At 32.8% G+C, this 144,179-nt stretch overlaps 1 protein-coding gene across 1 annotated transcript; it reads right to left on the bottom strand.

Annotated features, from left to right (window-relative positions):
* Positions 1-44,971: 44,971 nt before the first annotated feature.
* On the bottom strand, positions 44,972-132,637 carry LOC114340825 (venom acid phosphatase Acph-1). The gene is made up of 6 exons (XM_028291604.2): positions 132,445-132,637; positions 76,401-76,505; positions 71,547-71,786; positions 65,042-65,348; positions 56,882-57,093; positions 44,972-45,191 (listed from the first exon to the last, which is right to left on the bottom strand). Exons 1-6 carry the CDS (start codon positions 132,568-132,570, stop codon positions 45,051-45,053), a joined length of 1,131 nt encoding a protein of 376 aa, XP_028147405.1. The 5' UTR covers positions 132,571-132,637; the 3' UTR covers positions 44,972-45,050.
* Positions 132,638-144,179: the final 11,542 nt, after the last annotated feature.

The raw sequence follows: 144,179 nt of genomic DNA, 5'->3' as shown, positions 1-144,179 counted from the left end.
ACGAAGGCAGAACTATACAGTCCCACCACTAAGAACACAAACAGGACAATGGGCGAGAAGTCCTCTAGAAAAGGCCGAAACATTTGCGACACACCTTAAAAAAGTCTTTACACCAAATGAGGGAAATTACTCACTACAAAATGAAGAAGAAATTATTTCGATACTCACAAAACCTTATCAACTAGAACTTCCTGAAAAAAGATTCACAAAAAATGAGGTAAAAAATATTATACAACACAACATCGATCCAAAAAAGGCTCCAGGATACGACCTGATTACAGGAAAAACTCTTCAGCAACTCCCAGAGAAAGGCTTCCAATTTCTGACACAGTTATTTAACTCTATAATGAGACTAGGTCATTTCCCATCACAGTGGAAACTAGCACAAATAACAATGATACTAAAGCCAGGAAAAGAACCAGAAAATGTACAGTCCTACCGTCCTATTAGTCTTCTTCCAGTGGTATCCAAAGTTTTTGAAAAGCTGACACTTACTAAGCTAATGCCTATACTAGAAAACAAAAAACTAATACCACCACACCAATTTGGGTTTATAAAACAATATTCAACAATACAACAGGTACATAGAATTGTAGAGAGAATCAAGCGAGGACTTTGAAAATAATAATAGGTACTGCTCGGCGGTATTTCTGGATAGGGCAGTCACTGAAGGTGGATATAAGCTATTACCTCCGATTTCGTTGAACCTTCATCGATTTGCATGAAAATTGGTGAGTGGTTAGAGGATATCTCAAGGAACAAAGGTGACATGGTGCCAACTTGCGCTTTTACCCTAGGGGTGGATACCACCCCTCCTCGGGGGCGAAAATTATTTTATTAAAAATAACTCCACAATTCGATACCTTTCTGTGTTAACTAAAAGTAAGTTATAGGTAATTGAATGTATATTTCTTTCGTCGAGTACCCAAATCTAAGTATTCAATCTTAAATACCGGCAAAATGATGTATCTTATAACATAAACTTATTATACATTTGTCAAATTTTATAGAAATATCTATCAAATAAGCCCTCGAACAAGTTGATAGCATTAAAATTTATGCACCAAAAATGTTTCAAAATGTATCTTTTAAAAATTTTTCAAAAATTGTTATTGTTTTTTTGTAAATAACTCCGTTAATTTTTAAAATGCCAGGTTCACCTAAAAACTAATTAAAATTTTATTCCAAGAGCTATTAAAAAATGTCAAAATTAGTCTTTTAAACCTCTCACTTTTTTAACAATAAAAGGTTAAATGGCCCCGGTTACATGGTTCTCGCAGCAAAATTGAAATTTTAAACGTTTCTATTTCGGTTATTTTTTACTCTACGGAAATAGTAAAATGGGTAAAGTATTTGAAACAGAAAAAACTAAAATTTACTTATATATCGTTTTTTACGTATATTGAGTATTTTTGGAGTTATTATCAAAAGGAAATGAAAAGTACGATAATTTTAAAAATTCTGATTTTTTTTAATTGTAAAAATATGCCTTCTAAACCGGTGAAAATTGTTGAAATTATTAACTATGGTAACCTAAAAAAATTCTTGTGAGGATTACTACAAATTTTAATTTTTGTGGAAATGGCGTATGTTTTATTTTTCACTTCCTAAAAAAATCGAAAGGGTTCTCTTATTTTCATCATAACTTGCTTAATTTTAATGCTATTAACTTTTATTTTAGCTGATTTGATAGGTACTCCGAAGTACTTTAACAAGTTTTTAACAAGTATATTCTATAAAATGCATCGTTTTCCCGTTATAAAAGCTTGAATATTTAGATTTGAGTACTCGTCGAAAAAAATATACATTCAATTACCTATAACTCACTTTAAAATAACATTAATTTAGTTCTTTAAGTAGGGAGTGTATTAAGTTTTCTATTATCTTTAATTTCGGTAATAATAGTTTTTTTACAAAAGCTTATAGTTTTTGAGTTATACGTGAAAAACCGCTTTAATTCGTGCATTTTTTTTAAGAAAAAATAAAATTTTTGATATTTAATAACTCAAAAAGTATTGATTTATGGTAATAACTTTATATAACAAATTTTGCTTAGAAGTTTCCCCTCTATCGATTTCTGGTATATTTTTTAATAAAAAAAATGTCACCCCCGAGAAGGGGTGGGATCCACCTCCAGGGTAAAAGCGAAAGTTGGCATCATGTCACCTTTGTTCCTTGAAGTATCTTCTAACTACTCACCAATTTTCATGAAAATCGATGAAGGTTCAACGAAATCGGAGGTGAAAACCTTCAGTGACTCCACTAGGACGTAAGTCAGGCATTTGATGAAGTCTGGCATAAAGGTCTATTATGTAAACTAAAACAGAATTTACCTACAAATTACTATATACTCTTAAAGTCATATATCATCAACTGAAACTTCCAGGTAAAGTATGAGAATGAATACACAAACATACAACAAATTCTCGCTGGGGTGCCCCAAGGAAGTGTACTAGGACCTATATTATACCATATATTCACTGCTGACTTACCGACAGATACACATATCACTACAGCCACATTTTCGGATGATACGGCAATACTATCATCGAACAAAAATCCCAAAATAGCCTCAGAAATCTTACAAAATAATCTAAATAAAATTCAACAATGGATGACAAAATGTAGAGTCAAAATTAATGAAAACAAATCGCTACACCTAACATTTACCACGCGTAGGGAAACATGTCCGGCTGTATACTTAAACGGTAAAGGAATCCCACAAGGGGATGAGGTCAAATATCTAGGTATGTACTTGGACAGGAGATTAAACTGGAGGAAGCATATATTTACTAAGCGAAAACAACTGGGTCATAAGTTAAGAACCATATATTGGCTGTTGGGCAAAAAATCAAAACTATCAACTGAAAATAAAATATTAATCTACAAATCCATCCTAAAACCAGTGTGGACTTATGGGATAGAATTATGGGGAACCGCCACACATTCCAACATTGAAATCATACAAAGATTTCAGTCCAAAATATTGAGATCAATACTAGGAGTTCCATGGTTCATAACCAATGAAGCCATCCATCGAGACGCCGGACTACCATACGTCAAAGATGACATCAAAAAGTGCGCGAAAAAGCATACAGAGAAACTTAAAGTGCATCCAAACGTGTTAGCAAAAAATTTAGTGAATAAACCGCGTACTATTCGTAGGTTAAAACGAAAAGTTCCGTTAGAGTTAAGTGAACAATAGGTACTAAATTAATGTGTATAAGTTTATGTCAGAAATAGTCAGTGTTGTAGGTTAAGTTTTAAAAAAGGGGTGCATCACTGGATGCCTCCCTAAATGTCATTCCTAGTTATTGTCAGTCCTATTACTTATTGTCTGTTATCTACCTAAACATTTAGGTTTAGATTGTATAGATATATTGTAATAAATGTGGGGTTAATAAAAAAAATATTTGAAAAGAGCACAAAAAAGTAAGTTTAATGGTTTGCTTCAATTTTTCGGCCAGACAATTTTATGCCTTTATGATTTTTTAAGAACCCTGACATTAAAAAGCAGATATTATTAACTTTTAGATCAATGCTTTTAGTTATAAATTATTAAAGATAATGAACAAATACTCATTTTAAAAATAATCAATACTTATTTACCACATTGGAACGACCTAATTAGTAATCACAAGAAAAATCCAGGTCCGGATTAACCAAAAAAATATAAAGTAATTCTGCCCTATTGAAACAACACCTTGTATATTGAAATTTTGAAAATTTGTTTGCGTATTTTAAAAGAGCATAAAAACTGCGGTAAAAGGTGCATGTGAAATTTTTGCGCAAATAATTTAATTACGGCAATTTTGAAATTATATTGATTAATTCTATCAAGGTGACAAGAAGCTACCAGAAAAATTAAGGGCAATCCCAATGTAATTAGAAAATCGATTCGAAATCTTTTAAAACGAGCAACGAAATGCTTCGAACAAAATAGCGGACATTTTGAGCAACTGTTATAGTTCAAATATTTTTAATTTATGTTAAATTGTTGAATTGTTTAAACGATTTTTTTTGTTAGATATAGCTGTTTTTTAATTCTTTACTAAATCATTAAAATATCCCAATTCTCACAATCCTAATTTTTAATGATGTGCATACCGCTACAATTCCAGATAATCCATGAAGCCAGCGTAGTAAATAAGTATTAAGTATTTTTAAAATAAGTATTGATTCATTAACATTAAATTATTAAAAGTTAACAAGACCTGGTTTTTAATTTCAGAATTCTTTAAAATATCAATATAATTTCAAAATTTTGATGTAATTAAATCAACGGCGCAAAAAATTAAAATGAATCTTTAATCACAGTTTTTTATGCTCTTTTAAAATGCAGTGTGTTGGTTCAAGGTCACAATTACTTTAAATTTTTTTGTTAATCCGGATCTGGATTTTTGTTGTCATTAGTAATTGAGCCGTTCCAATGTGGTACATAAGTATTGATTATTTTTAAAATGAGTATTTATTCATTAACTTTAATCATTTATAACTCAAAATTAATAATATTTGCTTTTTAATGTCAGAGTTCGTAAAAAATTCAATATAATTTCAAAATTAAAGTCATAAAATTGTCTGGCCGAAAAATTGAAGCGAACCATTAAACTTACTTTTTGTGTCCTTTTCAAATATTCAAACAGATTTTCAAAATTTGAATATACAGGGTGTTGTTTTAAGGTCACAATTACTTTATAATATTTTGTTAATCCGGACCTGGATTTTTCTTATGGTTAGTATGTCGGTCGTTTGGGTTTTGAATGAGACATACGTGTACCAAATATCAAAATAATATACAGGGTGGTTCTAAAGTTATGGCTTAGGAAAAAAATGGACAAAATCGATAAAACACCCTGTAACTCGGTTATAAAAGTCGGTAGGGCAAAAAATGTAGTATATCTTAAACCGGCTCGGTCACCTCTATTCACCGTTAAAGTATTTCCGTTTCCCAATGAAACACCCTGTATTATAACTCATGATGAGCATGATGTCAATGTACCACAAACATTAAATACTCCTTACATCCTAAACAATGGATGTTTTTCGCACATGTTTTGTCACACAAGCTGAAGCTAACTCAAGTAAATACTTAGAGCAAAACAAAGAAATGCGTAGTAGTTGCATATTTCATGACACGACGGTAGAAACCATTCAAAAGACAAGGTCCAGAATCACTTCGGAGCAAATGAGAAATCTCGAGTATAACGTAGATGCGGCGACGATGGAAGACGCTTATAGTTTTATAGCAACAAATACGGATTGTAATTTGTGGTAACAACAGTCAGAAAAAGGCAATCTTGATCGTGAGGAGCATCATCTGGAAGAGGCAATTCCGTCGCTTTACTATCCGCTGAATAAAAATCTGCCAGTGACGTGCTTTGTTGATTTTGTAACTTCTGCGTTTGATAACACAAATTTAGGGATTTTTTTTAGTTTATTGTGTCTCAACTACAAGGTTATTGACACTGGGCCAATTTTGTTAAATAAGTTATTTTTAAATAAGTATTAGGGATTTCTTATAGGAATTGGTTTTATCTTGAAATGACAGTTAAAATTTCAAAGGACCCCGCAACACTCCTGATGGAAAAGTGGCACCGGTTAAATTTAACGAAAGTTCGGTCAATGGTAGTTCTAAGTGCGTAGATTAAAAAAGTCCATGGGACCTAGGTATGAAAAACTAATATTCTGAAGCTACAGCCTTCTGAAGTTATTGGATTCAGGTGCTCGTTTTACGATAAGTACACTAATTCACGGTCAAGTGAACGAAAATGTTTACTATCGAAAGAAGACTGACTCATTTTCTTCATGCATATTTGCGTGTTGCATATGAATTCTTGGTCAAAAATAGATGCATCGTGTTTTAGTCTTCAGAAAACCTCCGAAAAGTCCTCAGAAAACTGAAGAAGAACAATAGAAAATGTGCTCCTAGAACGACATAAGAATTATCATGATTTCATGAATGCTTCACACTTATCCAACACCAGTATACCTGCAGTTAAGCCTGATCTTTTGAAGAATGGCGGATCTACGGGAGAAATAAAGGAATTTCCCCCTTTCACACACGCCCAATATTTAAAGAAAAAGTTGTTCCAACATAAAAAATGCCTTAGCTGACATGAAATTTAAACTACAGACAGACAAATTCAACCCAATAAACTCGATAGTTAGGAAAATTAAGTGAACTTATTGCATATACAGGGTGTCCAGAAACTCTACCGACAAACGAAGACAGGAGATTCCTCAGATAATTTTAAGACAATTTAACCCAATTCATCCAGTCCGAAAATGCTTCATAAAGGAGCTAGAGCTATTTGAAGATGGCGTCTGGTAATTAGTTTTTCTTAAATATCTCTAGAACGCTTCTATTTAGAAAAACGAAAGTTGGTACACATAATTATCTTCTAGAGTTAAATGGGTTCCATCCATTGCAAATTTCTAGTACCGGTCATTAGGCGTCCGTTTTGGGTAGGGCTACAGCTTTATTATCGCATAACTTTTCTAACCATTCTTGAGTCTGGATTATTAAAATGTAAGGTATTACAGTAGAAGCTCTTTGTTCGCGGGGTATATGTTCTGTAAATATACCGCGAATACAGAAACCGTGAATATGGAATGGTAATTTATATGGGATTTTAGTGGATACGTTCCTAGGTGACGAAATAGCAAAGCAAATACTTAAAAAACAGTTTAATTTAAGTTTTTGGCCATACATATTGATTAATTACATATTATCTTCAGGTTTAGCAATGGTTTAAAGAATTTAGTAATTTTCTCTTGCTTGGCAGTGTTTAAAAACTCCTTCAATTCAGACTGGGTATTTGGCAGTGGCATTACCAATTTGCCTCTTAAAAATAATGCTTCGTTCCATAGATGAATCAATTTTTAGATTATTAAATTATGAGGTATTATATTACTAAATGGTACTCTTGCTTTAAGTTGGTAAAATACACCTTTATTTTTTGAAAAATTTTTCAATTTTTTTTTCAAATTCAGAAAACGAAAAATTTTCAAATCGATTTTTCTAGAAAACGGTGTCTCCTACCGACTTAAAATAAGAGTACCTTTTAGTAATAATCCAGTATCAGAAATGCTTAAAACTTAAAGATAAAAAAGTTATGCGATAAAATAACCGTTGTCCCACCCAAACAGGACGCCTATAACTGGTACTAGAAATTCACAATGGATGAAATCGATTTACCTCTAGAAGATAAATATGTGTACCAATAAGTTTTTCTAACTAGAAGCGTTCTGGAGGTATTTAAGAAAAACTAATTACAAGACGCCATCTTCAAAGAGCTCTAGCTCCCTTCGGAAACATTTTCGGACTAGATGAATTTGGTTAAGTTGTCTTAAAATTATCTGAGGAATATCCTGTCTTCGTTTGTCGGTAGAGTTTCTGGACACCCTGTATAAGGCGTGTAGAACCCAAGGGTTACAAGTGCAGTTTTGGTACTTTTAAGAAAATCAAGTTTGAAATTCAACACCTTTCCTAAATTCTACCGCTTGTTTTTCAAAATAGTTAGTGATTGGCTGGTCTTTTTAACTTTAAAAACTTTTATGTAATAGTATATTTATATCAGATTGAAAAAAACTTAGCATTTAATAAGATATTTTAGAATAGGAAACAGCACTTATACCCATTGTCTTCCAATTACATACTTGGATTGTACTTGTATCTTTGTTCTTTTAAACATAATTTAATTAACAAAACACCGAATTTTTGAAAAAAAGTGTAAATAATTGGCATATACAATGTAAAATATAGGAAACAGACTAGAAATAAACTAAACTAGTCATCATCGCTTTCAAAGCGGTTATCTGGGTCATCGGGTTCTTCCTGAATATTATCCTGAGTACCTTGATCTGGGATTTGTTGTCTTGCCCATTATGGGTAAAGCAAATTTCTGTAGAAGTTGTGATGGATGGGAGGCACAAACTGCATTAATTCCATAAGATTAGCATCTGTTGCCTGTTTTAATAATGGTTTTCTGGTTTCACATGGTAGATTATTTTGTAATATTTGAAGCTTTCCCCGACGATTCGGTTTCATGCTCAAATTTTCGAAAAGAGATTCAGTTCCTACACTGTTCTTGTAAAGCAATGTATCAGGATGATCTTTATGTATTATATATTATTAATCGACGTAAGATTTTTGTTATTTATGTTTGTTTACTCTTAATATTGGCTATGGACACGTGTGCTTGGTTGTACAGTAGTTTCCAACCACGTCTAAAATGTAGCTAATACTTCGCAAAAATATAATTACTAAAATTACTAGACAAATTTAAACAATAGATTTAGTTTAGAATTACTAGACAATTACAACAAGTATTAACGATTTAATTTCCAAACGATATAACTAACACTTGTTTGGTGACCAAGAGATGTAAGCGTACTTATTTCAAATGGCTGCCAAATGATAAACAAAGTATTTTCAGGATATAAGTGAAATACCCATAGATATCACTACTGGTTTTAAATTCACTTGTATCCTTTACCCACAACATTAAAATGGGTATTGACTATCTATTACTGTACACCGAGAGAAAAAATTTCTTGACATAAAGAAACTTTATTTATATTTAAGAAAGATCGACTTGGGATATTGCCTAAGAAATATATCTTTGTATGTAATATATAATTTTTCAAAATATTTCAAATAAATTTTACTATAGCCAAAGAAATATATCTTAAACATGATTGAACTATCAATTTCTAGCACACTTCAAACCCATTTATCAGAAAGAAATTATACTTGATGTTAATTAATTTTATTAGTCATAAAAATATATTTTCTTGACTTTACAAAACTATTCTTTCGGAGCAATAATATTTCTTAGTAAGGAATATTATTATCTTACTATTAATAATTAATGTATTTAATGTTAAGAAATATATTTCGCAGATATACCTAAACGTACCTATATTTAGAGTTAAAAGTTAATATTTCTTGAAAATAAGTGATATTACATACGGCGAAATAAATCATTATGTTATGGTAAAATCATTATTTATTATTAAAAACAAGATATAAAACGTTATTATTACATACAAATATTTTCTCCACTCTTAAACCACTGGCTTCTACATATCAATAAAAGGATGGAGAGGCAAATCCAACTTCCCCAAATTTTCTTTCTTTTGTTAATAGCACTTTGTATATCAGCAATTCACTAAAACAAAATCGTTATGTAGGAAGAGTAAACTTACTTTAATAAATTTTTTGTTATAAAGATATAGATATTTATTTTGACAAATTTAGCAAATACAAAAAAAAACAAATACACGACCCCACATAAGAACTATTAATACTAATAATAATCAATCATATTATATAATAAGTTCAAACATGGCATTATTTAACCTACACATCTTTGTTTATTTTTTTCTTTTTGTTAATGAAATATTAATTATTTATCTGTATAATATTAAGTCACACAATAAACATTGTTTAGCTAAAACAAGAGGGAAAATACAACCAATGTAAAACATTGAACTAGACATAATAATATGTAATTTTCTTTATTTTTATAATATAAAAGAGACAGCATACCTAATCATTAAGAAATTTTATTACGGGAAAGTATTATTAGTTTACATCTTAAGTCATTTAATACATATCAACTAATTCACGGTTTTCGGCAATAATATCTCTTAACCATAAAAATATTTCTTTTAGGCTAACTGATTTCTTTATCTCAAATAAATGACCAGAAAACATCTTCAGCGTTGCACCCGCCATGTTTGATATAGCGTTGTATTGTATAAACCTGTTATAGTTGATACATAAATATACACATTTTTGAAAAGGTACTTATATGTATAAAGTTCTACCATTTCTGGAATGCCCCGTAGTTGGTTAATAACTCCTTTCTTAATATTGTTCAGAAGCTATATATTATATCATTCTGTCCCAGCTCTAAATTGTGGCTTATTTCCCAGTTAGAATAATAAGCTCCTTTATTTCAGAGTTGTCCATCATTATACCTAAAAAGAATATAAAGATACTACTATGTTTCTTTTATAACCATTCGGATACGCAACAATATTATTATTACATCTTAAATTACTCAATTTACTTTTACTTAATACCTATATATGTACGTACCTTCAAAATATCCGTTTTTAACGGATATTTTAAAGAACACCAATAAATCCAAAGTCCGTCTATATGAACATGAACATATCACGCCATCTTGACAAACACTGAAATCATAAATAGTTAATCTGCGCAATTCTTTTGTGGAAGAAAATCTCTTTGCAAGTAACATTTCGGGATTAATGATAAAGTTTTTATTTTATAACCACAGTTACTACAGAGGATATTTCTGAAGAATTATAGCTTGCGGTTTAAAATGTTTATTTGATTGCAAGAAAATTTATTGTTCACAAATATAAATATGGATTAACTTAACATTATATTTCTTATACTGCAAAATAATTGTAGTTTTCAATTTAAGAAACAAAAACTTTAGGATAAGAAAATTAAATGTGACCATTACTGCATTTCTTAGTATTGAAGAAATTATCTGTAAGAAATTATTGAGTTGCGTTTAAAAAACTCGTTTTTTTATATGTGAACCGGTATGTTTAAATTAATAGGACATGGTAACTTTTAAGAAATGTTGCTCAAAGAAATCGGTGTTTTAGGAGTAAAGAAATTTTTCTCTCGGTGTACTTATCTCCAATTGACCAAAATTGCACTTATACCCCTTGGCTTTTAGACGCCTCATATATGTCTTTTATGTAGTTTGGATTTATCAATTTTATGTATTTTGTTTGGTGTTTTATTGGAAGTACCCCCCGTAAGGTAAATGTTTCGCCACTGCTACTGAAGCGCCGTAAGAAAACTGAGGAACAACCACAACAAGTGCTGCTAGAGCAGCACAAGACATCTTACGTTTTCATACATGCAGAATAGATTGCGTCTAAAAACATTAAATAGTATGCTGATGAAGCAGTAGTTTTGCAAATAGCTTATATGGTTTGCAAAGAATAATGTCCCGCATATCAGATATGACATGTCTTGCACCAGATTGACAGGTACAGTAGTACCCGCTAATCGGGTCATCTGCAGGCTCATCTTCATCTGAGAACTGTGGTTATTTGTGCTCATGTAACCAGTACGTTATAGTTTTTAGGCTTTGCAAGACACCACATGTTTAAGTATCCTGATAGGCTGTTAGTTATCACGACATATGATGCATCTAACCGAAATTAGCAAAATCTTAACATACGGATAGTCGAAGATGACTTAAACCTGATTTTTTCCATAAACGGTTGCAATTCATATTTCGCATTTACTGACTACCATATACTTTGTTGTTTTCGTATTGCGATCAAATCCATGCTTTCTACTTATACAGGGTGTTCAGAAACTCTACCGACAAACGAAGACTGGAGATTTCTCAGATAATTTTAAGACAATTTAACCCAATTCACCTAGTCCGAAAATGCTTCCTAAGGGAACTAGAGCTCTTTGAAGATGGCGTTATGTAATTAGTTTTTCTTAAATACCTCCAGAACGCTTCTATTTAGAAAAACGAAAATTGGTACTTATACATATTTACTTTTCAGAAATGAATCGATTCCATCCATTACGAATTTCTAGTACAGGTCATAGGCGTCCGTTTTGGGTAGGGTAACGGTTATTTTATCGCCTAACTTTTTTGTCTTTAATTTTTAAGCATTTTTGATTCTGAATTATTAAATTGTGAGTTATTCTAGTACTAAAAGGTACTCTTAGTTTAAGTCGATAGGATACCCCGTTTTCTAGAAAAATCGATTTTAAAATTTTTCGTTTCTTGAATTAAAAAAAAGATTAAAAAAAACTATTTAGAAAGATGAAAACTGGTACATTTATTTTTATTCCAGAGATTAATCGATTTCATTAATGGCGAATTTCTAGGACCGGTCATAGGCGTCCGTTTTGGGTAGGTCAACAGTTATTTTATAGCATAACTTTATTGTCTTTAATTCTTAAATATTTTTGACACTAGGTTATTCAATTATGAGATATTCGAGTATTAAAAGTTACTCTTGCTTTAAGTTGGTAAAACACATCGTTTTTTTTTAATTTTTTTTTTTCATTTTTTTCTCAAATTCCCAAAACTAAAAACTTTCAAATCGATTTTTCTAGAAAACAGTGTATCCTACCGACTTAAAGTAAGAGTAATTTTTAGTACTAGAATACCTCATAATTTAATAATCCAGTATCAAAAATGCTTAAAAGTTGAAGACACAAAAGTTATGCGATAAAATAACCGTTGCCCTACCCAAAACGGACGCCTATGACCTGTACTAGAAATGCGCAATAGATGGAATCGATTTATTTCAGGAAAGTAAATATGTATACAAATTTTCGTTTTTCTAAATAGAAGCGTTCTGGAGGTGTTTAAGAAAAACTAATTACATGGCGCCATCTTCAAAGAGCTCTAGCTCCCTTAGGAAGCATTTTCGGACTAGGTGAATTGGGTTAATTTGTCTTAAAATTATCTGAGGAATCTCCTGTCTTCGTTTGTCGGTAGAGTTTCTGGACACTCTGTATTTGATATGCGAGACATTATTCTTTGCAAACCATCTAAGCTTTTTACAAAAACTACTGCTTCATCGGTATATTATTTAATGTTTTTTAGACGTGCTCTATTCTGCATGCGTGAAAACGTGAGATGTTTTGTGCTGCTCTAACAGCACTTGCTGTGGTTATTCCTCAGTTGTCTGAAGGCGCTTCAGTAGCATTCGCGGAACATTTGCCGTAGGGGGTACTTCCAATAAAACATCAACCAAAAGACATAAAATAGATAACCCCAAACTACATAAAAGACAGATAATAACTTCTGTATCTGTAGAGCAGGGAGGGTGAGTCAAGTCCCACAGCACTTAGGCGACAATTGACCCATTATGCATCCTCCCAGGGGGTTGTCGTCCTTAGTTCATTATCTATCCTGCCATTTCCAGGAAGGCGGACAAATCACCAGGGGACATCTCCACTATGTCGGCAGGTGTAGCGGAACTGCAGCTATACCGGTATTGTATAAGTGTGAAGCATTCATGAAAACATGATAATTCTTATGTCGTTCTAGGAGCACATTTTCTATCGCACTTGTTCAATTTTATGAGTACTTTTCGGAGGTTTTCTGAAGACTAAAACAAGATGCATCTATTTTTAACCACGAATTCATATGCAACACGCAAATATGCATGAAGAAAATGAGCCTCTCTTCTTTCAATAGTAAATATTGTCGTTCACTTGACCGTGACTTTGTGTAGTTAACGTAAAAGCACCTGAATCCAATAACTTCAGAAGGCTGTAGCTTCAGAATAATAGTTTTTCAGACCTAGGTCCCATGGACTTTTTTAATCTACGCACTGAGAACTATCATTGACCGAATTTTCGTTAAATTTTCCGGGGGCCACTTTTCCATAAGGAGTGTTGCGTGGTCATTTCATTATATCCTTATTAGTCCGTTCTTTAACGGTAAAATATTGCAAAACCTCTAAATTTTAAAGAACCTCTTGGATTGACATGAAATTTGGCATACACATAGCTAATAAGTCAAAGAAAAAAAAGTGATAGTGTGCCGATATGTGCTTTTGTCTTGGGGGTGGTTTTCACCCCATCTTGGGGGTGAAAAAATATTCGTCCAAAGAATGCCAGGAAATGGATAAACTGGCTAATTTTAAGTAACTTTTGTTCTATAGAGTTTTTTCACTAAGTCAATACTTTTCGAGTTATTTGGCAGTGAATATGTTCATTTTTTCAACAAAATAACCACGCTTTTAGACGGTTTTTCGCAAATAACTCAAATAGTAAGTATTTTGTCGAAAAAAGATTCTTAGCAAAAATATAGCCTGTAAAAAATTTTAAAAAATGGTGTATATATTACGTCTCTACACCTAGTAGAAGCAGAGTTATAGCTATTGAAAAATTGGTTCATATTCGTCAAATTCCGAATGGAATACTTCAACGTGAAATAACCCAAAAATGAAGCACATTTCGGGGAAAACTCATTACGACTTATTTAAAGTGTTTAAAAAAAGCTTCATTTGTGTTTTATAAAAAAAATTCTAGAATCAGAATTAAACAAGTTACGCTCAATATAAAGTTAGTCCCTTTTGGTTTTGGTAAAAAAATCGAGAAAATAACCCCCTAATTAGTATCTTAAATGAACTTAGTCGTTACGACTTCACAAATTTATTGACTCGTGTATATATTGTTTATATGATCTGTAAGTTTCATCGGTTCAAAGTCTTTATTATTGAAAGGGCTGTAGTTAAAAGGGGTTAAACGAGTCACTCATCACGAATGAATGCAAATTTAGAAACACCAAATCTCAATCAATTTTTGTCCAGCAGAAAAAAAGACACGTAATATTCAGAAAAGCAAATCTGACTTTTTTTGTTTTTCGAGATTTTTGGTATCTCTAACAATTTTCAAGTTATTTTGAAAAAAATGCATATTTTTCAAAATTTAAATTTTTAAAAATTTAACTTTGAAACCAAATTTTTTCAAAATTAAGCACTTTGAATCGATGAAACTTACAGATCATATAAACACAACATAAGTAAAATCATTTGTGGAGCGGTAACGATTAATTTCATTAAAGTTGCTAATTAGGGGGTGGTCTTCCCGATTTTTTTTGCAAACACAAAATGGACCAACTTTATTTTGAGCGTAACTTGCTTAAATTTAATGCTAGAAACTTTTTGTAAAAACAGAAATAAAGCTTTTTTTAAATACTTTTAAAAAGTTATATTGGGATTTTCCCAAAAAGTGCTTAATTTTTTGGATATTTCACGTCGAAATATTCTATTTGAAATTTGGTGAATATGAATCTATTTTTCATTGGCTATAACTGAGATCCAGAGACCTAAAGTGTACATCATTTTTTTTTTACTTTTTTTAGGCTATGTTTTTGCTAAGAACGTTTTTTTCGACAAAATACTTACTTTTTGAGTTATTTGCGAAAAACCGTCTAAAAATGTGGTTATTTTGTTGAAAAATGAACATATTCACTCGCAAATAACTCGAAAAGTGTTGACTTAGCGAAAAAGCTCTATAGAACAAAAGTTACTGAAAATTAGTCAGTTTACCCATTTCTGGACTTATTTTGGACATATATTTTTTCACCCCCAAGAGGGGGTGAAAGTCACCCCCAGGGCAAAAGCACACATCGCCACAACATCACTTTTTTTCTTTGACATGTAAGCTATACGTATGCCAAATTTCATGTCAATCCAAGCGGTTATTTAAAATTTAGAGCAAAAACCGTGAAAGAATGGACTATATACAAGAAGAGATAAACTTACTTAAAAATAAATGTGAAGCTGTTACCACTAAGGCTAACGAATATAGGTATACCACAGAGTAATATTTGAAGTCCACTTCTCTTTTTTCTGAACAATATAGATATAGAACATAATATGTTTGGCTTAATGTGAGCTTAATATGCCAATAATAATTTTTTAGTCATAAAAATTTATTAGATGGGAAAACCTTAAAATACATAAAAACATATTCAACCCAATAAATCCACTAGTTAGGAAAATTAAGCGAACAATGGATTTAGGTAATTATTTATGTCTTTTGTCTTGTACACAAATTGGGTTTATTTATTGTAATGACTTTTTTAGTTTTATGCAGTTACCCCTCTAATAGAGGCAAATATCTAGATCCGTCACTGCTGTAAGTTGTTTGGGATTGGCGATTATCGGTCCAATAACCACAGACGTTGGGCTTTGAGGTAATGAGGTATTTTGATTGCTAAACCATTATTGGTAATTACAAGGATCAGTCTGGATTAATATGTATTTATTTTTGGAAAATTATTTGTGACTGAATTTTTTCAAGGCCAACCAAATAAAATTTTACGTATTTTTTGTTGCAATTAATGTTTAGCTTGAACCACCAATAACTCACAAATTAAAGAAATTAGGTATAGGGAATACTTATAAAATAAAAAAGTACCATAAAATATCATTGCATTACAATACTAAAATACAGGGTGTTCCATTTAAGAAAACTCAGAAAATATTCATTCCGAGTTTCGACCAACCCCGTATACTAAAATTTCAAAATTAGCTATACTAATGATTCTTAACAATAGTAGACTATATTAAAAATCACTTGAACGTAAGCAGAGTTTTTAATGTCAAACTATTACAATTCTACAGGGTGTGAATATTGCTACGAAATTAATAAAAAAACGTAAATATATTTTAAAATACCCTGTATAATATTACAAAACCTCATATTTTAAGAAAGAAGATATTGAGGAGAATCCAAAAATGTAAAAATATACAGGCTGTTCCATTTAAAAAAACGAAGTTATAAGCAACTTCCGGTGTAACCGGAAGATAAAAAGAGATGAAAATATTTTCATTTAATAGATCATTATTCAAAACCGCTTCAATCCAATTTTCATGGTTCTGTTGCCTTTAGTTCTCGAAGTATTTCTAATAGGCCAGTTATCTGCCTCACCCTATATATTGTTGTATTTTAATTCCACAAAAATGAAACTAATAAAAATTCATATAAACAAAATGTCAAAAATTTGTTCAGTTTGTGTATATTCCCACATGACGTATACGCGAAGGTGGTGCAGTTTGAAATCGCTTCGACTTTCGTAAGGCGGGATACACGGGAAGTAGGTTCAAGCCCAACGCAAGTTATATCATTTTTTTATTTTTTTTATAGATTTTATGATTGTAAGTATATTATTATATATTTTTTTCAGAAAATACGTATTTAATTAAAATTTTTGGCAACAATTATTGTTCAGAAATCATTTGTGGCATTTTTCAATGTGTTTGTGTGTGTTTAATTCTTTTATTTTTTTAATTTTTGGTATTGTTTTAATAAAAAATTTTGGAAAGTAGTAGAGAAACTGTTTAAAGTATATTGATTTCGTTGAAAGCATATAATAGAAGTATAACTTCTTACGTGCGTACAAAGTACACGCATTCTTTTTTTTATTTACATTTTATAATATCATCATAATTCATAATTTCATAATATCATATCATTTTAAAAATAATTAGTCTAATTGTAAAAGTTTAATACCAAAGTTTGTGTCCTTTATTTGTTAACAATTCCATCTTTGTAAGTAGATATGCATACCAAAATAAATACAGATTTAAAGTTTTGCAGTCCATACAGGTTGAAGGTTCACATTTTTTAAGATACTCAACTGAATTTTTTTAATTCCAAACGCGGCCTACTGCGAATCCAAAAACATGATAAATTACCGATATTTTGCTTTGCGTTACAAATATCGGAAAAAGTTATTTGAACAAGTTGTTCCAAATATTATTCTAACATCAAATACCAAATTTCATAACAAATTTCGCACTTTTAGTTTTTTCATTATTTTTAGTCAGGACCCTAAAATTCGTTGTCCCGAGATGCACGCAACGGCAACGGAGCCGAGAAGCTAGTTAGCCTCCGTTGGTAAATCTCCGGGCAGCGTGTGATGGCACCGTAGATGCCACTGCCATGCGGGAAAATTTACTTTCACGCACGCCGTGCGGGAAAGTGCAACTTTCGGAAACGAAATGCGTGCTAGAAAGTGGCTGTTTAAGCACGGCCGTAGAAAAAAAATAATTTATCTACTCTATGTCATATTATGTATAACTTTTAGTTTCTGAAAACTGTCATTATAGATAGGAGTGCATGAAGGGTTTAAAGTGTGCGTGAAGTAACAATGTATTTAAAATGGGATTCACTTTTTCGCACACTTTCAATGGGTTTTTTGACATACTTTCATATAGGTAATCAAATATCCTTAAACTCCGCGTTGTCATGGTGATGACAATATGAGCAATGACTTACAACAAAATTTTTGACATTTTTGTGGTTTGAAAGTAGTTAGGATTTTTAGATCTAGATTTAGAGTTAGTTTTTGTATTTGTTTATCATAGATAAAATATTGTATGGAACTGTGCGTGAAGTACTTTTTGCGAACTTACGCGATGTATAGCACTCGCTCCGTTGTCGCTCGTGCTCTAAAAATCGCGTGCGTTCGCAAAAAGCATACTTCACGAACTGTTTCATAAATAACTATCTTCATCTTCTACGGGCAACGGTTAAAAAGGTATTCTAAGTGTTTATAAATATGCAAAAAATAGACATGTTTTTGCAAAATAATTTTACACTGTCTAAAATTACTTTTTGTCATTTTTTTTAATTAAGTTAATAGTATAAATATTCTTCTTTCGTAAACTGTCCGAAGTATTACTGTAACCTCATAATTTTCTGACTTATAATGTTGCAAAAACAATGAATTTGGGAAAAGCAAATTCAATAACTTTTAAATTATTTGACCAATTGCTTTGAAATTTAAAATATAATTTAAGCACAAGAAGTCTTGGCATTTTATGTAATAAGAAGGTTCTAAGTTAGTTTTTACATAAGTTATGAACATTTATAAAATCTCAAAATTTATAACTTATTTTGCAATTTTATAAGCAACAAATAAGGATAGACATATTCAGCGAACGCCATATTGAAGTTTTTTATATGATTTATGAGTTTATTATTCTCAAATTTGTTTAGAATATTTCACTTTTTAGTAATAGACAAAAAAAGCGAAAATTTACCGTGTTTTGATTTTCATTTGTTTATAACTACAGTAGAACCCCTCTAATCCGCCCTCGGATGGTCCGACGCTCCGGGTAATCCGACCTGCCCGCATGCCCCGGCAAATTCCTTCAGTGCCTGCTCTCAATTCTTTCAGTGTTATTTCGAACCTTGTGGTGTGTACATATGTTTTCAAAATGTCCGCGAAACGTAAACACATTACTCTTTCGTTAAGTGAAAAACTTGCAGTGCTTCAAAGGCTGGATAAAGGTGAATCACTACAAAAAATTGCCAAGGAACTGAACGTAGGCGTGACAACAATTAAGGATTGGAGAAAAAATCGGAAAGACATTGAATCACATACAATGACGATAGATGGAGAAAACGCTCTTAAGAATCGAAAAACATTGAAAAAGCCTAAACTTGAACTGCTTGATAGTGCATTATGGATGTGGTTCAGCCAAGAAAGAAGGAAGGGAACTCCGATATCTGGCCCAATCATAAAAGAAAAGGCAATAATTTTGCACAAAAAACTAGAAGTCGGAAGTGAGTTTAAAGCTAGTGAAGGCTGGATTGATCGCTGGAAAACCCGTCATGGTATCCGGTTTATCTCAATTTGTGGTGAAAAATTATCTGCTGATGCTGAGGCGGCTAACGAGTTTTCGGTGAAGTTTCAAGAAATCGTAAAAGAAAATGAACTGTTACCTTGCCAAGTCTATAACATAGACGAGACAGGCCTAAATTACAAAATGCTTCCCAGTAAAACCGTAAGTGCGCCAAATGAAACCGTAGCGGGAACGAAACTCTTAAAAGATAGGTTAACTGTTGCTCCTTGTAGCAATGCCGATGGTACACACAAGCTTTCCCTGTTTGTTATAGACAAATCTAAGAAGCCCAGGGCTTTCAAAAACATCAATTTATCATCATTGCCGGTTTATTACCGCAATCAAAAATCTGCTTGGATGGACTGCAATCTTTTCAAATCGTGGTTTTTTGACGAGTTGTGCCATGTGTTGAGAAGGATTTGAAAAAGAAAAATCTTGCCGTTCGAGCTCTACTGCTATTGGACAATGCACCATCGCATCCCTCTGAGGAGGATTTAGTAAAAGGAGATATAAAAGCTATCTTCCTCCCACCAAATGTCACATCACTTATCCAGCCAATGGACCAGGGAGTGATAGAATGTTTTAAGAGGCATTATCGCCGAAAATAAATAAGTTCTATCTTAGAAAAATCCGAAGAAGGATATGACATTTTTCAAGCCATGAAATCCTTTAACATTAAAGATGCTATCTATACAATGGCTGAGTCTTGGGCAGAACTGAATTCTGACATGCTAAGAAAATCTTGGCGTAAGCTTTGGCCAGAAGTTATGACCGAAATTGACCAGATCGAAGATGAGCAAAACGACATACAGGAAATCGTTAAAAATCTTCAAACCCTGAATAATTCAATCCCTGGTGGTGAAGTTGAAGAGTGGATTGAACAATGCGACAAAAACTGCGAAACCAGTGAAGTGCTGAATGATGACGACATTGTTGCCGCGGTTTTGGAACATGATGGTGATGAAAACGTGAACTCAGAATCCGACAGTGATGTTGACGAGCCTCCTGTCCAGATTTCACACACCGATGCCAAGAATGCATTTGAAATCGGCCTTCAGTACATAGAGCAGAATCCAGCATCAACACCGATGGACATCTTGTGGATCAAAAATTGGAGAAACATTGCAGCTACGTCCAGAATTTAGTCTTGTAAACAGAAATCTATCACTGACTTTTTTCCAAGTAGACTACTAATTTTTTCAGTACATATGTACCTTTTTTTGCAATTAATTTAATAAATACATAACAAAGAATTCTGGCATTTTAATGCAATATAATTATGTTAATATGTATGGTTATTATATCACTGAAGAGAATAATACAGGCTTTTTTTCTTGTACAGACGTATTTAATGACTTTTTCTGATAATCCGACCTTTTTTGCGTTCCGACCATACTCCTAGTCCCGAGGGTGACGGATTAGAGGGGTTCTACTGTATGTATATCATCAAAATCGTCGGTCTTGACGGTCCAGTTAGCTGGGGCTCAGTCGATCGACAAGTTTAGTGGATTTGCGATTTGCGGTCGCTGGTTCGAGCCTCAGCTAGGTCATGAAATTTATAAAAGGCCAACGCCGTAGTATAAAACTCGATAGAGTCTACGGCTTGGTCTGGAATAAACTAGCGTCTATACTACTAACTACTCCTCCATAGATCCCTACCGAAGGGCGTTGACGCCTAAGAACGGTGTATACATTATACATATCATCAAAATCGCTGCAGGAAACATATTGGTTATTAATACAGATGTAGTTCTGAAGCTATTTCCTTGTGGCATTTTTATAATGAACTTTTTTAAATGGAAAATAAGCCACAATTTTACCAAAAAAATGAATTTATCAACGTTTCGATACTTAAGTCGGGTGTCGTTGTCAAAATACAAAATAATACTAAATAAACAAAAATGTTGTTGCTTAGTAAAAAATTCTTCTAATAATTTATTTAATCTGACTCATTTAAACGTTGATAAATTAATTTTTTTGGAAAATTGTGGCTTATTTCCCATTTAAAATAGTTCATTAATACAGATGTCCATACTAATCAAAAAATTTGATTTCGGCTTGGAGGGGGATGTGTCACGAGAAAAATTTTAGATTTATTCCCCTTGTATTGGAAATATTATGTATACTTACCAAAATTGCTCTATTCATTATTAATATCTTTTGCTCTTTGTTAAGATTCGGACCAACGACGCGTTGAAGCGCGCTTCAACAGTTTACCAATTTAAACGTCGGCAAAGAGAGATAGAAAATATATAACATTGCAAAGGAAAGTGAACCCAATTGACACCCCAAAGTATTCTAAAATTAATAAATTTTTACTTTTATGATAAAATCAGTCAGATCATCATGTCTCCAAGAATATCAAGGTACACCGCCAGTGTAAGCGGTAGAAATTTTATTAAGTTGGTTAATTCTTACAATGATAAAAATATTAACACAATATAGTTAGACCACTCCATACTTAGTAAAATTACCACGGCACTGATCATATTAGCGCCATGCGTACCAGGGGACGTATTTAGTACCTGTATGTGACATTCCTTTGAACCGTGTCATTTTACCGACAATTCACGTGAAAAAGTGCGACGTGCCACATGACAATAGAAATAGGGTACAGTGACCATAAATTAGGATTTGGTATTAGCTTAAGGATCGTAAATAACAAATTTGAGAGAAACTTCGCTATTTCACGTTGCGTTGAATCATGCCTGGGGCCTGATTCTAATTCATTTCGATGTCGCAATTTAATTTCGAATCCTTCATGACAGTCGCAATTTATAGCGATTCTTATTCATTTCGATCTTAGTTCCAGCTGGGGATATTAACGTTACCATTTTTAACACTGCTCAGAATTTGGGTTGGTCCTACTGTTTATTGGATTTATTGGCTATGCAACCACCACAACGTTTGTTGATAGTCTGGGCAAATTATCGAAAAAATGTCATTTTGGGAAAAGTTATTTACCAACGATTTGATTGCTAAAATCGAATCTTAAGATTGCATATATTACTAATATGGGGCATGACAAGTCCGCAGAAAGTGTGTTATTTTATTTAGAAACAAATTTCTTTCTTTCTTTCTTTCTTTCTCCCCTTCCTTATACCCTTTCAGGTGTCGGATTTGGGTTTAATTTAGCTACATATTCACCCATCTCTTCCATTCTTTTCGGTCCTGTGCTCTTAGTTTCATTTCTTCTAGCGTTTTCTGTTTGATTTTTCCTGCTTCTACTATTTGCTGTATCCATTTTTTCTTCGGCCTGCCTTTTTTCTTTTTTGTAATATTCCTTTTTTCGTGAATTTTCCTTGCTAGTCTACTAGGTTTCATTCTCATCAGATGTCCATACCAGTTTAATTGCCTCTTTATTATTTTATTCATTATTGGTTCCTGTTTAGTTATCCCTCTTATTGTCTCATTTCTTATTCTATCCCATTTGGTCTTTCCGGCTATAGCACGTAAATGTCTCATCTCAATTGCATTTATCCTACTATTATGCTTTTTCTGTAAAGTCCAATTTTCGCTTGTATACAGTATCGTCGGTATCACAATCGTATTATATATTTTAATTTTTGTTTCGTGGGACAATTCTTTTTTCCTCAGAATTGGCGCTAGTGCGCAGTACAGTTTATTTGATTTTTTAGTTCTGTTTGTTATTTCGAGGTCTATTTTCCCATCATTGGTAATAATACTTCCAAGATAATCATATGCTGTAACTATTTCCAGTTGATTATTTTTGCATTTTATAATTACTTCATTTTCTTCCTTTTCGCCGATGACCATTATTTTACTTTTCTCGATGTTTATTTCCATTTTTAATTTCTCTATTTCTTCTGTCCATATATTTATGAGTTTTTGCATTTTTGTCACGGAATCTGCTATAAGGACTATGTCATCCGCATACAATAGGGCTTCTATTTTTATTGGCTGTAATCTTTGGTATCCTATTGTTGTCTGTATTTGGTTCGTTCTTTCTCCAGTATTTCTAGTCAATTCATTCATGACTATTATGAATAGTAGCGGACTAAGACTGTCTCCTTGCTTGATACCTCTTTCCCAATTGAATTCTTCGGATCTTTCTCCTGCTATCTGTACACGTCCTTTTACTACTCCGTATATATTTTCAATTATTTTTATCAGTGTACTTGGTACTTTCATGTTCTGCAAGCATTTCCATATAATTTGTCTTTCTATAGAGTCGAATGCTGTCCTTAGATCTATGAATGCTAGAATGAGCTTTCCCCCCGAGTCAATACTTCTTTCTATTATATTTCTAATGATGGAAATGTTATCGTTTGTCTGTCTTTCTGGTCTAAACGCTGCTTGTTAGAAACAAATTAGCACTCCTAAATCTTCTTTTTTTCAATTAGTGCTCTGTAACTTCTAAGATTTTTCTTTTAAACCAAAAACACTCAAATAAAATTTCACCGCAATTTCGTTCTTCACAAAGTTATTTTTGTTTTTCAGATTTCCTTCAACAAAAATTTTACTCGAAAAATCCGAGTTTTCCCAAAAAAATCTGTAATTTTCAATTAAAATTTTAGGAAAGTAATTATTTATCAATAATTAAATAACTTGGTGACATGAAAGATTTTTTATAGTAGATTATATATTATATCAGGAGGCCGGCGACAATCTAATCAATAGTTTAGCAATAATTAAAATGTTAATTAAAAAATTTCGGTCGAACTAATAACTATAAAGATTTTGATACACCAAAATAACTATGATTTTCGTATAAAAAAGCACCACATATACCTATTCAACGTACTTTACAGAATTGAAATTGGGCTATTTGAGCGGTCTCAGGAATGTTATAAAGAAAAAAATTTTTGGTTTATAAACAAATGGGACCCCTCAGAAAATATCAGATTAAACTAAGTTAAGTTAACACTGTTGAAAAGGGCACGGCTTCTTCTTCGAAGAAAAAAAATCGAATTGAGTGGTTCCAACAGGAAGGATTTCAATCTTTGAACCGTTACCTTTTTATTCCGGTCCTCTTTGTACATACAAATTGCCATATCTTTAAGGTACTCATAACAAAAAGATTTATGTCATCAAGTTATTTAATTATTGATAAATAATTACTTCCCTAAAATTTTAGTTGAAAATTAAAGATTTTGTTTGGAAAACCCGAATTTTCCGAGGAAAGTTTCCGCCGAAGGAAATCGAAAAAAATATTCTATGTGCCGAATTAAATGACAGTGAATTTTTATATGCGTGTTTTTGGTTAAAATCTTCTGAATTACAGAGCAATTGAAAAACATATTTCGGAGCGCTAATTTGTTTATAAACCAAATAGCACACTTTCTGCGGACTTTGCATAGCTATATTACTAATATATGAAATCTTAAGATTTGATCCAGCATTTCCAGCAATAAAATAGCGGGTACATAATTTTCCTTGTTTTATACGAATTTTCCCAGACCTTACATCTTTCATTGAGTTGATAATTCACGTTGTGAATATTCTCAATTATTATATTTCTAATTTAATATTATTCTATCTAATTCCTCCAAAACCAACAAATTTTCATAAAACCCAGCCATATTAATACATTTTGCTTTAGTTTTCCTTGCAAGAAACAAACAAAACACATCTAAACTAAACCTAACCTCGCTTTCGGCCATTCATTCATGTCCGTGTCACAATAATTTCGACTCGAAATTATAATATCAACCACTTTTTTGGAGTCGCTATTAATTTCGATAAGTCGCTATTTTATGACATCATTTCGTTAGTTCAACTTAAATCCACAAGGCTCGCACAGTCGCATTTCAACGTCGCCATATTGATTGCAACTTGTTTTGAGTCGTTTGAATTAGAATCAGGGCCCTGGTTTTTATCTTTTTTTTTTTTTTGATACATTCCATGTTAGATGGACCAAAATTTCAGCCTTAAACTAAATCAAATCAAAAACATTTGTACGCTTTCGACGATTAACGCGTTTATTTATTCATCAATTATGGTTTCGTCAATTATAATTTAGTATTAGAATGTTCGATAGGATTTTAGATTGTTATAACGATGAAATTCAATATTGGAAACGAGTCACGTACCGGGTGAATTGTATGCAAATTGAATCAACATAACGTATCAACTATAGGGGATATGCGGCCTACAAAATGAATAGAGTAAACTCTTTCTTAACAAACACCGCTCTTCGTCGAACACCTCCTCTATACGGACGGTTTTTAAACAAAAATCATTCAGAGATAACATGAACATGTACCCTTCAACCTACGTTCAAACCTACGTTTCGCAGATGACACAGTCCTTCTTGCAAATATTCAAACAGAGCTGATTGATCTTATACGACTGGTCGAAAACTAAAGTCAAATATTTGGTCTGCAATTAAATATATCAAATAAAAAGATCATAATTTGTCGATCGGATAGCTCAGTGCGACTAGCGGCTGACCCGCACTTCACTTCGACGTGAGGTATGTGAGTTCAAACCCAAGCCAGGCCATCGGAAAAACGAAAAGGCTAACGCGACCGTATAAAATTTTAAATATGAATCTGGCGCTTAGACTTGAATATGCGGGCATCTGATCGACCTATGAGGGAGCAGTACGGCAAGGGATAAGGGCTTGCGGCTCGGTGATACTCCCCCATAGATCCCTACCGGAAGGGCGTTGACGTTTAAAATACCGGTATATATATAAAAGATCATGATAGTCGATAGAATACATAACAATCATCGACTTCTTCTTCTTCTTTAAGTGCCGTCTCCTAATCTGAGGTTGGATATCATCATCACTATCTTTTCTCTATCAACCGCTGCTCTGAAGAGTTCTATAGAACTGCATTTAATTCAGTCCCTTAAATTCTGCATCTGTGACTCCTTTTTCCTATACTTCTTCCGCCTCTTATCTTTCCTGTATTATCAGTTTTAGCATTTCATATCGCTGTCCCCTCATTACGTGTCACAGATATTGTAACTTTATTATTTTTATTGTGTTTATTATTTCGTATTCTTTGCCCATTTCTCGCAATATTTCCGTGTTCGTTTCCAGTAAACAGAATACATCAATTTTAACGTTACGAATTGTCCGTTACGAATTTGTATAGTTACGAACTGTCGCCGTTTCGAAGTGTCGCAGTTACGAACTGTCGCTGTTACAAATTGTCCGTTACCAGTTGTCTGGTTACGAACTGTCGCGTTACGAGATGTCTGGTCACGAGTTTATTCATATGTTCTTGCTTCAATGTCTAGTTTTCAAGTCCACATTGCAGTATCGAGATCACGTAGCTTCTCAAAGCCCTTACTCTAATCTTTTACTCTCATTTTTACCCGTGAGCCCATACTTATATCTGGGATCATTGATCACAAACACAGGGTCATTGCAGGATGAGATTAAACGTAGATGTGGTCTAGCAAAAGTTGCCACTGCAAAAATGACCAAGCCATGGAAGGACTGTCAAATTTCAAGAGCGTTCAAGATGAGGTTGATCAAATGCTTAATACTCCCAATACTGACCTACGGATGTAGATGGCACTGCAATCTTGGACCCTGAGACAATCGTAAAGAACAAAGATAGACGCTGTTGAAATGTTCTGTTGGATATTACGAATATTACGAATTCCTTGAACCGACGCGCGATGTTAGGACAAATAAATCAATTTTAAGAGAGCTAAAAGTTAGCCAACGACTCTCTAGTAAAGTATATCTCCAACAATTGAAATACTTTGGACATGTTATGAGAGAAAACACAGAAAACATAGACAGACTCATTATACAAGGAAAGGCGGAAGGCCGAAGATCACGAGGAAGATCCTTAACAATATGATTCGATCAAATTACAAAAATATACAGAAGACCTATCATCATCATCATCAATGACGCTACAACTCTTCGTGGGTCTCTGCCGCGTTTATTATTGCCTTCCATGTTTGTCGGTCCTGTGCCACTAATTCCCATTGTCACACTCCCATTTTCTCTAGATCTTAACTAGATTTATTATGCATTAAGTTACAACTTCTCTAGATTTCTTAACTGCATCTTTCCACCTTTTTGTAGGCCGCCCTACAGACCTTCTTCCATCTGGCTGTTCCCAGAACATATTTTTTATAAAGCAAGAAACCCATTATGAACGCCCGGCAAGGCACAGCCCGGCACGGCACAGCACAGGCCGGCACGTCCAAAGACCCATTTGTAACGGCCGGCACGGCACAGCACCGGAAAAATGATCATATATTTTAAAAACTATCGTAAAATAAAAGTTTTTAATAGACATAAACTACACAATTTTAAAGAATATGCATCATGTTAAAAAAACGAATTCATGGTTACAAGATAATGTACGTACCTGTCCATTGATCAAAATTTTCGGATATTTGTACCCATGTATTGTCCTTTTTCTTACTATCATGATAACTTGCGTCCGATGCATCATCCAAAAATGGGTATTCTCTGACACTCTCAATGAAAAGTTTATCCACATTATTTTATTTCAAAAGAAACAACGCGCTTTCAATTAAAAAATCAACAATATATCTGCTTATTACCAACAATTATGACGCACTGGCGCCGACTGGCCGTTCAGGCCGTTTTTACCGTAAAACGGATTTTATTCTCCTCGGAGAATTTTGGCCGTTCCGTTTGCGTGCTGGCCTGTGCCGGGCCGAGCCGGCCGCTCATAATGGGTAACGTTGCATTTAAAACTATACAAATGAATTTGGACTGTCCTGTGCCGGGCCGGGCTGTGCCGTGCCGGCCGTTTATAATGGGTTTCTTGCTTAAGGCGATTGTCGTTACTGCGTATCACATGCCCTGCCTATCTGAGTCTATTTGCCTTTATATATCTGACTAGATTTCCGACTATGCATGAGTTATAAGTAATGTCCAGAGACAGAGATCTTAAGAAACGGACAATACACCACATCACGTCAACCACTACACTCACTTTAGGGAGTCAGGATTGAAGAGAGGGGGATATCCTTCAACACCCTTCAACGGACACACTCAATAACGGACGCGGATAATAAATGACATTTTTATCCAAACAGTTCCTTAACCCGTCAGTTTAAATAATCATCATCATCATCAATGACGCTACAACTCTTCGTGGGTCTTTGCCGCGTTTATTATTGCCTTCAGTGTTTGTCCTGTGCCACTAGTTCCCATTGTCACACTCCCATTTTCTCTAGATCTTCTTTGACTGCATCTTTCCACCTTTTTCTAGGCCGCCCTACAGACCTTCTTCCATCTGGCCGTTCCCAGAACACATTGTTTATAAGGCGATTGTCGTTACTGAGTATCACGTGCCCTGCCTATCTGAGTCTATTTGCCTTTATATATCTAACTAGATTTCCGACTATGCATGAGTTATAAGTAATGTCCAGAGACAAAGATCTTAAGAGACGGACAATACACGACATCACGTCAACCACTACACTCCCTTTAGGGAGTCAGGATTGAAGAGAGGGGGATATCCATCAACACCCTTCAACGGACACACTCAATAACGGACGCGGATAAAAAATGACATTTTTATCCAAACAGTTCCTTAACCCGTCAGTTTAAATAATCATCATCGACATTTGTAAGCGACACAACATTTGCTTCAAATCTGTATGCGACAAATCAGCTGTAGATTTACTAGTGATTGGACTGGAAGGAAAATCTGCTTACTGTAATGAAAGGAAATGAGACGGGATTATTTTTAGATCATTACCCAAAAAAACTTATATTTTGTCAAGGTGCACTGGAGATGAGGTATTCAAAGATAGACTTAGAAGTATTATATTTTAGAAATGTGTAAAAATTCTCAATTTCTTTGCAGCACGAAAATGCAGCGGCTGCATAATACTATGGTCAAATCTGAGAGTGCAGGAAGAGTATATACCGGTTTCGGGGGTTGTTTCCCCCTCATCAATAGTCCCATATCCTCTTCTCTCAGATTCTTCCACGTACCACACTTTGGGCCTCTCCGAATTGCAAAGAAAGAAATGTTACGGATGAACTAGGGCCATCTACCGAAAAACAAAGTAAGTTATCAATCGAAGTAGCACAGAAAACGACAATAAATATCGTTCCCATACCACCAGATTGACAACAGGTGGAATAATTTCTTTGGTTGCACCTCCTGAGATTTTCAAAATTTATAAATCATACAGGATACCGAGGAAATTAAGATGAGAGAATTTTAAATAATTCACAACTCATCTGCAATTCAAAAAGGCCCAAAGTGTGGTACGTGGAAGAATCTGAGAGAAGAGGATATGGGACTACTGATGAGGGGGAAACAACCCCCGAAACCGGTATAGACTCTTCCTGCAGTCTCAGATTTGACCATAGTATTATGCAGCTGCTGCATTTTCGTGTTGCAAAGAAATTGAGAATGTTTATACATTTTTAATTCATTTACTCTTTTGTTTGAGTATTAAGGAATCTTTCTTGTTGGAGCTTTTGCCACGCTGAGCAGATGAGTTGTGAATTAGTTAAAATTCTCTTATCTTAATTTCCTCGGCATCCCGTTTGATTTATACATTTTGAAACTCTCATGAGGTGTAACCAAAAAAAGTATTCCACCTGTTGTTAATCTGGTGGTATTGAGACGATATTTATTGTCGTTTTCTGTGCTACTTTGATTAATAACTTACTTTGTTTTATTATATTTTACATTTTTTCTTTCAGATACGGACTAGCTCTGAACATAAAGAATACCAAATTTATGACAATTAGTAAAAAACCAATACTAAACGCTCACCTTACAATCAACCAACAAAAGATCGAAAGAGTTGAGCAATATACATATCTGGGCACGAATTTAAATAGCCAATGGGACCACTCAACAGAAATTAAACAGCGAATAATAAAAGCGAAAGCAGCATACGTTAGAATGAAACCCATTTTCAACAGTCGGGACATATCATTAAAAACAAAATACCGTCTATAAGAAGCTATAAACCAATGTGAATTTAACCATATATAATCAACCAATTGAAAGAATACGTCCTACAAATATTTAGGGGGTTGTTTCACTGATACTAATGACCAGACAAGAGAAATCAAGAGGCGAATTGAGATAGCGAGACAATCGTTTGTCAAAATGAAAAAGTTCCTATGCAGCCGGGACATAAACATAAACTTAAGAATGAGAATGTTAAGATGCTATGTTTTCTTTGTTCTGCTGTACGACATGGAAGCTTGGACACTGAAAAAGATAAACATCAAAAACATTGAGGCATTCGAGATGCGGTGTAACAGGAGAATGTGGAAAATACCATGGACAGAAAGAGTAACAAATCAAGATGTTTTGCTGAAGATGGGGAAGGAATGCGAAGTCATAAAAACCATACAAACGAAAAAACTGGAGTATCTAGGTCACATAATGAGAGGAGAAAAGTGCTCTCTACTAAGACTCATAATCCAAGGAGAAATCTCGGGAAAGAGAAATGTGGGACGTAGGAGAATTTCCTGGTTGCGAAATTTAAAGGAGTGGTATGGGTGCAGTCAATACAGTTGTTCAGAGCTGCAGCCAACAAAGTTAAGATTGCTGTGTAGGTAGCCAACCTTTGATAGGAGACGGTACTGCAAGAAGAAGAATACCGTCTCTTGAAATGCTACATATTCGCAGTTCTGCTCTACGGAATGGAAGCGTGGACACTAACTGCTGCATCTATGCATCGGCTCGAAGCTTTTGAAATGTGGTGTTATAGGCGCATCTTACTTATATCCTGGGTTGACCGAATTACTAATGTGGAAGTCCTGCGTAGAATGGGGAAAGAGTGTGAAATTCTCATAACCATCAAAACAAAAAAATTAGAGTATCTAGGATATGTAATGAGAAATCAAGAACGTTACGGCCTTCTCCAACTGATTTTCCAAGGTAAGATAAATGGTAAAAGGGGACCGGGAAGAAGACGCATTTCCTGGCTTCAAAATTTAAGAAAGTGGTATAAAACGACTACCACTGAATTGTTCCGCGCTGCGGTAAACAAAGTCAAGATAGCCATGGTGATCGCCAATATCCAGAAGGGATGGGCACTTTAAGAAGAAGATATTTTACACCATTTGAAAGAGTACAATTAAATGCCACTGGTATCTTTAAAATTAAAAACCGTCGTAGTCCAGTGCGCATCTGTTTTGAGATGGACGTTGAGAGGTGACTCAAATTTTTTTTGCAGAAATTGCTTAAAAATAACTGAAATAATATTATTTGAGTTATCCTCCCACTCAAAATGGTCGGGAACATTGTTTAAATAATCAAAATGTCAAAATATGAAGGAAAAATTCGATTTTTTTATTGGTTTTTTTATTATAACTTATAAATTTCCTAAAATATAAAATTGGTAAAAAATTTAAAAAATAGTCACCCTTTTTGCAAAATAGCAATAATTGCGAAAAAAATCATACAAAAACAAGTATTCGCATTTTACGTTTTTCAACCATTTATGCTAAACTTAGGACCTTCCTATTTTACTCAAAAAAACTTTATGATATAATAAAATAACACTGTAAATTTCATTAAAATCGGTTTAATAGATTTTGCAAAATAAATTTAGCAATCCAGCTTTTGCAAAAAAATTCATTTTTTTTAATGTTGCAGGACTGAAAATAAAGCAGATATACTGAATTCGCTCTACCGAGATTCACTTTGACACACTTGGAATAGGAAATAGACGGAGAACTAGAGCCGAAAAATCATCGTCATAAGTAATATGGAGTTTTTCCTGTGAAATGTGTCCATTGTATATTGACAATTATGACCCGTTTCAGGCTGACACATCAGTGGATACAGGAAGAAGCAATAAGGGATGAAAGGGGAAAGATAGTGCAGTCATTAAAGGTTTTCGCCTCCTATTTTGTTAAACCTCCATCGATTTGCATGAAAATTGGTGACTAGTTAGAGCATACCTCAAGAAATAAAACTAATTTGGTGCCAACTTACACTTTTAACCTGCTGGTGAATGCCACCCCTTCCCTCGGGTGAAAACAATTTTATTAAAAATAACCCCACAAATCGATAGAGGGACAAATTTTAAGTAAAATTTGTTATATCATGCTATTAAAATAAATCAATACTTTTTGAGTTATTAAAGATCAAAGATTTGTCTATTTAAGAGCATATGCGTGAAGTTACGGATGATAAAAAGAACATATTAATTAATTGTATTTTAGTAAAATATTATTTTTATATTATTTTGATATTTATTTGAATTTTTTCTATCAATATAAACTGAATATGTCCAGGAATTGGGGGTGTCTAATAATGGGTACATTTGACATATTCGAATACATTTTTGCTAAATTTATAATATTGAAATAATATAAAAATAATATTTTAGTAACATACAATTAACTAATATGTTCTTTTTATCATCCATAACTTCACACATGTGCTCTTAAAGAGACGAATCTTTGATCTTTAATAACTCAAAAAGTATTGATTTATTTTAATAACATGATATAACAAATTTTACTTATAATTTGTCCCTCTATAGATTTGTGGGTTTATTTTTAATAAAATAGTTTTCACCTACGAGAAGGGGTGGTATCCACCCCCAGGGTAAAAGTGCAAGTTGGTACCAAATCATTGCTCTAGCTAGTCACCAATTTTCATGCAAATCGATTGAGGTTTAACAAAATAGGAGGTGAAAACCTTTAAAGCCTACACTAACTTTCCCCTTTCATCCCTTATTTCTACTTCCTGTATCCACTGAGGTGTCAGCCTAAAAGGAGTCATAATTATCAATATACAATAGACACATTTCACATGCCAAACTCCATATTACTTATGACGATGATTTTTCGGCTCTAGCTCTTAGACTAAACATACAACACAAAAATTCCTACCTCACATTATTAACTGCTAAAACCAACTTAATCTTTCATTAAAAAAAGAAGAATTATTATAAATAGTGGGAGTGTCTACTAATCTCATAAAATTTTGTGGAGTTTATTTCTACAAAATATTTTTATTTTGTACAATAAATAATTTTCTCATTTGTTATCAATACATTATAATAGTGTAAATAAATAATTATTGATTGGCGTAAAGTTTATGTTATTTTTATGTCTGTTTACTATTAATAATATTGGCTATGGGCAGGTGCGTTGGTTGTGCAGTAATTTCCAGTCACTTCTGACAAATGAACTTTCCAAAAAAGAAATTACTAACGTCAGTGTCAAAGTGAATCTCGATAGAGTCTTTTGTCTCTCACAATTCAGTATATCAAGTTGAAGTCCTTTCATTTGCAATTTGCAAAATTATAATCGATTAATTACCACGGCGTCAGGAAATTTTTTAAATAAATATTAGTTTTTGGTGCTACGCGCAGGACAGCGGTGTTCGATTCACACAAGTTGATTTCCACCAAAATTTCCTACAACCTTTATCTAATATATTATTTTCTTGCTCTATATTTTGTTGTATTTTAATATTTTAATTCTACAAAAATGAAACTAATTTTATTATTGTTTGTGAAATATTGTTTAAACAATTGCACATGTTTAAAAATAATAAACTTTTATTCTCTAAATTAAAATATATGAACAAAGAAAGTTTTTGCTATAAAAAGTATTATTTCAAAGGATAGTGTATGTTGTTTTATTTTGCAATAAACAAATTTATTTATTTATATCAAAATGTAATAAAAATTAAAATGTATCAATCATTATCAAAGGTCATTGGAATGCCCAATCGGAGCAAACTATCCACTGTCCTGCGCGTAGCACCAATAATTAATGTTTATTTAAAAAAATTACTGACGCCGTGGTAGTTAATCGATTTTAATTTTACAAATTGCAAATGAAACTTACAGTACTTCTATAAGCAAAAAAATTTCAACTTGCTATCTGTTTTATTTTCAGTCCTGTAATATTTTGAAAAAATGAATTTTTTTTGCGAATGCTGGATTGCAAAATTTATTTTGCAAACTCTATTAAACCGATCTTAATGAAATTTGCAGTATTATTTTACTGTATCATAAAGTTTTTTTGAGTGAAATATACAGGTCCTAAGTATAGCACAAATGGTTGAAAAATCTAAAATGCCAATACTTGTTTTTGTATGGTCTTTTTCGCAATTATTGCTATTTTGCAACAAGGGTGACTATTTTTTAAATTTTTAACCAATTTTATATTATAGGAAATTTAATTACGCAACTTTTATGTCAGTAAAACTTTTCTCGGAAATGAATACTTTTAAAGTTATAATCAAAAAACGAAGAAAAAAATCGAATTTTTTCGAAAAACGTATCGAATTGTACAGCAATAATAATTCGTGAATGACAAGGGACATCGTGACAGACTGGCTAAGTAAATTTGATAGGAGAATGCAGAGAGAAAATTGAAATGTTCTTTAGTTCCTAGACCAGTGATTCACAACGTGGTCCATATCATCGACCCCCAGGGGGCTTTGAAATTAAAATGGGGGTCAATGCAAAAAATAGTATACTAATTATTGATATAGACTTTTTTGAAGTTATACTTCTTTAGGCGCGATTGGGAATGAATTTTCATTATTCTGCGCGCATGCGCACACAGACAGTATGGCGTTAGTTGCTAAATCTTTCAAGTTATGAATAATTATATCAGTACAAAAAAAGGTGTGAAAAGAATATATTAGTGTTTTTAGTAAATATATTTATAATTTTTGTGTCTTTGGATTAGTCTTCCTGGGAGTAAGATAAGTATTATTAAAACATTTATATTTATTATACATACTTCACTTCGTCTGTTTGTTACCGTGAATTGTCATTATATCCGAGACTATAAAAACAAAGAGCTCGTAGCGTATTCGTATAGCATTCGGCTAGAGATTGAGAGGTCTTGGGTTCAAATCCGGACCATTTCCTATTTTTTTTTTGAAAATTAGTTTAATATTTAAATAAAATTAAAATAAACTGTTCACAGTATATTTATTTCGTTGAAGTCATATAATAGAAGTATAACTTCTTACGTGCGTACAGAGTACACACATATTTTTTTTTCTATATCATATATTCAAAAGCGAAAATTGGCCGTTTGTTGACTTTAATATGTTAGTTACTAAGTCCAAAAAATCGACTGCAAGAAACATTGGTTCTTATAATAAAAGTCTGTACAACTGTCGTTTTCCTGGAGTGGTCAGTGTCACAAACTGGGTAATTTTTGCTTCTTCTTCTTCTTCACGTGCCATCTCCGCAACGGAGGTTGGCAATCATCATGGCTATTCTAATCTTAGATGCTGCTGCTCTGAATAGTTTGGTAGATGTACATCTGTACCATTCCCTCAAGTTACGCAACCATGAGCTTCTTCTCCTTCCTACACTTCTCTTGCTCTGGATTTTCCCCTGTATAATCAATTGAAGTATGTTGTATCTCTCATTACGCATAACATTCCCTAGATATTGCAGCTTTCGTGTCTTGATGGTTTCCAATATTTCCAGTCTTTTGTTGACTCTTCTCATGACTTCGTTGTTTGTTATATGCTCGGCCCATGATATCTTCAGGATTCTTCCATACACCCACAGTTCAAATGCTTCCAACTTTTTAGTAGTCGACGCGTTAAGTGTCCATGCTTCTAGCCCGTAAAGCAGGGTCGAGAAAATATAACACCTTGCCAACCTAACCTTCAAGTCCAATTTCAGTTCTCTTGCACAAAGTACCTTTCTCATTTTATTGAAGTTTGTTCTTGCTTTCTGTATTCGAACTTTGATTTCTTTGGAGTAATCGTTTGTGTGATTAATTATTGTGCCAAGATAGTTGTAGTTTTCAACTTGTTCTAAAATTTTACCTTTAATTGTCAGGCTTTCATCATTATTTTGGGTTTTTGATATCCTCATAAATTTAGTTTTCTTGATGTTTACTGATAATCAATATCCTTCTCCATACTCAACTATCTTGTTCATTAGCTTTTGAAGGTCTTTAAGGTTGTCTGCTATTATGATAGTATCGTCCGCATATCTAATGTTGTTAATTGGCGTTACATTGGCCTTTATTCCTGCTGTTTCTCCCTCAAGAGCCCATTTCATAATTTCTTCAGAGTATGCATTGAATAGTAGTGGTGACAATACAATGTCGCACTTCTCTTTTAATTTCGAACTCTTCTGATGTGTGTTCATTAATGCGTATGTGTGCTTGCTGTTTTTGCTTACTTCCCTGTTATTAACTTTGCTTATTTCCCTATTAACTATTAATAGAGGGAATTATAATTGATTGCTCTTGATATTTTTAATATGAAAAAATAGAAATCCATTAGAATTTATAGTCGAGCACGTGTTCAACGAAAAAATCATAATAATAGTACTAGAATTTCTAATCGCAACACAATCTAATGGAATTCTATAACAACCTGCAGCGGCTGATTTAAAGATTTATGAGATTCTTTTGTGAATGGAAAATGCTGCAGAATGATCTAATAAATTCGTACCAGATTAACGGCTAGTCTATCTCGTAGCTTGTATCTCCAGTTTATTGCCACTGTCTCCGATTCGCGGGAAACATTTTTCACATTTCGTTTGAAAAAATATCTTAAAATGCAGACATCAATTGGCGAGCAGTTACCGTTGATGTTTTTGTGGCCATTATTAGGAAAATATGAGACGGATTTCCTACCTACGTACTTTTTATGCAATGTTTATTACATTCACATTTTTAAAGCGATGTTTCAGTTTATTTTTATTTACGGTTTTGACTTTAATCGGGAATGGTAGCCGAAATATAAAAATAAAAAATCAAAACAAAACTTTTATGGATCGTGACTGTAAAAAATTATAAATTAGAGCAAGAAAGACTACCGTAATAAATCAGGAAATTGAATAATTTCCACAACAATAATATATTCGGTATTAGTGATTCTAATTACAAAAATCATCACTGGGGCTCTAGGGTAATTATAACAAGGGGAAGATATCTGCTGAAGGTAATAACAGGAAACAATCTACAATATACTCGTATATCTAAAGGAGAATCAACTTACTGGCCTATAGATCCAAATAAAACATCAGATCTTAGATTGTTGTGTGATTAAAGGTATCTCTCACCTCTCTTGACTACTTAGCAATAGAATCATGTTGGGACCTTTCGTCAGGCCATTCTCCCATTTTAATTGGCTTAGACTACAAAGTCATACTCAGAAATAAGCCTCCAGTCCTAACCAATAACCAAACAAACATATTCCAAAGCCCACTAACAGAACAATTGCCGATCTACGGGGAGCATCTAAACATTCCGTATATGTATTTGGCACCTAGGAGTTTTCTATTGGTTCCTTGTGGCACGCGGCCATATTTCAACCAATAGGTGGTGAGGTGCCAAACTCGTATACGGAATGTTATTCGGTGCGAAATTCATAGGTATATGGAAATGTTAAATATTCGTAGACGGAAAAAGACTACTTTTTAATTAGTCAGTTAAAAGGAGATTGATTTTAAAATACTTGTTAATATATTATTATATAACAAGCTGAAAATGCGAACATTATCATAACGAAAACTTTGTTTATTTACGTATTTTAATTCATAATATGAATGAAAACCAACGAAATGAAGATCTTAAGAAGGATCTTGAAAAGGACTACAGGATAGGGTAAGAAGTGAGGAAATCAGACGCATATGTGGGGTAGAAAATATAAATACCTGGGTAAAGAACAGACAAGAAGAGTGGAATGAGCACATAAGCAGGATGTCTGAATCAAGGATAGTAAGAATAGCCAGGGACAAGTCACCTTTAGGCAGCAGAAGTATAGGACGCCCAAGGAAAAGATGGAATGACAACTTAGGGGCAGAATGAAAGACACCGTTGAAGAAAAACAGGCAGGAGTGCCTATATAAAAAAAGAAGAAGAAGAAGAAGAAGGAGGAGAAGAAGAAGAAGAATTCATAATATGGAAAATTGCTATTATGAAAAGTAGGTTAGAATTAATAATTATGTTCTAATGTGCAATTATATAATTCTAATTTAAATGATATGAACTGTAAAGGTAGTTTACTCTTGATCGAAATTCATATTTTTTTAATACCTCGTATATAATTAATAAAATTTTAGATTTGATGGTTGCATCATAACCCAGCAAACAGACCGACGTGTTAATTACGTGGATTTTGGGTACATTTGTCACTGCCGTGTCACAATATACTGCCGTGCTTAGCGAAAACGCCGTATCTGCAAAAATCTGAAAAAATTAGATTTATACATTTTTCTAACCCAAATGTGCATATCTATCTTATTTGCTTACTAAAAATGACGTAAGTTAAGCCAAAATACATTAAACACAACGCATTTTATGCCGTATCTGCAAAAATGTTCATGGATACTTAGAATAAATGCGTCATCTGAAAAATACTTAGAAAAAACGCCATATTTAAAGGTCACTAGCCGCGTTTATCCTAAGCAGGCACTAGATGCGGCGTTCTGCCTAAGCATTTGACAGATTTTTACAGCATGTGTAAAATTTTTAATAAGGTTAGTTTGTTGCCATTTTTCAACGTGAACGGTTGTTTGATATAATTTTTTAAATATGTCAAAAGAAAATAGAACAAAGTTAATACTGCAAAAAGCTATTTTTTCTTTATCAATAGAAAATCTAAACACATATGCTTGAGTTGTTGGTAATCAAGAAATAATGTGAGGTATAGCGGAGTTTCCTATGTGTATGAACATTGCGACATTGTATGCGACATTGTATTATTACGTTACATCAGGCATTTTAAACAGTGCAAATTTTATAAAGTTTGTTCGAAATAGGAATTTTGGTACGAAGTATTTTGATCGCCGTACGTCGTAGAATTTCCAAATAAAAAATGTGTTATAAAAGTACATAGTTAAATCAATGTATAATAGTTAATAATTAAAAATAAACTAGATCGTAAATGTTAATCGTTTCTGGAATGTTTTTAATTTTAAAATTCAAGAAACGCCCATTAGCGGCAAACTTATTAATTCCAAAATTATTTCCAACACTTTTTTTATTCATTTTCATGACACACTTTTATAAAAAATGTTTTTTATTCTCCTTTTTCATCGTTATATTGTATTTATTATAGTAGACTCCCTCTATAACGAGAACTGAAATGGCAGACTAATTACCTCGTTATACGCGGATCTCGTTATATCAGACAACAATATTATATTGTGCATACATACCTATATCGTTGTCTAAAATATTAACTTTCTATTATAATGATGCCATTCGGAGCAATATAAGTTGCTAAATATTGTTTCTTCGAAAATAGGGCCTCGCCATCATAAATTATAATTTTTTTTACAATATTCAGTATCGGCCAATAAATAAACAGAACAGGAAGAACTTTATTATAGGTAGGCGTGGATTTTTATTAAAGCACTACCCTCGATATCTTCAGTGGAGTCGGCCTCAACAGAAAACAGTGGAGGCATGTTGTCGAGTCGTTACAACCCAGGAAGGGTTGTAACGCCACGGAGTATTAATTAAGTACTACCCTGGAGAACCGCACAGATGTTGGGAATTTATGTATACAGGTAGGTAGTTGGGCTATTTACTTATAGCCATTACAGCGCTAAAAATAGGTAAAGAATAATAAAGATGCATATTTTACGATTTCATTTTTCCTCGTTATAGAAATGTTCAATAGGAATTTTATGGGACATCTAGTGTACCTCGTTATAAGCGAAACCTCGTAATAACCGTGTTCGTTATAGAGAGAGCCTACTGTATTATAAAATAAGAAAATGCTTAGCACAAACGCAGTACTGCATTCTTACTAAGGAGGAAGAAGTTAATTTTTATGTAGTATACTTAGAAAGAACGCAGTAACATGAGTTTTTAGAGTAAATAAAATATATTTTGCCAATCTTATGTATAAATATGAATTCTATGATATTTATTATGTATATAAAGTAGAAAACAAAAAAAATTCTAAATAGTTTTCAACGGCTAGACATTTAAACAAAAACCGATTTGACTCAAATGCGATCGCTCTGCAGATACGGCGTTTTTCCTAAGGACGGCAGTATACGTAAATTGCTTACGTGAATTTTACGTGAAAATTTGGTTGGAATGTCACATTGAAAATACGTCTTTAAATTACGTGAATAACTCGTCTTCAATAGACGTGTTATTTACCTTAAATAGCAATAAAATGTTTCGGGAAATTCACGTTACAAATACGTGTTGATTAACGTATCTTTTAGGGAATGTATATATTAGTATTCACATGAAAGATACGTCCTCGGTTCACGTAAATAATTCGACCTTAATTAACTTATGAATCACGTAATTATTATCATCATATGATATAAATAAAACAAGCATATAAAGTATTAACAATGTATATTTATTTAGTAAAATTTAGAGACTTTAAAACATTTGTCTTGTTTAATTATTATACAAGATAATGAACCAAAAATGGTACCGACCTAAAGACACTTTAAAAAATTTGCCAACACAAAACACAACACAAGTCACTTTTTATTTCGAGGAGGACACTTTCTTGTTTTTTCTAATTGCATCACCGACACCAACCCTCGAGCAGTGAGGTAAACGTTAATACGAAAGACATTATTATAAATAAACCCGCCTAAAATAAAACGAGGGAAATAAAGCTCTTCATGTTTCACTTTTTGTTGTGAGAAATGTGAGAAGCTGATATTAGAGGTTATATGATCATCGATTATATAAATCGATTATTTTTAAATTACTGTTAAACTATTCTACTTACTTTAAATTAGTATTACGTATTTTCTTTTTGTTTTTAAATTTCTTCTACTATTAAATAATTGGTCTTACTAAAAATCTATTTCAATACCAGAATAATATAAAAAATAATCCTATCTAAACGTATCTATTATTCGATAACTCGATTAATTTAGTTTTCGAACCAACTATTTAGTCACGTATGACCATTATATTTTATCATACCGTGGTCACGTGATAGTATTTAAAGGAGGAGAATGGCTTGGCAGTACGTTATCACCGCGCGCGATTTGAAAATTAGACTCAACATCATTTTAGCTCCTGTGATATTTTTAAAGAAAAAAATAGAAAAAATAGCTTCAAATCAAGGTTGGATTGAAATAGTTATGCTAACTGATTTTAAAAGCGAAATCATAAACTTTTTGTTTAAATATTGGTGTTATTTACATTTCTTTTGCCTGAAATACCTACATCTAATTTTTCCAAGTCCATAAAATACAGTGAGTAAAATTCAAGCGATACGTATTTAAAAAACACCGTTGTAAAATTTTGTTTTCCAAAATATTTCTCAAAATTTAGCCAAAGGAAATTATTTCTGTTTCGTGAATATTACGTGAAATAAACATACCTTTGCGATGTAACCGACATTCACACCTATTATAAAACACATGTACTATATTCGTCAGTATGATTTTATATTATTCTAATGTCAAACATGTATAAAGAAAGCACTAATATATAGGTGAATGATTTGGCACTGAAATACGTTTTTATCCCGTCATAAATCACCGAGTTACGTATTTGTTGAAATTTGCCGTAAATTTAACGTATTCATCACTTAACTGGGCTCAAACCTGTTTGCTGGGAAATCTTAGAACATGAAGAGTTTTTATGAAGAATAACTTTTCTTCGTCAAATTAAAAATAAAAGAGTTATAAATTAAAATGTTGTTGGTATCCATAATTTGAGAAAAATATTCAAATTTTTTTTTCCATTATTATTAGAAGGATGTAATTGCACATATCAGACCATAGTTTTTTATACCAAACAATATTATTTCATATACTGTCGGTTCGCTAAACTCAGACACAACTGGCTAGTGATTTTAGTCAATAATTTTGCCAATTTGGCTAAAAAATGATTACTGATTAGTTAATAAGTATTAAATAAATAATAATTTTGCCAATTATGGCAAAATTCGCAAAAAACAAAAAAATTACCTACTAAAATCACTAGCCAGTTGTGTCGAGTTTAGCGAACCGACTATATTTTAATTTCATAGGGGAGGCCGTATACTCGTATATATCCTTTTAAAGCTGTTAATAAATTATTGCTTTTAAAATTTACTCAAATTGTATTTTTTAACATCTTATTTATTTTATTCTCTATCAAATTCTAATTAAATTCTCTATCAAATGTCATTGATGATTTATTAATACTTAATTTAAAATTTAGTTTGACATTCACGAAGTGTCAAATTCAAATGTAAATAACCTATGATTTGCTTAACAAATCGAGATTAAAAAACTAGCCTTCTTAATAGCAATGATTTCAGCTGGACGTGTAGTGTGTCGGAAGAAAACAAAACGATTTTGACGTCACATTTTAGACTTTTGAGGTCGATTATCTCGAAGACGGTTAGAAATATCGAAATGCCGTTTTCAGATTTGGATTCAGAAGAAAAAACTACATAAGAATCCATAGATAAATCTGATCTGAGTATGGCAGGAGCGGCAACGCAATAACACATACACACTTTTGCGAATTTATAAACGAAATGTTTTCGTTGAAAATAAAACAATTATAGTATATGGAATGTTATTTGGTGCGAAATTTATATGCGGAATGTTAAATATTCGTAGACCAAAAAAGACGAATTTTTATTAAAGTCAGTTAAAGAAGACTGATTTTAAAATATTTTGTTCATGTATTAATAAATAAAAATAAAACAATTATAGCATATGGAATGTTATTTAGTGGGAAATTCATATACGGAATGTTAAATGTTCGTAAATAAAAAAAGACCACTATTTTCGTCTGGAACCACACAGCCCTAAACTTCAACAGAATTGAATAGCTTAAACATATCTAAACATACTAAACAACACGTGCAAGTCATTAAAAATTCTGCAAAAGCGAAACCTTAGTCAAATGAAGAAATAATGTCTCTCACATCTATACCATTTCATTTATGAATTTCGCACCAAATAACATTCCACAATATAGGTAATAATTGTTTTATTTTCTTTAATAATACATTAACAAAATATTTTAAAATCAGTCTTCTTTAACTGACTTAAGAAAAAGTCATATTTTTTAGTCTACGAATATTTAACATTCCGCATACGAATTTCGCACCAAATAAGATTCCAAATACTATAATTGTTTTATTTTTATTTAATAATATATTAACAAGTATTTTAGTCTATCTCATTTTAACTGACTCTAATAAAAAGTTGTCTTTTTCGGTCTACGAATATTTAACATTCTGTATATTAATTCCGCACCGAATAACATTCCATATACGCGTTTAGCATCTCGCTGTCTATTGGTTGAAATATGACCGCGTGCTGCAAAAACCAAGAGAAATGTCCTAGGTGCCAAATACATATACGGAATGGTTAGATGCCTACGGGGAGAGAAAATGGGGAAAATAACTCCCCTCTTTTACAAGGTCTGTAATTAAGAAAAAAATTGTTTATAGATAAAAATATATTCCCTGACACGAAAACTAAACTACAGACTGAAAAATTCAACTCAATAAACCCAGTAGTCAGGAAAATTAAGAAACCTTAATACATATAAGTTAATTTTTATGTTTTTTATGTAGTTTGGGTTTATCTTTTTTATGTCTTTTGTTGGTGTTTCATTGAAACTCAACCCAAAAGGACAATGTCTAGATCCGCCACTGGATTGAATAGAAAAGAAAACGTGGCAGAAAGAGGCAAAACACACACGCACCTATTTTCAAAGCAAACCTATACCTAAACCTATTACCAGAAGACTTAAAATTCTGTGATAGGAAGAACAAAATAGGGTGATCGAAACTAATTTGGAAAATTTGACGTTGTTCAAAGACGCAAACTATTCTTCATAGCGGGCGGCGAGAAAAGTAAAATGAGTGCAAGAGGCCATACCTACTTGAAATAATGCCAAAGGTAAATGGGCAAGTACAGGCACAGAGAAGTCCGAGACATTTGCAGAACATCTTTCGACAGAGTAGTGCCTTTAGTTGGTTTGAACATAAATTTTAAAAAGACTCATTATATTTGGTAGCAAGCTAAAGACAAATCTGGTAACAAGCGAAAATCCAAAAGTCGACTGCAACAAAATAGTATTAGCAAACTGCTGAACTGCAAAGAAGAATCACTTCGAATCGTGGTGCTTTCAGTTATAACTTTCGACGCCGAATCACTTTCCTTAACGCAGGCCACAGCAACAATCTCAAAGATCTCCAAAGGCGAATGGAAGGGTCATTACTTGGACTAACTCCCAGAGACAGAGTTAGAAATGAGAAATAAGAAAAAGGATATGCGTCACAGATGTCATAGAGTGCACAGCATGGCTGAAGCGAATAACGGCCGATGTACCCAAAAAATTACAGCGTCGAGACTACGAGCAGACAAAAGAAGTGGAGGTAGACCACATACACGATGGATAGACTACTTAAAAAGAAGTGCTGGGAATTGGCTGCAGAAAATCGACAGAACTGGAATAAATTATGTTTAACTTTGGGAATCATCATCATCGTCCAGCAGAGGACTAAATGATGATGATGATGATGTACATACTGAGAAGACAATGGCTTAATAAAATTACTTCGGCCACATAGCCGGAAGATGGGAGACTATGCAACTTTCAGTAGTAGAAGGAAAAGTGGAAATCCGAAGATCTAAAAGAAGATCTTCAACACGATAAGCAGACCAAATGAAGACTCTCATCTGGAAAAGAAACGCAGCCAATGGAGACAGCATAGAGTCTCACCATGCCCTGAAAAGGGCTGAAGCAATGAGGAGGACAATACTGGCGAATGACTGACGTCGAGCTTTGAGTGACTGTCAGACACGTGAACTATAGCGGCGTTGCCAGAATATAAATTTAGTCAGGTAGATTACAAAATTAAGTCGATATTGAATACACATTTTGATAAATAAGTATTAAAAATCAGGAAAATAGTAAATAATTACAATATTGAATGTTATTTTGTTTATTTTACACTTTTTATGTATACAAGAGAAACAAACATAACAACAATTTTATAATAAATTAATTATACATTATAACAAAGATCCGTTGACGATGGTAGATATTCTTCGAAGATACTCTCAAATTTATCTAATGGGCAAAACTCTTCACAGCCAGGCAGTTTTAAGAGCTGAAGACTATCGGTGGTCCAATTATTGTAGTATAACTGAAAATCAAAACTATATTTAAAAAATATCCTCAATAGAAAATAATCAATGATAAATATTAATTTATTGACGTAGATTTCGATCGATCATCTTAAATAAATTTATTATTTAATAACAAATAGACCAGGTGGATCTGTTTTGAGGTGGATGTGAGATTCCGATTTTTGCAGATAAAGTTAGGTGACAACTTCAGTAATTATAATTGACTTATGCTTCTTCTCAAATACTCTCGGAACATTAATAAAAAAATTAAAATATTTAAAAATTTCGAAAAATATCGAGTTTTTTCTATTTTTCTTTGATTATAACTTTAAAACGATTTATTTTGGAACAACGTCGTAGGGAAATAAAATAAAGAAAATTACATTTTGTATGATATACGACTGGTTAAAAATGTCTTAAATTATTACCATTGCTGCAAAATAGCAATAAATACCAAATATTTATTTATTAAGCTCAACAGGCCGTGAAGGCCTAGGGCTGAAAGATTTAATTTTTCCTTACAATTACTATTACATATTAGGTATATACATCTATATCCTATATAATAATGCTATTATAATATGCTAGGATATAATGTTATATCCTATACTACTATAATATATACAATATTACATTTGTTTGTATAAACCACTTAATACTACACTTAACATTAAAATCTTTCCATACATTTCTTCACCACTTCCTTCCATTGTTTTCTGTCCAAAGCTTTTTCTTTCCAGTTTACAGTATTATTTTTTTTTTAATTAAGTATTCATATACGCTGTCCTTCCATCTCCTTCTTGGTCTTCCTATTTTTCTTTTTTGTATTGGCTTACGTAATAGAACCATTTTTGGCATTCTCGCCTTTCCCATTCTTTCGATGTGTCCTAAGTATCGGATTCTCTGTGCTTTGGTTGCCGTCGTTATTTTTGGTTCATTATACATATAGTTCTTCAAGTTCCTTATTATTTCTTCTTCTCCATTGACCGTCTATTTTCACGCCTCCATATATTGCTCGTTGTATTTTCCTCTCCCATCTTTCTAAAAGGTCTATTTCTGATTTTTTAAGCACCCATGTTTCAATGCATAAATATGTAGCTGTAGGTCTGATAACTGTTTTGTAGATTCTTATTTTTGTTTTTCTTGAGACATCTTTGGATTTCATTAATGGACGCAATGCTCCATACTTTTTGTTTGCTTTTGCTATTCTTGCTTTTATTTCCCCTTCCCCATGTCCCTTTTCGTCTACTTTTACACCCAGGTTTGTAAATTCTAAAACTCTTTTAAATGCGCATACATTTTCTCCTTCTATCTCCAATGTGAAATTGTCTTCTTTTCTTTACCTATTTCTCCCATTATCACGTATTTTGTCTTTTCCTTATTCATGAGAAGACCAAAAGTTTTGGCTTCTTTTATTATATTGCTCATTAATTTTGTTAGCTCTTTCTTACTTGTCGATAATAATGTTAGATCATCTGCGAATGGCCACATTGGTGGCCATTTTTAAAAATCGTTTCCTGTGTGCTTATTTTACTTTTCCTGATTATTCCTTCCACTATTACATTAAAAAGAGTCGTTGATAGTGGGTCTCCTTGTCTTAATCCTTCCTTTGTTTCAAAATTATTTGATTTATGTCCTTTCCATGCTATTTAGTTTGTGGAGTTATCCATAGTCATCTTTACCATCCTGACGATTTTACTTGGTAGGCCCATTTCTTTCATTGGTGCATACATGTGTTGCCGCTTTACCGTATCATAGGCCTGTTTAAAGTCGACGAACAGGACGTATACTGCTATTTTATGTTCGTAGCACGTAGTTTGGATTTCTTTTAACGCAAATATTTGGTCTGTCGTCGACCTATTACTTCTGAATCCTTCCTGATATTCGCCCAATATCTTTTCCGTGTATTGATTCAGCTTTTTTCTTAAGATGTTTGTCAATATTTTGTACACAACTTCTAGCAACGCGATACCTCTATAATTTTCACATCTCATTTTGTCACCTTTTTTATGCATGGGGCATATCCTTGCCCTGGTCCATTCTTCTGGCATTCTTTCTGTTTCCCATATACTTTTTATCAGGCTATGTATCTCCTTGTGTAGTCTTTTTCCTCCTGCCTTTATCATTTCCACCGATATTTCCGTTATTCCTGGGCTTTTATTGTTTTTTAGCCCTCTTATTTTATTTTCTATTTCTTCCCTCGTAGGACTTTCTATTAATATATGGTCATCTTGAATTTCCTGGATTGTTTCCCTTTCTTCTTCGTTTTTGTTTAAAAGTTGTGTAAAATAAGTTTGCCATTTTCTCATTATTTCCCCATGTTAATTTATTAATATTCCTTCCTCATTTTTCATATATGGGTTATGTTTCTGATATTCCCTTTCCATTTTTCTTGTTTCCTGGTAAAAGGATCTTATTTCCTTTTTTTGGAATTTTTTCTCTCATTTTGAGTTTTTCTTCGTTGTATTTTCTTTTTTTATTTCTGCATGTTCTTTTCATAATTCTCCTCAATTCTCTATATTCTTGTGAGCTAATGTCACTATTATTTCTGAAGTTTTTTATTCTTATTTTTCTAATTTCTTCTGCTATTGTTTGACATTCCTCACCATACCATTCTTTTGCTTTTTGTTTTCTATTACCTTTAATTAATATTTCTTTACTGGTGTTTAAAACTGTTTCTTTTATGCTTTCCCACTTTTCTTCCCGGTCTAGTGTTTCTGGTTCTTCGTTTAGTCTGCTGGTTATTTGTTGTTCGTACTTCTTCTGCGTCCCTTTGATTGTCTTTCTTTATATTAGAATTTATTCTAAAGCCTGCTCTTACCAAAAAGTGATCTGAGTCACATTCCGCTCCTCTCATACTTTTTATATTTAATATATTATGGGCGTGCTTCTCCTCTGTCAGGGGAAATTCACGTTCCTTTATGTATATATTTTCTGCGTTGGTATGTGCTTTTTATTACCATTTGTCTTTCTGTTGCAAAAACTATAATTCTTTGACCGGTATACTGTATTTTCCTGTTATATTTTCATATATATCCTCTTTTCCCACTTTAGCATTGCAGTCTCCCATTACTATTTTGATATCAAAGGCTGGTAATCTGTCATATTCTCTCTCTAGTTGCTCATAGTATGCATCTTTGTCTTCTTCGGTGGCGTCTTCTATTGGTGCATGTACATTTATTATGCTTAGGTTTCGTTGATTCCCTTTTAACCTGATTGTGCACATTCTATCTGATATCAGCTTGAAATTCATCACTCTGGTTTTCCATCTTTTCTGTATGATAAAGCCTGTTCCTAGCAATCTGTTATTCCCCCCACTTTTAAAAATACTATATCCTCTATTTCTACTATTTCTGTGTCTAATTGTTTTGTTTCTTGTAAAGCTAATATATCTATTTCATATCTTTTTGTTTCTCTAATTAATTCTTTAAGTTTTCCCGTTTCATAAATGCCTCTTACGTTCCATGTTTCCAAACTAGTTTTCATTTTCTTGTTTTTAATCCCAATCGTCTCCTTGTCCATTGCCGTTGTTGCTACCGTTTCATTTACGTCGTTTAGTTTTTTTCGTTTCTGTTTTGGTTTTCTATTTTTACGAGTTGTTGCTGATGTTTATTCCATGTCCATACCTCCTCATTTACTTTTATTTTTTGAAATCCTACCTTGACGTTTTTTCCTTCCAATTTAGCTTCTTTTGCCTTCGTTCTGATTTTACCCTGTATCATCCGTTCATTTTTGTCCTTGTCATCATTAATGTATATTTCTTTTCCATTTATGTCTCTCAATTTGCCTTTATTTTTCATAATTTCTTCTTCGTCCGTTGCATTTTCGAGCTCTATCAAGCAGGATTTACTTCCAATTTTTCTGCCGCTTTTTATTTTTGTCTCAACTTTTAGTGCATTGCATAAAAAATCTTGGACGTTATCTTTTGTTATATTTTGATCGTAGGTATCCATTTCTACTCCCTGCAGTATTATATTATTTCGTCTTTTATCCTTTTCCATTCTCTACTCTTTTTGCTCTTCTCATAGTTCCCTTATTTCCATTGTGATAATATTTAGGCTCTCCAATATTTTTTCTAGTTGCCTATCATTCCCAGGCGACCGATGTATTTTTTTACTTCTACTATCGTCTGCCTCATTTTCCGGTTCATCTTCTCTTTTTCTTTTGTCTTTTCGTCCACACTATACTCGTTTTCAGGAAATAGGTCCAGATGCGGTCGTTGCATATGCGGTCAAGGTAATTATCGTTGCAAATGCGGTCAATCCAAAATATTTTGGCAGGTAACGTTGCACTTGCGATCAGACATTTTACTTAAAAGCTAGAAATGTAAGAAGGTCGTAAATTAGTAACCACCCGAGTTATTAGCAGGCCCGGTCGACCCTATTGAAATATTTTATTCCGCTTATCTATATTTCGAACAATAGGTAATGAAAACAGTAATGACTAAACCACAATAATCCCCTCATTCGGATTTTTGGAAAGTTTGTATTTGCCTAATTAAAAAGGTTGGGGAAGAATTACCAAAATCTAAACATAAAAACAAATGCATATTATTTGTATATTAATAACAACAATATATTAATAATAACAGTAACAACATTTAATAATGGAAAATTTTGAAGTGATTGAAACCACCAAGGGAAAACCTTCTGCTCTTCACGCTGGATATCAGTATCGAAAATATAGGAAGAATAAGGAAGATGTTGTAACTTGGGTATGTGTAAAAGACCATCACCACAACTGTAAAGGGAGGATGAAGACAAAACTGACGGAACTACTCGAAGTCAACCAACACACTTGTGGTGTCCCCGATGTAGCTCTCTTAGAAGTAAAAAAGGCTACGTACATTTCAAAAAAGAGAGCTCGAGAAGAAGACACTCCAACCCCAGACATTTACAGGAAAGAGTTCGAAAAACTATTTACAAAAGGACTCGATTTTGTAAGTAAAATTCCTTTGTATGCCTCACGTAAGTCTACACTTTGTCGTTCAAGACATTTACAAACTGGTGTCGGACCAGAACCAGCGTCGTCTATTGAAATAGATATCCCACTTGAAATGTTGACATTAGAAGATGGTCAGAGTGTTTTGTGTTTTGACGACACTGAAGAAGGAGAAAGAATTTTGTGTTTTTCGACTTCGAAAGTAAAGGAAACGTTAGCATCAAAAACAGATTTTTTTGTCGACGGTATATTTAAGAGCTCCTCCAAACAGTTTACACAATATGTTTACACAGTTTATATACCATGCATGTTGATATGGGCAGCACTGACGACGAAACAAGAATTGTCCCTGTGTTGTATGCGCTTCTACCAAACAAAAAAATGAAAACGTATAGAAGGCTGTTTACAATACTGACAAAAAAACTTGGCGGATGGAAACCAACAACAGTGACGCTTGATTTTGAAGATGCTGTTATTCAAGCTCTCAACACTGTTTTCCCAGATGTTCAACTACCATTTTAATCAGTCGCTTTGGAGGAACATTAAGTCGATCGGACTGACAACACAATACATTACCGACGATAACGTTAGACTTCATTTAAGAATGTGTTCTGCATTGGCATACTTACCTTTGGAGCAAATAGAAGACGGGTGGCTAATTATTCAATCTGATTCTCCGGAAGATAAAAATTTGACAAAATTTTATGATTACTTCGTTAACGAATGGCTAGAAAATCCAGTGATTAGCATGAATATGTGGAACTGCCATGGCCTCCGACACCGAACAAATAATGCCGTGGAAGGATGGAACAACCGGTTAAACAGAATGTTAAAGAACCTCATCCAAATATATACATTCTCATAAAAAATTTAAGAAAAGAAGCAGAATATTTCGATTTCATATTAAATAGAATGGACTTAAACCTAGAAAATAAGAAACGAAAGAAAATGTATATTCAACTGGATAATAGGATAAATAGTGCAACAGAACTATTGTAGCGCTCTTGTGATATAAAATCATTTTTGGTGTTCGTGGCAAATATTCGAAAATTTCACTAAAAACAAACATTAAAATAAAAAAAAAGACAAAAAAAAACAAAGATAAAAAAACAGAAAAAATAGATAAAAAAGCTAAAAAAAAGATAAAAACAAAAAAAAAATTAAACATGCCTATGGTTCATCATAGCCAGTCCCAAGCCTGGACAAAATGTGAAGGATTTTTTTAAATGTTTGTACTTAACTAATACACATTAAATATAAAAAGACATGAAAGCATCTTAGGGAAAGAACTCCCATTTTTAAGTTTTTAATACTTTTTAACATTTGACACAAACAGTAAGGTAACCAATTTATATAGAAATAATCAACAATTCGCTAATATTTTATTTATGTGACACTAAGGTTTATTAAATCAACTATCTTCATTTTTTTAATTAGTGCACATAATCTCACTAAATTCTCAAAAGAAGAAAGTTTTTTTATATCAAAATACTTTTTGCCTTAATAAAATTATTAGTAAACATTTTCTCCTCTTATCAACGTCTATGGTAAATATTACTTAAATCTTACAAAAATTTGGTTATAGAATTATTCATGAGATAGTGGTAGAAAAAGGTAAAAATATGATTTGTTTATTAGGCAATGACCGCACATGCAACGATAAAATCAACATATTTTTGTATGACCGCAAATGCAACGATAATAGCCGTGATCGCAAATGCTACGACCGCATCTGCAACGACACCGTTTTCAGCCATTTTGTACGTAGCTTTAACTGGGCACACCCGTTTCAACCACGCGGAAGTATGCTCAATCATCCACGAACCAAAATTGCTTTTATTTTTCGGCAGGTATTTCTTTTTTTTTTAATACGTTCTTTTACTAAGTGTCTGTGTTTTTTATGTATTTTGACCAATAGAACACGAATTTTTTGGGTAACAGTTGATCCGGATATCGATAAGATTGTTATAAACAAAGAACTTGAGAAATTACATAACAGCGATTTTTCGCAAAATAAAATATTTTGTTCTATTTCTTGGGAAAATCTAAGTAAAAAATGTTCTTACAAGTTTTTGTGTAGGATGCATAGTTTTCGAGATAAACGCGGTTGAAATGTCAAAAAATCGAAAAATTGCAATTTTTGAACCGAATAACTTTTGATTAAAAAATAAAATAGCAATCCTGCTTACAGCATTAATTTGAAAGTTTAAGTCAAATTATACCGGTTTTGATTATTTGCATTGCTAAAAATTAGTTTTTTTATTGTTAAACAAAGCTATTTATTTAGAAGCCCAAAAAATGTTTATAATTTTAAAACATTGCTGAGGCCGCTTAAATAATCCGAGTTTAATTCTGTAAAGTGTATTAGATAGGTAGAGCGCCTCTTTATATATAAAAAAATTAGCAAACTTCTAAATTTTCTACTTCTTGTTCAGAAAGTTTTTAAAAAATTTAGATTACAACTTTATTATGCAAAATCTATTAGGTCGATTTTAATGAAATTTGGTAGACGGTTTAAGTATCTTATAAGAATTTTCTAAGCGAATTACTAAGGTTCTAAGTGCCACCAAAATGATTAAAACACATTGAAAAACAACAGGCTCATTTTGCCCCCTTATTTTGTATTTATTGCTGTATTGCAGAAAGGGTGATATTTTAAGATATTTTTAACCAGTCGTATATCATACAAAATTCAATTATCTTTATTTTTGTAGTAGAAAAAAACATTTTAGTAGATTTTAAGAAAGTAGAAAAAAATCGATGTTTTTCAAAATTTTTAAATATTTTAATTTTTTTATTAGTGTTCTGGGCATATTTAAGAAGGAGCATAAGTCAATTATTATTATTGAAGTTGTTGCCTAACTTTATCTGCAAAAATCCGGATGCCACCTCTCACATCCAAAAATATAGCCGTTTTTTCACAGATCAGCCCTGGTCTAAAACTATTGGATAATAATATCAAAACAGGTTTTATAGTTTTGTTTGATGTACTTGTTGATAATTACAATGTAAACCTGTTTTCTTCTCCTTTCTCTTCTCAGTTCTCTATCGTCCGTTTTTGACATAGACCTCTACAACTCCTTCCGTTGATATACATTGTGAACAAAATACATTCAATTTGTTTTTGTCTATGTATTTTTTCTATTTTAATCTTTTTTTATCAAGTTATGATTGAATTCTCGAACTTTTTAATTAAGATATGTGTTTTACAAATAAAATACAGCTTTAGGGACACTTCGTCAAAAAATAGTAGGTCATCCAGCAGATCCAAGAATGTCTATATAATACATTCACATACATTTATACAAATAAGAGATACCAGACAAGAGGACAGATAGTTTAAAATAGTTATTATGGAGACACTAAATCTTAAAAACACTCAAAACATGGTAACTAAAATATTACATTTCTGCTGAGTTCCAAAGTTTGTCTTTTAGTCTAGTAGGAGAGCTTGCGAACCCATTTGAGTTTAGCAATTTTTGTTGAGATATCCTCGTCTTTGATTTTTGATCTTACTCAGTCGTTCATTCCTCTTTCTATCTGGCAGCCGTATACCTAACATTGCCCTTTCCAGTGCTCTTTGTGTTGTGGCTAGTTGATTCATACTTGCCTTGGTTAAGGTCTAGGTTTGACATCCATATGTCACGATAGGAAGTATACACTTATTTAACAATTTGCTCCTTAAGTATTAACCTATTTTGCAGTTCGTAAGTATTAAACTAAGTTTTCCAAATAAATCCTGCCTCTAACAGTCTCTCTGGTTCTTCTATGATTTCCTCAATTTGCTTCTCTTTGTTAAATGTTAGAATTTGACAGATATATGTTTCAAATTATTCTGTTTCATTGCTATTAATAGAGCTGGATCTCGCGTACCAAAATAAAGTTGATTAATAGCAAGCTGAAAATTTGTTAATAGCTTAACACTGTCTAGTCGGACAAACTTTGATGTATGGAAACACTGAAATTGTGGAACATGTCAAAAATTAGGAACGTTGGACTATGAAAACGTTCCATGTATTTTGTCGGACAGAACTTCCAATTGATTTGTTACCATTTCATTAAACTCTCATGCAAAAATCAGACCGGTGTTTATCACCAACTGGGCATTTTAATGAGTGGAACACGAAGAACATGTCAAATGACAGGAATTATATTGGTGATAAATAGCAGTCTGATTTTTGCATGAGAGTTTAATGAAATGGTAACAAATCAATTGAAAGTTCTGTCCGACAAAATACATGGGGCGTTTTCGTAATCTGACATTCCAAATTTTTAAACTGTTTGACAATTAAAACTTCCCCTGTTCCAGTCCAGTGTTCCCGTACATCAAAGTTTGTCCGACTAGACACCGTTAAGCTATTATAGATCAGGAAGGATCTGTTTTTAGGTGGATGTGAGAGGTGGCATTCGCATTTTTGCGGATAAAGTTAGGTGATAACTTCGTTAATAATAATTGACTTATGCTCCTTCTCAAATATGCTCGGAACATTAATAAAAAAAATAAAATATTTAAAAATTTCAAAAAATTTCGTTTTTTTTTCTACTTTCTTTGCTTATAACTTTAAAACGATTTATTTTGGAAAAAGTCGTATAGGAATAAAACAAAGATAATAATTAAATTTTCTATCAGATACGATTGGTTAAAAATGTCTTAATGTAACACCCGTGCTGCAAAATAGCAATAAATATAAAATAAGGGGGCAAAACAAGCCTGTCTTTATTTAATTTTTTTTTCCATCACTTCGGTTAGACTTGGAACCTTCCTAATTCGCTTAGAAAATTTTTGTAATGTGCAAAAACCGTCCACCAAATTTCATTAAAATTGACTTTGCAGTCAATGTAGATTTGTCGATCTTTGTAGAAATGTCTTTGTAGATTTTGCATAATAATTTTGCAATCTAAACTTTTTTTAAAAAATTAAAATTTTTTAAAATCTTGCACAACAACGATTTGTCAATTTTTCACATATAAAGGAGTACTCCACCTATCCAATGCACTTTACAGAATTGAAATCGGATTATTTAAGCAGCCTCAGCAATGTTTTAAAATTATAAACAATTTTTTGGTTTATAAACAAATTAGTGCTGTGTCCAGGAGGGGGTGCTACAGGCTCCTTTATTTAGATGGACTTACCCAAGTTTTTTTTATGTATTTTGACCCGTAGAACACGAGTTTTTTGGGTAACAGTTGATCCGGATGTCGATAAAATTTTTATAAACAAAGAACTTGAGGAATTACATAACATCGATTTTTCGCAAAATAAAACATTTTTTGTATTTCTTGGGTAATTCTAAGCAAAAAACGTTTTTACTTAGGATGCATAGTTTTCGAGATAAACGCTGTGGAGCATTAAAAAAATCGAAAAATTGGAATTTTTGAACGAGAATAACTTTTCATTAAAAAATAAAATAGCAATTCTGCTGAGAGCATTTGAAAGTTTAAGTCAAATTATATCGGTTTAAATTATTTGCATTGTTAAAAATTAATTTTTTTATTATTAAACAAAGCTATTTGTTTATAAGATAAAAAATTTTTTATAATATTAAAAACATTGCTGAGGCCCCTTAAATAATCCGATTTTAATTCTGTAAAGTGTACTAGATAGGTAGAGCACCTCTTTATATTATGTGAAAAAAATTAGCCAACTTCTAAATGGTCTATTTTTTGTTCAGAAAGATTTGGAATCATTTGAACTTTTTTAAAAACATTTAGATTGCAAATTTATTATGCAAAATCTATTAGGTCGATTTTAATGAAATTTGGTAGACCATTTAAGTAAATTATAAAAATTTTCTAAGCGAGTTACTAAGGTTCTAAGTGCCATGAAAGTGGTTAAGAAACATTGAATAACAACAGGCGTATTTTGCCCCCTTATTTTGTATTTATTGCTATATTACAGAAAAGTTAATACCTTACGACATTTTTGACCAGTCGTGTATCATAGAAAATTCAATTATCTTTATTTTATTTCTATACGACTTTGTTCCAAAACGAACCGTTTCAAAGTTATAAGCAAAGAAAGCAGAAAAAATTGATGTTTTTCGAAATTTTTAAATATTTTAATTTTGTTATTAATGTTCCGGGCATATTTGAAAAGAAGCATAAGTCAATTATTATTACTGAAGGTGTCACCTAAATTTATCTGCAAAAATCCGAATGCCACCTCTCACATCCAAAATACACGTTTTTTTTTCAGATTAGTCCTGGTCTATTAACAAATTTTCAGCTTGCTTTTATTCATCTTTTTTTTTGGCACGCGGGATCCAGACCTATTATAGTTATACCATGTTATACGTCTGTGGTCGTCTGTGTTTAATTTTTTTTTCCAATTTATTTGTGGGCTGACGTATTGATTGATTTCACAAAACTTTTCATTAAACATCAAGCTTTTGTTATTTTTATGAATTAATCTGAAAATCGCAGCATTCTATCTTTACTGAGTTACTTCAAAACTATGTGCGACTGAAAAATATTTAAGACCATCGTGACGAGACAAAATACTAAGTGTTACATATTGTTAAACTCATATTGACGTGAGGATTCCAATAATATTAAAATATACAGTGATAGATTTAAAAAACCAACGATATCAAAAAAATGGTAAATCTGGCAACATTTCCAGCATCAAATTTTAAATCTCCTTATTGTAGATAGATGTGTCTCGGTTTGTGTACAATTCGGATCATTCATTTAATAGATAATTAGGCGTTTCCATACTTTTGGTCTACTCTGTATACGTAAGTATCTAATATTGAAAAGCACTTACCTTAATTCCTATAACGTTATTAATGTTATGAACTTCAAAGATCAAGTAAGCCCCATAAGGAGGAACATGAGGATTTTTGAACACATCGAGAAGTACCATCATCTCTCCTACATTATTTTCATGAGCTGAATATAAATACATTTTTACTCCATTCTTTTCACGTTTTTTCGCTTTAGTTTTAGTGTCTTCTATAATTTTCTTCAAATGAAATCCTAAGGAAAAATATAAGTAAGAAAAATCAAGCACTAAATTTAATTAAATTATCTTTATATATAACCATCTAAAGACGAAATCCCATGGAATGTCGCGTGTCACTCATTGCCAGTTCACGTCGGCAAAGAGAAATAGAAAATAGATAATCGTAAAAAGGACAGAGAGCACAGTTGGCACCCCACGTTTCTCTGAAATTAATAAATAATTATATCTTGATAAATTCAGTTGGACCATTTCGATGAAACGCGTCCACTCGATGCTACACCACTAGTGTTGCCGGTAGAAAATTTAATAAGTTGATTAATTCATACAAGGATAAGGATTCCAACATAATGTTTTTAGAATAGAATAGAATAGAAATATGCTTTATTGCCACTGAAAATTATACAAATTTTATAGACAAAGCTTAACATAAAGTCAGAAGAGAAAAAAATAATCATAACAATAACAAATACAATTTTCTGAAATTTGATAAATGGTCAATATAAAAAAAATACAAGTTAATAAAGTATAGAAAAAAAAAACAAAACCGACATACATATTGCGAAAATTAATAGAAATTGCAAAGTGAACATAAAACAAAGTAAAATACAGACATAGGAACTAATAGGTTTAAGCTGCTGCATGTGACACCCAAATATAGATAAGTTTGGTTACTTGTACATTACTGTAATTTCTTAGTTAGTCGTTAAGAAACTCTTCTACTGAATAATATGGTCTTTTAGATAGATGAGCTTTTGTCATTTTACGGAACTTGGGGAAAAAGTTTTTTTGCGGTATATAATATAGATTTCTTTACTAACTCAGAAGACGGGATCGGTAAATTGACATCAAAAGTTGAATTTCTGGTGGAGTAGTCATGATGAGGCCTTGCTGGAAAGACATGCATGTGTTTACGAATTAAGCAAACAGTTTCTAAAATATATAAAGATGGAAGGGTTAAAATTCCGTGATCTTTGAAGTTACTTCTGCAATGTGTTGTTCTTCTGAGGCCAAACAGATATCTTATTGCTCTTTTTTGTAATTTAAAAATAACATTTAATTGGGTAGCTGTACTAGAACCCCAAAAAGGAAGACCATATCGAAGATGAGACTCGAACAAGGAAAAATATGTTAGTTTAGAATATGCTAAATTGAGTTCTTTCGAAACAGATCTTATAGCATAGCAGGCTCAGGCGAGTTTCTTACTTAACAAATCGATATGAAGGGACCATTTGAGGTTTCTGTTTAAAAAAAGGCCAAGAAATTTTACAGAATCAACGGTAGAGATCTGGCTGTTATTAACAAGCAGGGGTTGAAGAGCACTTTAATAGGATAATGCGACTCTTTTATTTACGTTAAAAGAGAGTAAATTAGAGTCAGACCAGGTTTTTATCGTAAGCAAATCAGAAGTTATAGTTGCATGAAGAGATGCAATAGTTGAGTTGCTCCAAGTGATACTGGTATCATCCGCAAAAAGAAAAATTTCCCATCGATTTTTAAATTAGTGATGTCATTTATAAAGGTAAGGAACAGTAGAGAACCCAATACTGGATCCACATACAATGTTTTTGAGACTAGAGTCAGTATCATTTGCTCTAACTAGTTGTTTCCTATTATTCAAGTAAGATTGGAACCAATTCAAAGAAATACCTCGAATTCCATATAAATTTAGTTTTCTAATCAAAATATCGTGATTTCCACAATCAAAAGCTTTGGCATAGTCACAGAAAACAGTGGCAATTTAAATATTATTGTTTAGTGCTTGATAAACCTCATGAAGCACAGAAAACGTGGCATCAGTGGTACATTTTTTATTTAAAAAGCCGAACTGATTTTGGGATAAGATGTTGTTATCAATGAGAAAGGACGTAAGTCAAGTTTTTTTGAGTCTCTCAATAATTTTGGAGAGTACCGGTAGTAAGGCAATAGGTCTATAGTTGCAAGCATTAGATTTTTCACCATCCTTATGAAGAAGAATAATAATGGCTATCTTTAGGCACTCTGGGAGTATACCCCTTTCAAAGGAATCATTATTTAGTGAGACGAGCAGTTCCAACACATTTTCTGTGAGATTTGAGAAGATTTGTATGGATAGTCCATCAGTACTACAGGATGATTTGCTTTTGATACTATTGATCATTTGGATCAGTTCAGATTTATCGATTGGTCTTATAGTCCTGTCGCCAGGGGGGGTACAACGGCCTCGTTAATTCAGATGGACTTACTCAAGTTTTTTTTATGTATTTTGACCCGTAGAACACGAATTTTTTGGGTAACAGTTGATCCGGATGTCGATAAGATTGTTATAGACCAAGAACTTGAGGAATCAAATAACAGCGATTTTTGGCAAAACAAAACAATATTTTGTATTTTTTGGGCCATTTTAAGTAAAAAATATTTCTACAAGTTTTTTCGTAGGATGCACAGTTTTCGAGATAAACGCGGTTGAACTTTAAAAAAATCGAAAAATTGCAATTTTTGAACCCGAATAACTGTTGATTAAGAAATAAAATAGCAAGTCTGCTTACCGCATTTGAAAGTTTAAGTCAAATTATATCGGTTTTGATTATTTGCATCGGTAAATATTTATTTTTTTATTGTTTAACAAAGCTATAAACACGTAGGGTTTCCCGTGCTTTTACATGCGTTTTAACGCATGTAACGTAGAAATAGTCTTGATTGCACTAGTACCTATTCTACCTACTCGTTCGATTTTAAATGAGAAATCATAGAAACATCACTCACGCACTAGTTGTTTGTAGCTTTGTTTAACAATAACACAATAAATTTTTAGCAATGCAAATAATCAAAACCGACATAATTTGACTTGAACTTTCAAAGGCGCTAAGCAGAATTGCTATTTTATTTTTTAATCAAAAGATATTCGGGTTTAAAAATTGCAGTTTTTCGATTTTTTGAAAGTTCAACCGCGTTTATCTCGAAAACTGTGCATCCTACTAAAAAACTTGTAGAAATATTTTTTGCTTAAAATGACCCAAAAAATACAAAATATTGTTTTGTTTTGCCAAAAATCGCTGTTATTTGATTCCTCAAGTTCTTGGTCTATAACAATCTTATCGACATCCGGATCAACTGTTACCCAAAAAATTCGTGTTCTACGGGTCAAAATACATAAAAAAAACTTGGGTAAGTCCATCTGAATTAACGAGGCCGTTGTACCCCCCCTGGCGACAGGACTATTATAAAGAATGAATTCGAGAACACTCCTGAATTAGGGAGATAGAAAATGGGATCTTTTTGCGACAAAATAGTAGAAGTTATATTTTTACTCACATTAACGAAGTATTCGTTTAGATTTTCAGGGTTGGAAGTGCAAATATTTGGGCTGCGTGAGTTCTATTTCGAAGATCGTTTATTATGGACAAAGTTTCTTATGCAACACTTCTAGAACTTCCCAGACGATTTTGGTAGTAGGTTTTTTAGCTGATTTGATGAGTTTTAGATAGGTTACCCTGTATTTGGTGATATATGGAGTGACAAAGACGTTGGTAGCAAATTTCTTGATATACAATATTGAGCGCTTATTCTTGGTTGATATTCGAATACCTTTGGCAGCCCAGGGTTTGTAATGTTTTGGCTTAATTGAAATTAAAGGAAATGCCTTATTGAAGATACTGACAAGCTTTTCTAAAACATCGTTGAAATTATAGTCCACGTCCGCAGAAGGAAAATGCCACACAGAAGTTAAGCCTAAATTTTGAAAAAATCCTACCTAAACGTCGGGTTTTTGAGGAGGGTTTGCTGAAGATGTTAAACTTCATAAATCCTGCTTCATAATCTGATAATCCCGCATTAATAATTGTAGAGCAGACATCAAGGGGTGAGAAATCTGAGACAATATTGTCAATTATGGTAGATGAAGTTTTTGTAATCCTTGTACAAGAATTAAGGTGCATTGAGAGACCATACGATTCAAATATGTTGACCAAGGACATTTGGGTAGCACAAGCAGCATCATAATTAACGTTGAAGTCCCCGCATAGATTTTTTCTTTTTTAGACCACTCCATAATAAAATTACCATGGCATTGACCGTACCAGTTTTTAGCCAAGTTAGAAGGGTGTATACAAGTTTCTGACTTCCTTTATCCCGTGTTATTTTACCGACAAACGATGGGAGACTTCGCGCCTATCAACGCTGGCCATAAATAGAGGGTTCGGTCCTAGCCCAAGGATCGTAAATGAGAAATTTTGAGAGAAATAACGCTATTTCACATTGCGTTGACTCCCCTCTTCGGTTTTTATCTTTTTCTATAACCTATTTTCTATTTCTCTTGGCGTGCTATGCCCCGTTCTATGAGATCTCAGCTTGAAAAGCACAAATTCGACTAAAGTGGTGATGTCGAAATAAAACTTGCATTATTGAACAAAGAAAATGCATTTTCTAAGAAGCATTTCGACTGTGATGAAAAATAATAAATTTATAATTCGGAAATATTCGACGGAGAGAATAATAAAAGAGGATAATAAAAGAGAATAATCAAAGAGGATAGTCAAAGAGGGCGCCAACGAGTTTTTAACGAAGAAAACTGGTAAAACAAATAGAAGAAAATTATTGTAAATGAAATATTAAAGAAAATAAAGTAAAATAATTATTTAAAAATAAAATATCAAAGATGTGACGTTTGTAACGTTACATTGTAGCTATTGTTTTTGTTTAATATCTACGCCATTTACAACTTAAATTGTTCCAAATATGATTTCCTACAATTTATTTTTAACAATTTTTTTCATGCGTTTGATATTTTCCGAGTTAAGTAAGAAAATAGTAAAAAGTGGTGGGGGGAGCATAATTACTGAATTCAATATTTTTGCCGAGCTGCCCCAAATTTTATAATTCTATCCTATCAATAGTAGTGTAAATTTAAAATCTCGACTGAATTCCGCGGTTGCATTAGCCGCCATATTTATTTTAAAGGAGAACCGTTGTTCCTTAATATCTCCGCCATTTTCACCTTTTCGACAAAAACGGTAGGAACTAAAATTGTTGGAAACGCAATTTCCTACAATTTATTTTCCACAATTTTTTATTCGATCAATATTCTCAGAGTTAAGAAGGAAAATGGTGGAAGCGGAGGGGAAGCATAATTATTGAATTGTCTCATTTATTATTAACTTTACGACATAATTGTACATAAACAAAAATAAAGAGAATTATATTTTATACAATTTTTGAAACTTCCAATGAAACGCCAACCAAACTAAGTACATTTTTTTTTGAAACGTTTATTCAGCAATCTGTTAGTTATAAAAATTCTAACAATAAGCGTCTTTGGGGTTTGAAATAAAAAAGAATTGACGTTAGAGAGGTCAGTCCAATGACTGGACCTCTAGTATGGAACAAACATGACATTCCGATAATATGCTACATACAAACATACATTTTACATTTACAAGCAATACATATATCTAAAATATAAACACAATTACGGTGAGGTATAAAACTTATTTATAAATAAGGTCCAGTGGATTTTTACGTTTTAGTCTGTGAGTTTGTTGACTATTATCAAGCAAGTTTATTGCCAGGGCATTTGGATGGCTTTCTAGGCGTTTTATGTACCGAACACTGCACTGAACTATCACTTCACTGATCGTAGGTACTTCTAGATCACAGTAAATGTCTTTGTTTGACACGAACCATGGGGCGTCTGTTATAGAGCGTAACACTTTGGATTGCAATCTTTCCATTATGGATATGTTGGATTTTGCTGCTGTACCCCATAGCTGGATCCCATAGGTCCAGACCGGTTTGAGTATTGTATTGTATACCAACAATTTGTTACGTATAGACAACTTCGATGTTCTGCCCAGCATCCAATAATGTTTACGAAATTTTAAATTTAACTGTTGGCGCTTTTTCCATATATGTGTTCTCCATGTCAAAGTTTTGTCCAGGTGCATACCAAGGTATTTAACGCTTTCGGCTTGTGGAATTGCTTTGTTATTTATTTCTATATTAGGCGATATTTTACGACATTTTGTAAATATGATATGTTGTGATTTTGATTCATTGATCTTTATTCGCCATTTCTTTGTCCACTTTTCAATGTTCCTAATATGCCTTTGAAGAGATTCGGTAGCTGTTGCGGGATTTTCATCTGTGACTAACATAGCTCTGTCATCTGCGAATGTTGTAGTCGTTACATTTTCGTTTGTTGGTATGTCGTGTGTAAATATTAAATATAATATAGGACCCAGAACACTACCTTGAGGGACTCTAGATCGTATAGGGTAGATTTTTTATGTATCTGCTTCATGCTTGACACGGTAGTACCTTTCTTCTAAATATGATTTTAGTATAGTAAACATTGAATCAGGAACGTTCATTTTTATTTTGAAGAGCAACCCTTCATGCCAGACTTTATCAAAAGCCTGACTGACGTCAAGAAAAAGTGCAGAACAGTACTTTTTTTCTTCAAAATTTTATTTACTATATCAACGACTCTATGAACTTGTTCTATTGTTGAATGCTTCTCTCTGAAACCAAACTGGTGATCCGGAAAAAGATTATTATCAGTTATTATCTTCATTAGCCTGGTCGCTAATAGCCTAGTTTAGCTAGTACCGGTAAGAGACTAATAGGACGATAAGAGGTATGTTCGTGAGGTGGTTTACCATGTTTATGGATCATTATTATATCAGCAATTTTCCATTGCGTTGGTACAATTTTCAGCCTTATTGCGGCGTTGAATAGTTGTGTTATCATAACTACACCTTTATCTGGTAACTCTTTTAAGATAGTTCCTGTTATAAGGTCATATCCAGGAGCTTTTTTGGTTTTTAATCTATATTGAATAGTATTTTTTACATCTCTTTTTGTTACTGGTTTAATTTGCTCACTTGGCTATTGGATTGTTGCTAGACTTTCATAAACTAAGTACATAAAAGACATAATAAAAACTTATATGCATTAAGTTCACTTAATTTTATTAACTAGCGGGTTTTATTGGTTGAATTTGTCTGTCGATAATTAAGTTTCATGTCAGCTAACATATTTTAATATTTCAAATTATTTTTTTTTATTTTGGACCCCGTTGGGGCCATTCCACCCCCCCTCTGAGACCAGCCACTGGTTCTCTCGAAAAATTGTAGTAAATCGTAATTGAACAATTTCAGTCTTTACACTTTTTGTCGAAAAGTTGAAAATGGGGAAGATATTGAACAAAAACAATTGCTTTAAAATCAATCGGGTCTTACGCTCGTGCTTTTACCGGATACGTACTACCTTAAATATTGATTTTATCAAAAAAATGAAATAGATCAAAATTGTACAAAATTGAATTCTCTTTATTTTTGGTTAAAATTTGTTGTAAAGTAATAATAAACGAGATAATTCAATAAATCAATAATTATGCTTTAACTGTCACTGTTTTCCCCATAACTCGGAAAATATAGATATAAAATCGCATTTTCAACAATTTCAGTTTTTATATTTTTTGTCGAAAAGTTGAAAATTGCGGAGATATTGAGAAAAACGGTTCTCGTTTTTAAAATCAAGATGGCGGCTAACGAAACGGTCAAATTCAGTCGATCTTTTAAATTTATACTACTATTGACCCCCCCGCCTAACGATTAGAAAAATAAAATTTGGGGCAGCTCCTAATGCAAGGTCAAATGGTATCCCGACTGGGCTAATAGTCGACATGATAATCGTATTCAGCGATCCCACACACCTCAGAGTAATGAAAGTACACACATTTTGTATCGATTTTCCTTAAAACTCCAGACAAAGAATCCTGAGCACAAGGTCCCTCGGAGAATATTCTCAATCGACTGAAAACCTTAGAGTAATAATATTTAACTCATTTCCGTCAAGTATTCCCGAATTATAGATTTATTACACCTATGTCAGCACTTTGAAATGTCCTAGAACTAGAAGGCGAAGAACGCTATAAATAACCGGGATAATAATAATAGTAATTAATAATTATGTATGATTGTATACCTTCCGCAAGTTTCGCCATTTCTGTGGTACCCGTTTCCACATAATATTGTTTGATGGATAAATCAACAATCACTTTAGGCCAAACTGAATGCGTCCATGGTGGCAACTCTTGTCCGTATTCTTCTTCAGTGGATAAACCAAAGTACATGTCGTACACCTCCTTGAATGAAGTTACGTTCAACCCTGTATTTTTCGAGATATAATCGAAGTCTTTTTGATATTTTTTAAATGTAGCCTTCCATTTGGGTGAGTTTACCAGTTCCTTGTATAATGCCTGGTAACGTGGACAATTTATACCCATAAGTACCTACAAAATATTACTTTGTTTTAATATACGTAAATAATTTTATGGATTAATGCCATATTCATTTGCCAATCAGTTTTGCCAAACCAGATCAAGAAAGTTTGGTTACGCCGATGACTGGGTCCTTGCAACAAGGTGTAAGTCATTTGAAGAAACAGAAGAAATCCTCACAGCGGACTTACACATAGTGGGAAAATATTTCCATAAATGGAGGCTCCAACCAAACGCTACGAAAACAGAAGTTTCCAGTTTCCACCTAAATAACAAGCTTGCAGGAAGGATACTCAATATTCAGTTCGAAAACACCACACTCGCCTACAATAAAACACCAAAGTACCTTGGAGTGACTCTTGACAGAACCCTATCATTCAAGGAACATCTGACAAAAACAGCGAAAAAACTTAAATCCAGAAACAACATCATCCAGAAGCTGTGCGGCACAACATGGGGAGCATCGGCTTCCACCTTGCGATCATCTGCCTTGGGCTTAGTCTTTTCAACTGCGGAATACTGCTCTTCAGCATGGCTTAACAGCCCACATATACAAAAAGTAGATGTCCAATTGAATAATACAATGAGAATAATTGCTGGAGTTATCAAATCCACCTCTACGCAATGGCTCCCAGTACTGAGCCACATTCCACTACCCAAACTACGACGCATACACGCACTCACTAGTGAGTACAGAAAGATAGTAGGTAACAAGAACCTGCCAATCCATCAAGATATAGATGCCGCCAACGGTAACCGTCTACGCTCCAGACGACCACCAATAAAAACAGCAAAGGTTGCTGTGGAGGGTGAGTTCAATTTAACGACAACATGGACTCGAGAATGGATGGAACAACAAAATAGCAACTTACCCTGCATCACACAAAAACCACCAGGCTTTGACTTACCACGCAACACATGGTCTATGCTGAACCGAATCAGAACCCAACAAGGCAGATGTGGTTACATGATGCACAAATGGGGTAAACGACCATCCCCACTCTGTGACTGTGGACAACCACAAACCATCTATCACATCACAGAACAGTGTCCCATAAGATTATATCATGGCAGGTCAGAGGATTTCCTGATGGCGACTCCAGAGTCGATAGAGTATGTAAATAAGTTAGATGTGCGTTTGTGAACCTATGCATTGTCTTATACAAAATATATGTAAATGTAAATGTGTCAGGTGCCATACGCTAAATAAAAATAATTTGCCAATTTTAGACACCACGAAGGTGTTACCAGAACAGTTGGTCCCAATAAAGTTTTATTTTTAATATTATTTTTATTACAATAAAACTTTCGCATGATTTAAACGGATGTGGCCACGACTAGGGATGGCGGTTGTTGACAAAAACATCGGTTTTCCGTTAAACCGTTTTTTTTACTTACGGTTTAACCTGGCGGTTATAAGAGGTCATAAAAACCGGTTATTCTACAAACCGGTTTTCGGTTTTTTAAATCAATTTTTAACATCCAATAGGTTACAATACAACGTTACATTTACATTGCACTTTATTTTGTGATACTCATGTCCAATTTCAATATAAAATATCTAATTGCAAAGGGTTGTAACTTTTTTAAGTGCACATTTGTACTAAGGTAGGTTAGGTTCAATCGATTTATTTTTGGTCTCAGAATACGTGATTTAATTTACGAGCTACCTTTATAATAAACTAACGCAATGAAAATTTCGGGTCGAAACAATATCAAGTAATTGCAAAATACAAAAGGTAGTAAAATTAGGTACCTATTTATAAAACTATAAGTAATATGAAGTAATGTACGAGTATACAATACATGTATATTATAAAACAAAAAACATCATGAATAGTAAAACTTATAAAAACCAATAATAACGAATCATTGTTAAAATTCCGAACTGGATGTATATTATTGTCCTAAATGTTTTGGCAAGTCTGTTGTATTTCTGAAAAAAAGTCCTTTTGCACAAGATACACAAAACTATTTTGTTTTTTTTTAGTGATTCCAGAGGAATGATTTTTCCCCTGGAATTATTAATGATAAAATAGTTTCGTTTGTGTACTTACAGCATCTATACAATATTATGTAATTATAATACCACCATGACTGCAAAGATGATGATTGATACTAATATCTAGAGCTCGGGAAATATGCAAAATGCATATTAAGTGCAAATTTGCATATTTTGGATAAATTTTATAAGTACAGATGCATTTATTAAAATTGCATATTTTCAGACTTTTTTACCTAAAACGATACTAAAAACAAAAATTTTACAGATAAATGAGGAGTCTCAGATCTAAACAATAAATCTAAAAATTTTCGTGGAACCACTTTCTGGTAACATCCTTAATATCTGCCTTTTACAATTTTTTAGTCAAAGAGACGACAAATAAAAGAGACGAAGGGGACTTTACAATATTCAGTCGCATTTTGTTAGTGAAAATTTTTTTTATTTTTAAGTAATGTTGCGCCATATGAACAAAGGTGGACAACATTTAAAAATATTTTTTTCAAATTTATTACTTGTTTAGCACACGCTTTAACTAGGGTAGCAGAAACTGTAATGACAGAATTTCCAATAATCAATACTCTTGTATTACCTAAATATAAAAAAATATTTTTAAAAGCCCTTCTGCGAGAACACGTGTATATAATATAAGATCGTTTAACTAATGTGTCTTTACCATCTGAACCTGTGATAAGTAGATGGGAAACAGAGTTAAATTCTGTAAATTTCATAACCGATAATTTTGAGTGAATTAGAGACATCATTTTTCTAGTTTAGGTGTAGATAACTCAGGTGCTATAAAAAATATGTGGATGTTTAAAAAAACGTTATTAAAAAGTAATTTGACACATATCCAAACCAATTTTGTAAACATTGCTGAAACAATTACTAAATTAGAAAAGCGAAACATTTCATTAATTAGGCTAAAGTATTGAAATTATCAATTATTCATTAAATGAAAAAATTAAACACCTTGGGGAAACCAACAAAGTGTATCAAAAATTCTGCACGGTGTTAAAGAAAAATTAGGGATATCAAAAAATATCTAGATATAGTATTTTTACTACAAAAACGTTATTACGTAGGTCAAAATTTTTGACGTAAGAGAACTGTCAAAACATTAGAATGTGACTTTTCATTATTGCCATGTTTATAATAAACATGACAATAATGAAAGTCACATTCTAATGTTTTGACAGTTCTCTTACGTCAAAAATTTTGACCTACGTAATAACGTTTTTGTAGTAAAAATACTATACCTTCAAAACAAGGATTACCGCGTTTTTTATTTATATGCATGATGCATAAAAGCATATTTTATTGCATATTTCAACTGTTTTTTGCATATTTGCATGCATATTTTAGTGTTTTTTAAGTGCATATTTCCCGAGCTCTACTAATATCTATTTTTACTACAATTCCCCAATTCAACAGACAAGGCGTGCTTATTCTCAAATTCATCAAAATAGCCAATTCAGCTTATCATATTTCTTAAACATATTTCAGTGAGTGTGAGAGCCATTAACGAATATAAACATTAAACAAATCTTATCTAAAAGACACTGGCTTATATCAGCTTTTCTAACTTTACTAACGTTACTTGTTTTATGTTTTTTAGGTCGCTAATAACCCTTGTGGTTGCAGCGCAAAATAATTTTTTTTCAGAATTCACTATTTTTTTTTTCAGATGTAATTTATCCGGTTTGTCACCGGTTATGACTTTAAAAGAAAAAACCGGTTATAACCAGGACAAAATAAACAACCGATAAACAACCGGTTATTGCAAAATAAAAAAACCGGTTTTAGGATATAACCAGTAGGTTTTTCCTATCCCTAGCCACGACACCCATATCTCATTGTTTTGTTGTAATTCGATACTAGCGGCCCGATTTCTTTCAGTTTGTTCAGAGATATATTACTCATATACATAGAGATATACATCAGTGGCGGCCGGTCAGGGTCGGCAGGGTCGGCAGTGCTGACCCACACATTTATAGATATAGATTTTTTTAAATATTTGTATCTGTGAAATAAAAAAATCTGTCAGATAATACAGACTAAATTTTATTCATGGTTTTCAAAAGGATTTGATCATTCCGAGCGTTAAGTGATCCCCGCGCATAACAGACTTCTCAAAAAATGAATGATCTGAGCCATTCATCTGACTTTTCGGCTAGCCGTCCCCAACTCATCCGTATCTTGACGATTTACACGTAAAACTCAACGAAATAACAAGTCGATGAGCAAGCGAACATTACATTCTCTCCGTGGGCAATAGCAGATACGGCATGGCAGGTTAAGCGGCAGCTACGGCACATTTCGGTCTGCCGGTCGGTGTTTCATTTGGAAGCATGCATCGGCAGAAATTGTCAAAAATAATCACTCCGTTTTACGTCGTTTAATTGACACTGTAATTTTTTTAAGTTGTTAGGAATTATCATTTAGTGGACATGATGGATCGAAGCATTTGTTAAAAATCAAAGTAATTATAGAAAATTAATAAAATTGTTTTAGAAATAACTATTTACTTTCTAATTCGAAGTGTATTCGTAATACAGAATGAACTAATACATATAATCAAATAGTTACATTTTGAATAACGTTGTTGAATCTGAGATTTAGAAAACCATTTGCTTTTAGCTGGAAGTAGATGAAACTTCTGATTATCATGTCATTCACAATTATCAATTATTGTTGTTCGATACGCGTTACGTGGTAATATTTATTAGAGGTTTTGACATTTTAGAGATGTGAGTAAAAGCAATAAGGCAGAATATATTTTTGGTGTTTAAAAGAACAGATTCAAATTTTTTGATATCAAAAATAAATTGGTAGGGCAAACTGGGGCAATCTTCTGACAGCGTTGCTGTTATGAGTGGTGAATTGAATGGTCTTCAGTCAAAAATTAAAACTATTGAATCACAAGCTTTATTTACTCACTATTATCCGCATATAATGCATTTAGTTTTACATGACACGTGTAAAAAAATAAAGAATATCGTCTTTTCTTGCCAGTTTAGCTCACATAAACGGATTACTGCTTTAGAACAAATTTGTTTGGAAAAAAAAGCGAACAGTTTGTCAGACGCGGCAGATTATCTCTGGTAGTTTTAGTATTTGTAGCAGATTTTCGTGAACAGCTTTTGGAAGTTTTTGATTTTATTATCGAAGGCGATGATTTTGAAAGTGGCGATACCTCGATCCGTGAAGCAATCGGTTTGAGAACTTTATTAAATAATAATTACTCTTTTAATATTCTTTTAAATATTTTTAAGACAGAGTTTGCCCAAGATAATCCTTGTTGTTCAAAATCAGTCAACTGACATTATTTATTCCAAAAATAGAGTACGAAAGCTGGTGCAAAATCTCAGAGGTTTTCGTAATGATAGTAGTTTCCAATATATACGCAGTGACATTTTGGATTCGCTTGATAGTTCCGAACCATCCCAAAAAAGACAACGACATGATACATATCTCGAAAAACGAGTAAGTATATCTTGAAATTTTGGATACCTACTATTATATGCAAATAGATACTCGTTTTTCGAATTTTAATGATTTGCAAATTTTTGACCTCTTTGACGATTCAAAATTTAAAAGTTATCTTCGCCAAAGAATTTCCAGGATATTTATTATTACAAGTTAGGTACTTAAAAATTATGCCGATCCAAATATTTTCAGAAAGTGGGATAAGTTACAAAATATGTATGTATAATTCTATTTAGTAAATACTGCAATTCATTACAACAAACTCTTCATCAGTTTTCTTATTACCACCAATTTCTGCCTCAAATAAACGGGATTTACCTTGTCTCAAAAGAATCAACACGTATTGTCGAAACACCATGAAACAAGAAACAAATACACCAAATAAAAAAAGCACAAAACAACAAAATCTCCTATGATGACTTAAGCCTTTTAGTTTGATGGTATACCTATATGAGGAGACAAAAAACCTTGCCGACCCTGTCTCCAAGGCCACGAGCCGCCACTGATATACATATATGTCAGAGATATATATTCATGATATATGCATATGCAGATGAGTACCTAACAAGATTTGAAATCGGCTAGAGTGCCTATGGCGCTCTCTGAACGAACTGAAATATAAGACGGCTCGTTTTACAACAAAATAATAATTTATATAATAATTTATTTTTTTAAAATATATAGTTATTCTAAATCACTATAATCATTTGATGACTTACTGGATCGTGATCTACTGGATAATAATTATAGGGAACAGGTTGCCATCCAAGTGCCCAATTCCAAACATCTGTGTATTTTGGCCTGAACAAACTGGCTAATACTAACTCAAGCGATGCTTTGGTTCTATTCTTGTTGGTCGTGACAGCGTCGACGACCTCTGGATAATACACTGGTCCCAAAAACTTATCATAGCGTCTACGCAGATCCTTGCCAATTTGGTACTCTCTTAGTTTTCCAGCCTAAAATATAATTTAGTAGCAATAAAAATGGTGCTTAATTAGTAAATAGGTCAGTTATTAAAACAGCTTGTATTATTTCTCTTGTGCAAGAGAACTGAAATTAGACTTGAGAGTTAGGCTGGCCAGGTGTTATATTTTCTCGACTCTGCTTTATGGGATATAAACATGGACACTTAATGCGTCGACTGCTAAAAAGTTGGAAGCATTTGAACTGTGAGTGTATAGAAGAATCCTGAAGATATCATGGACCGAGCATGTAACAAACAACGAATCATGAGAAGAGTCGACAAAAGACTGGAAATATTGGAAACCATCAAGACACGAAAGCTGCAATACCTGGGGCATGTTATGCGGAATGAGAGATACAACATACTTCAATTAATTATACAGGGAAATATCCAGGGCAAGAGAAGTGTAGGAAAAAGAAGAATCTCATGGTTGCGTAACTTGAGGAAATGGTACGGATGCACATCAACCGAACTATTCAGAGCAGCAGCATCTAAGATCAGAATAGCCATGATGATTGCCAACCTCCGTCGCGGAGATGGCACGTAAAGAAGAAGAAGATTCATTTCTGTATCAGCGTATCCAACGCCTTGGTCAAATAAATCAAATAAAAATAATTAGAGCTATTGGTCTCAGTGAGACCAATGGAGTGGAGCGGGATAACACGTCTATATGGAAGGCAACCTGCTGATATACAAACTAAGTTATCAATCGAAGTAGCACAAAAAACGACAATAAATATCGCCTCCGTAGCACCAGATTGACAACAGGTGGAATAATTTCTTTGGTTACACCTCCTGAGATTTTCAAAATTTATAAATCATACAGGATACCGAGGAAATTAAGATGAGAGAATTTTAAATAATTCACAACTCATCTACTCAGCGTGATAAAGCTCCAACAAGAAAGATTCCTTAATACTCAAACAAAAGAGTAAATGAATTAAAAATGTATAAACATTCTCAATTTTTTTGCAAAACGAAAATACAGCAGCTGCATAATACTCTGGTTAAATCGGAGAGTGCAGGTATAGACTCTTCCTGCACTCTCCGATTTAACTAGAGTATTATGCAGCTGCTGTATTTTCGTTTTGCAAAAAAATTGAGAATGTTTATACATTTTTAATTCATTTACTCTTTTGTTTGAGTATTAAGGAATCTTTTTTGTTGGAGCTTTACCACGCTGAGTAGATGAGTTGTGAATGATTTAAAATTCTCTCATCTTAATTTCCTCAGCACCCTGTATGATTTATAAATTTTGAAAATCTCAGGAGGTGTAACCAAAGAAAGTATTCCACCTGTTGTCAATCTGGTGATATGGGAACGATATTTATTGTCGTTTTCTGTGCTACTTCGATTGATAACTTAGTTTGTTTTTCGGTAGATGGCCCTAGTTCATCCGTGACATTTCTTTCTTTGCAATTCGGGAAGGCCCAAGCTATGGTAAATGGTTAAAGCCGAGAGAAGAGGATATGGGTTTACTGATGAGGGGAAAAAGATCTCCGAAACCGGTATAGACTCTTCCTGCACTCTCCGATTTAACCAGAGTATTATGCAGCTGCTGAATTTTCGTTTTGCAAAGAAATTGAGAATGTTTATACATTTTTCTGCTGATATACCTACTCTGGTAAAACGGATGGAGGAAAACATAAACATTGAGTAGGAATCCTAGAAATAAACATGCGATTTGGTACCAGAAACAACCAAAGTGTTGTGATCAACAATATTGTGCTACAGAGCGTGATGTGCAGGAAAGGATTAATATACAGTGATGAGCGCGCTAATAACGGGCAAAATAGCGCAAAATATGGAAAACGTATTAATTTGTGAGATAAAAAGAAATAAAACCAGTAGAGATGTTAACTTTAGCTATAGTAACATATAAACTGACAATATATTGATTGTTTCCCACCTTTAGACGTATCAGATGAGTATTTCAACTAAAACTGTCACTGTGACAGTGGCATTTCTCAAACTCGTCCGATACGTCTATACGCTGTGAGCTCGTACGTAGAGGGGATATTTAAAAATTCGCGAGCGCCAGTAGTGACAAGTCTGTAAACGTTTACTGGAAATTTGACATAAATGTCAAAGTGATTAATTTAAAATTAAAATTAAAATTAAAATTAAAAATATTAATTATAAAAAATATTAGTTGGTCAAAGCTGTGGTATAGTATTTTTACTACAAAAACGTTATTACGTAGGTCAAAATTTTTGACGTAAGAGAACTGTCAAAACATTAGAATGTGACTTTTCATTATTGCTATGTTTATTATAAACACGGCAATATGAAAAGTCACATTCTAATGTTTTGACAGTTCTCTTACGTCAAAAATTTTGACCTACGTAATAACGTTTTTGTAGTAAAAATACTATATACATTTTTACCTTAAATATACTTACGTTTTAAATACTGAATTTAAGTTTTTAATGTTCCGTAATGTGTAATTATAAATTAATCTACTAATCTTTTTACACGATAGCTACGATACACGATAGCCATTTACACGATAATTGTGAAAGTATCCGAAGTAAGAAATTAATATTAATAGAACGTCAAAATGATTCGCAAATTCTTTAAAAAATCGATTACAATTTAATTACTTTTTTAAATTAAGCGTTGTAAATATTAAGTGATAACAATTAAATAATAAATTTAAAAATTACCGGTGAAAGTTGCATTAGTAATCCGCTAGGAGCGACACCACCGAAGCTCAGAGCGTATAGGTGGGAAACAATCAATATAATGTTAATTTATAAGCTACAATCGCTAAATTTAATACCTCTAATAGGTTCACCTCTTTTTATCTCACAACTTAATATGTTGTCCATCTTTCGCGTTATTTTGCCGGTTATTAGTATGCTCATCACTGTATAATAAGTCTCTTGTTTTATAGGATTTTATAGGATATTTAGGATTAGTAAGGCTCATAAAGCCTACAATATACTTAAAAATATATGGAAATACAACATTTTTATACAATTAAATACTGTGTTGAAGAAGTGGAAATAGCTAGGCCACACTCCGTATACTCCCAGATGATATAGCTCAAATAATATAGCGCTCTTCTAGAGCCGCCAAAGCCAACGGATAGTAGACAGACCTAAAAAAGCTTGAAAAATAGAGTACTGGACACAGGGGGAGAAATGAGAACATCCTGGCATGTAATATAAAAGCACTTATGAGAATTTTTTTTTATTATTTATGAGACTGTACCATGCCAATGGCCATTGGATTTTTCCAATCAGGAACCTGGTGTAATGTGTAGTGTGTATGTTGAGTAAATGTCTTGTTACTTGTTAGCAAAGTCGACGTCATTGTCTTTGAAAAGATACGGTAATTGTATCCGAACATCTGCGGTCCCTCCGGTGAGTACCTATCCGCTCTATGAAAAATCAAATGTTTCAATGTAGTTTATTGAATTTTATATGAAAAATATAAATATATGAAACAGATTAACAAAATGACCACGGATGGATCTCGAGCTAAAGCAACAACAGAAGAAGGTAGCACAAAATCAATTGCAATAGAAACAGGAGTGCGACAAGGCGATTCCCTGTCAACCACATTATTCAACATAGCAGTAGAAGGAACAGTCAAGGCCAGCAAAATTAAAGGAACTATAGCCCACGCCTCATCACAAATAGTTGCATATGCAGATGATTTAGTTCTTATGGGAAGAGACAAGGAAAGATTAAAAGAAGCAGTAACAATCCTGGCAAAAGAAGCAAGGAAAAGAGGTGTAGGAATTAACGAAGGAAAAACAAAATATCTACTCTGCTCTAGAAGAGAAGATAACAGGACGAGAGAAATCAAAATAGAAAACTACACTTTTGAAAGAGTCCAACAATTTAAATATTTGGGAGTACCTAATAGTGAATGGCCAAAACAAGAGAAGTGAAGAAGTAACGGAACGAATACTAGCAGGCAACAAAACATACTGGAGATATGATAGGCTTATGAAGGACAAGAACTTATCCAGAAATACAAAACTGAAAATATACAGAGTTGCAATCATACCAGTACTTACGTACGCAGCTGAGACAATGTGCCTCACGGAAAATATGAAGAAAAATTGAGAATATCCGAAAGGAAAATCCTCAGACGGATTATGGGCCCGATTAGAATGGACAACGGAGAAATGAGAAGAAGAATGGACCATGAACTAAGAGACATAATGAAGAGAGAAGATAGAGTTAGATTTATTAAAGCACAGAGGCTGAGATGGCTGGGACACATAGAGATAAGGAAAAACGACCTACTGATTAAGAAGATCACCAGATGGAAACCAGAAACTAAAAGACCAAGGGGAAGACCCAGAGAGAGATGGGAGGACCAGGTCATGAGAGATATCAAAATTCTGGAAGTGGGAAATTGGAGGGAACTATGCACAGATCACAGATCGAAATGAGTGGAAGAAAATTGTAACGAAAGCCAAGTCATACAACAAACTTTGACAACATATAAGTAGAATGCGGAATGATTCACCGCAATAAGCGAATCAGAGAGTTCTAAGTAAGAGCGGCAAACATTCCACCCGGAATGAAAAACCCCGATGATGATATGAAAATAGCCATTTTCGTTATTATTTAAATGTTTTACTTACGTTTGTCAATTGTCCTCTTCCTATTGGAAAGTAGGTAAAGTTGCGATAGGGATCCTTAGGGTAAGTTTCAGATAGTTCAGCGGTTCTGTTTCCATGTCTAAAAAGCTACAAAATAAAAATTTATGAGTTTTATATTTTATAAAATAAAGACAGTTAAGATATTATTTCATTTCAGAAACCACCACCATCTGTTTATGTACATTTCAACCTCTTGGTCTCATCACAACAGCCCGTGGTGTGCTCGGAGTAAGTAAATTAAAAACATGATAGCAGTTCATCATTTTAGTTAAAAGTTAGTTTGATTTGAATATATTTTCCATATCATGAAACGAGTTTTTCAAGTTTATTTAGTCCTTTTGTGACAAAAAAAAAGAGTTTACAGTAAAATCATGCACCATTTAATTAAGTATAAGTTATCATCATCATTCTCTTTGCCTTTTTCCTATGCGGAGTCGGCTTCCCTAATTTCATTTTTCCACACAATTCTATCTTGGGTCATATCAATGTTAATCACTTTTACCAACATGTCCTGCCTTATCGTCTCCCCCCAGGTCTTCTTTGGTCTTCCTCTCCTACTCCTTCCAGGAATCTGCACTTCAGCTATTCTTTGTATTGGGTGAATAACGTCTCGATGTTGAACATGACCAAACCATCTTAACCTATGCTCTCTCATTTTGGCATCAATTGGTGCCACACCTAGACTTCCCCTAATATACGCATTTCTAATTTTATCCTTCTTTGTCACTGATCCATCTAAGCATTCTCATTTCCGCCACATGCATTCGTTGTTCCTCTTTCTTTTTCACTGCCCAACATTCAGCTCCGTACATCATAGCCGGTATTATGGCTGTTTTATAGAATTTTCCCTTCAGCTTCATTGGAATTTTTCTGTCACACACCACACCACTCGCTTGTTTCCACTTCATTCATCCAGCCCTAATTCTACTGCATGCATCTCCATCAATTTCTCCATTAGTCTGTAATACCGATCCTAGGTACTTAAAACTATTGCTTTTCACAATAATTTCACCGTCCAAAAATAGCATTTTATTTGTAGTGACTCCATCTTTAAATGAACATTCCAAATACTTTGTTTTTGTCCTACTAAGTTTTAAACCTTTTTCCTCCAGAGCTTGTCTCCACTGTTCCAGTTTTTGTTCTAAGTCTCTTTCAATATTTCCTATTAACACTACATCATCAGCATACATTAGGCACCATGGAATGCTTCCCTGTAGTTTCGCTGTTATCTGGTCCAAAACGAATGAGAATAAATAAAGACTAAGCACCGACCATTGGTGCAATCCTACTTTTACCTGAAATTTACCAGTCTCTCCCACACCTGTCCTAACACTAGTCGTTACTCCCTCATACATATCTCTCACAATCTTTACATATTCGCCAGGGACTCCTTTCTTATTGAGTGCCCACCACAGAATTTCTCGAGGAACTCTATCATATGCTTTCTCAAGATCAATGAATACCAAATGACCGTTGGTCTCTTTATTCCTGTATTTTTTCATCAGTTGCCTTACAATGAAAATTGCATCTGTTGTTGATCTGCCCTGCACAAAGCCAAATTGATTATCGGATATTTCGGTTTCTTCACGTATCCTTATATCAATTACTCTCTCCCATATTTTCATTGCGCGGCTAAGTAGTTTTATAGCCCTGTAGTTTGTACTGTGTTGTATGTCTCCCTTGTTTTTGTAGACAGGTAGGTACTAAGTATAAGTGTCAAGATAATAATATGTAGATAAACTGTGCACTGCCAATAGATTTATTCTCTGACATTGTTAAAACGGCTCAGTTAAAGAAACCACATAAGTTAAGGAGTTAATGGTAGAAATCATGCTAATAGTAACAGCATACAAAACGCTTTAAATAATTTACCACATCATCTACATATAGAAATCCCCTAGGCTTAACTGCTTTAGGTTTGAGTATATTGGCGTAGCTTACAGGTGTTTGACATACACTGCCCGCAAAATTAACAGGAAGTTTATTTTACGAAAAATTAAAAAGTGTTAGAAAAACTTAAATTCCAATAATGTTTTTATGGTATGTTCAACAAGAATAAAAAACAGCTAAACGCCGTAAAATGAGTGGCGCATACAATATTCCAGCTACAAAAGATCTGATATGAATATTACGTGGCGCGAAAATGTATTTTCATTTTGATGCAAAATAAAATTTTAGTTTTATTTTAAACGATTTTTCATAATATTTGCTAAATTTGAAGTAAACGCGCCACAAAAGAGTTTCAAAAATCAAACTGTATCAGTTTGTTACTCTTTTGTGGTGCGTTTTACTTCAAATTTAGCAAATATGGAAAAATGGTTTAAAATAAAACTAAAATTTTATTTTGCATCAAAATGAAAATAAATTTTCGCGCCACGTAATATTTATATCAGATCTTTTGTAGCTGGAATATTGTATGAGCCACTCATATTTACGGCGTTTAGCGGTTTTTTATTCTTGTTTCGAATAATACAGTAAAAATTAACCCTACAAAGTCAGACACCTACAGGAAACACATACAGCACCTTAGAAAAAAAAAGTATTGTACATCACACTTACCAACCGAAACAAGAGAGGGCCTATAGGGTTGTCATAAGAGAATTACACCATTCAATACCCACAGGAGATATCTCGCATGAATTAAGGTGATACAGTAGCGATCAACAGGTAGCAAAAACGCGTTCCAAGATTGCGGCTGTAATTTTGAATATTTCTTCGAGATATTTGGCACACGTATTCGTACTATAATAAAGAATGGCGGTACAGAGCCCAATTTGAAAAATATATTAATATGTGGAAATTACTATGTAATTAAGTACAATATTAAAAAAGAGCCTGTACCGCCATTAAGAAGAACAAAAAAATACACTTTCTTCAAATAAACTTTTTTATTCGATGCCCAGATTTTGTGTCATTTTGGAACTACTAAAATTTTTTATTTCATTAGTAATTCCAAAATGACACAAAATCTAGGCATCGGATAAAAAACTTTATTTGAAAAAAGTGTATTTTTTGTTCTTCTCAATGGCGGTACAGGCTCGTTTTTTTAATATTGTATTTAATTACAGCGTAATTTCCACATATTAATATATTTTTCAAATTAGGCTCTGTACCGCCATTCTTTATTAAATCACGAATACGTGTGCCAAATATCTCGAAATAATATTCAAAATTACAGCCGCAATCTTGGAACACATTTTCGCTACCTGTTGATCGCTACTGTTTCCTCTATAAGGAAACAGGTATAATATACCCCTCCACATTAGAACATTAGTAGAAGAGAGAAGTAGAGCCCGTCGCAAATGGCAAAGTACAAGAAACGCGATAGATAAAACAAATCTAAACAGGCTCACACACAGACTTTATTCCGCTATCCAAACCGCCAAAAACGAATCCTTTGAGAGATATGTCACAAACCTTTCTCTTGACGACAACTCTCTTTGGAAAGCCACAAAGAAATTCAAAAAACCGGTAGTAATGAAATCACCAATTAGGAAAAATGATGGAACCTGGGCTCGATCAGATATAGAAAAATCCAACAGAAACGCACAACATATTATCAACCGTCTTCTCCACCCCTCAGGTCAACAATATTAACGACGAGAAAATTAGAGACTTCCTCAATGCACCCTGTCAGCTATCATTACCACTAAAATACTTCTTACCAAACGAAGTCCCTAATGAAATCAACCTACTTAACCTTCATAAAGCTCCAGGATTTGACCTTATAACTGGCGAAATCTTAAAAAATCTCCCAAGAAAGGTGTCGGCTTAATAACTATTATTTTTAATAGCCTCCTGAGACTATGCTATTTTCCAGTGCAATGGAAGTATGCACAAATTATAACGATACCTAAACCTTGTAAACCTCTAACTGAAGCCAGTTCGTACAGACCAATAAGTCTCCTTCCAACTTTAGTAAAAGTCTTCGGAAGGTTAATCCTTAACATAATGGAAACAATAATACCTATAAAAAACCTGATCCCAGATCATCAGTTTAGTTTTCTCTCAAATCGCTCAACCATACAACAGTGCCATAGACTAGTCAATAAAATAAAAGAGAGCCTAGAAGGAAAACAAATCTGTCTATCAGCGTTCCTCGATATACAGCAAGCATTTGATAGAGTTTGGCACGAGGGTCTTCTCTTCAAAATAAAAACTCAGCTAACTGACCAAATCTATCTCCTTAAATCATACTTGTCCGACAGATACTTCCAAGTTAAATATGAAGGTACTCTATCCAACTATCACCAAATAAAATCCGGAGTACCTCAAGGCACTGTACTTGGCCCATTTCTTTACCAAATCTTCAATGCTGATATTCCTGTTAGCGAAAATACACTAATGGCAACATTTGCGGATGACACTGGTATACTAGCATCAGACATTAACGAAATGTTAGCATTTAACAAATTGCAAAATCATCTCAATGAACTAGAAGACTGGCTTAGATGCTGGAAAATAAACGTCAACACAAACAAGTCTTGTCAAGTAAATTTCACAAATCTAAGAATTAGATACAGTGGAACCTCGATTATCCGTCAGGGCACCGGACCAAGGGTATGACGGATAATCGAAAAGACGGTTAACAGAACGTTAAAAAATTCATAGTACATCTCTCAAATTTTATTTGTATGTTTTGTTTAATAATATAAGAGGGATCTGTGTTCGTCCAATCCAATTAATTTGGTTTAGAATATTCTGAAATCTTGTTTGTTTTACTGTTAATTTAAATTTTGCAACGAACAATTTCTTAATCCGCGTAAGATCATACAATCTACTTTATAGTCTTCTTCTTGTCGAGAATTTCACTCAATGAATTGTTGGATGTGCGGTGCAGCTTCTATGGCATCTTTAGTCAAATCTTTGTTTGTACAAATGCGTTGGTAGCATCATTGTACATTTCAACGAATTTCGTTTGGCTCATCGCAATGCTCAAAACTCAATGCTAACAAAATGAATAATTGATGATGTACGGACCCTGACGGTTAACAGAGGTAAAGGTTAATGGAGAGACGGATAATCGAGGTTCCACTGTATCCACAACTACACCTAAATAATTCACCTATACCAATAAAAACAGAAATAAACTACCTGGGCCTTCATCTAGACGAAAAACTTACTTGGAAATCACATATTCCACCCAAACGACGGCACCTCGACCTAAAAGTTAAAAATATGAACTGGCTAATTAACAGGAGATCGCAACTTTCATTAGAAAACAAACTAACCATCTATAAAACAATACTCAAACCAGTGTGGACATAAGGAATTGAGCTGTGGGGCTGTAGCAAACCATCCAACACCAAAATACTACAGACATACCATTTAAAAACTATTCGTATGTTAGCTATAGCCCCATGGTACGTGTCAAACCAAACCCTTCATGCAGACCTCAACATCCCCTTCATCAATGATGCGATTGCTGACCACTCCAGAAGATACATAAATCGCAGCGCAGACCATCCAAACCATCTCATAGACGAACTATTCAACCCCTCTCTGGATGACAGACGTCTAAAAAGACTTTCGCCAGAAGACCTAGCTGCTAGGTAAATTCCAGAGAGTCGTCAATGGACGACACCTGCCACAAGCCAAGAACATACATCATATTTACTTATTACTGTATTGAAGTTGTAATTTTAAGGATAAATTATTTTTATCTATTAAGGGGATGGGTACGTATTTTCGGCTGCAATGCTATTCAAATGGGGATTAATTTTTTTCGAATCCTGAGAAAACTAATAAGTATTTTTGAAAAATTGCCGAAAGTCTCTGAAAATTTGTATAATATTTATTTTAATAAATTACAGGGGTAAAAAGCTAAGAGAAAATGTAGTGTGATTTTTAATTTCAAATATTTCATTCAAAAGAAACTTTTTATTTATTCTAAGGGACTTTCGCCCTCGATAATAATTTAGTCTTTCATTTCAGGATTCGAAAAAAATGGACACCATGTCCGTGGTGTTATTTTCCAAATCGAACATCTTTGTCATACAACTCACTGAGTCAAATAGAATATTTTATGATAACAAGACAGTGACAGTTTTAAATATTTGACATGGCATCGGGAATATTTTGAGTTGTTGATTAAATAATATTAATAGTGTATATGATAAATAATTGATTTAAGACGTGAACTTAATTAAAATTAATTTCTGTGGTCCAAGTATTTTTTGTTAAAAATGTTCAAAATTTTAAGCGTTCCATAGTAACAACATATTATTAAACAATCACTTTAACACTTTTCCTCTTCTCTCGACTGAGTATTAGTTTTTGCTGTACATATAAATTATTACAATCACTGAATTCATAGTTAGTGAAAAAATTATCACATTTATTAACTGAATTAATAATTTGCAATTATGCAAATAACTGTTATCCAAGAACATTCAAAAGCCATCTCTTTAAAGTTAATGATGACATTGTCAAGTAGAATGGCATTCTAGTAATGTTTACATATCCATGTAAGTGTGAATTTTAATACATGTAATTTGCCGTGTAAAGACAGAAAAAGTAGGGATAGCCGTAAAATATTTGCGAATTATGTACCGATGGCTTTGACCAAAAGATATTATCAATTTTCTTCTTTGTATTCGACTTACTACTGTTTCTTCGTAATGTTGTATAACATGTCGCACAATTATGGGTATAATTTTATCGATAAAACTAAATAATTCACAAGAAAGATAAATAAGGGGCTACGCAATATTCAAATGCTTAAATAGACTGCATAATTTAACTAGAACCTGTCACTGAATATTTAAAAATTCGAACACTGAATACTAATAATTCGCAAAATAAATTTGTATGTAAGCGATATTCAAATTATAAAATATATCGTAGAATTTGACTAGAAATTGACATAGAACGTTTAAAAAAATAGAATGATGATAGCTTTATCGCTAAAATTACTATCTGTTCCACTTTAGTATTTAATTTGTAATTTATGTATAGTAAAACAAGAATAAAAAACCGCTAAACGCCGTAAAAATGAGTGGCGCATACAAAATTCCAGCTACAAAAGATCTGATATGAATATTACGATGCGCGAAAATGAATTTTCATTTTGATGCAAAATAAAATTTTAGTTTTATTTTAAAAGATTTTTCCATAATATTTGTTAAATTTGAAGTAAAACGCGCCGCAAAAGAGTAACTTTGATACAGTTTGAATTTTGAAACTCTTGTGGCTCGTTTACTTCAAATTTAGCAAATATTATGGAAAAATCGTTTAAAATAAAACTAAAATTTTAGTTTGCATCAAAATGGAAATACATTTTTGCGCCACGTAAAATTCATATCAGATCTTTTGTAGCTGGAATTTTGTATGCGCCACTCATTTTACGGCGTTTGGAGGTTTTTCATTCTTGTATCTGGAGTTTTTCAAAGTTTTTTATAAATTAAATGTATGAAGTTGAATGCAATTTTTCTCGAGTATACGTTAAGCTTTATAAATGGTCGCCTTTGTCGCATTATATCCCAAATGATCTAGTGTCCATCGAATGTATACTAGATTTTTTTATATTCGAAATAGATTGAAAAAAATATTGGGATGGCCGGTTAATGAACTCGGATTGCCCGTTGGCAGATCAAATTTAGCGTCGTAACCACTACAACTACATAAACCATTTCGGAAATAATTGTTAATTTTATTATACATTTTTTTTAGCTTAATAACTTATAAACGGCTTAACCGATTTTGATCACTAAACATGAGTTTAAAACGTAGTATATGATGCATCAAAGGTCAAGTAGAGTAACTGAAGCTATTTCAGAAATTATTGAGCTTGAAAAACCGTTTTTATCATAGGAAATAGATTCGATCATACTTATACTTATGAAGCCTATAACTTAAAGATTCGAATTTTCCCGGATATGAGGAACATCGTCAGTTCCGTCTAGAGTCCTTCTACAAACGCTCGGTTATTGGCGCAATTCGTAAATTGAAATTTTGAGTAATTGTCGAAAAACCAAAATTATCAAAGTTTGTCTTTCAGTTTATCGGCGATACTGAGCCGTGTGTATGTCTGATCCTGACGGCTTAAACACCATTTGAAAGCTTAACTCAACACTATTGATTTGGTGTATTTGCAGTTCTCCTGTCTCTTTTTGAACCGAAGATATATACCCCCAAAAAATGTGCCATTTTGTACCTACCAAGTCCTATAGCTGGCTAATTGGTGGTCAAAAGTCACAAACTACACCGGTTCTAAATCGGCCCTGACCCCCTCTTCAAACACAGAAAACAAAATTCAGATCGGTTTTACTTTTCCAGTCACATACATACATATCCACAAACATTTTCCCTTTCTTAAATAGAAATGCATATTTGCTTGATATTCCATATTGTCGATATAATTTATAAGGAATAATACCTTTAGGTAAAGTATGAATCTTCCCATCACGTGGGATGTGAAGTGAGTAGATGGCACTAAAAATTAAAATTAAATAATTTTTGAAAATATTGATATTAAAATAGAGTATTGTAGAATTGTAAATATTTTACCTTAATTTTTAAGACTCCTGTATATATTTTTTCTTTAAATTATTAGTAGAAACACGAAACGAGCTGCCGTCGACACCCTTAGGGACAGCTGTGTGGGCGTATCTAGTCGACGGGTAGTTTGGTGAGAAGATTGTGTTTATTTTAAATCGTTAAAGATAAACAAGTAGTCGGCTTGACTAATTTTTATAGTTTTAGTTTATTGAAAAAGGTCGGTACATACTTTGAACCAATTTTAATGGATTGGGAACGTTGGTCCACGCTCAGGGGAAAACGGAAAAGGGAGATTAGCCTAGGAGAATTTGTTTTTAGCGTAGGTGCGGGAGTTAGTAGATTTTAAGATCAGAACGACGACAGACGTGTTATTGGGGATAAGCCGTAAAAAGACGCTTTAAGACGAATATTATGACAAGCCGGTTATAATATTGATTAGACGCAATTATCTCTAAATGCACGTAACATTTTGGTCGCAATTACACAAATACTTTTACATTTCGTCAATTTTTTGGCTTTGATTACGATTGACTTTAAGGAATCCCACAGTATTATCTTCTAGAAAATAAAAATGAAATACGACAAGATGAGCTCTCAACGGTACTATTATTTATTCTATGAGTAGACAATATAATAAAAAAGCTCCTAAACGCAGGAACTATAAAATAGAATGCAGTACAAATAATAGGATATGTGGGCGATATGACCACAGTAGTAACAGATAAAAAGGCAATAAAGAAAACCTTCCAAAAAATAGAAATCGAAGTCAAACTGAGAGGACTGCAAAAATAAAAATAAGAAAATACATGAAGGTAAGCAAGAAAAAGAAGACACAAATGACAGAACTGACAATAAACGTACACAGCTTCAAAAAGGTTGAAACGTTCAAAGGTTTGGAGGTATTAGTCAACAAAAGAAATGAAAGTATTAATATGAAAAGAAGAATTCCAGCGTGAAGTAAATTATTCCACAGAAATAAAAAAATATTTAAAAATAAAAAGATAAGCCAAAAATCTACAAAACTACCATAAGACCACTAGTGGTATACCTATTCTTTAGAGACATTTACAGTAAAAGCAAGAGAAGAAGAGCCACTGAAATTTTTTGAGAGGACAATTATGAGAATAATACTGGGATAGAGAAAATGAAGAGGATACAAGACAATGAAGAAATCATGAAATACAAGAATGGATAGGCCAAGAGAACATAGTTAGAGAAATAAAGGTACAGAGAATTATATGGTATTGACATATAATGATAGACGAATAGAACAATCGGTTAAGGGTTATAACGGAATGGATACCCACCAGGTAAAAGAACCAGAGGCGGACCTAAACTGAGATAGAGACAACAAGTGGGAGTAGACTTAAGGGTATGGAAATTAGAAATATAGGAAGGACAATCAAAGAGATAGAGAAGAATGGATAAAAGTAGTGGAAACAGCGAATTCAAACCACAAACTGTAAAACCAAACTCAGAATTCGATAATCCCCACACAAAAAGGATATTTAGGTGAAAACAGCTTTAGCTTCTCTCAGGAGCGTATGGCTTATATGTATATATTATCTTCTCAAGTTAATTTCTTATTTTTCTGACATGGACTGGATCAAAGCAGCAATTCCATAGTTTTAAACTTGCTATAATATTGCCTAAGTACTCTTCCCAAGTTGTCTCACAAATGCTTTATGGAGTTAAGATCTGGACTTCTAGGAGGCCTGTATAGTACCCAAATACCAGCATCTGTAAATTATCAGTGTTATTTCGGCTATGTGCGACCGAGCGTTATCCTACATTAGGAGAAAATTGCTACAAACAAAATGTATATAAAGTACCATAAGTTCTTCCAAATATTTTCCAATTCATCAATCAGCATTAATACTTCTCTAGCATAAGAGAATTTTTATGTGCTTTCAAAAAAAATGCCGCTGCATATCATTATAGACCAGGGCTGATCTGTGAAAAAACGCCTATTTTTGGATGTGATAGGTGCCATTCGGATCTTTGCAGATAAAGTTAGGTGACAACTTCGGTAATAATAATTGTTTTATGCTCCTTCTCAAATATGCCCGGAACATTAATAAAAAAATTAAAATATTTAACAATTTCGAAAACATCGATTTTTTTCTACTTTCTTTGCTTACAACTTTAAAACGAATCATTTTGGAACAAAGTCGTAAAGAAATAAAATAAAGACAATTACATTCTGTACGATATACAACTGGTTAAAGATGTCGTAAAGTAGGTATTACCCTTTCTGCAAAATAACAATAAATACAAAATAAGGGTGCAAAAGAGGCCTGTTGTTACTCAAAGTTTTTAACCACTTTGGTGGCACATCGAACCTTAGTAATTCGCTTAAAAAAATCTTATAACATACTTAAACCGTCTACCAAATTTTATTAAAATCGACCTGATAGATTTTGCATAATAAATTTGGAATCTAAATTTTTTTAAAAAAGTTTAAATGTTTTACAAGCTTTCTGAACAAAAAGTAGACCATTTAGAAGTTGGCTAATTTTTTTACATAAAAAGAGACGCTTTATCTATCTAATACACTTTACAGAATTAATTTCGGATTATTTAAGCGGCCTCAGCAATGTTTTAAAATTATAAAAAATTTTATGACTTATAAACAAATAGCTTTGTTTAACAATAAATAATGAATTTTTAACAATGCAAATAATTACAACCGATATAATTTGACTTAGACTTTCAAATGCGGTAAGCAGAATTGCTATTTTATTGTTTAATCAAAAGTTATTCGGGTTCAAAAATTGCAATTTTTTTATTTTTTTAAAAGTTCAACCGCGTTTATCTCCAGAACTATGAATCTTAAGAAAAAAACTTGTAAAAACATTTTTTGCTTAAAATTACCGAAGAAATACAAAAAAATGTTTTATTGTGCGAAAAGTCGCTGTTATTATGTAATTCCTCAAGTTCTTTGTTTATAACAATCTTATCGACATCCGGATCAACTGTTACCCAAAAAATTCGTGTTCTAAACTTGGGGGTAAGTCCGTCTAAAGAAAGGAGGCCGTTGTACCTCCCTCCCCCCCCCCCGGCCTTTTATTAAAAAGTTAGTATCCTTTATCGTTTATAAATAAGGAATTATCAAGATTGGATCGAATAGAACAGAACAACTTAGAACGGGATCCTATAATAACATTCACAAAAAATAATACGAGGAAAATATCAATACCATAATATAAAAGGACTATCCGAGAAACTTAAAACAATAGGAAATGAATTCAACATTTCAACATTCAAAACAACAAACACATTGAAATCTATTCTATCTAAAACTAAACCTAACAGTGAACAAAAAATAACAAAGAATTGTATTTATAAAATACCTTGTGAATGCGAACCATTCTATTTAGGTGAAACATCAAGGCCCTTAAACGTTAGAACATCAGTCTTATTTTAAAAATAGAGAATTTGATAGATCTCAAATATGTCAACACGTATGGGATAATGAACATAGAGTTTAGTGGAGAGATTCAAGTAGAGTCCTGAAAGAAACAGATAGTAAAAAGAAAAAAATCCAAGAGGCGGCTCTAATTATGCTAAATGAAAACAATTGTGTCGCAAATTCCTCGGTAGAATGCAGTAGGATGTGGTTACCCATACTAAAAGAGGAAGTCAATAGAAAGAAAATACCACGATTAGTAAGTCCATAACATATCGCGTTAATAATACTTACGATGTCGGGATAGTATCACAAGATTTTTTCCTGGTTTTTCCTCGTGATTTACTATGGAATCTCTAACACGAGAATTTTACTGGCATCATTGCATGTGGTTGTCTTTTTAAAGACAGATCACATGTTATATTTTTTTTTGTGACGGATATTTTTGAGTTGTGGTTAATATCATGTAATCGAATGAACTATCTTTTAGTAAAGTCGTCCTAGGAACGCAACTCATAATTATTGGCAATATCATTTTAAAGTCTTCTGCTTTAAAATGTATAATATATGTCTGAATTGCTGATATAAATGAGTCAGATTAAATAAATTATTAGAAGAATTTTTTACTAAGCAACAACATTTTTGGTTAATTTATTATTATTTTTTGTATTTTGACAACGGCATCCGATTTGGACGTCGAAACGTTAATAAAACAATTTTTTAGTAAAGTTGTGGCTTATTTCCCATTAAAAATAGTTAATTATATCCAAAGCATGCCAAACACGAGGATACGCAAAATAATACTAACGAGAGGAATATGATGAAAGAAGAAGAAAGGTATGCCAAACACCAGGCGTAAGAAGGATGTTTAAACTAGAAGAACTTAAAATCCCAAATTGAAAAAATAAAGCAGCCAACAGGAAAGATAGAAAAAGTATACTAAACCATGCCAAGGGCCTTCTAGGCGTGGAGAGCTAAGTAATGTAAAGTTTTTATCTTTTGTGATTAAGAACAATAATAAAAAACTGCTGAACGCCGTAAAAATGAGTGGCGCATACAATATTCCAGCTACAAAAGATCTGATATGAATATTACGTGGCGCGAAATTGTATTTTCATTTTGATGCAAAATAAAATTCTAGTTTTACTTTAAAAAATCTATTCATAATATTTGCTAAATTTGAAGTAAAACGCGACACAAAAGAGTAATTTTGATATGAGTTTGTGTTTTGAAGCTCTTTTGTTTTACTTCAAATTTAGCAAATATTATGGAAACATCTTTTAAAATAAAACTAGAATTTTGTTTTTCACCAAAAATGAAAATGCATTTTCGCGCCACGTATCTAATACTCATATCAGCTCCTTTGTAGCTGAAATATTGTATGCGCCACTCATTTTTACGGCGTTTAGCGGTTTTTTATTCTTGTACCAGCAGTTTTTCAAAGTTATTTATAAATAAAATGTATGAAATTGGAAAGAAATCCTTTGTAAAAGGTATAAAACTTTTTTATTAAAAAATCCCTTAAAAGGGCTACATCACAACAAAACGTTTTCGATTTTTATAAAAAATCATCATCAGTGTTCGATCTAAAAATAAGTATAACCGATTTAATGAATATAAAGTTAGTATTTAAATTTTGACAAAGGTTAGAGCAAGTTGGTTATACTTATAAACTGGATGCTAGCTGAGCCACAAAAGAAAAATATCCGGGTAAAAACCCTTTACATAAAATATAGATGCCTTAAAAGTGCATACTTCAATAAAAAGGCCTGTTATGGTCACATGGCAAACAGGATAATGCCCTAAGGTAAAGTATACAGGTTTCCCAACACGTGGGATCCAAATTGAGTTGATCACATTTCAATGACTTAATGGCAACTGAATGCGAAATGAGTGATGTTTCTGAAAGGTGTCAAAAGACAGATGGACAACGTGACGTGGAATTTACCCTGTATTACGACAGCCAACTAATTGTTAGTAAAATATTTTTTGAAGATTTACATAGTAATAACAAACATCAACAAAGTTGTGGCTATAATTACATTTTTAAGTAAGTACCTTGAATATGTAAGATGAACGTGGAGTATGAAATGATTTTTATATTGTAAATAGAGAATGTGCCAGAATCTATGCAGCCACCTATACATAACTCAAAAATGTATGAAGTTGAATGTAATGTTTCTGGATTCCACGTTAAGCGTTATAAATGATCGCAATATCTATGGCAATATTTCTCAAATGATCTAGTGTCCATCGAATGTACACTAGATTTTTTTGTATTCAAAATAGATTGAAAAAAAATATTGGAATGGCCGGTAAATGAACTAGGATTGCCCTATCAATTTAGAGTCATAACCACTACAACTACATAAACCATTTCGGCGATAATGGTTAAATGGATTATACATTTGGAACTGGATAACTTCTGAACGGCGTAACCGATTTTGATCAATAAACATGAGTTTGAAACATATTAACAAGTAGTAATTGATTCATCCAAGGTCAAGTATGATAACTGAAGTTATTACAAGAATTATTGAGCTTGAAAAACCGTATTTCCAAAAGAAATAGATTTGATAATATTTATGAAGACTATAACTTAAAAATTCGAATTTTCCCAGATATATGGTATACACCGTTAGATACGTCTGGAGTCACCCTACAAACGCTTAGTTATTGGCGCAATTCGTAGGTTGAAATTTTGAGTAATTGTCGAAAAACCCAAATTTTTTTAAAGATTAGTTCTTCAGTTTTTGGCTATACTAAGCCGTGTGTAGGTATGATCTTGACCGCTCAGGCACCATTGGAAAGATTAACTCAACACTATTGATTTGGTGTATTTTCGGTCTTCCTGTCTCTCCTTGAACCTAAGATATAATACGCCCAAAAATATGCCATTTTGTATCTTCTTATCCCTATAGCTGGCTTATGGGTGGTCAGAAGTCACAAACTACACCGGTTCTAAATCGGCCCTGACCCCCTCTTGAAACACAGAAAAAAATATTCTGATCGGTGTAACATTTCCACACACATACATACATATAGTCTGTTCGCTAAACTCAGACGCAACTTTCTAGATATTTTAGTCGGTAGTTTTGCCAATTTTAGTAAAATTGGCAAAAAATAATTATTAAGTAGTTAATAATCACTAAATAGTTAGTAATTTTGCTAATTTTTGCAAAATTGGCAAAAAACAAAAAAATTATCGACTAAAATATCTAGCCAGTTGCGTCTGAGTTTAGCGAACCGACTATACATACCTATTATTATCCACAAACATTTTCCCCTTTTTGCTTAAATAAAAATTGAGTCATATTTCTGAGCTCGGTAACTTTTGAATAATATAAGCGATTTTCAAAATTAGACATGCGTTGGAAAGGTAATGATCAGTACTATCAACTATCAGAGTCCGCATAGGTGGGATTTAAATTTTCGAAATTTTTAGGAGTTTTGAGGACGATAACGAAAAACAGACCCTAAATAGGAAGGGCCGTAAAATCCACACCCTTGTACCAAAATGGAGAGTTGATATATGGATGGGTGAGTCTTTTCCTATACTTTAAGATGGGATTTGGCCAAATTTTAAATTCAGTCAGATTTAGAAAATCGAAAATTTCGTGTATATATAGTGTCACATGTAGGGGTATTGTGCGCCACTGGCGAGAACTACCGTTCTCTGGTAAAACCATTATTGAACATAAAAACTGATTTTGCTTTGTTGTATTAACTACTAGGTAAGTGTTTTATTTATATCAATATTTTAAATATTAAGCTGTCTTTAACAAAGGAAATAATTATTGTTTGCTTTCTACGTTAAAGTAAGCAACACTAATAATATGAATATTAATGACATTTATTATTTTACTAAATTATTAATATTATTATTAGTGTAGGAAACAGAGGTTGAACCTTGCAAAATGGACACAAGTCCGGTTTTATTTTTTTTTCTGGCATATCAAGGGGTGCTTATTATAAGACTAACTTTTTCTGAAAAAATTTCGCCCTGGAACCCCCCTTTTCACCCCTTTAAAGGGGGTAATTTATGGTTTTTGCAGAACGTAGCCCTTCCTGTACCTTTTACAAAAAATTTCCTTTATAGAAATATGAAGAGGACTATATTTTCTACGATTTATTTCCGACAGCATCTCTCTATCATCCACCTTTTAGCAAGGGTGGCGCCCCAAAGTTGACAAGTTTTTAAAAAAGATGTTTTTAAAAAATATATATTTTTCCTTAACTGTAACGGAAATTAAAAAGAAATGCTGCGGAAATTATTCACAAATAGATGATTGATTTTTTGGTATAGGTTTCACTTAAGGGTAATTGCCCTTTTTTTAATTACAGGGTGTTACATTTTAAAAAACCCCTTTTTATACCATCTGAACCGTTTATGCTAGAGTAAAAAGACTTTCAGCGATTACCCATGTACTGGTGTTATTTACAAATTTGTATAATGCACCCCCATTTTTTCCCCGGAACCATCCAGAAAAAAAGAAGAATTAATAAATAAAGTGATTTTCTTGGAATCCTTCACACACAATGCCCTTCATTAATATGCTTCATATATCATTTTGTGCAAGTTATTATTACCCATGTATGGACACTAAAAGCGATTTCCTAGTATAACCCCTGTAGCCAAAAACAATAAATAAAATGGGGGGTTGAAATTTTTTTTTTGTTTTTTGCTTTTTGATCCATGTGAGCATAAGCTTCATCAATAGTGCTTTTCAAAAATATATATGGTTATTGCAACATCCCTGCGCAAACCACCCCTATCCTTGAAAATATACTGCAGAAACTACCCCTATACCTTATCCAGCATGTTTTTACGATTTTCTCATTACCTATTCATTTTTTTTAAACAAAACTTATACAAGGTTAAAGACCACTATTTACTCTAAAAATTAGGTCCTATTCATTTTTTTCGTTTAAGCAACCGTTACGGCACAGTGGCGCCGTAAACCTCATATATGCTTTGACGGGCTCCAGTTTTTGTTTATTTTTTCGTCATCTGTTTGTTTTATTGATAAAGTACTTATGTAAAATAAAACAACACAGTGTAACCTACAAATCATGATCTATGCACATTTTACATTCTTTGCTCCCCAAAGCTACAGTGGTGGCCCAAAATAAATTTTTTCATATTTTGCCACCTACACGCATTTTATTGCGTTAATGCTACCTTAATAGCACAATATTCACCCCTAAGTGGTCGCTAAGCAGTGGCGGATCCAGGGAGGGGTGATGGGGGTGATGGCACCCCCACCCCTCTCAAACCAAGTGATATTATATTTGAAGATTATAAAAATATTCATTTATTTTTATAGAAATACTTATATTATATTAATATTATTTTTATAAGAATGACTTTTTATGCTTTAGCGACAGTGGCGGATCCAGAATCGTTAAGAGGGGGTGCCAATTGGTTAAATTTCTATAAAAATAAATGAATATTTTTATAATCTTTGAATATAATATCACTTGGTTTGAGAGGGGGGGAGGTGATCACCCCCATCACCCCTCCCTGGATCCGCCAATGCGTAGCGACCACCTAAGGGTAAATATTGTGCTGTTAAGGTAGCATTAATACAATAAAATGCATGTAGGTGGCGAAAATATGCAAAAATTTATTTTGGGCCACCACTGTGGCTTTGGGGAGCAAAGAATGTAAAATGTGCATAAGTCATAATTTGTAGGTTACACTGTGTTGTTTCATTTTGCATAAGTACTTTATCAATAAATCGAACAGATGACGAAAAAAGAAAACAAAAACTGGAGCCCGTCAAAGCATATATGAGGTTTACGGCGCCACTGTGCCGTAACGGTTGCTTATACGAAAAAATGAATAGGACATAATTTTTAGAGTAAATAGTGGTCTTTAACCTTGTATAAGTTTTGTTTAAAAAGAATACATAGGTAATGAGAAAATCGTAAAAACATGCTCGCCAAGGAATAGGGGTAGTTTCTGCAGTATATTTTCAAGGATATGGGTGGTTTTCGCAGAGATGTTGCAATAACCATATATATTTTTGAAAAGCACTATTGATGAAGCATATGCCCATATGGATCAAAAAGCAAAAAACAAAAAAAAATTTTCAACCCCCATTTTATTTTTTTTTTTTTTGCTACAGGGGTTGCACTAGGAAATTGCTTTTGGTGTTCATGCATGGGTAATAATAACGTGCACAAAATTATATATGAAGCATATTAATAAAGGGCATTGTGTGTGAAGGATTCCAAGAAAATCAATTTATGTATTAATTCTTCTCTTTTTTGGGGTGGTTTCGGGGAAAAAATGGAGGTGCATTATACAAATTTGTATATAGCACCAGTACATGGGTAATCGCTGAAAGTCTTTTTACTCTAGCATAAACGGTTCAGATGGTATAAAAAGAGGTTTTTTAAAATGTAACACCCTGTAATTAAAAAAAGGGAAATTATCCTTAAGTGAAACCTATACCAAAAAATCAGTCAATTATTTTTGAATAATTGCCGTAGGATTTCTTCTTAATTTCCGTTACAGTTAGGGAAAAATTTATATTTTTTAAAAACATCTTTTTTAAAAACTTGTCAATTTTAGGGCGCCACCCCCGCTAAACGGTGAATGATAGAGAGATGGTGTTGGAAATAAATCGCAGAAAATAAAGTTCTCTTCATATTTCTATAAAAGAAATTTTTTGTAAAAGTTACAGGAAGGGCTACGTTCCGCAAAAACCACAAATTACCCCCTTTAAAGGGGTGGAAAGGGAGGTTCCGGGGCGAAATTTTTTCAGAAAAAGTTAGTCTTATAATAAGCACCCCTTGATATACCAGAAAAAAAATAAAACCGGACTTGTGTCCATTTTGCAAGGTTCAACCTTTGTTTCCTACACTATATAATTATTTATAATTTATACTGTGCTCAACATAAACATTACTGACGATTATTTCCGTCAGAGAGATTCTGACCAATAGAAACCTACAAGAATAAAAATTACAGCGATTATTTTTTAATGATTTTAACTTCCAATCGTATAGTAAGATATTTGATCACGTGTTTAATTCTGTCCAATCAGATTAAAATTATACTGAGAATTATCTACTGTAGAAAATTACCGATATAATTTTTTTAAGTAGATTGTTTCTGTTTAATGGCAACCAGTTTCCTAGTTTTGACAACTGTCACATTTAAGAAAATATCCATAATATACGTATTAAAAAATAATCTTACGAATATCACACGACATACAGTAAGAATAAATAAGAAAATAATGCTTCATTTTTACTCAAATTTGTTGTTGCCACTCGAGCCCTGCGGGCTCTCGTGTCTATTGCCAGACAACAAATTTTCGAAAAACTGTCGCATTATTTTCAATTTATTCTCACTCTCTTGTGATACCCGATAATTTTTGATAATTTCCCGTCGTCAAGTATTTTACGTCATATGCCCTTCGTTGCTAGGCAAAAATATATTCAGTAATATTAATGACAATTAATGTTTTACAACTTATCAGAGAGAACACCAAGAAACAGGTTTAGCAAATATTCAGGTGAAGATATCAATATAATATTAGTTAAAATGATTTAAAAAGATTGTTTTATTCATGAAATAATCTTACCGAATTACTCTCGAGCTCTCAATTATCGATTTGTTTTGTCCTCGTGACTCTTTGACATAATTTCACTCCCCTTCAGGTCGTGAAATTAAAATTGTCAAAGTGTAACTCAGGATAAAAAACGATAATTTTCGATCTCTCGTTTAATTACTACTGAAAATTCTAGAAACTTTATAGAAATTTTAGAATTGTTGGCAGCATGCCTCTTTTTCATACGACTTCCGATATTTACAAGATTATCTAAATTTCTTTAGACTGACGACAGTTCTTCCGATAAAAGTATTTCGTCAAAATTCAGCAGATATTAATGAGTAAACATTGCAAAAAGCACAATAACCTCTTTAAACAATTATTAATAAACAACAGACAAAAACATCCCGATAAGAGCTAAAGTTCTGTCTGAAATAAAAGCGACGTTGCCGGCTATTGAAAAATTTCTGCAGTAAAGCCGAATCACTATTACGAAAATCCATATATGAGTAAAACTTCAAAGTGCTGACAAGGGTTGAAGCTCCGACAAGTGGATTGGGCGGACACCCTTACCACGGTAAAATGAAGCAGATATTAGAAAAATTAGAGAAAATGGATGTAAGAAATGTAAGAATCGAAAACAAAATATATAAAATGCAAGTAGACCTGGACAAATTAAATAAAGAAAACGAGCAGTTGAAAGCAGATAACAAAGCAATGAGAACTAAAATCACGAAACAAGAAGTTAGAATCATAGAAGTTAGAACCAATACTGGAAAGACGATCTAGAAGAAAAAACATAGTAATACAGGGGGTCGAAGAAAACCAAACAGAAAGCGAACAAGAGACGATAAATAAGATAAAGGGATAATGGAAAAATCGGCGTACAAACAAACTTAGATGAAGAACTGGTAGAGATGAGAAAAATAAGCAGACAAGGTGATCCCCAAAATGTACCCAGGCCTATCATATTAGAAATGAAAAAGAAAGCTACGAGAATGGAAATTCTGAAGGCTGCTAAAAACTTAAGAGGAACTAAAATATATATAAATGAGGACTTCCCGAAAAAAATACTACAAGAAAGGAAGTATCTTCTCCAGCACATGAAAATGGTATGACAGGAAGGACACACATCCGCATTAAAATACAACAAATTATGGATAAATTGTGAACTATTCTCACTGGAGCAAATAGAAGGCATGTATGTAAATTACTGGAAGAAACCTGAAGAGATGAAGGGCAACGCAGGGCAATAAACGACAGATCTCCCCTATCTGATAATATAGATCCAAGAGGAAAATCGATGAAAATGGCGTCAAAAAACTAACAGAAAATATAACAAAAGACGGCGACAGTATAACGGAGTTTTCAATGAATACGGACATGCAAATGTTTTGTAAGAAAAGACGCAAAAAAACAACACAAAATAAAATAGAAACAAAAACAGAAAAATAAGAATATGATGGAATATCAAAACACTTCTAAGACCAGGCAAAATGGAAGAGTTGGCAAAAGAAATGACAAAATACAAGATGGGAATACTAGCGCTACAAGAAATAAGGTGGGTAGGAGAAGGGATGATTGCTAGAAGAAACTACACAATGTACTACGCAGGGGAACCAAACAGGGTCGCAATGGAACCGCCTTTCTCTTTAGTAATAGCGTAAGAGAAAAGATTATTAACTTTAAAGCGGTTGATGGAAGAATATCATATATTAAAATGAAAAATTAACAAGCAAATTTAGCTTTTTTAATACATATGCCCCTACAGAGAATGCTCCCGAAGAAAAAAAGAATAAATTCTATGAGAAACTTGAAGAATCGTACGAAGAAATACCAAAGAACGACATACTAATCCTGTTAGTAGACTTCAACGCAAAGATAGAGAAAGAAGACACGAAGAGAAATCGCAAAAAAAGACACGATTCATCAAAATACGAGTAACAATGGAAGGAGAATATGTAATCTAGCAGCAGCAACCAATACTTTTATTATTAGCACCCAATTCAAGCACAAAAAGAGCACAAAGTAACGTGGCTAATACCTGGAATAACATACGGAAATCAAATAGGCCACATCTTAATCTCAAAAAAATGGAGAACAATTGTACAGAATGTAAGGTCTTACAGGGGAGCCAATGCTGATTCGGATCACATTTTGGTGATAGGTGACATGAAATTGAAGATACTTAAAGACAAAAACGACAGAAAGAAAAGAAAGAGGTGGAATTGGTCAAAACTAAATACAGATAATGCAAACAGAAAATTCTGCACTAAGTTGGAAGAAAAACTACTAGTCCTAAAACCATCGAATATAAATGAAACATGGGAAGACATAAAAGATTGACAACAGCAGAGGAGACGATGGAAGACAATAAAATAACGGATTGGTACGATGAAGAATGCGAGCAAGCGAGCACAGGTGGTTGTCCACAGGGAAACAAAAAGATCTCCTACACTATAAAGAGAAGAAGGAAGAGTCAGAAAAATGTTGCAGAACTAAAAAGAAGAAATGGATTGGAGACTTACTGCTGGAACTCGAAGCTAATAGTAACGATAATTCAAGACTATATAAAAACATAAAAGCACATAATAAGAAAAAATATCGGCAAATATTGGAAAAACGGAATGGGAAACACACTACTGAGGATTGTTCAAAAAGACAGACGATGCTGAAAATGCAGAAAATGAAGAAGAAACAGAAAATAGGAATGAAGAACAATCAGAGCCTCCCTCATACAGCGAAGTATTGGCGACCATAAACAGATTAAAGACAATGAAAGCTGCAGGACCAGACGACATTATAAATGAGTTCTTCAAGAAAGGGGGAGAGGAACTAGCCCACAAAATCCACAAGCTGATAGAACGAATATGGGAAGAAGAACGCATGCCGAACGACTGGAATTGCGGTCTGATAACACCAATCCCTAAAAAAAGCGACAAGACGAAATGCACTAACTAGAGGAGAATCACGCTGTTAAATACAATGTACAAAATATTAACTAATTTGATCAGACAAAGAATAGAAAAAAAAAACGAGAACAAAAATAGATGAATACCAACATGGATTCAGAGAAGGTAAGTCAACAATAGATGCAATACACGTTGTAACGCAAGTCGTCGAAAAAAGTTACGAGCACGGAATAGATCTACATTTTTTGTTTATTGACTACAAGCAAGCCTTCGACAGTGTAATAAGGGAGGAGCTAATTAATGATATGAATCAACTAGGCATTCAAGAAAAACTAGTAAGTCTCACGAAAATGACGATAAAAGAATCCAAGGCACTAATCTTAACAAGGAAAGGCCCGTCAGATAAAGTACAAATGGAGGTAGGTGTCAGACAGGGAAACTCCCTGTTAACAACATTATTTAACATTGTCATAGAGGGGGCAGTAAGAGCAGCTAAAATTATGGGAACTATTATCGAATCTTCAGCCCAACTGATAGCGTATGCAGACGATATTGCACTGGTTACTAGAGATTTAAAAACCATGCAGAATATAATACTTATACTAGATAAAGAAGCAAAGAAGAGAGGGCTAGTAATAAACCAAAGCAAAACAAAATACCTCAAGTTGCTCAATGGAGAATACGAACATCGAGAAAGAAATTAAGCTTGGTGCATACCTATACATTTGAAAGAGTACACCCTTTCAAATACTTGGGAGTGATGGTGAATGGCCGAAATGAGAGAACGGACGAAATAAATGAACGAATCCTACTGGGTAATAAAACCTACTGGAACTACGAAAAATTCTTGAAAGACAAGCACATTAGTAAGACAACCAAATTAAAAATTTACAAGACTGCAATCAGGCCAATAATCACCTATGGTGCAGGGACGATGTGCCAAACACAAAAAGAGGAAATGAGGTTAGAAATCTTAGAGAGAAAGATAATTCGACGAATAATGGGACCGGTGAGGATAAGTGCAGGCGAATTTAGAAGATTAGCCAATGAAGGAATTAAAGAAGTCATCCAGGGTGAAGACATAATCAAGTTCGTGAAAGCGCAAAGGCTCAGAAGACTGGGACACACAGAAAGAGCTAACCCAGACTCTACGCGCTAAAGCGAATAACTGGCTGGAGACCCACAATAAAGAGACCAAAGGGAAGACCCAAAACAAGATGGAGAGATCAAGTCTTAGGAGACATAAAGAAGCTGAGAATCTACAATTGGAAGAAGCGCTGTAAGGACCGGAAAGAATGGAAGAATATTGTAGACAAGGTCAAGTCACACACGCTGCTATAATAATAAAAGACAACAGCGGACTGATTCGCCGCCATAAATGAATCAGAGAGCCCAAAAGGGCGGCAAACACTCCGCCAGGAGTGAATAAGCCATGATGATGATCTAAAATTCTATTGAATCGTTTTATGCTTCTTTCCATTACGTTCTTTTAATAGGACAAACCATCTAAAACGTTTAAGAGGATAATTTTTTTTTATTTTGAATTATCGTGTCTCGATACCATTGGCCTTTAACACGGAACAAAGGTTTACAAAAGTAAACCTATTTGATAAATATTGATTTTATCAAAAAAGTGTACGGTATCAAAATTGTACAAAATTTAATTCTCTTCCTTTTTGTATAGGTATATATTTGTTGTAAAACTAATAATAAACGAGATAATTCAATAATTTAATAATTATGCTACAACTGTCACCATTTCCCCCTCATAACTCGGAAAATATCGACCGCACAAAAAAAATTATAATAAATGAAACTATAAAAAATCGTATTTTCAACAATTTCGGTTTCTACACTTTTTGTCAAAAAATTGAAAATGGCGGAGATATTGAACAAAAACGGTTCTCGTTTAAAATCAAGATGGCGGCTAACGCAACGGCGGAATTCAGTCGAGATTTTAAATTTGTACTAATATTGATCCTCCCTAAAGATCAGAAAAATAAAATTTGGGGCAGCTCCTAATGCAAGGTCAAATGCTATCCCGACTGGGCTAATAAAGCAATAGTGTGAAATTACTCTCCTAAATGTAGCATACAAGATATTGTCCAATATCTTTTTTATATATAAATTTTTAAAATATAAATTTTTCCAAAACTGAAGCATTATACCGAAGAGTTCCTAGACAAATATAAGGTAGGTTGCATACGTGGATGTCCAACTATTAACCAAATCTTTATAATACTCCAAACTCTCGAAAAAGCGAAACCTTTTAATATAGATATGTACAATCTGTTTGTCGATTTTAAAGCAGCATATGATAGTGTCCTATTACTAAGTGGAGAACTAGACCACGCCACTCGTCCTTGGCCAATTATCGAAATTCTGGCGTGATACAATTGCCATTTTTTTTATAAATTATATATAGTTTACTCGTAATTTACCTTTCGTGTCATTATACCCTCATTATCGCTAATTGAGTGGTTAACGCCATTCTTTCCACTTCCTAAGTAATCCTTATGGTGAATGGTTTTAGTTGATAGATAAGATATTTTCCTATATTTTTTTGTGGTGTTGGCTTTAGTAAAACCAATTATCCGGATTTTTTTTAATGAAGCCAAGCCAATATTTAATAACCTAATACAAGGTTGGCCAATTATTTTCGACAAAGCGAAGCATAGTTAAAAAGTTTTTCATTATTGTATAACCTGCCAAGGCCGCTATTCTTTTCATCCATTTTACAATTTTAAAATGGCAAACCTTAAATTATGCATATATTCCAGAGAAATAGGATTTTTCTCGTGGCACATCCCCCTCCAGGCCGAAACCAACTTTTTTGAGTAGTATGGACATCTATATTAATAACCTATATGTTTCCGGCAGCCGATTTTGATGATATACATAGTTATAAACAATTGAAGATCAAAAAACGGTAAATTTTCGCTTTTTTCGTCAATAACCAAAAAGTTAAGCATTTTAAACAAATTTGAGAGTAAGAAACTCATAAATCGTCTAAAAAATTTCAATATGGCGTTCGCTGAATATGTCTATCCTTATTGGTTGCTTAGAAAATTGCAAAATAAATCATAAATTTTGAGTTTTTATAAATATTCATAACTTATGTAAAAATTGACTTAGAACTAGCGTTACCAGGTGTCCCGATTTGCGCGGGACGTCCCGATTTTCAGGGGTCTGGGGACGCGTACCGATTTGTACCTGATCGGGACACTAAATGTCCCGATTTTCACACACGAAAACCAATTTCAGGTGGACTTGCTGTGAATTTTATAACTATGTTATAAAAACAAGGCACTCCTAAAAGCGGCAAAATCGAATGAAAAATATAATTTTAATAAAAAATAAATAATTTACGTAATATACGATTTTTTTTGTAATTTCGTCTGATTATTATTATTATTTAGGATTAAAGTACAGATTATAGAATCACCTTATAGTCCAATAAATGAACGAAAAATACGGCGATACCGTGTAATTTTTAGGACCAACTCCTCCAAAATGCATTGTAATTTGGACGGCTTGTGCCGTTGGTTGCTTTTACTCAGGTGGTGACAGTCACCCCTAGTTGGGGGGTGAAAAACCGCGCGTTTAAAATAAGTTCGGAGATGGATAAATTGACTAATTCTAAGCAATTTTAGTTCTATAGAATTTTAACTTAGTTAATACTTTTCGACTTATTTACGATGGAAAATGTTTATTTTTCGACAAAAAAATCACATTTTCAGGGGATTTTCACAAATAAGTCAAAAAGTATTTGATGGAGAAAAATATTCTTAGCAAAAATGTAGCATAATATAAAAAAATTAAAAAAAAAAAGGGAAATTGTAAAGTTTATAGACCCAGCAAAAGCAAAGTTGTAGCTCATGAAAAATACGTTCTTATTCGTCAAATTCCAAATCAAATATTTCAACGTGAAATAACCAAGAAATGAAGCACTTTTCGGGAAAAACCAGTTAAAACTTTTTTAATAAAGCTTTATTTTATATTTTAAAAAAGTTTCTAGCATCAAAACTAAGCGAGTTATGCCCAAAATGAAGTTGACTCCTTTTTTTTGGTAGGAAAATCGTGAAAATCTCCGCCTACTTAGCACCCCACATGAAATTAATCGTTACCGCTTTAAAAACAGTTTACTTTACTTATGTTTTTTTACATGACTGAAAGGGCCTGAACGAGTCACTAATCACGATTGTATACAAAATATGAAAAGCCATATTTTAACCAATTTTTGTCTTACAGAAAAGCAAAATGAATCTATATAAAATCAAATCCTACCTACTTTTTACTCCTTGAGATTTTTAGTATCCCTAATACTTGTTAAGTTATTTTGAAAAAAAAGCATTTTCCAATATTTTAGGAAAATGTTTTTTACTATAAAACCAATTTTTTTTCAAAACTAAGCACTTCCAACATGTAAACCTTACAGACCGTAAACCGTATAAATAATACACATATAAAGTAAATGGTAAATCGGTAACGATTAATTTTATTTACGGTGCTAAATAGGGGGAGATTTTCACGATTTTTTTTACCAAAAAAGGGTCCAACTTTATTTTGAGCGTAACTCGCTTAGTTTGAAAGCTCGAGACTTTTATATAAAACAAAATTAAAGATTTTTTAAACACTTTAAAAAATTTTAATAGGTTTTGCCCGAAAATTGCTTAATTTTTTGGTTACCTCAAGTTGAAAAATTTGATTTGGAATTTGACGAATAAGAACGTATTTTTGATGAGCTACAACTTTGCTTTTACTGGTTTCATAGACTTTCTGAACATAGGTACATTTTTTTTTGCTTTTTTAAAAGATTTTTGCTAAGAATATTTTTTTTCGATAAAACTACTCGAAAAGTATTGACTTAGTTTAAAAATTATATCGAACAAAAGTTTTTTAGTGCTAGTCAGTTGATCCATTTTGGGACTTACTTTAAACGCGCGTTTTTTACCCCCGAAAGGGGGTAACTGTAACTGTCACCCCCCAAGTAAAAGCAACCAACGGTACAAGTTCAACTTGTAGACAGTAAGTAGTAGAACCTAAAACCAGATTTTCATGCAATTCGGAGTTGACTATGAAAAACACTCCAAAACGGTCATTTACTGGGCTATTGTTGTTTATTTGTCCCGATCTACAACCCTAAATCCCGATTTGTTTTTGCTTATGTACCGATTAAAAACAAATCGGACCTGGCAACACTACTTAGAACCTTCTTATTACACGAATTGCTGAGATTTCTGGTGCTTAAATTAAATTTTAAATTTCATAGCAATGGGTCAAATAGTTTAAAAGTTATTTAATTTGTTTTTCCCAAATTAATTTTTTTGCAACACTATAAGTCAGAAAATTACAGGTTACAGTAAGACTTCTGACAGTTTATGGAAGAAGAACACTTATACTATTGACTTAATTAAAAAAACATGACAAAAAGAAATTTTAAACAGTGTAAAATTATTTTGCAAAAACACGTCGATTTTTTGCTTACTTATAAACAATTAGAATAACTTTTTTACCGTTACCGTAGAAAATTATTTTTTCATATTTGGAAAGACTGAATTTTTATACACATTTAGAAAGAAAAACAATTGTCCTAGGACAATTAGGGACGGAGTTAGCCCCCCCCCCTTTTTTAATTCACATGTTTTTGCAAAATAATTTTGCAGTATTTAGAATTATTTTTTGTCTTTTTTTTATTTAAGTTAATAGTATAAATCTTCTTCTTTCATATACTATCCAAAGTATTAGTGTAACTTAGTCATATTCTGACTTATAGCGTTGCAAAAAAAATTAATTTGGGATAAACAAATTAAATACCGTTTAAACTATCTGACCAATTGCTTTGAAATTTAGGGTATGATTTAAGCATTAGAAGTCTCAGCATTCCAAGCAACCAACAAGGATAGACATATTCAGCGAACGCCATATTGAAGTTTTTTATACGATTTATGAGTTTCTCACTCTCAAATTTGTTTAAAATACTTAACTTTTTGGTTATAGACGAAAAAAGCGAAAATTTACCGTTTTTTGATCTTCATTTGTTTATAACTATGTATATCATCAAAATCGGCTGCAGGAAACAAATAGGTTATTAATATAGATGTCCATATTACTCAAAAAATTTGGTTTCGGCCTGGAGGGGGTTGTATCACCAAGAGGATATTTTTTCCTTATTTCTCTGTACTAATGTCTATCTGTCTGTTCGTTAAGACAACTCCTACGTAATTAAAACTGATAGAATAATAAGTGACGTGTTGAATGAGAGCTTTTAATGCAAAAAGATGGTATTAAAAATGTGAAATTTGGCCTCAGGCCGGTTCCAAAGTTGTAACCGAAAGTACCGTTTTAAATTCACCGAAATAGTACATCTTCTTCTTCTTCTTAAGGTGCCGTACATTTCTACGTAGGCGTCCACCGTACATTGTCTTATCAAGTGAGATGCTGTGTTGTCAAGCAAGCCAATTGTCAATTTTTGAAAAAACATAACATGCTAACAACTTTTTTGGTTATACATTTTCGCAGATTTTTTTTTAAATAATCTTTTTTGAAAAGGATATTCGGAGTGGAAATCTAAACGTAGAAAATAGACAAAACTATTATTTTGCTCACCATCTCCCTGCTGTGTATAAAAAAGCAAAAGTTTCAAACGAAGAAGTGTTAAGACGAATTGTACAAGGAAGAAAGCTTATAAACACAATCAAAATAAGAAAAACAGCCTATCTGGGCCACATATTTCGTAACGATAAATACTCTCTACTACACGTCATCCTGCAAGGAAGAGTAAAGGCGGAAAAAGGCTTGGGAAGAAGGAAGAAATCTTGGCTGAGGAATATCGGAGATTAGACTAACTTCAGTATTGAACAGATATTTCACGTTGCAAAATACAGAAAAGCGTTTAAAGAAGTGATCGCCAATCTTTGTTAGAAGATGGCACAAGAAGAAGAAGAAGATAAAAAATCAAATGGAGACACATGTCACAATTTACTTGTCAGAATATTTTCAACCACATGTAACATTCCTTATTAAATCATTATTAAAAAGTGGAAAAACTAAATTTCTTTTTTTTTAGTTCAAACTTATACAGGGTGTAAAGAATGGACCATCGCTTAACCTTAGATTCCTGAGGTTAAAATAGGTCGATTTAAGCTAACTTACCTTAGTACAAACAGGCATGGGACAAAAACACGAAATTTGGTAAGTGGTGCTGGTACTGTTCACCCTACTAAATTATGTTAAACAAACGTTTCTGGCTACTACCAGAGGCGTACGACGAGGGAACGTGAATGGTTGACCCTTCCCAAATTCTACGCCACTCGCGGAATTGCTATTTTAGTGCAATTTTTTTATTCTCCATTACTTTCTATATAAATAACATATTCTTCATTCATAACGATAAAGCCATTAGTTTTCGAGATATTTGAAGCTAAAAACGAAGAAGCAGAACACATTAATCAAAATAAGTGTGCCTTTTCATTTTTAACTTCAAATATCTCGAAAACTAATGACTTTATCGTTACGAATGAAGAGTATATTATTTGCATAGAAAGTATTGGAGAATCTAAAAATTATACTAAAATAACAGTTTCATTAGTGGCGTAGAATTTGGGAAGGGCCAACAATTCACTTTCCCCTGTCGTACGCCTCTGAGAGTAGCCAGAAACTATTATTTAACATAATTTAGTAGGATCTGCAGTACATACACTTTCTTCCAAGTATGATACGGATATGTCAAATTATTTTAAAGTATTCTTTTTTTTTAACTAATTTATTCTTTATTTAAAACTTTAAGAATTAAGTGTGCCCGGTATTATAAAACTATTTGACATATCCTTATGATACTTGGCAGAAAGTGTAGATACTGTACACCCTACTAAATTATGTTAAACAATCGTTTTTGGTTAATACCTGAGGCGTACGACAGGAGAAAGTGAATGGTTGACCCTTCCCAAATTCTATGCCACTGATGAGACTGCCATTTTAGCATAATTTTTAGATTCTCCAATACTTTCTATGCAAATAATATACTCTACATTCGTAACGATAAAGTCATTAGTTTTCGAGATATTTGAAGTTAAAAATGAAAAGGCACACTTATTTTGATGAATGTATTATGCTCCTTCGGTTTTAGCTTCAAATATCTCGAAAACTAATGGCTTTATCGTTACGAATGAAGAGTGTGTCATTTACATAGAAAGTATTGGAGAATAAAAAAATTGCACTAAAATAGAAATTCCTCTCCTCCTCTATCCTTTATCCTTCGTAAGGATGTGGTGACCTTATGGTATTTGACGAATGGTTGCTATCCATTCTTCTCTCTCCTGAGCGCGGTGTGCTGCCTCAGACAGAGAGTAACCAGTGGCGCATTTTATTTGGTCTGACCATCGGAGTGGCGATCTTCCTCGAGATCTTTTACCCTCTACCTTGCCTTCAACCACCAACCTCTCCATGCCTTCTCTTCGTCTGGTAATGTGTCCAAAGTACCTCAATATATTTTGGTTGATGATGGTGGTAAGCCTAGTGTTGATGTCGAGTTCTGATAATATTGAGATATTTGTGCGATGTGCTGTCCAGGGTATGCGCATCATTCTACGATATACCCACATTTCAAAGGCCATTATACGTCGTGAGTCGGACTTTTTAATGGTCCAAGTTTCTGAAGCATAGGTAGCGATAGGAAAGATAAGCGTCCGTACCAGGCGCAGTTTCGTGTTCCTGGTAATGGCCGTATCTTTCCATATTTTAGTGAGTTTGACCGTTGCTGATCTGGCCATTGTAAGGCGTCGGCGTATTTCTTCTTCGCATCCACCATTGTTTGTGGTAACAGAACCTAAGTAATTGAAACGGCTTACCACTTCAAACCCCGCTACGTTTCGTATTTCCGGCTGGTTATTTCTAATTCGATAGACTATCCTTACCTTGGTCTTCTGTACATTAATTTTAAGTCCATATTCACGACTAATAGTATCTAGTCTGTACATGATGTATTCAAGTTCATTTGTTGATGATGCTAGTACTAAAGTGTCGTCAGCATAGCGGAGATTGCTGATTTTTCGGCCTCCGACTGATATTCCTCCTAGCCATCCGTCGAATACAATGCGCATGATGTGTTCGCTATATATATTGAATAACGTGGGAGAGATAATGCATCCTTGACGAACACCGGCTTTTAGTTTAAAATTATCGGAGTATGTGTTGTTGACTCTTACGTTTGCTGTGTTGTTGATATACAGTTGTTTCAGCAGGTATATTAGATGTTCGGGGTACCCATGTCTCTCAGTATTCCCCACATTTTATGCCACTTTACATTATCGAACGCTTTCGAGTAGTCGACGAAGCACAAATATGTTTCTAGATTAAATTCTCTAGATTTTTCTATAATTTGTCTGAGATTAAGAATTTGTTCTCGTGTGTCTCTTCCAGGGACAAATCCACATAGTTCTTGTGGGATCTGTGGTAAAAGTATTGATTTTAATCTCTCGTTAATTATAGTTAGAAGAACTTTACTTGCGTGGGAGATCAGGGCTGTAGTGCGGTAGTTATTACAATCAGTTGGTGAGCCTTTCTTATAAATGGGTATGAAAGTAAGCTTACACCAATCATCTGGCCATTTTCCTGTGTTCCAGATTTCCTCTAGTGGCGTAGAATTTGGAAAGAGTCAACCATTCACGTTCCCCCGTCGTACACCTCTGGTAGTAGTCAGAAACGTTTGTTTAACACAATTTAGTAGGGTGTATAGTACCAGTACCACCTACCAAATTTCGTGTTGTTGTCGTATGCTTGTCAGGAACTAATCAAAAATAAATAAAATAAAAGTTTAACTTTGACACCCTGTATTTCGCTTATTATCAACTTTTATACTAAGGAAAGTTAGCTTAAATCGGTCTATTTTAACCTCAGGAATCTAAGGTTAAGCTATGGCCCATTCTTTACCAAACACCCTGTATAATATTTGATTGTAACTAGACGTGTGATAAAAAACTGTGATAATGTATAATAAATTTAAGCACGTTCAGAGATATAATACTTTCAGGATATTCTACTAGCACGTCCAAAGATATTAAATCAAGTGAGTAATAAAAAAAGAATTTAATCATCTGAAAGTGATTAAGTAATTTTGTAAATATCAATATATTGTATTAATGGCAGGGGAGCCCAAACGGATATTTTTGCAGTTACTCGAGCGCGTCAGATTATCTCATGGGGAGAAACCTTGTACCCTATAAATGTATCATATACCACTCTACCATATACTGGCTCGTAATACAGGGGAGTTCGTTAAGGTGGGTCCGAAAAAAAATATATCCTTAGAAAAACTCGAAAGAGTCAGATTAAGATAAGGTAAGTTAAGTAGGTACATGCAAAGGAGTGTATTTTTTTAAAATCTGACCATTTGAGCGTAAGAAAATGGGTGAGTAACAAAATTTCACAAAAAAACGAATATTTCGCGAATTGAACGTCAGATCGAAAAACTATAAAAAACCACCTGTTTATAATTTTTTTAAAATCTATCAAATGATACCAAGCACGACCCTCCACGGAGAGGGGTGCGGGTAAATTTAAAATTTTAAATACGAACCCCGCGATATTTCGCGAAATGAATATCACATCGAAAAACTGCAAAATACACTTATTCATTACTTTTGAAAAATCTATCGAATAGCACTAAACGTGATCCCCCACGGAGGTGGGGTGGGGGTTACTTTAAAATCTTAAATAGGACCCCCCATTTTTATTGCTGATTTGGATTCGACACGTAAAAATTAGTAACTTTTATTCGATACATTTTTTCGAATTAGGTCGGAAATATATCGGAAAAAGATTATTGGAAATGGAAAATTAAATTAAAAAATAGAACGTCCCCCGCCGTATGAAAAACCAGAATTAACTTTTTTGGTTTTAGGACCTACTCTTCACAACTCAATAGGTCCCCATAACGCTCGAGTAACTGCAAATTTAGCATACTTTCCTCCCCTATGATAATAAAGTTAAATTAAAAATGTGCATTTACTATTTCTATCCGTATTTAGGCAACATTAATGATGATAATATCACAAAAAACTAACCCAATTTAAACCACAAAGTATAACCACCTAGAGGAATTAAAAATTGTCATTACCCAAGACGTGCATTCTATTTGTGAAGACCTACTCTGATACAATATTATTTCTTTTTGGTTATGATTTTGTGACTGTTGTTTATTGCTCAAAGCGTTTAGTGATGGGAGTAGTAATAAAAGGCAAGATCGCAAATGAGGACCTACGAATCAGAACCCGAGTTACAAATGTTGTGGAGAAAGCTTGAAGATCGAAATCGAGATGGACTGGCATCGTAGCAAGGATGAATGATGGAAGGTGAACATTAAAGTTAACCCAATAAAGACCAAGAGAGGATTAACGATACAGAGGAAGATCACCTACAGGATGGCAAGATGGTCTGCGAAAGATGAGAAAAAATTGGATCCATAGTGCACAAGACTGTTCATTCTGGATACAGGGGAGGCCTATGTACTGGAGTGGACTTAAAACGGGCTGATGACGATAATGATGAAAAAGAATTTCTACCCACGCAGCTAAATTGTCACATTTTAGACATAATCTTAAATTTTCAAATCATTATTAGAAAAAGAGCCAGAGTAATCGGTTTTTATATTCTTCTAAAAAATTTACCTTTTCGAACATACGTATACTTCGTCTAATTTACTTAACGTTGCACGTCATCCGCGTCATAGCCTGTGACGTCACATGATACCAACACGAAATATTTAGGAGGTAGGTGTGTTCTTTCTTAGAATCATTTTGCCTAGTACAGTGTAATCAGCCACTAGACATATTTTATTATATACGCGTAGAAATAATATTTGAAGATTTCTATTAATGTTAACCTAAAGAAATACACAATAATATGTTTTATTTAATTTGTATAAATGGATTGATTATAAGGCGTTTTTATGAAGCACATTTGCTCGGAACACACTGTAACTGTAATCGAACGAAGGTGACGTTTTATAATAAATTGGTAACATTTATTTGACAGTTGCGGTGATGACACTTCATATTTGTTTATATTCTTTACTATAAGTATTTGTTTTACTATATTTACTGTTTTTATTATTTAATTTAACGTAAGATTATAACTTAATTCTTGTTCTCTATTTCTAAAGTTTTTATTTATCTACATTGAATATTAATTTGTTTTGTTGTATAACCCACGTTTACAATAATTATGTGATCTATTTGATTTAAAATGGATTCAGGATTTTTTTATACTTTGGCAACTATGTCAACTTAGATCTCTGGCGTAGATAATGGCGTGCAACGGTAAGTAAATTAGACGGACTGTAGGTAATATAAGTAAAGTATAGAGAAAAATAATAAGATTTCTAAGTAAATGCTTTCGTAATATTTTAAGAACACGTTTATCACTTAGGAATATTGAAAATATTAATGGCACGAAATAATTAGGTTTTTTTTAGAAAAGCTTTGGTAACAAAGTGATTTGAAAAACCATATTTCGTCGTGAAAATGTAGCTATTTACAGAAAAGGTAATTATGTAGTCCTAGATTAAGTGGTTTTTCCAATACATCACAAGAAATTAGTTATTTAACAGACGATAGAAAATGTCTATTATGTAATACTTAGATAACGTATCCTCATTTCGAGGTGAAGAATACATTTTCAACTTAAGGGCATAGGCCCAAAATTTCGCGCCGTGTGTTTTAAGTACATTCTTTTTTATTCGAATCCAGAGAAAACTAATAAGTATTACTGAAAAACAAACACAAAATGAAAGATTACATTATTACCGAGGACCGACAGTCCCTTCGGATAATCCAAAATGTTTATTTTGACTAAGATATTTTGAAATTAAAAATCACACTAAATTTTCTTTCCCCCCCCCTCCCTTCCCTAAGAAGTTTTAAGGGACATTTGGTCCTCGCTTATAATGCATCTTTCATTACCTAGGTGTTTACATTTTTCAAAAATACCTATTAGCTTTCTCAGGATTCGAAAAATTTAATGCATTTGTAACACATTGGCGCGAAATTTTGAGCGTACGCATTTAAACAAAAATAGATATCACTATTAGTTATTTATGTATCAATGGCATTAAGTAAATGTTTATACCCTAAGGGCGTCAAGCTTATAAATGTCGCCCGAGGGTATAAACATCTAATAATGCACGTGGTGCATACATAACTTTATGTCATACCGGTTCATTGCATCAAGTAAAGTTTTAATTTTATTTTATATTAATTAGAAGTAATATGTATCGCAGCAGGTATTTAGTACCGTTGCTAGGAAAGTGATGTTGGTTAGCAATTTGTTATTAACATAAACAAAGTTTTTCTATGTGACATTGTCGAAAAAATGTCAGAATGTCAGAATGCAAGGGAACGTCGATATTAGGGAACTTGCGTAACATTTTAAATTCGAAAAAAATGGTATAAATCACAACAGAACATAATTTAGAACCTGTATCAAAGATAAAAAAGTTTTGTTTGTCTTTCGTTTGGCCCCTAAAGACGACTAAAAATTCAACTTATACCAGCCACCCCAAAACGCGTCGTGACGTCATGGGGTTATATGTTTACATTCTACACCAATTGTATATATAATTTTAAATTAGACATTATAAACGTCAGTAGAAAATACAGTTTTATGACGTTACAAGCGTTTTTGATCGTTTGAACTATTCATAGAAAATTTGTACTTTTACAAAATGGTTTTATTTTCAATAGTAAACCTTCTTTCCTTTACTTCAAAAACTGTATCAAACTCCAATCTCAACAAACTGGTATATATTATTACAATGACATAGGATAAATGTCATTAGAATATAAATATTTTTCCTTTATTCCCCGACGACGAGCTGGCCAAATAGCGAAGTAGGTGGAGGCCAATAAACTAAAGAAGAAGAAGAAGGATATACGTAAATATAACCATAAACGGAACCACATAGTTAAAATCTGTGACGTCACGGGTCGTTTGAACTCGGTGCCGCCCAAAATCCCGACAGCCAAAATTCCGACACGCCAAATTGTTTTGCCCGGCATCCCGCATCCCGGGCCCCTCCTGATTTGTTTAAGGGGGCATTTTTGAACAGGAATCCACAAAAAAAACCGAATCAGAAAATGTGTCATTCTTTACAAAATTAAATTATCAGTGAGAAAAATGACATTTTTTAATTATTTACAACCTATCTTAAGTTTGGAGTGAGTTTGGTGCAACTTATTGTCATTGAGGAGTTGAGATATTTATCTGTTAGCTGAGATTTGTACGATTTTTAATAAAGTTCATTCTTGATAAAGCGGCTTCACACTCAAAGTTGAGTCAAACATAATATACAATTTCATGGCCAAACATTTTCAAAATTGCCAACAGCCAAACGCTATTTTATTCTGAATTTAATGACGGTCCGCACAAAAGTAGCTCACGGTCCGGATGCGGACCACGGTCCGCTAATTGGTGACCCCTGATATACGATATAATGATTTTTAAATAAAAATATTTAAAAATCGACCTGTCGGAGCGTTTTGCTTACGTGCTAAAAATAAATAAGTTAGTAAGGGGGGGGGTAACACTTATCCCAGTGCACTGTATAAGCGACCAATCATTTGAGAGATGATCATGACATCGTGCAGATATCTAGTACAGAAGACGAAGTGCAAAAAATGATGGAAGAGTTGAATATTGAATAAAAAAAAATAGGTACAGTCGAACCCGCTTATTAGAATCACTGTTATAGGAATATCCCGGTTTATGCAATATAAATTCCAGGTACCGAAACGTTTCCATTTACTCCTTAATAAATTTATTTGTTTATTGGAAAATGTTCTAATTAGATAATACCGCATATTTGCATATTTTGCAGGTCAACGCAAAAATTTAAATTCTGTTTGGTATTATGGTTTGTCGTCAAGGGCCTGTAGTGCTTGATTAGATATTATTAGGGTAATAAATATTTATTACTTTGTTACGAGTACCAATCCGATCTTTAGCCGACAAATGCATGTGTCATAAAGTAATTTTTATTTGTCTACAAAGTTCTGTACATATTCTCACCCACATGTTGCCTGTTATAAAATTGTTAGAAGCAGTTTATTTGGAATTTACCCAGAGAGTACCTACTTGTTTGCAAGATGTGAATTATGGCTTTGTTAAATTCGAAAAGAAAAGATCTTACTTTAACCCGGCGTGAGGTTGAATAATGTAACAATCCATTTCTTGCCGCCAATAAAACTTCGATTCAACCAATGGATTAAGGATGACCACACGGATTAACAACAAAAAAGCTATAATTACCGATAATTTCTCAAGAAAAAATAAGTAATTTTGATATATTATGCATTTTAATAAGGAAATATTTACATATCTACATATTGCATACATTTCTTATTAATTACCTACTGTATTCATTCACATACATATAATGTAATTTGGTATTTAATACATAGATAAGTAGTAGTTACACTACTGTATTATTGACATAAAAAGACCTAAAACCATTTACATAATATACTGATTATGTAGGTACATATAATATGATATACATATTGGCATAGTATGTAAAACTACATATTGGCATAGTATGTAAAACTACACATTGGCATAGTATGTAAATAATATTATTACGTATATTCGGTACACTTATTTCGACTAGCCACCAATGATCGGTTATTGGAATATCCCGGTTATAAAAATATTTTTGCTTGGCACAAAGGCTATTCCAATAAGCGGGTTCGACTGTATAACGTTGCACTGTGATAAAACTAAAACTATGATCAACCAAAACGAAGACATTAACCTTTAACTACTGACATTCGGTATGCCATACCGCGCCGAAAATATATTTTTTTGTAAAACTTGTTGTGTAAAAGATTCCTAAAACACCATCTGTGTAACTTCAAGTGGTGTGTAATTATACCTGCTCCCAACTGCTGGTTTAGTCTTTGAGCTAGGTTGACGTAAGTGTTCTTGCGGTATCACGTAACCGCATGTCAGTGTTTACGTTTCTATAGTTAAAAGCAGTCCATTCAGTATTCTTTTGCTATTAGTATGGCTTCAAGTTCTTCCAGTTGTTCCAAATTCAAGTGCTTTCAACATTATTTTACTATTTTTTACTTGGTAATACTTGTTTTTTTAGTAATTCAGCTTGTCCTATTACAGGTAAAACTCACTAACTACACTTTTTAAAAAGTGGAGAAAAATTAATTTAAAGGAACAAATTGTTTTTTAAATTCACCTGACTTGAATATTGGAATTTTTTTAATGTAACTTTAAAGAATAAATTTTTTGGACCTCGGAGGTAAACTACACTATGTCATTTCGAACAACTGTGTTTAGCGTGTGGTTGCAAGAAAGTTTAGAGCACTTAGGATGTTAATAAAAATCTGATGTATCACATAATTAGTTGAAAGACAATATGACTATATTTTAATGATAATATATAACCAATTTGTAAAATCTAACTAACAAAATAAGTGGATTAAAGAAACTTATTCAAAACAACAATATGTCGACATACTGTAGTTTACCTCCGTATTTTAAGCCATGTTTTGTTACAGTAACTATGATATAATCAATATTGGATCAATTTGTGTACTTGATGAGTTTTTCCATGAACACAATTATTGGATATTGAGAAGTTAATGAATTTGTCTCCACAAAATTTCGCTGACTTACAAATAAAGAACTATCAAAATAACCGTCTATTATTTAAAAAATAAACAATAAGTTTTGTTCGTTGAAAATAAATGCAATTATTCTTTCGGCATTTAAGACAGCCACAAAAGTCGCCTGCTTAATCGCAAAATAGGTTATGTTACCCTTTATGTAAGCTATTACTGTTACAAAGAAATTTAAACCCATATTTCTTTAATCAATTGCCGAACAGATAATGCACACAAATATAATATACAATTTCAACGATACCATATAACAGACAAGTCCCCTGCTTAATAATAGTCGCGCAAAATAGATTATGTTATCTAATGTATTGTTTGAAAGATCACTAAGTACCGATTCGGCATTCCAGATTGTAAGGAAAAATTCACTAAGTGCAATAATAAGTTTTAATGAGTTTTGCCCTGAAACCGAAATTCACAATAATGCACTTAGTGAATTGTATCATAAAATATCTCAGCAATTAGAAGGGTTAGAGCCCCAGGTGATTTCTCCAGGGCTGGGCAGTACCGTATTGAGTTCAAATTGATAAAAATGTCAACATCTCAAAAAAGTGCACTTAGTGAGTTTACCTCAAATAGGACTATAAGGATTTTGTAAGAACCTCCACCATTTTTTAATATACAGTCAAACCCGCTTATTAGAATAGCCTTGGTGTTAATCCAAATTATTCCTATAACCGGCATATTCTAATAACCGATCATTGGTCGCTAGTAGAAACGTTTCGGTACCTATAACCTATAAGTTTCTATTCCTTAAACCGGGATATTCCTTTAAGAGGTATTCTAATAAGCGGGTTTGACTGTAACATATTATAATGCATGCGTTCATAATTTTCTTGAAAAAAGAAAGTTTATTTTATTTAAAGCAGTATTTTATACTAGAGCAGTGTGAAGAATCATTCCGTATTTGATGTAAAAAACATATACACTGATATAAAACAAATTCATATTGAAAACAAAGGAGAAAGGCAACGGTATGACATACCGCATGACATAGTCTACCTCCTGAAACATTCACGTCAGTAGTTGGGGGTTAATATCAAAGTAGACCAAACTGAGAACAAGTAAATGGATATTACTGATACTTAGGATTTCAAAAAATTGAATAACGAAAATCGGAAAGAGGAAAAAAGCCCAGTATCTAAAAACGAAGGTGTTCGAACGGCTCCACGAGCGACAAATTGACAATATTCGCAAATATATGGTGGATTTTACAAATGTTCAAAATATCTCGACAAAAGCAGGCTTATCGAAAAAGTACTAGCGGCAAGAAAGTTTTAAAAACATTGGGTGGAATGCATAAAACGTAGTACCTTCTAATGCTTCAAGTATGTACTACTTTTTTGAAGATTTTACTACACTTACAAAGCATTAAATGCTTTGAAAGTGCAGTAAAATAATTACAAAGCACTTGTAAGTGTAGTAATGCTGTGTAAGTGTAGTAAAATCTTTTAAAATGAAGTACATACTTGAAGCATTAGCAGGTACTACGTTTTATGCATTCCACCCAATGTGTTTAACTAATAGTCTAAGAGCTGGTGAACCCTCCGACTAACGGTCTTCCTGTAACGCTAGAAATTTGTATAGTAATAATTCATAGCACACCAAGGCTAAAAACCATGACCTGGCAGGCATCAGCCCTGCACGTGTATCTACCAGGTGAATCGAAAAGTGCATAGTTTAGGGGGAAAATAAACTTTCTCCTGTAAAGTTAAAATTTAAGTATGTGTTTGAGTAAGTCATTTAGAAGAAATATGTACAATTACAGACGATTCTGAACAGCATAAGACCTTGCCAGACGAGAGGAACCCTAAATCGGACATTTAACTAAAAATTTCAATGTTGCCAAGGTGGGTAGATATTTTTTAAACATTGATTGATGAAATCCCGAAGAGTTTTTTGCAATACAATGTCGAAAACCTCTTTGTTTTTTAATTGCTAATCAAGCGGGCGCGACACTGTAGTATAAGTGAGGACGTTTGAGTTTGCATAAATTCATTATCTCGAGAATGGGCAAATTTGAAGAGAAATCCTCAGACAGGTCGATTTTTATTCTTAAATTAGGACTTTTTGGCATAATATATAATACTAGTGACGTCATTCAACCGGGCAGTGATGACGTAATCGATGATTTTTTTAAATAAGGGTAGGGGTTTATGATAGCTCATTTGAAAGGATATTTAATTTTCTATTCAGTAATATAAACATTAACATCATTATTTATACAGGGTGTACAAAAAAAATTTTATAATTAATTAAAAAGAAGAAAAAATTTGTTTGTACACCCTGTATAAATAATTTTGTTAATGTTTATATTACTGAATAGATAATTAATTAACATTTCAAATGAGCTGTCACACAACCCCTACTCTCATTTAAAAAAATCATCGATTACGTCATCACGCCCAGATGGATTACGTCACTAGTATTATATATATGGCAAAAAGTCCTAATTTAAAAATTAAAATCGACCTGTCTGAGGATTTCTCTTCAAATTTGCCCATTCTCGAGATAATGCATTTATGCAAACTCAAACGTCCTCACTTATACTACAGTGTCGCGCCCGCTTGATTAGCAATTAAAAAACAAAGGGGTTTTCGATATTGTATTGCAAAAACCTCTTCGGGATTTCATCAATCAATGTTTAAAGAATATCTACCTACCTTGGCAACATTGAAATTTTTAGCTAAATGTCCGATTTAGGGTTCAAAATGGCCGATTTTGCAATTTTCAAAATTTTTAATCACTTATATAACAAAAATTATTAACCTAAGAGAAAAGTCACTAAAGACCTTTTCTGTTTGGAATGATTCAAAAAACCGAAAAAAACTTTGTTCGATACAAAAAAAAATAATTTTACGAAAATACCCTAATCTTTCCCCTCGTCTGACAAGGTCTTATGCTGTTCAGAATCGCCTGTCATTATACACATTTCTTCTAAATGACTTACTCAAACACATACTTAAATTTAAACTTTACAGGAGAAAGTTTATTTTTTCCATAAACTATGAACTTTTCGATTCACCTGGTACAGGGCTGATGCCTCCCAGGTCATGGTTTTTAGCCTTGGGTGCTATGAATTATTACTATACAAATTTCTAGCCTTACAGGAAAACCGTTAGTCGGAGGGTTCACTAGCTCTTAGATTATAATGTTACCACAATAATAATTTAATTGAAAAGTGCACAAAAAATTGCGGGGTATAAGGGAACAAAACCCACATAAAGTTTTTATGGGGTTCACAAATTTCACGGATATTTTTTAAGGTGTTCCAGCCATAAGTATGTTACATGTCTATTTTCAATAAAAAATCTCCAATAGTTTTAGATATACTGGGAAAAATCGATTGTCATTTTGTAACTTCAAAGAACTGTAACTTTTATTATGTGCAGAATTTTAAGGTAAATTAGGTTTAATCGAACTATTTTTAGTCCTAGAGTATCTGATTTAATTTATGACCGGCCTTTTTGTTACACCCTGTATATTAGTAAGAATTTTACAAGCCAGCGCCCTATAAAATTATATTGTTATCCTTGGTTAAGTAAATAGTGTATGACTTTAAAAATTTAAACCAAATAAACAGCAAACAAAACAAAAACAACATAATGAAGCTTAAATTAGGCAATTCTTGAAAACAATTTTACGGTCTATTTATTAAATCCTTTAACTTATTGCTTATTACTTTATTACTATTGTGTAAAAAATTATTACCTTTCTGTATAGGCTTATCCATATTAATTGAAATATTTACTATTTTTCTTGGAAATAACCCACAATTTTACTTTGAAATTAAGTTTATTTGACGTTTCGATTTCCATTTCGGAAATCGTTATCAAAATACAAAACATTAATAAATTAAGCAAATTTTGTTTTTTTGCCTTGGCAAATCATTCTTCTAATAATTTAATTTTATCTGACTCTATTGACAAAATTAAGACATATTATATTGTACATTTAAGTGTAGATGACTTTAAATGACATTGCCAATATTTATAAGTTGCATTGCTGGGACGATTTTATTGAAAGATAGTTCATTCGATTACACGAAATCAACTTTAACTTAAGAGTAGCCGTCAGAAAAAATCATAGCATGTGATTTGTACTGAAAAAGACAACCACATACAATGATAACAGTAAAATCCTCGTGGTATGTATGTTACGGTCGATTTGATATGTGATAAATCCGGTCTGTATTAATAATTACCGGTAAATATTAATACTAACCGTAGTAACTGGTCAATGTGATTATTAATGCCTTTATAATTAGATCTACCGGCTATTATTAATACTTTCCAACAATTATTTTTAATGTAATAAAAACGCATTTCGAGCTTCACTATTGTTTATTTATGAAATTTAATAATAAAGTTAAACACTTAAACAGAATTTATCAATGAAAAAACTCAACTAGATACCTTATAAGTAAAAACAAACTCATACACACGCATTAGTCTTTAAGTTACCAGACTATAATTACTGATATTTGTAGGAAAGGCTCTTGTTGCACTTGACTTACAAAGAACGCTTAATTTTTTGCATTTGCAGCGTTTTTAAATGCATTGGCAACTACATTCACTGAGACTTATGTGAGTATCAGGCGCTTCTTTGACTGAAATAAGTGTTTCCTTGCAGGTGGTAAATTCGTTTCTTGCATAAAGTTGGTTTAAAATGCCATGCTTATTGCCTAGCTTGTATAGGTTCTCATCTAGAATAGAAATAATAATGGCAATAATGTTTCGGCTACTGGCCTTAGCTCTATCAACTTCTTGAATTCGCACTCTAACATTTTGACTTACTTTTTCAACAGGGAATCTATCATTAGAAGGCTTTAACATTCTGTCAGATTTTTTTACGAGTGACTTTTTAGTAAGATCCCGAGTCTCCTGAACTTTCTTTTGAAGTTTTGTCAATTGCAGTGCCATCTGCTTCATCTCCCCCATTTTCTTTAACGCCAATACTGGCATTGTCCTCCTCATTGACAGCAATTATCGCACACGCATTATGTTCGATTGGGCTGTTAGCGCTACCTGTATCTTCAATATTCGCTAACTGTGAATCCTCGGTTTTACTGTTGAGTACCATATCACCACTGTATTTTGCTCCATCGTCAGCGTCATCAGAATGATCTGCTATTATCTCTTCTAAATCTTCTTCGTTTCTGATTTCGATTAAAGTACCAGCAGGTGAGGATGTTTTAATCCTAATTTAGCCTTATGTATTTAATACACTAAGGGCCGGTTGTTCGAACGCTAATCAAGAAGTTGATTATTATCAATCATTTATTGTAATCAATTTTCTTGATGGGAATCAAATCGCGACATGAAAAATACATGTAAAACACTAATCAGTTATTGATTGTAGGTAAAACAGTAATTAAAATATAGCCGCAGCTCTTAAATTATTAAAAATTGCTTATTATTATTATTGATTTGTAAGTAAAAACAAGAAATTAACATCAGAAAGAGTTTAGTTATGTTTTATTTTAAATTAAAAGCAAAATAATAAAATAAATCAGTCAACATAACCTCAAAATGCGACATCTGTCAGAAGTACGCTTAATCAAATATAATTGTAATTAAATATTTGATAATGATCAGTTTTGATTAGCGTTCGAACAACCGGCCCTAAATAGTAGGGAGTTTTTGTTGCTACGTAACGTACGCATCTCCGTATACGTAAAGCAACTAACGTGTCGTAGAGGATGAATGTTAAAATAGGTAGTTTTTGTAACTGCCTTAACGTAACGTAAAGCAAATCGTAAAGTCATTTTTAAATTCCGTTGACATTTAAAAAAATAAAACAATGTTCACACAATATACAATTAATATACAAATGTAAAAAAAGATAAATGAATAATGAAATTGTATGGTTTTAATTGCTTCTATTTAAATATAAAAATATTATTTTTCCTTAGGTTAAAATTGTTTTATTTTTGTTTATACCTACTTTTTAGTTGTAAATTATTGTATACCTACATCAGAATTCCAGTAGGTATAATGTAAATAGTGTGGTAATATTTATTTGAAAATTTTACTGAAACTAGGTCATTTGTTTATCTAGTTATTAATTGTGGTGATCACTGTATTTCTTAAATTAATACAAGATTTGTTTGTTTTGCTTTATTAATAGACAACTTAAAAACAATAAAATTTTAAATCTATTATGAAGCTCCAATTTCCAATTACAAACACAGAATAATTTTACTCAAATAGAGTAAACCAATAACCAATATAACCTTAAAATGTTTATAAACAGGTAGTACGCTGATGAAATGTTCATTTGGTAGGTAATCGGGCAAGATCCTCGTGTGCATTCGGTGACTTTCGGCTCGATAGGGATGCGTATGAACCTAACGTACCAGCCCGTAACCTTAGGTAATACGTATCGCGATACGGGAGTTCAACCATTAATGCGCAAGTGTATATGTCAAAAAGATGCGTTACGTTTACGTATTTGTGTGCACAAAAACTCCCTATTGTATTACACAGTGGCCGCTTGCGACTACAGATTGACTAACACTGTGGTATGAGCTACGCGTCGTATTTACCTCTGGTATATCTCAGTAGTCTCAGTGACTATAATGGGTCTATTGAATAAAAAGAAGTATTTGCTTTTACTTCCTCGTATTTAAGTATTTACTTAATAGTAATTAAATAAAGCAATAAAGAAATGACTTTATTCAATTACTATTAAGTAAATACTTAAATACTTCTAAGTAAAAGCAAATACTTCTTTTTATTCAATAGACCCAATAAGTATAATAAACCTCCATCCACTCCTCAGCTTCTACGCACATAACGGTATTGAAATTTATCACATGTACCGGCTGTACCGCTCTAATCTTGGATTTATTAATAATTACCGGTCGATGTGGTTAATTCCGGCATATTTATTACTTTTACCTACCTATTCGGTTTGTATTAATAGTAGCCGGTAATTATTAATAATTTCCGATTAATCATACTTACCGTAACATATCCGCTCCGAGCTTCGCTGGTATCGCCACCTACCTACAGGATTACTCGTATAACTTTTACCGGAAATTTTCTGGAAAGAAAAAAGTGTTGCCTATACTCTGTGAGTTTCGCTGGTATGGCCGCTTTCGCCATCTAACGGTTGACTAGTGTTCCTATTTCGGCCGGAATTTTAAAGAGGACAGTAGAAAGCAAATAATAGTTGTTTCAAACTTATTATTTAATTCTTATCGTGTAATATTTACAATATTTACAACGTAAAGGAGTAATTGGATTGTAATCGATAATTAATAGCAGTAAGTACAGAATTTATTATTCATTATGATTATTTTTAAGATTTTGCTTATCGTTTTAACGTTTATGTTGACAACTAATAGTAGAAAAAATTTATTCTGCAAAAAAGTATAATAATTTAATATAATTATAGTATAATACTTTTTAAATATTAACTTATGAATGACAGTTAACGACATCCTACGTTTGCTGTGATTGGTCGTTATCTTCACGCATTCAAATTTTGTTTCAGGATTGGATTGTAAAATTGAAACCGTCAAAATTCGAGAGTGTGCTATAACTGATTCTTTAGCTCAAATTTTTCTACCATTTTAAAATTAAAATTGTGTTTACTTACTTTTTTCTAATTGCATCAATCCATTTTCGTCGTTGAATTACCTTATGCTTAGCGACCGAAAAGTTGTAGAATACACAGTTAATATTGTAACCAGTATTTCGACACTCTTTAATACAACAACTTTCGTGAGACATTTAAAAGCTATAATATGCAACTCTTAATGCACAACGTCAAAAAGCAAATTTCCAGTAAAGGTTTACAAACTTGTCACTACTGGCGCTCGCGAATTTTTAATTATCTCCTCTACCTACGAGCTCACAGCGTATAGATTAAACGTAATGTGGTTTCAAATATGACATGGGTACAACAGGGGCATTGTTTGTAATAACAATCCCTTTGCAGAAATGTGGAGAATATAAAACGAGTGAATAAGAGTAAGAAAACACATAACAATACAGGTAATAAAAGACATTTTTCTGCAGACTTCTCGAAGACTAAATTTTCGGTATGATTTATTAAATCTAAAGTTCCACTTTACACAAATCGTACCGGAGGTAAATATTTTCGGGGCGATTTTTTGTTCACATTTGGAACGATTTTGAGTACCTAAGTACTAAGTATGTAGGCGGTCTTACCAATAATATCAACTTGTATTTTTATTATGACAGCGCTTGTCATATAAGATTCGAAAGTGTTTACCCCAACGAACTGTCAATACTGATAGAATGGGCATGAAGCGAATTTAATGTGGCCAGGATGAGATAGCCTAGTCAGGGAAGGATGGACGATAATCGTCATCTTTCTTAAACAAAAAAATTGACAGTGGTCAGGGTTGCCAGATTGGGGTATTTTCCCACAATTTTGGAGTAATTTGAAAGCGTCTAGGGGAATTTTTCTAAGCAGAAATGATTGGGGGATTTTTTGGGGGGGACAATTATGGAAGATTTTAAGAAGTCATGGTAAATTAAATTTGCGAATATACATATTATACTCTCATATAATCGAAGACGTATAGTATAATTATATAGTAAGACAAGTATAATTTTGGTTTAGTGTTCTCTACATTTGACAACTAATTTATTCAAATGCGTCACAAATTTAAATTTGGGGGATTTGAGCTTCAATTTGAGGAAATTTCAATTTCTAAGTGGACGATTTATAAAATCACATCTGGCAACTCTGGTGGTAGTTCTAGCAAATTTTCCCTGACTTTCTCTGTCTCTCTCTAGGACCACTCTCTTGTGTGTTGGCCACAATCTTGCTTCACTGTTTGAATGGGACGGGGCACGGGGCCATTCCATCAGTATTGACAGTTCGTTGGTTTACCCTCTTCCATTTCAAAAAATAAAAATCAGTACTGAAAGTGACGACAAATTGATTCTAAATTAGATTGTTGAATCTGCTAAAACGGCTACTTATGAACTATTGCCGCTAAACTCCAGAGAGCGGTATGAATTGGGCTACAATTTATATCAAAAATAGAGCAATGATAATAAAGTTCATAATATAAATGAGGAAGTCATTCTTGTATATTTAATGGAATAATCTAATATAATTAGAGCTCTCGAGTCTCTGGAGCAATTAATCAATGCTTAAGTCCACAACTAACATTAAAATAATGTAGATACAAGCCGATATCCTAAGGTTATTGTTATCCTTAAAAGAAAATCCGTTGGCTACAAACCAAAAACGTAAAGGGTATGGATTAAAGGAGAAATGGACCACTTTTTATCAGAAGCTGGAGATAATAATCTACTTATACAGTGAGGACGTTTGAGTTGGAATAAATTCATTATCTCGAGAATGGGTGAATTTGGAGAAAAATGCTGAGACACGTCGATTTTTATTTTTAAATTACGACTTTTTGGCATATACATTATACTAGTGACGTCATCCGTGTGGGCGTGATGACGTAATCGATGATTTTTTTAAATGAGAGTAGGGGTTGTGTGATTACTCATTTGAAAGGTTATTTAATTCTCTATTCAGTAGTATAAAGAATAACCTAATTATTTATACAGGGTGGCCAAAATATTTTTTTTAATTAAATTAATTAACACAAAAAGAAGAATGTAAGTAATGTATTTACCTGGAAATACATTTTACTGCTGTCTAAAAACAGGTGAAAACATTTATTTCACAAATAAACATTGATTTTCGCTTAAATTCAATGTTAAAACTGCTAAGAGACAGGTGGGTACTGAATTTAAGCGAAAACAATATTTATTTGTCAAATAAAAATATCTAAACGTATTTTGAATTAAATGAATTACATACATTCTTCTTTTTGTCTTAATTAAATTAATTCAAAATTAATTTTTTTTGACACCCTGTATAAATAGTTATGTTACCGTTTATATTACTGAATAGAAAATTAAAGAACCTTTCAAATGAGCTATCACATGATGTAATTAAATCGTTTCTTATAATACAGTGCGTCCATAAAGTAAGGCATAAATTCATTTATTCGTAAACCGGCAACTTTAAAGAAAAATTCCGAAACAGGTCGATTTTTATTTTTAATTACCGATTGTTTGGCATATATGTCAAACTAGTGACGTCATCCATCTGGGCGTGATGACGTAATCGATGATTTTTTTAAATGAGAATAGGGGTCATGTGATAGCTCATTTGAAAGGGTATTCAATTCTCTATTCCCTAATATAAACATTAACATAAATATTTAGATATACAAGGTGTTCAAAAAAACATTTTTAATTAAAATAATTGATACAAAAAGACAGGGGCGTCATTTGATAGGGACAGGGGGGGCATTGACAGGGGGGCATTTGCCCCCCCCTAGCCCTGAAAATGACTGAAATTTACAAAAAATACATCAATTTTCATCATTACATCATATATAATATATTGTATATATAATGCTTGCCCCCCCCCCAAGCAAAATTACAAATGACGCTCCTGCAAAAAGAAGAATGTATGTAATTTATTTAATTCAAAATACGTTTTAATGTTGTCAGAAAACAGGAAAAAAATGTTTATTTGACAAATAAATATTGTTTTTCGCTTAAATTCAATGTTAAAACTGCCGCCCACCTGCCTCTTGCCAGTTTGAACATTTCGTTTAAGCGAAAATCAATGTTTATTTGTCAAATAATTTTTTTTTCTGTTTTCTGACAGTAGTAAAACGCATTTTGAACTAAATAAATTACATACATTCTTCTTCTTGTCTCAATTATTTTAATTAAAAAAATGTTTTTTTTAACACCCTGTATAAATAATTATGCTAATGTTTACATTAGTGAATAGAGAATTAAATATCCTTTCAAATGAGCTATCACATGACCACTATTCTCATTTAAAAAAATCATCGATTACGTCATCACGCCCAGGTGGATGATATCACTAGTATGATATATATACCAGAAAATCGAAATTAAAAATAAAAATCGACCTGTTTCGGGATTTTTCCTTAAACTCGCCGGTTTACGAAATAATGAATTTATGCGTTACTTTATGGACGCACTGTATAATAGTTTAAATAAAAGTTGTAGATCATAAAAAGTTTTTTAATATTGAGTGTCCAAATAAAAATACATACACAATTGACCGAGATAATTGCAAAGAAACACTATTTTTGCAGTAATTTATAAATTTTAATAACTTTGTTTTTTGCATAGGTAATGAACTAAGATAACTACATGGAATTGTAGAAAATAAAAATTAATGAGTTATAAAAGCGTGTTTCGTTTACTCTTCGAGATTTTTCGAATCACTAATACTTTTTAAGTTCTTTTGGAGAAAAAGAATAATTTGAAAAAAAATTTAATTTAAAATTTTTTTTTTCAAAAATATGCACTTTGAAATGGTGAAACTTAGAGATCATATAAACATTATACACTGACCGGCACGAAAAGCGGACACCCCAAAAAAATGGGTCATTTTTGATGTCTCGTATCTCCTAAACCTGTTGTCCGATTTAAGTAATTTTTTTAATATGTTATAGCCTTATTATTTAGCAATATTGCTATAATAATATTGTCGCTAGACAGGTAAATTTTCATTGTATACCGGGTGTAGCAATCAAACTGGGTTTTTTTCTCAATTTTCACAACACCCTGTGGAATATTCTAGCCTTTATAAAATATTGAAATGAAAACCCAAAACCTATGAAAGCCCCAGGTTTTCTTAACATTCTGTTACTTTATTTATTCGCTTATGTTGGATAATAAAAAAGTTAGGGACTTTAACAACTAGCCATGTTTTTTATCAATACAGGGTGTTTCTAAATAAGTGCGACAAACTTTAAGGAGTAATTCTGCATTAAAAATATTAAGCTTTTGCTTGATAAACCTATGTCTGCAAACGATTCGTTCCCGAGATACGGGATGTTGAATTTTTTCTTATAAACTGACGATTTATTTATTGCTCTAAAACCGGTTGAGATATGCAAATGAAATTTGGTAGGTTTTAAGAGGTAGTTATTGCGCATTTTCTGACATAAAACTAAAAATTTTATATTCACCATTGGCGTGCATTCTAGTAATATGACCCGTATGCACGCCAATGGTGAATATAAAATTCTTAATCGTATGTCAGAAACTGCGCAAAATCTACCTCATAAAACTTACCAAATTTCATTTGCATATCTGAACTAGATAGTTTAGAGCAATAAATAAATCGTCAGTTTATAAGAAACAAGTTGAAAATGCGAGCATTATCATAACGAAAACTTTGTTTATATACCTTTTTAAATTCATAACATAGAAAATTGCTATTACGAAAAACTGTTTAAAATTAAAAATTATATTTTAATGTACAAGTACATCATTCTAATTTAAATGTTGTGAACTATAAAGATACTTTACTCGAAATTCATATTTTTTTACATACCTCGTATAAAATTAATAAAATTTGATTCATGATGGTTGCATCATAAATCTTAGACCAAGAAGAGATTTTTATGAAGAATAACTTTTCTTCGTCAAATTAAAAATACAAGAGTTATAAATGAAAATGATGTTGGTATCCATAATTTGAGAAAATTCGTCAAATATTTTTTTCCATTAGAAGGATGTAATTTCATATATCAGAACATATTTTTTTATTCCAAACCACATTTTAAATAACAATTTTCCAATATTGTAAAATAAATAATACATACATGATAAAGATACTTTTTACTGATGAACTTTACTTGGATCTACAGACCTAGCGAGTCTCGTAAATTCTACGGTTTTGCGCCACGCTTCACGCAACCGTATTTACGTACTTGTGTTTCGAGTTGTGTGCGCTGGTCGCTGGTCGAGTGGAGTTATAGATAATTTACCAAATTTAAATATAATCGTTTCTACTGATTCATAGTATAATATAGTATAATATGTATTATTGCTTTCAAAATATACTCAAATTGTATTTTTATACATTTATTACACATATTATTTTATAATAATATAATAATTAAATTCACTATAAAATGTCATTGTTTTATTAATAGCTAAATAATTTAAAATTTAGTTTGACATTAACGAAGTGTCAAACTCAAATATAAATAATAACATTTGCTTTGATTCACAAATATTAAAAAAGTAGCCTACTTCCTAATCAAAGATTTCAGCTGACGTTTAGTGCCTGGTAGGAGATAACCGGATTGTGACGTCACATTTTAGATTTTGAGGTCGATTATCTCGAAGACGGTTAGAGATATCGAAATGTCGTTTTCAGATTTGAATTTAGAAGACAAAACTACATAAGAATCCATCGATACATCTGCTCTAAGTATTGCAGGAGCGGCAACGCAATAACACACAGACTTTTGCAAATTTATAAACGAAAAGTTTTCGTTGAAAATTCAACATCCCGTATCTCGGAAACGAATCGTTTGCAGACATAGGTTTATCAAGCAAACGCTCAATATTTTTAATGCAGAATTACCCCTTAAAGCTTGTCGCACTTATTTAGAAACACCCTGTATGGATAAAGAACATGGCTAGTAGTTAAAGTCCCTAACTTTTTTATTATCCAACATAAGCGAATAAATAAAGTAACAAAATGTTAAGAAAACCTGAAGCTATAGTTGAATTTTCATTTCAATATTTTATAAAGGCTAGAATATTCCACAGGGTGTTGTGAAAATTGAGAAAAAGACCCAGCTTGATTAGTACACCCGGTAATAAGGCTAAAACATATTAAAAAAATTACTTAAATCGGACAACAGGTTAAGGAGATACGAGACATCAAAAATGACCCATTTTTTGGGGTGTCCGTTTTTCGTGCCGGTGAGTGTATAAGTAAAGTAAATTGTAAATCTGTAAAGATCCACTTCATTTGAGATACTAAATAAGGAGTGATTTTCACGATTTTTTTTACCAAAAAAAGGGAACAACTTTATTTTGAACGTAACTTGCTTACTTTTGATGCTGGAAACTTAAAAGAAAAAGAAAAAATAATGATTTTTAACTAAAAAAGTTATGATGAGCTTTACCCTAAAAGTGCTTCATTTTTTTGGTTATTTCACGTTTAAATATTTGGTTTGGAATTTGACGAATAAGGACCTACTTTTCATAAGCTACAGCTCTGCTTCTACTGGGTCTACAGACTTCATGCATGCACCGTATTTTCGTTTATTTATAAGCTACATTTTTGCTACAACTATATTTTTTGATATAATACTTGCTTTTTAAGTTATTTTCGGAAAACCTTCTAATGTGTTGTTTTTTTTTTTGTTGAAAAACGAACATATTCACTCGCAAACGACTCGAAAAATGAAAAAACTCTATAGAACAGAAGTTGCTTAGAATTAGTCAGTTTATCCACTCAGGGCCGTCTTAACCCGTGGGTGCAAGGGGTTCGAAGCACCCGGGCGCCACGTCCAAGGGGCGCAAGCCGAACTCTTGCTAGGCTCAAACTTGCGCTTCTTGTCCTTAAAAAAAAACTACAAATAACAAAATATATAAGTGCACTTTCGGTATTTTTTACAAAGGCATTAATGGTTACTACACCTACGATATGAAAATGAAATATGAAACCCATTTAGATTAGGAGCAAAGTTCCGATTCTGTTGACAAAAGTATAATTGTTGCGGTTTTGCGGAGCTATGTATACTATGTAATCGTTGTTTTTTAAAGGTGGCGGTAGAATCTTTTATGATGGCCGAAGTTAGTTAATTTTTTACCGGTTACTGATACTACCGAACAATGATTAGCAAATTATTTGTTAGAATGTTTGAAATTAATGAATATTGATTTAGATGATTTACGACGCCAAGGGTATGATAATGGGATAAATATCAGAGGAAAAAATATGGGCCTTCAAAAAAAATATTTAGCCTTAGATTAATCCTGGTGCTCTTATGTTCCTTGTGCAGTTCACAGCCTTAATTGAGTGCTAAAATTATGCTGTTAAATGCTCATTGGAAATAACAATTTGTTTTTTCAATTGTTCAAGAAATTTATGTTTTTTTTCCTCATCAACATTACGGTTGAATGCATAATGAATAATATATCTACCCACTTTTACATTAAAAGCGCTTTTAAATACGCGATGTGAGAGTAGAATTGATTCATTAAAAATACTTCGTTTTAATATGGGGAAAATTTACGATGTATTATCCTCAATTGTTGACAACAACTACGACAGTGACAAAAGAAGCAAGCTGATTTAAAGAACTGAATGAATTGATGAATTAGAGAACTTTACGTTTATCGGCTCTTTCGTGACATGGTACAATATTTTAGCAAAGGTTTAATATTATTATCAACAAAACTTTGCAAACGAGCGATATAATTATTTCCGAAGCTGTCAAGATGCTTGATCAAGTCAATAAAGATTTAGCCAATAACCAGAGGAGGATTTGAAGATTTGCTGTCCCTGGGCTATCCACAATTTGCCGCCCTCACCTCCGCATTTTTTCCTTTTTTACCAAAATTTGGCGCCCCTTAAATTCTGCCGCCCTGGGCTATAGCCTATTTAGACCATATGTAAATCTAGCCCTGTCAATAACCACACTGACACTGCGTTCGAGCAGATATTAATTGACTCAGTATCAATTGCTAAAGAACACTAGATTGCTAAACTAAATTTTCTGAAATTGTTCGTCCATATCACCGAAAAATACATCTCAATCTCAATTACGAGGCTGCAGACGAGCCTCTTTTAGACTCTGAACAAAATTTTAAAGTTAACTTATTATTATTTATTGGACATTGTCATTGCAAAATTAGGTGAAAGATTTGACGTGTTGAGCAAACATAATTATAATTTTTCTTTCCTGGAAAATGTATTGAGTTGGAGAAACTCAGAAAAAAACTTAAAAACAACGCAATGTTTAAATTGAAAAAAAAACTAGCGCATGAAATGAGAATGAATTTGAATTTCTTACCAATATTTTTTATAAATAAAAACATATCCCCACTCGATATTATCAGTTATATGTATATTCTAATAATTTACTCTGTATTTTACCAAATTTTCAAGGTGTCTAAGGATATCTTTAACACTTCCAGTAACAGTAGCTGCAGATAAAAGGTCTTTTTCTAAACTTAAATTGATCAAAACTTATCTGCACTCAACAATGGCCCAAGACAGATTAACAAACCCGGCTTTAATACTTAAGTATAGAAAAGCAAGTAAAAATAGATACCACCGAAGTAATAAAAACTTTTGCCAAATTAAAAGCTAGAAAAATTGACATTGATATGTGTTATAAAATTGATCTTGTTTGAATAGTGAAACCACGTTTTTTTTAATATAGTTTAATTAGCTTTAATTTTACCGTAACTATAACCTATATAATCTTCTGACCAAAGGGGGCGCAAAGATGAGTATTGCACCCCGGCGCCGTGTGTGCTTAAGACGGCCCTGTATCCACTCCGGAGACCAAGAGAAGACAAGAGAAGCCAACGATCATCTACAAAATGGGCCAACGGTTTAAGAAGGGTAAATAAAAACTGTATGATAGCTGCACAAGATAAACGGGGTTGGAAACAGGAGGAAGATGTCTATGTTCAACAGTGGACGTTTGGGACTGGGTGATGAGGGGAATTTCTTGATCATCTATCTATCTACGTCAATTGATTATTTATTTTAATTATGAAACTTTTAAAGTAAAAGAACTTTTTATGACCTATAACTTTAATTTGAACCATTTTTCTCTGTAATGTATATTATGTAACAGTTTATAGGCAAATAATATTTTTTCACTTTTCACTGACTAAAAAAACAAAGCAAAATTAGATACACATCCTCAAAAAATTGTCACCGGCTACCCCTTATATACCTTTTGGAACTTTTAAATGCGTGAATAAGATTTTTCCTTGACTGCGGTAAAGGCATAGGAACAAAAAGGCCAATTAAAATTTAGAACACCTACAGAGAAACTCTTAAAGAAGTACCTGAAAGATTTTTTAATTTTGCCGTATTTTACCCAAGAATAAAAAACCAAAAAGTACTTACAACATGCGTTAATATCACAGTAGAATCAGCTGGTTGAATATTCTGTGGATCACTATGAATTCTATAGCTGTTAACAATAACAGAGTACAAACTTGTTAAAATAATCGCGACTTTAACAATTATCATTTTAACGTTTAGTGAATTTTTACACGGGCAACGGATAAAGTTTACTCGCGGTTTTTTCTATTATATATCTCAAAGAAATTTTTATTTTAATGAGAAAAATAGGCCAGGCGTTGAACATTTACTGCATCGTCGTTAATAGTTTTGTGGTTTTTCCTTAATGAAATGTAATTAGGTCAATTGTACTACTTCCAATTAAATCAGATATATTAGATATATGTATATAAACGCATCTAAGTAAGTAGTATATGACACGTTTAGTAATGGGTTACCCAGTGACTCCTGTGCTGGCGCAGAAATAGTCACAAATGTTTTATATTTTTTATTAGTGTTTTGTACTTCATACTGCTTCTTCTTCTTCTTTGAGTGCCTCTCCTATCGGAGATTGGATATCATTAGGGCGATTCTAATTTTATTTACTGCTGTTTTGAACAATTCGTTAGTGGTACAGCCAAACCACTCTCTCAAATTTCTCATCCAGGACATTGTTATACGGCCTGGATTTTTTCGTCCTTGGATTTTTCCTTGCATTATATTTTGTAGGAATGTGTACTTTTGTCCCCTCATCAGGTGGCCTAAGTATTCAAGTTTTCTCTTTTTTATATTCAGTAGAACTTCTGACTCGTTATTTATTCTGCGTATTACTCCTTCATTTGTAATTTTATCCACCCAATTTATTCTTAGTATACGGCGGTAGTACCACATCTCAAAGCTTTCAAGATTTTTAATATTCCTCTGTTTAAGAGTCCATGACTCAACACCGTAGAGCAAAGTACTGAATACATAGCATTTTAACATTCTAGTTCGTAGATGAATACTAATATCACGATTAAAAATAATTTTTTCATTTTTATAAAAGTAGACCTGGCAATTTCAATACGTCTTTTTATCTCGTGATTTTGGTCACCTGTTTCATTGATAAGGGTTCCCAAATATTTGTATTCGTTTACTTTTTCAAGTTGGGTAGCGTTTATTGTGATACTAGTGTCATTTATTGGATTCTTACTGAAGGTCATATATTTGGTTTTTTGACGTTCATCCTTATGCCGTAGTTATTACATATCTCATTCATACTTTCAACTAGATGTTGTAGATCTTCCGCTGCTCTTGACATTATCACAGTATCGTCAGCATATCGAATGTTATTGATAACTTCTCCATTGACTATTATACCTTCGTTTGCATATGAGAGAGCTTCTTGGCATATTTGTTCGCTGTAGATATTAAACAAGAGCGGTGACAATATAAAACCCTGTCGTACCCCTCTACGTATTTCTATTTCGTCATACTTTCGCATTTCGTTTCGCATACTGCTTAGTGTTATATAATGTGTCAAACTTCAATAACTTAAAATTAACAACAAACCAAAAAAATACTGGAGAATATTATGTATAAAATAAGTTTATCAAAAATATGTATAATAAATATAATCATTAAATCTTAGCTAGTCCACTGCTGGACATAGATCTTCTTCATTCAATTCCTATGGCAACGTTTTAGATCGTCATTCCAACGTGTTTGTGAACGACCTCTGCTGTAGGCATCATGTCTTGGTCTCCATTTCAGTATCCACTTTGTCCATCTGTTATCTGTCATTCGAGCCACGTGACCTGTCCAGTTCTATTTCAGTGTTGCTATTCACTCTACTGCATCAGCCACTTCTGATCTTCGTCGTAGGTGGAAGTTTGGGATCTTGTCTTTCAGTAAAACGCCCAACATAGCAAGCTTCTTCGCCCTTTAACCTTTTGTACTATTCTCCTTTCCATGGTCAACGTTTTTGATCCGTAATTTAACACTGGCAAAATACTTCTTATTCTCTTCTCTTGTTCTTCTTTTTGTATAGACATGACTCTGTTTTTTCAATGTGCCTCTAGTAAGTTGTCGTTCCATCGTTTTCGTGGTCTTCCCACTGATCATCTTCCTATTGGGGAACCGTCTCTCGCTGTCCTGACTACCCCATTTGTTGTCATTCGGCTTCTGTGGTCATTCCATTCTATTCTTCTGTTTCTTATCCAGTTATTAATGTTATCCACCTTGCATCTCCGTCGTATATCTGTACTTCTAGCTCTGTCCCATAGAGTCTTACCATCGATTTTTCGAGGGGTTTTCGTCTCCGCTGTTTCGAGCCATCTTTTTGTCCTCTCCGTGTCGGGTCGTGTTTCTGCCGCGTATGTCATTATTGGTCGGATGACTGTTTTGTAAATTCTGCCTTTCATTTCTTTTCCGATATTTTTATTTCTCCATATTGTGTCATTCGGGCAACCTGCGGCTCTGTTTGCTCTATTCACTTGATCTTCCACTTCTGTTTCGAGCCTTCCGTAGCTAGATAGTGTGATGCCTAGGTATTTAAACTCCATCACTTGTTCTATTATCTGACCTTCCAGCTCCAATTTACATCTTATTGGATCTGCTGTTATAACCATGCATTTTGTCTTTTTTGAGGAAATTAACATGTGAAATTTTCTTTCGATTATGTTGAATTGGTGCAGCATACGTTGTAAATCATCTTCACTTTGAGAGATTAGTATTGCATCGTCCGCATAGCAGATTATTTTAAGTTGTTTTTCTCCCATTTGGTATCCTTTTTTTATTATTTCGTCCATGATCAGGTTGAACAATAAAGGGCTCAAGGAATCCCCATGTCTTATCCCATTGCCGGCTTCAATTGGGTCAATTAATTCATCTTCCACTTTTAATTTTATTGTGTTGTTCTGGTAGATATTTTCTATTTTTTTATCGTTTTAATTATTCCCAGAGATACCTCTCTCGAGTATAATAAGTGGATAACGTCCTTTAATGTGACCCGTAATAATGTCTTCGTATTTCTGTGCGAAGTTAGTAATTTCTTCTTTTACTGTTGCAATTTCTAGATCGCGTCTAATAATATTATTTGCAATATACCATGGAGCATTTGTGATTATTCGAAGAACCTTCGACTGGAACCTCTCCATGATTTCGATATTGGAGTTTGATGCAGTACCCCAAAGTTGGATCCCGTAACTCCATATTGGCTTCAAAATTGCTTTGTAGACCAGTACTTTATTTTTCATCGAAAGTGATGATTTGTTACCAATCAGCCAGTAAAGATTGTGTAATTTGAGACCAAGTTGTTTACGCTTCATAAAAATGTGTTTTCTCCAGTTTAATCTTTGGTTTAGGTGCATTCCAAGGTATTTGACTATTGCTTGCTGTTTTAGTTGGTGGTTGTTGATATATACAGGCGGACAGTAGCCTTTACGATTTTTAAAGATAATATGAACCGACTTTGTTTTATTTATTTGAAAACGCCACCGTTTTAGCCAAGTTTGCATTTTGTTGAGGCTGATTTGCAGAAGTTGAGAAGCTGTCCGTGGGTCCTGATGTACTGCCATCACTGCTGTGTCATCTGCATATGTAGCTGTCGCGGTTTGAAAGTTCGTTGGTAAGTCCGCTGTATACAATAGGTATAACACTGGCCCCAGAACACTGCCCTGTGGAACTCCGGATCCAACTGGAAGTAGAGACGTGCGCTCATCTCTATGTTGTACAAAAAAGTAACGGTTATGGAGGTAGGATTTTAAAATTAGGAAGTGAGTGAGAGGAAGCATTTTTTTTAATTTGTATAGAAGGCCTGTGTGCCAGACTTTATCGAATGCTTGCGAGATGTCTAGAAAGGCGGCAGTGGAGTACATTTTGTCTTCCAATGCTCGATTAACAGTTCTGCATATCCGATGAACCTGTTCTATGGTTGCGTGTTGGGATCTGAATCCAAACTGATGTGCAGGGATTAGTTCTCGATCTGATAGGAGTGGTTGAATTCTTGAGAGTATGAGTTTTTCTAGGGTCTTTGACACTATCGGCAGTAAGCAGAAAGACACTCGTTTTGACTTAGGCTTAAAGCAAAGATTAAAAAGAAATATCTATTTATAAACTATATTTTATTATTTTGCAGTTTTTTCGATAAAATCTTAAGTTTTTGAATATTTATGAAAAATTTACTAAAAAATGCAACTAAAATGAAGAAGTTTAGTCTAAAGGTATTATGGGGTGAAGTTCACTCCCAAGATAATAAGGTATTGTCACTACTGTCACTATTGTATGCAGCATGATGGGAAAGTATAAAATAAATTTAAGATTTCAGAAACAGACGACTTTTAAAATGGTTATTTATGAAACAGTTCGTGAAGTATGCTTCTTGCGAACGCACGCGATGTTTAGAGCACGAACAACAACGGAGCGAGTGCTATACATCGCGTAAGTTCGCAAAAAGTACTTCACGCAGAGCTTCATACAATATTTTATCTTCGATAAACAAATAAAAAACTGTAACTCTTCGTCACTGGAATTCATTTCTATTCTACAATTTTTAGAACTTTGACATTTAAAAATTCTAACTTCTTTCCAACCATAAAACTGTCAAAACTTTAGTTGTAATTTGTTGCTCACATGTCTTCACCATGACAACGCGAAAGTTAAGGATATTTGATTATAAGAAAGTGTGCCAAAAACCAGTGCGAAAAAGTAAATCCTATTTAAAATGCATTGTTACTTCACGCACACTTTAAATCCTTCACGCACTGCTATCTATAATAACAGTTTTCACAAACTAAAAACTTATACATAATATGAGATAGAGTAGATAAAAAATCTTAAAACATGTTAATTTTAACTTTCGAATATCCATCAATTGCTATAAATGTGTTGGACATTACGTCATCTGTGTTAGAGTAATGACATGATCGACGATTTTTTAAATACAAACCGAGGTCACGGGTCACCTCATTTTAAATGTCTCCTAATCGCCCCTATACGATGCAATTATTTGAATATATTTATTTCTACAAGTTTAACCAAAACTGTTGGAGTACTATTTCACCTAATTTGTAATATATGTTCAGTAATGTACTTCTTTTATTATCCTCTTTTATTATCCTCTTTTATTATCTTCTATTTACTATATCTCCTTTCATCTAAAATCTAAATCATCATACTGAACGTACCCTGTATATTCTTACTCTGTAAGTATCTGTTTTTCAATACGGAACATGCCCGCCACTGCCTACGCCGCACTGTCATGAAAGTGACACTTCATCCCTACTCGCTGACACAAAATCAAAATGAAAGTAAAAAATAAATCTATTTAAAGAGATGGGCCCATAAGGCCCAATCTATTTCCAGACTTTCATTCTCTTGGGGTGAGTTGTGTATTCTAATTATGTTTTTTGTAATTACATTTCTACATCTAGCAATTTCTTCTAATATTTTTTATACCTAACCTTCAAATGTTCAACCATGTGTTTGGTTTCTGTATTTCATTTTATCTACTGATATGCTTTTAGTAATCAAATTTTAACTAGTAGCATCAATCTTAATTCCATTTAATTATTCCTTTGCCAATAAATACCTTTTACGATTATTTGGCAAAGGTACAATTTGGTTTTCTTTTTGATGTTTGATATGTGTTTTTATCTTATAGTTTTTGGGAATAAATCACTGTCCTCCCTTCTGGAGCTTCAAGCCATCCTCACCGGTGATGGAACTAATAAGGCTGACACAACGAAGACAACATGACATCTAGATAGACTGCAACGAATACCATCTCCAGCTGCAGGGGCCTAGGGCCGAACATCTGCCCAGGTCTACAAGAAGTCTACAGCAGTACCATTCAACATCAAGAAGTTACCATCAGATACCAAAAGCCATAATAGGTATAATCTACAAATTGTTAGTTTTTGGCAAGAATTTGAATTAATTTGTTAATGCAATTTTACAAGTCATATTTTTATTATATTTTTATGAACAATAAACATGATTAGGTAGTTAAAAATACTGTTTTGTTTGCTTCCATTCTAAATTTTCAGAGTTCATATTTAAGATTAGGACAAGACGAACACACACCTGAGTGACTGAGCTAAGCTGAGGGTGTAGCGATGGCTATCTTGGATGATTGGAATAATATTTTCGAATATTGTTTCAATTAGCTGGGGTAGTCCATCGCGTATTTCATTTTAGGAGACTTTTAAATCGCAATATTAGGAGACTTTTAAAATGAGATATCTTGTGACAGTCTCGGTTTGTATTAAAACAAATCATCGATTACGCCATTACTCCTCACTGATGACGTAATGTTTAATACATATCTAGCAATAATTAATGGCCCTTAAAAAATTAAATTTTAGGTGTTTTTTTAAGTCGCCTGTTTCTGAAATAATGATGTATATAATATAATATTTATTTAGTGTTAAAAACCTTTTGGTACACTTGAATATTAGATGTACTAGTTCTTGACTCAAAATGACTCAAGCACTGGTTTCCTCGAAATTTTCAATTCAGTCAGATTTCGAAAATCAAAAATTTCGTGTGTGTGTGTGTGTGTGTGTGTGTGTGTGTGTGTGTGTGTGTGTGTGTGTGTGTGTGTGTGTGTGTGTGTGTGTGTGTGTGTGTGTGTGTGTATATAGTGTCGCGTGTAGGGGGTGTAGGTGTGCGCCACTGGCGAGAACTGCCGTTCTCTGGTAATTGCGTGTGTCTTTCTCGTATTTCAAATTATCATTGTTTTTGTTTTCTCTGTATTAATTTTCATATTAAGGTTTGATAGTTCTTCTTCTAGGATTTCAAGATTGTTCTGTAAGTCTTCTCTGTTTTCTGCTATCAATACCATGTCGTCTGCAAATAGTAGCTCCTATAATTGAGTCTTTTTCATTTGCCAGTATCCTATGCTACTTTTCACATTCTTCTCTTGGGTTTGTTTATTACTTCATCCAGTACCACTGAGAATAACAATGCACTCATCACGCATCTCTGTTTGATGACTTGACTTTTTGTAAATTCTCTGGATTCCTCGTTATTGGTCTTACTCTATTTGCATTATTTTTGTACATTATACTCTGGGCCTCATTATACTCTGGGCCAATTAGCAAAATTCATGGAAAAGTTATTTACCAGCAAATTTGTTGCTGGAATCGAATTATAAGATCCTATATATTAATAATATAGGTATGCAAAGTCCGCAGAGAGTGTGCTAATTTTTTTATAAACAAAATGGCGCCAGAAAATCGTGTTTTTTTCAATTTTCGCTCTATAACTCCAAAGATTTTAACTTTACAACAAAAACACTCATATAAAAATTCACCACAATTAAATTCTGCATAGAGATAGGTTTTCCCGATTTGCTCCGACGAAAGTTTTCCCAACAAAATTTCTAATTTTCAAATAAAGTTTTAGGTAAGTAATTATTAATCAATAATTAAATAACTTAGTGACAATAAAGCTTTCTTGGTATAGATTGTAATTCCAGAAGCCGGTGAAAATGAAACGAATATTTTAGCAACAATTCAATTGTTAATTAACAATTTACGCTCGCAATAATAACCAAAATAATCATGATACATTGATCAAACTCATAAAGATTATAAAGATGAGATGTTTATTTAATATTTTATCGACAAAATATAAATTTTTCGTTTTTTTGCATAATCTTTAAATTTCAAAAAAAAATAGTTATAATACGCTGGTCTAATTAGCAAAGTACAAAGAAAGATTATTTAATAGCAATTTCATTGCTGAAGTCAAATATTATGATCCTATATATTAATAATATAGGTATGCAAAGTCCGCCGATAGTGCGCTACTTTTTTTATTAACAAAATGGCGCCCCCAAATCGTGTTTTTTTCAGTTATTGGTCTATAGCTCCGAAGATTTTAACTTTACACCAAAAATACTTAAATAAAAATTCACCCCAATTTAATTCTACATAGAAGTACGTTTTTCTCGGTCGGCTCCGACGAAAATTTTACTCGTAAAATGTGGGTTTTCCCAACAAAATCTCGAATTTTCAAATAAATTTTTTGGGCAAGTAATTATTTACCAATAATTAAATAACTTGGTGAAATAAAAGTTTTCTTGGCATAGATTATAACTGCAGAAGCCGGTGAAAATTAAACAAATATGTTAGCAACAATTCAATTGTTAATTAACAATTTACAGTCGCAAAAACAACTAAAATAATCATGAGACATTGATCAAACTTAGGAAGATTATAAAGATGTGATGCCTATTTAATATTTTGTTGACAAAATATAAATTTTTCATTTTTTGCGTAATCTTTAAATGTTTAACAAAAATAGTTATAAACAAATTAACATTTCTCAGAAATTGTTTATTATATTATAATTTTAAAAAATACTTAAAATGTGTATTTCAAAGGTCTTGAAAACGAATGCTTTAAAAATTTTTTCCAACCATTTGCAAAAAAGTTATGGAACAGCAAAGTAAACATACGATTACTCCGTTTTTTATAATTTGTTTTAATTGTTTCAAAGCTTAAAAGTGAGTGTATGGTACAAGCTAATTACTCTCAAAAAATATCAAACATTAGTTCAATGGTTATATATTAATCAAAGATTAAAAATGTTTTTTTTGTTATTTTTAGCGCGAAAATGGGCTTGATGCAGAGCCGAAGCTTAATTTTATTTATTAACTACTGTACGTCGCAGGCGGTCGTCGCTTCGAGTGAAAATTTTATTAGCTACGGTAAAATATTTATAATCTTTAATTAAAATATAACCATTAAACTAATAATCGATATATTTTGTAAGTAATTAGCTTGTACTTTAAACTTACTTTTACGCTTTGAAAGAATTTAAAAAAATTATAAACAACGTAGTATTCGTATGTTAAGGTTGCTGTTTCATAACTTTTTTGCAAATGGTTGCAAAAAAGTTTTAAAGCATTCATTTTCAAGTTCTTTGAAATACGCGTTTTACCTATTTTTTAAAATTAGAATATAATAAAAACTTTCTGAGAAACGTTAGTTTGTTTATAACTATTTTTTTTAAAGATTATCCAAAAAAATTAAAAATTTATATTTTGTCGACAAAATATTAAATAGGCATCTTATATTTATAAGATTTCAAAGTTTGATCAGTGTATCATAATAATTTTGGTTATTATTGCGACCGTAAATTATTAATTAACAATTGAATTGTTGCTAAAATATTCGTTTAATTTTCACCGGCTCCTGAAACTATAATCTAAACCAAGAAAACTTTTATGTCACCGTGTTATTTAATTATTGGTAAATCATTTCTTATCTAAAACTTTATTTGAAATTTAAAGATTTTGTTGTGACAACCCGCATTTTCCGAGGAAAATTTTCGTCGGAGCAGATCGGTCTTTATGCATAATTTAATTTCGGTGAATTTTTATTAGGGTGTTTTTGGTTTAAAGTTAAAATGTCCGGAGTTATGGAGCAAAAATTGAAAAAAACACGATTTGGTGGCGCCATTTTGTTAATAAAAAAAAGTAGCACACTATCTGCGGACTTTGCATACCTATATTATTAATATATAATCATAAGCTTCGATTCCAGCAATAAAATTGCTGGTAAATAACTTTTCCCAAAAATGGCCTATTCTCCGATAAATCAGCCCAGACTATTATTACTTCTATTGATATATCTGATAATGATTTACATAATATAAAACTTATTCCGTGTTGAAAACCTTGGTAAACTGGCTTATTATAGATGTATTAGTTCTTGGCAAAAAATGGATTAAAATATCTAAAATATACATCATCTAAAAGACTTTGGACTAAGATAAGTGAATAAGTACATATGTCTTGTAGTCTCTTCAGTTTTTGTCCTTTAATATTAACAAATAATCCTGTTAAAACCGAATGAAATAATCTGGAATGTACACAGATTAGGGTCCGATAATTGTTATCAAATTCGCTAATCTATCTAAAAAATGTTATGTAAGACCCGATGTGAACTGTAGGTGTTGCGTAAAATTAATCTGCGAAAATACTTCCGGAAAAATAATTTCAAGATAATAATTAATAAGCCAAGTCATTAGCCATTGTCGATATTCAAATTGAAATTAAGCATAAAAAATTGCATGAATTTTATTAAAATTTATAAATAAATATGTAAATAAAATAAATATAGAAGATTGCCTTTCGATTCAACTGGAGACTCTACTAAGATATAAGTTGAGTCCGCGAGTCTTTACCCGTGCGTCATCACTTAAAGTATACGAAATAAGTCGGAAATCTATTTCACGCAACAACAACTGACAGAATGTGGCTACTGTTCCGATTACGGGTTTTATTATAAAATTTGACGTTATCAAATATATAGAATGTCAAATGTAAATTTTGCTACAAAATTTTTGTGCAGAATTACAGCTACATTTGAAGTAGCTTAATAAATTCTTTTATTATTATTGATTAATAAATAAATAAACAATTTATAAAAAAATCCAATAACATATTTTATTTTTGTTATTTTATTCACTTTGACGGAAATCTAAACACAGTCATTTCTTTACTGTGTGAATTGACGTTAGCTTTGTATGTTTTAAATATTAATTGCCTAAATATAATTATTTACCTTAAAATTTCAAAGCCCAATATAAAATTAGTTGTGAAAACAACTGTTTGTGTAATATAAACAAACTTCAAAACGCAAAAATTCGATAAAAACCGCAAAAAGTTCAACTGACTGACAGCCACAAAATTAAACAAATCAGAAACGTCAAACAAATTGTGCTTAAATATGAAAACATACCGAATCGTCTTGTTTTGTACCTATCTCTTTTCAATGCACTGAGTCTAGATGGTTCATAAAAATAACATGTGTTGTTACTTAATAACAAACGGCAGCTGGTTTGTCATGAGTTTCATGCGTGGAAGAGAATGATGCTAGATTAAAAGTATGTGTTTTATCTCGCCAGGTATTAATGACGCACGGGTAAAGACTCGCGGACTCAACTTTAAGTAAAGTAACTTGTGAAGTGAGAATAATTAATTTCATGGGGGTGATGTTCACGATTTTTTTTTGCCAAAAAAGAAGGGACCAACTTTATTTTGACCGTTACTTTCTTGCTTTTGATGTCAAGAAACTTTTTTAGAAAACAAAAATAAATCTTTATTTAAACACTTTTAAAAAGTTTTGATGATTTTTCTCCGAAAAGTGCTTCATTTTTTGGTTATTTCACGTTTAAATATTAGATTTGGAATTTGACGAAGAAGAACCTATATTTCATTATCTACAACTTTGCTTTTACTGGGTCAACAGAGGTCATTCTCAAACCATTTTTTTGAAATTTTTATAGGCTATATTTTTTCTAAGAATGTTTTTTTCCATAAACTACTTAGTACATAAATATTCACTCTATAGAAGAACAATTGTTTAGAATTTGTCAGTTTATCCACTTCCGAACTTATTTTAAACGTATATTTTATCATTACCGAGAAGTGGTGAAACAAACGCCAGGTCAGTAATAGCACACATCGGCACAATATCACTTTTTTCTTATACATTTTGTCTATGTGTATGCCAAATTTCATGTCAATCTAAGCGGTCCTTTAGAATTCAGAGGTTTTGCAATATTTTACCGTGAGTGAATGGACTATTTATATTAGGTATGTATTCAGTTCTAATTAAGTATAACGATAAGAATTGACATTTTCTATTCTGTATTCTACTTGTAGTAGTACTGATTGTAACAAAATAAATTAACTGATTACTGAATAAAAATGGAATTTTTATTTTATTTTTATATTGGTCTTTACTCCTTTGAGTAACTAGGTCCATTTTTCGTTGAGATTTACCAGCTGAACAGACGGGGTC

Source organism: Diabrotica virgifera, chromosome 9 (assembly GCF_917563875.1).
Source record: "Diabrotica virgifera virgifera chromosome 9, PGI_DIABVI_V3a".
Classification (NCBI taxonomy): Eukaryota; Metazoa; Arthropoda; class Insecta; order Coleoptera; family Chrysomelidae; genus Diabrotica; species Diabrotica virgifera.
This window is presented reverse-complemented; position numbering and strand designations above follow the sequence as displayed.

Excerpts from the sequence above, each read along its gene's own strand:
- LOC114340825 (XM_028291604.2), bottom strand. The coding sequence starts at position 132,570 with ATGATAATTGTTAAAGTCGCGATTATTTTAACAAGTTTGTACTCTGTT. Across the intron at positions 71,787-76,400 it reads GAAGAGGACAATTGACAAAC|GCTGGAAAACTAAGAGAGTA; the intron begins GTAAGTAAAACA and ends ATTATATTTTAG. Across the intron at positions 57,094-65,041 it reads AATGGCGAAACTTGCGGAAG|GATTTCATTTGAAGAAAATT; the intron begins GTATACAATCAT and ends ATTTTTCCTTAG.